Genomic DNA, 144,179 nt, shown 5'->3' on the forward strand with positions numbered 1-144,179 from the left:
AGTTCTCATAGGCTCCTGACTAAGGTATGTAGCCTTGGAAAGATAGGCTGTAGTCTTTAAAGCAGGCTTTCTACCTCAGGGGGGTTTCACCTAAAGCAGGGGTAGGGAACCTGCGGCTCTCCAGATGTTCAGGAACTACAATTCCCATCAGCCTCTGTTAGCATGGCCAATTGGCCATGCTGGTAGGGGTTGATGGGAATTGTAGTTCCTGAACATCTGGAGAGCCGCAGGTTCCCTACCCCTGACCTAAAGGCTGCATAAACCTGGCGTATTACCTGGCAACTGACCTATTATAAAATAGCTACATAGTTTTTAAAATTAAATTTGGCTAATTAATTAAAGAAACTTTAGTAACTGACTAACTGTAAACTATACTTACTCAATTTTCGTTAGCAGTCTTGCAATGTTTTCTTCTTGCCAGGTTCAACAACTTAAATGGGTTAATATAAAATAATTCATAATCCTAAAGTTTAGATACCATGAATGCATGTACTAGAGGAAGAGACCGACAGGGAAAAATAGAGGGTTTTGATTTGTGGCATGGTTGCTTCCGAGAGAGAGAGTTTTTTGAATTGGGAAATCTTTAGTCAAAAACAGTCAGTGGTGGATGATGTCCCTCCTCTGATAAGGACTATATTGTCTTGTTATATTGTCTGTTATATCATGGTTGATGGGGGGATTTTTGGAGTTGTAAGTATTTCCAGTGTCTTGCAATTAACAAAAGGTTGAGCTAACTCTCAAGGGAGGATGACCTTGCACATTCGTGCATTCCATTGATAAGGCCTCAGTAGGAAAACCTGCTTGGTCTCTTGCTTCCTGTTTTGGCATGGCATTCAGTAGTGTTGGAGGTAGGGGTGACCATTTGGCCTACGTAACATCCTGACTCTTGCCTGTGCTGGATAAGGGGGTACTTTCCAAAGTATGAAATCAGTAGTTCTACATAGATTGGGCAAGTGCTGCAATCGCTTCAGGATTGTTTCCCCCGTGGGATTTCTTGATAAAAATAGAAGTTTCACCTGATGATGTATGGTCTGTAAGGCCTTGGACTAAGCTCCAGAGTTACTGGACAGCCATCTGGATTGGGCCCAGGCCAAGAGCTGTGTGTAGCCAGCCAAAAGTTTGGCGTAGCAGACAAGGGTAACTATTGAGTAAGCCTGCCTTTCTTTGTATTGTGTTTGGACAAGGTCCTCACTTGAGACTAGTAAGGTTATTTGTTTTCTTGTTGTCTAAGCCTGTTCTGTCTAGTCACTTCCATTCCACTTAAATACATTTATCATCATAAGCCTTGTACTCTTTTGTGGCTTCCAAATGTATTCAAGAGGATCATGCTACCCAGTAACCGAACAAGCTTTTCTGTTATAAAGCTGGCGAGAGGTTCAGGTTCCCAATATTGGGGCAGTGCTGGAGTTCTGGCAACCAAGAAGTTCCCCTTGGCTTAGACAGAGGAACTTTTTGGCAGTCCCCTCAGATTAGAAAACTCAAGTTGTAGTGTTCAGAATTCAACCCACCCGACCTATGCTGCTTTTCTGGCACAAGACAGCTTTGTCAGCATTATGCTTCACTAAACCTAGGATGAAATTCCCTTTTAGCTACTGTGAATGTGGTCATGGGTGGGTGCTTAGAGGAAGTCAAAGATACCTTAAGGAAGACATTAGCTATTAAGGGAACTACTTCATTCAAGGTAGCTCAAAGCTTCTGAACTTAAATAACAAATCTGAATAAAGAAAGTGAAGAAAATATTCTAATATGTATTAAAAGTTAACCATTCTTACATATTGAAATTTTCTTCTCAGCTGGATGCTGGAAGCCTGTTACTATGAAATCCCAGATTTTTCAATTCATTTTATTGCAGAGCTGTAACTCAGCCTACTCCCTATGGGCTTAAAGTGTTGTAATTTCAGATCATGTGCCTTGGTATATAATTATATTCTCATGTTCATGAACTATGTTGTGATTGGTTGCACTTCACTGGTAACCCATTCTCTCTGGCTGTGGGAATGAAGTGGGAAGAGTTAAAAACCTGTTCTATTGCCATTTACTTCAATTGAACAATTTTGTTTGCACCAGATCTGTGAAGTTACACGCTTAAAAGGGGGGAGAATAAACTGTACATAGTCATTAACCTGGATCACATAGCATTTGTCCCTGCCATACCCCCATCCCTTCTAGTTCTCACACTGATACTGCATCATTTTGCCAGCAAAAGTTCTCTACATCATTGTATCTTTGCTTGCTTAAGGATATTATTGATGATCCTATCCATGACCAGAGAGAACAGTACAGAGTTTGAGTGAGTGCACACATGCATAATCATCATAGTTTTTAGTTACTTGATTGCTCAGTTAATGACCTGGGGCTAGTATCAGTTGATGGCTTGTTCACAGAAGTAAGTTATCAGTAATCAAGAAATGCTCTATTAAACAGTTAGCCAACCCTTGCTTCTGCCTTAAGTATGTCTTACCTGAGACTGAATGACAGATTAGAAAGCTGGGCCAAAACTAACAAAAAGGAAAAAATGTGAGGTACTACACAGGCAGGAAAAGTGAAATGTGCAGATATAAGATGGGCAACACCTGGCTGAACCATAAGCTGAACATGAGTTAACAGTATGATGTGGCAGCTAAAAAAACCCCAATGCAATTCTGGGCTGCATCAATAGGAGCATAGAGTCTAGATGAAAGGAAGTAATGATACCTTTCTATTCTGCATTGGTCAGATCTCACCTGGAATACTGTGTCCAGTTCTGGACAATGCCGTTCAAGAAGGATATTGACAAGCTGGAGCATGTCCAGAGGTGGGCAACCAAAATGGTTAAGTCTGCAATCCATGCCCTATGAGGAGAGACTTAGTAGTCTTTAGTCTGGAGAAGAGAAGGTTAAGGGGTGACATGACAGCCATGTTTAAATATTTGAGGGGAGATGCCATGTTGAAGAGGAAGCAAGCCTGGTTTCTGATGCTCCAGAGACTAGGACTTCTAGTCTTCAAATTACAGGAAAAGAGATTCAGCCTGAAAATTAGGAAGAACTTCCTGATGGTAAGCGCTCTTTGACAGTGAAATATGCTGCTTCAGAGGGTGGTAGAGTCTCCTTCTTTGGAGGTTTTTAAACAGAGGCTGGATGGCCATCTATTGGGAGTGCTTGGTTCCTGTATTGCAGGGGGGTTGGACTGGATGGCCCTCCTCAACTCCACGATTCTATGATTTTACGATTCTATGACGCTGAAATCAATAGGACAGACAGACAAGAACTGGAATATGGAACTGAAAATAGCATAGAATGCATGATGTTCTTTAGACATGCTCCAAAACTGAATTCAAAATGGAAGTATAGGAAATACCTGTAAATTCAGTGCTGACTGGAGCTGTTTGGTCCTGCCCCTCCCACCCTGCTTTCTGCTGCTGCTGCCTTCTCCTAGGGAGAAAACAGGCAAAAGAGGGAGCAGGGAGGAGGAGAGGGCAACTATATTAGCAAGCAACAAAGCCTGTGGACAATACCAAATGACTTCAGTCAGCCCTTGATTTCACTCACATGCCCAACACTTCAGGTTTCCGGATGTGAATATGTGCTGAGCTGTCTTTCTCGCCTGCCTTTCTTCAGCCTTAGTTTGCATTCCAAGCTAGCAGTGGGCTGTCTTACAAGCGTCTCTGCTTTGATAACAACAGTGATGTGAGCACTGTGCATATTACAGTGTGCTTATTAGTATTTTGTTCCCCCAGCATTCATGCCCATAATACATTATTGAGTCTCTTGTTTCCATACTTTAGAAATCCATTTCAGAGGAGGAGGAGGAGGAGGAAGATTGGTTGCATTTTTTTCCTTCATAGAAGGGTAAGCTTTCTCTTTTCCCTGAGAGCTTCTGCTATTAACACTTGGTTTCTCATCTATGCAAACAGTTCCCTAATCGACAAAGGCTGACTTGGATCTTATTATTAAGTTGTCTCCGAATGCCATGTAAAATTAATAAGCACAGAGAGAGTAAGTGCCTTATTCTTGGGAGAACTGTGTATCATGAACTCAAGCTATCTGTGAGAGAGGCAGAGAGCACACGAATCCTGTAGTAATGGATTTCATAAACACAGTCAGTAGCACTTAATTTCCACATACCTTCATTGGAACGTCCGGGATAATTGCTGACCTGGTCGGAAAACATAATTCTAACATGTTTAAAACCTTCTTTCTGTGTGGAATGGGTGTTAGAGCAAACTCCATTTTCACAATTTTATACTCTTCATAAGTGTGCCAATCTTACAGCTGGCAGATCCAAATGAATGTGTTATTAAAGTGCCTAATCCCATGCTAGGCACAATAAGAGACAAATAAATCCCTTTTGCGGCTTACGGTCTAACAAGCAACATACAGAAGGACAGGGAAAGAAGAATTAAGGGTGTCTGAAAGCTGCTATTAACTGGGCTGTGTCAGGGGTATTAAGATCTTCTTGTCTTAAAAACCCTGAGAAGTGTAATTCCACTATAATAGTCAGCCTAAAGGCCATTAGCCATACAGTCAGATGCCCACCTGAAAAAAAAAAGAGCTTCCGAGGTCTTGTTTTGTGTTCCCTCCTTATACAAGGAATGAACCAGAAACAGTAGGATTATAATAAATGCTGTTAAGTGATATCAGAAATACATTCATGTCAAATGAACAATCATAATCATCCTTTCCATCTTCCAAGGAGTCTGTCAGGGACTAAGATGGCTCCCTGTACTTATTATCCTCATAATCCTTTTATAGAAATTATTTTGGGAATGGCGACTGACCCAAAGTCATTGCCAAGTATTAGAATGGTCAGTGCAGTGTATTGGTTAAGATGCTGGGCTGAGGATAGGAAGACCCATGTTTGCCTTCCCATTCAGCATGACCACGTTGGTTGACCATGGTCCAGTCATTCTCTTTCTCTCGGCCTAACCACAGGGTTGTAAGCTCCTTAGAGGAATGGTGGGATTTTTTTTAAAAGCAATTATACAGTGTGACACAGTGTGAAACAGACTTTTCTCTGTGATACACCTCTGAAGATGCCAGCCACAGATGCAGGCGAAATGTTAGGAACAAGATCTACCAGACCATGGCCACACAGCCCATAACAACCAGTTAAATCCGGTCGTGAAAGCCTTCGACAATACAATTATACAGTGTTAGTCTTGTTTACCTATTGAACCGTACTACTGTAAAGTCTTTGCATATGCGCACAGCAAACTTTAGAGGGGTGATTCTTGCATGACCATATGTCACAGACTAAATTATGGAACCACAATAATATTTGCACTGGCTTCACTAGATACCTGTTGTTCCTTTAAACTCTTTCATGATCTCCAGCCTGAGTTTAGTTTATACTCTTCTGCTGCATGGCAATCTCTATAGCTTAACCTTACCAACCTCGGGTGGGTGTGAATAGAGCACAGGGAGCTACAGCAACCAGGAAGTATTCTATGCCCGCTCACTTCCGTCTGCCATTATGGTGGACTCCCCGGGTGGCTGCCATTAGAGTGGATTCTCTAATAGGCGGTAATACATTTCAAGAAGTCCAAGTCGCAGGGATTAAACACAAGCAGTTTATTCCATGAGTTACATACTCAACAACAGAATAAGGAAAGACCTGCAGCTGCACTAATTAAGTACAGACGCTGACTGGCAATTACAGTTCAACAGCTGCAGCTGCTTAAGCCAATATGCTACACCCCTTCCCCCTAACTTTGGTAATAATCTGGCGGGACTCTCTTCTGTTGAGACCGTCTCAACTCCTGCTCTGGTTTATGGTTCTGTGTTAGTTCCTGACCCTGCATCAATATTGGGCTTTGTGATGCTTCATTGCCCTGAGTCGCATTCTGCATTGCTGCCACCCTTGGTTCTTCTAGTACCTGGGAACCCCGGTTTCCATTTTGCCTTACCCTTTGGGCCTCAACCATCTGCTGCTCATTCCCCTGGTCTACTGCTACTATTGGGTCTGACATCCTTTTCCTCACTTGGTCCACATGTCTGCAGATTACCCGCCCATCTTCCGTTTCCACCTGATACGACAGTGGTCCTGTTGGCTGCCTCACTACAGATGGAACCCAATAAGGGCCCGCTCCATAGTTCCTGGCATACACAGTGTCATCCCTTTCAAAAGTCCAGGGTGCTTTCAGCGCTTGATCCTCCTTCTCTGGTCGTTCATCTCCTAGATCGGGATGCATCTACCCACCAGGTTGTGTCCATAAGTGGGTAGGTGGGATTCTCGGGGGGAGGAGTGGATTCTCGGGTGGGGGGATTCTTGGCTGTGCAGTTCATACGGAAACACAGCATTCCCTGTGTGAACCATGCCACCGCCTGCCACTGGGATCCTAGCAATCCCGAATGGCCCCACCGTGCAAATGGTGGCACAGGCAACATGGGTTCATGGAAGCTGTTTGACCTGCCTGTGCAGAATCAACCAAACACAAAAGGAAATATGTAAATGGTCTTTTTCAATATTGGTTAGAACAAGCCCTACACGGGCTGCTTTTGAAAGTTAGGCTACCTGTCAAGTGATCCTGATTTCTTTTTGAAAAGTAGCAATGTGTGGTTGTCCATGAAGAAATATTACATTCTCAAAATCATATACTGTTTCCAGGTTATGAGGCATGATCACCAAACCAATGTGATTGGTTTCCAAGGACAGTTCTGGTTTCCAAACAGGCAACCCAGCACTGGAAGTCAATTAAAACTCCCAGAACTGAAGCATGGTAGAGGATTTATTGAACTTGGATGAAAAAGTAGCATTTGACAAAAGAAGTAACTGCAAACAGCTCATACTCTTTGATGACTAATGCTTCAAGGCCCTCTTTCATATGGAAGTGGTAAACAGTATCCAGTTTGGGTGGGGAATGGTAAGGGAGCACTGTTGAGGGGCGAAAGAATCCTTTGATATAAATAGTTAAACCTCTATTAAAATTTCAATAATAGTGCAGTATGGCACAGATGAAAACCCTTTGTTGATTTCCAAATAGATTTCTCCTTGATCTGTTTGTAATTGCTTTATGAAATTTTGATTTTGTCACTCACCTTGAGCAGACTAGTAGAAAAATGAGACATGAATAATGAAAACAAATAAAATTGCCCAAAGATTCCCAAACATGGGCCATTAATAGAGCAGGCACTTGGAGAACTTGGTCACTGTCCAGAACCAACCAAGTGGCATCCCAGCTGCAGCAAATACAAGCAATTTTGTCCACAAAAGACCTCACAAAATGGGCCTGTATATCTTCCAGGTCTACATCCTTAGTGTCTGAGACAAGAGCCCCCTCTCAACCTGGGAAGGCTCTGATGAGCTCTATTGAGCAGATGCTGTCAAAAGATAGGATTGCCAACCTCCAGGTGATGGCTGGAGATCTATTATTACAACTGATCTCCAAGCCACAGCTCAGTTCACATGGAGAAAATGGCCATTTGGAAAGTGGACTCTATGGCATTAAACCCCTCTGAAATCCCCCGTTTCCCTTCACGCTGTCCTCCTCAGGTTCCACCCCCACAATGTCCAGATATTTCCTAGCCTGCAGCTGGTAGCCCTAGTCACAGCATGAGCAAAATAACGCACTCTCATTTGTGTTCAGTTGCTATTGCTTTTCTTTCCTTTCCTTCCACTCTGGTTGTCTTACCATCTTGCTGCCTCAAGCTTCTCACTAAACCTTGGAGCATTCCAGGCTCTTTGGAGGTAAGGGCCAAACTAGATGGGATGTGATGGGAGTAGGAGTAATCTGTGAGTAAGGGGAATGGAACCTTCCTTCCCCACTTGGCCTCCCTGTGTTCTGTTGCTCTGACAAAGCTGAGCTGGAGGAACAGTGCTTCAACCACTGCAAAGCAGTCATGCAAGTCAAAAGAGAGGAAAGGGGCTAGATCTCCTCATTGTCATGCTCTTTTTTTTGCATGAGAATGAAAAAAAGACTCTCCCTAATCCTTCGTTTTGTTTGTGACTGGAGTGGCATACAAATAAACATGGCTGCCTATTGTCTGCAATGGCCCTCAGGATTTATTGTCCCTACATTGGAACAATATTGGGGCTTCCTCATCTCTAAGCTTAGTTTGCCTGAATCTTCTTGATCCTCTTGAGTTGCTGTTCATTCCTGCAGCCTGCACTGGTGCTCTAGTTGGTCTTCGCAGAATGGCAGCCAGTGGTCGCCATCCAAATCTGAACAACAAGAAGAGAAGAGTTTGGATTTATATCCTGGTTTTCTCAAGCATAAGGAGTCTCAAGGTGGCTCACGAACTCCTTCTCTTCCTCCCCACAGCAGACACCTTGTGAAGTAGGTGGGGCTGAGAGAGTTTTGAAAGAACAGTGAGTAGCCCAAGATCACCCAGAGAACTGTGGAGGAGTGGGGAAAGAAACCTGGTTCACCAGATTACAGTCTTCAGCTCATATGAAAAATGAGGGATCAAACCCAGTTCTCCAGATTAGAATCCACATCTCTTAACCACTACATTTATTTGTTTGTTTGTTTGTTTGTTTTATATACCACCCTACCCCCAAAGGGCTCTGCGCGGTGTACAACATAATATATGAGAATGGAACAGGTAGGACACATAAACAAATACAAATTATAAAATAAACAATGTAGGCTCCAATGACCAAAATATTAAAACCCATTAAAAGCATCACATTAGTGTACATCACTACTTGCTGTGCAGCTGATAAGCAGTCAATCCTCAACCATTGCCTCACAATGAGGTTTTCCATTGTGCGTAGCTTTTGTCCTCTCTGGGGTTTTGTTTTTTTTTTGTCCCCTGTGGTTTCCCTCCCTGCAAGTGTCTCTTCCTGGCCCAATCTGCCATTCTGCCCGGCAGCCTGATTCTTTCCTGTTCATGATGGGAAGTTTTTTGCCTTAAAAAAATTACTTTTTTTTTTTTTGCTCACCTGGTTTTTCAATAGTAGTTTGACCAGGCAAAAAAAAAAAAAAACAGATTCTCAGATCTGAAAGCATAGCCACTGTGGAAGAGGAGGGAAAATGCGCATAAAGGAAACTGACCTAAGTGTACATTTAAAGTGAAGGAGACCACAAGTGCGTAAATGGCCTCGGTTTACTTTTTCTTATTTCTTTCCATGGCTTCATACAAAGATCTCTATGTTTTTGCTCAGTTATAGTCCTCCTCCATGCCTTTGGGATAGAGTGGGCTAGCAATTTAAATAATCCCACTAGTCTTTCTCTTCCTACTTCCATCTTCACGTTCACTCTTAACTCAATCACCTTTAATTCACTTCCCAACTCTATTACTGCCTTTAGCAACCTCACCTATGCTCCCCTGATGCCTTTTCATAATTGCAACTTTCTCCCAGAACACTTATGTTGTTTCACTTCCCAATCATCTCTCCAATCAGTCTGTTAACTCTTTGCCACAAAAACGCCTTCTCTTTCCTCTTCCTCTCTGACGCTGTAATCTAACTGTTCTTGAGGCTGGATTTCCTCTCAGTGAATAAGCCTGTCCTCTTCTTCCTTCTCCTTTGCCCCTTTGGCTAATTTACAATTATAACTCCTTTTAGTCTTCTGGGCCATGGGAGCTCTTCTGGTTAAAGATTAAGACCAGGAGTCTCCTGTCCAAGTTCTTGCTGAACTGTTAAGCTGGCTGGGACAGTCTCTGCCTCTCTTTCTGTCTTTGTTAGAGGGTCCAATAGAATGGATAGTCACTAAAGCACTACTATGAGCAACTTGTTACCCTCCTGCTGCAGCCGTGCTTTTTAACTGTGGCTTGATCTACAGAAATCAGTGGGGAATAACACTGATCTCTATGCCTTGCCAAAGCTTGATTCCTGCTGGTCATGCTATTAAAGGCACGGCCACAGAAATTGATAAGAGTGTTGGCAGGCCTTTTCTACAGGCAAGTCTGCTTTTTTAAAGTTTGGCTTCTGTCTCATTAATTAAAATAGATGGCCCATTTTTTTATGGATCCCTAAAGCTGCACCCTTAACATAAGCCTGATGCACAAACATCAGCAGGAAACAATGCCACTCTATTAAAAGCGTCGTTTGGTGATTTCTGCACATTCAGGTGCTGTTTAGACACATGAGATAAAGGAAGACCAGTATTTTTTCCCTAGCCATTCAACCTGCCTTGTTAGTGGTTCTCTGGGCCAATAATTAATACTTTAAATTTAAAGAGGAAAAAGTTACAGTGAAATGAAATACATTTTTGAATCAGTTCCCACTTTTAAGCATAACGAAGTTAAAAGTTTTACTTAATTCACTAGTGCGGGCAGCTTTTAATGGAGAGGAGATGAAGATTTTGTTTTTAAATAATTTTTCCTTTGGCAGTATTCATGCTGTAAGACAAGGGACAGCTCCTTCAGTAGCTGTCAAAACGCACACTTACTGAGGCACAGGTATATGTGCATTTAATTGGCATTTAATTGCTTAATCAACTCAGACCCAAATGGACAGTTACAACAATATTTAATTGAGAGAGCTATTAAATGAAGACTCCTATTTTAAAGCCAATTCTCATAGTTGTATGCTATATGCTATGTGCATTTGATGTGTATGTAAGTGCAAGGTTGGGTGTGTGTAACCTTGAGTCCTGTTTGTGGAATATAAACTTTTTTTAAAAAATCAATCAATATTATGTGATCATATCCATTGTCTTCCCTATTGCTTCATGCCCTTAATGATGTAATCCTTATAGCAAAAGATGCAGACAGAGTGGGATGCTTGAAAGGAAGTCACAGAGAACATTGATCCTGACTATTCTGGAGTCTGGAATGAGTAAACTGATAATATTAGCTGTGATTTGGTTTAATGTTCAATAACCCTGGGGCAACTAATCAGTTGTATGTCTTAGCAAAAGTGAATGACTGTTTGGTTGCCTAAGCTGTCATGACTTTGGGTAAAATTCTTGATTTTTTTCCCTGTTGAATTTTTGTCAAAAGAAATCCTGTAAGACTTCAGAATTCCTGCCACTTCTGTTGTGTTGCTGCGGAAAGTTTCTTAGAAGGAAAGAGTACATGCGGATTTCTGTGCACACATGTGAAAACTGGCATCTCATGTAGCAATTTCTTGGCAAAGCTTCAAGAAGCCATTTTCCTTTTCTATTACATGAGAACACCAGCTAAACACAGAAGCTGAATAAGCAAGCTCTTCTTCCTTCTTTTCTTCTTCTATATAGCTGCCCAGAATCCTGACAGAATCCTGACATACTACTTGCATGGTCTGGTGGATCACTGTGGGTCAAGGCCAATTTGAGGTGTCTATTGACATCATATGACTTGTATCACCTTTTCTGGGAATACACCAGAATATATGAAAGGAAGACACAGCAAAATCTTACCAAAATGGTATCTGTTTCTGCAGGGGGCAAATATTTCTGCTTATTCTTATTACCGTTTGGGAATAAATCACTCGAAGAGGACAATTTAATCCGACAGTCCTGTCACTGAAAATTTCTTTTTAATTCAGAAACCACTGGGCTACCATTCTCTCCTATTCTGGTGTGAGTCATCCCTCCAAATAAAATCTGTCCCTGAATTAATTTCCCTTTTCTAATAATTTTGCATGCTTCATAAACCAACCTGTCTTACAGGCTTCCCTGTTATTTGGGATAGGGTAGAGAAAAAACAGTTTGTAGATGCAAAGCAAGACCTGGAAATCTTTATGGAGTTAGAGAACGTCATTTGCCTCACTCTCAGCCTACTGGAGCAAGAAGACCTCCTTGACTGGTGTGGCCCATTCTCTCCGCAGTTCCTCAAGTAACTTGCTCAAAACTTTCTGAGTCATCTATTCCATACATAGCCCCTGGAAGTGATTGCATTATCTCTTTTCTGAGCTCCACCTGCTTGCAAGAGGTCATCTGACTGATACCTTAGTATCAACCTCCAAAACAGACAGCTAAAATTATTTCCAGTGTCTGCCACACATGCAGTATTTTGGGGAGCAATGTGTACTGATCACATTTTCCTTGTGTCTAATGATGGACACCAAATCTCCACAAGCCAGAAGCTTCCAGAACAAACAGGAAGAACAAACAGATGTTTCCACATGGGTTATTTGCCCTTGGCTGGGAAGTCTTTTTTCCTGCTCTCCTCTCCTTAGAAATCTTCAGAAGATTTTGCAAGTCTTGCTTGTTTGCCAGACTTTTGAAGGAGACATTTTTAAGGAGGGGAAGATTTGGGTTTTTTTTAATTATTCTGGTTTAGCTGGAAATGTTTTTAACTGTTCTTGTAAGTTGCCTTGAACCATGAAGAAAGGTAGCATATAAACATTTCAGTAAATTCACACAGCATTTGTGCATCTCCTTTCTTTTTTCTGATCTTTCTCAAACCTGCTTTGCAGCAAAATGTTGGGGAGGGGGGGAAGATTGCAGTATAGCCTGGATGCCTGCAGAGGATGGGGAGTTTGGATTTCTCCACCCAAATGATAGCCATTTTCCCTGTCATTGTGGCAGTTCTTTATCCCCACTAGGGGTAGGGGAGTTTATTGTCATTATCATCAGTTGTATGTTGTGATATCAATATAACTATAGCAATATGTGTAACAGATTCTTTGAATTCCCAGTTTTTATTTCTTAAAATAAATCTATGAATCATAGAATCATAGAATTTTGGTGAAGTCCTTGAGAATGGTCCCAATGCAAAAATATCACTTCCAGGGATATTTTCATCTGTGGAACATTTTTCTCCCTAGAAGGTAGACGAGAAACAGCAAAACATACTTTGGGCCCTTACCAGTAAAATTTCACAAGACCATGACCAGATGGAGCTAACCAGGCACTCAACTGATATTTTTCTTCTTTAAAAAGGGAGAGAAAGAAAAGAGCCAGTAGTGTATGTTATTGATAGTGTGTCATTTGCAGTTGAGGAAAAGGGATGCCCTCTGACATCTGCAAAGAAGTTCATGATTTATTGGAAGCACTGAGAGAAATATAAAGCCAAATAGCAACATAATCCCCCAAGGAAGGTTTACTCTACTCTCTGCAAACAGTTAGACTTAGATAGAATACACACAAAGGCAAATGTTGAACCTGAATTTTTTTTTTGAAAAATGGTGTTCTTTGTAGTTTGATGTCAGGAGAGTGCAGTCAAGTTCAGCCTTCATCTGCCTCCCTTTTTTATTTTAAACACTGAAGTTTATAGAGGCTTAAAATTCTTAAGGTGAAGGATCTCTGCTATCATTTGAAATGCCAGATACTGGAGATAGGGTTAAAAATGAATACTTGTGTGTTACACAGGAATCACCCTGAAAAGATGCACACATTGGGGAAGGCACTTCTCTTCCTGTGGAAGATATATAACTCCTCTCCTGTTGCTCCTAAGTAGTTCCTATCCCCAAGAGCAGCATTTCAGGGGTCATTTTGGGCTGTTTTGAGAGTTGGAAGGGAAAGAAGTCACACTTCTGTGTGCAGAATTTAGACAGGATCAAACACATGGACCCACCATTGATATTTGTACTTTGAATGGAAGACCCTCAAATAATTGCCATATAATCATTTTATTTGTGGGTATTAACTAAGACCAGGTCCACAGTTCAGCACATAGTTATGCATACTGATGTTCCACTGAAATAATCTGGGGCAGCAAAGTGGTGGCAAATGCTAACACAATGCTGTGTTCTCACTGGCTATCATATCTTTTATTAAGTCTATTTTAAGTTGATATCCACCTTGGTTGTCCTTGTAAAGGCAGAAAGAGGGTATATAAATTTTGTAAATAAATAAAATAAATGTAACCAGGATAGGACATTTTAAATCATTAATACATGAGATCACACACACAGTTCACACACATATGCCCTTTGGGAATCCTGCAGTAGTAGATAGATGGATGGAGGAGGATTTGAACAAAACCTATGGTGCTAGGGCAGTGGTGAATTATAATTGGAATATAGTAGGGTGAAGTTAGACATACATTCTAGATGGGATGGGAAGGTTCAAACTTCCCAAGAAGATGAAGAAGATGATGAAGATGATGAAGATGAAGAATTGAATTTATATCCCCCTTTCTCTCCTGTAGGAGACTCAAAGGGGTTTACAATCTCCTTGCCCTTTCCCCCCTCACAACAAACACCCTGTGAGGTGGTGGGGCTGAGAGAGCTGCGAAAAGCTGTGACTAGCCCAAGGTCACCCAGCTGGCATGTGCGGGAGTGCATTGGCTAATCTGAATTCCCCAGATAAGCCTCCACAACTCAAGCGGCAGAGCTGGGAATCAAACCCGGTTCCTCCAGATCAGAATGCACCTGCTCTTAGCCACTATGCCACTGCTGCTCCTGTCAAGCTGAGAAAGTTGGGCCCTTTCTGCACGGGTGTTGTATGGCGCCCTGGGGACGGCCAAAAATCCGTCCCCAGGGAGCCATTCGCGCCGCCTGACCGGCGCCAAGCCGGCATTTCCAGAGTGCGCTTGGAAGGTCACTTTCCTGGAAACGCCGGCTGGGAGCCGCTGCCGTGCAAACGGCAGCCGCTTCCAGGCGCTTCCCCCACTCCCTCCCTTCACTTACCTTGTCCCCGGCCCTCCGGCGCGTCGCAGCAGGCGCGCAGGGCAGGGGAGGTGTGTCCCCAGGCCCCGGCGACGCGCCGGAGGGCCGGAGACCAGGTAAGTCCACTGGGCAACGGCGCCCAGCGGCGCCGTCTTCCCGGTTCTTTCTGGGACCGTCCATGCGGACGGTCCCAGTGGCGTCTGGTCGGCGTCGAATACCCCGACCCGGCCACTTCCGCCTCCGTACGGAAGTGGCCTTACTGAAGTATGGTAAGTCAACACTGGTTCAGAAGGAAGGAAAGTATATATATATACAGGAGGTAAATGGGGGTGGGGAAAAACTTTAAAATCTCAGCAGAAAGCTTATGTGGTTTTCTTGGTCTATTCTTGACGTCTTAGCATAACTTATCTTTACAGGACTAGAGCAAGATTTATATGGAATAAAACTACTATGTGTGCTTCCTTACGTTACTTGGAGGAAGGTTAAAGGAAACATATAGCTAATTAGCTATCATAGTTGTTGATATATATATCTTTGGAACTTGCCTAAACCTTTCAAATGCCATTGGACATCACTAGGTCTTGTAGTAGATGAATAGAAAGAGCTAATGGTTCATACACTGCTGCCATCAAAACTGTCCCCTTATAGCACCATTTGAATTGGAAGCTTTCTTTCAGTTATCCATATATATATAGATATAGCAGCTATGCTTCTAGAATTCAACTGAATTAAAAAATGTTCCTGGTGCCCTGTGAAATAGGATATAAACGTGGCTCTGTAAAGCAAGCATCGAAAGCTTTTTCCTGATCATACTGAAATAAACACTTACAGCATTTCTGACCTTTTCCCATGGATCATGCCGAGCCCTTCATTAGGTTGGATATGATTTGAAATTTCAAGCAACAATCCCTTTAGGCTGTTGCATTTAAGTCCTGGTTGCAAACAAACCCTCCAACTCAATTTGAAATTTTCCACCAACTTTCAGATTTATTACCTGCAGGCAATCATGACAGGCTTAACTCTGCTACCTCGTGCACTGGGGAGGGGGGAGCAGTGTGTGCGTGTGCGTGTGCGTGTGCGTGTGCGTGTGCGTGTGCGTGTGTGCTTGCGCAAAATGTGTCATTCTTCCCTCTCTCCCAACACACAGCATTTCTGCACAGAGCTAAGTGTGCTTAAGCCTGTTGAAATCAAAGGCTTTGATCTGAAGAATCATGAGTAGAGCAAAAGTAGAGCAGCCGCTTCCAGGCGCTTCCCCCCCCCACTCCCTCCCTTCACTTACCTTGTCCCCGGCCCTCCGGCGCGTCACAGCAGCCTTTTGACACGTCCCCTTCCCGCAGCAGCCCCATTGCGGCTTCTCTCGAAAGCTATTTCTGAGCACTGAATGACTCTTAGGCACACCATGAAGTGTGGTGCATAGACTATGTTGAGAGCGAAGGTGGTGGAAAAAAATATCATCGAATCCTGTATGACTTACGGCAACTCTGTAGACTTTTCATGGCAACAGATAAAAAGAGGTGGTTTGCTACTGCCTGACTCTGCATTACAACCCTGGACTTGCTTGGTGGTCTCCCATCTAAGTTCAGGCCAGGGCTGACCTTGCTTAGCTTATGAAATATGACAAGAATGGATTAGCCTGGACCATCCACCGCAAGGTGAAAACGAAAATTGTACCCCTGCTGTATGGGTTTTAATGTCTTTCTGTTGATGGGGGGGGGGGGGTAGCTGCCCCTGTGGCTCTACAGAACTGTCTGGATGCAGTCACTGGTTGGTTGAAGCAGAGCAGGTTGAAACTGTATCCATCCAAGACAGAGACCTTGTGGGTAGGTCACGGGGGGTGGGGGTGGGACTTGAGGGTTTCAAGGTGCTGGTGCTGGAGGGGCTCTCTTTAACACCGACCTCCTCAGCCCAGAACTTGGGGGTCTACGTGGATTCATCTCTTTCTATGGAGACCCAGGTGGCCCACACAGCCCAGGTGGCTTTTTTCCACCTTTGTCAGGCTGGCCTCCTACCTCTCCCAGGCCTTTGGTTTTTCTCCAACAAGGTCCATGAGAAGCCAGTTATCTGAAGATCTGTGTAAAAATTCTTCTATAATTTCCCAGGGTAAGCCAATTTGCTGTATTTTCATAAAAGATCCTTTGGTGTCTTGGCACTGAGAAGTGCCAGGGTACAACATGCACTTGTAATTACTGTTAGAATGTACACCAACAAGATATGTGATGATGGTGTTTATTTCTTTTTTAAACTATCTGTTATCAAGCAGTTTAGGCTAATCACATTTTAAGAACATTTCTAGGAGCTCTTACAGCTAAGCTGTGACCTTTTGGAAGGGGAAAGGAAGAGGAAGAAATGGAGAGAGGAGCAAAGAGTCACCAATACTTTAACAAAACATTAGGCACTGACTCAGGACCAAGTTAGACGTTGCATGGAGATGCCTGTAATGTTAACTGGCTATCCAGAAGTTGCAGGGAAGATGCCTATCCATTGTTCTGGGAAGTGATCTAGAAAATACGTTGGAGTAAAACACACCTCTATTTAGGATCCAGAATTTTTGGTTTGGTTTTTTTAGAAAATTAAAAGCAGTTGTATAATGCTGCAAGTTCTAGTAGAGCACAGGTGTCAAACTCGTGACCCTCCAGATGTTATGGACTACAGTTCCTATCATCCCCTGCCAGCATCATGCTGGCAGGGGATGATGGGAACTGTAGTCCATAACATCTGGAGGGCTGCGAGTTTGACACCCATGTAGTAGAGGAATTGTGTGTATGTCTGTGTCAAATCCTATTACACGTGGCCACTTATATTTCCATGTGACTAGAATAGAATAACCTGGGGAAGGGAACAACATGTAGTGGAGAAAGAACTTAGAAGATCACCTCTGTCTTTATCCACTTGGACCGTCAGCCTCCCACAGTGGTTTTTCATTTAGAGACATGTGTTCAGCAGGATACTACATTGGACTGGTCTACGCACTCAAAAGTTGTTGTTGTTGTTGGTTGATTTCACAGCTGCCAGTTCTTTAGCTGGTTGTGGGCCTTTCATTACAATTCGAGCCTCACCCAGAGGCCTAGGAAGTTCTAATGTATCGGTGTAGTATTGAACTAGGCCTAGAACCAAATTGGGAACCAGTGTATTATGACCAAGACTGGAATGATATGCTCTTTACAGCTCATTCCAATCAGCATTAATGCCACAGCAGCAAGATGGTTTTTTACAGTGGAAAGGCCACAGTTAACTCACCAGCCAAAGCTGGCAAGGCATCCCTGGACATTACTACCACCAGTCCTGGAACCACAGTACCACCCCGCCCCTTAGGGAAAGTGCAGCCCCACCCAGAACAGAACAATCCTCAATTCTCAGATCAATCCTTCCACTCACCAGCAGCAGCTCTATCTTGTTGGGTTTAAACCAATTTATTAGCCCTCCATAACTGACTGCCCTGGATAAGCATGGGAGTCCTTGAGGAGGACAACAATCTGCCCCCAAATCTGTACCTCAGTGCAAAGTGGCTGCTGATCCACTTTGTACAGTATATGTGAGATGAGATGTGATTTAGATGTGTGGGAAAGTGATCATGATTACTTCACTAAAGCCTACAAGATCACCAAGTGTGATGTTTTGCTATTCTGAGCAGTTGCATTATATGACCCACAAGATTTTTCCTCAACATCCTTTTTCAAGGCATTTGCATGCGCATACAAGTGTGTGTGTATATGTGCATCACTCACATCATTAGTCTCACCAGCATATTGCCACAGCAAAGAGACTGCTTGTATGACTTACACAATTGTGCCAACCTTGCAGGAAGCCACTCCAGTTGCTTTTTTCATGTGATACTCTGGGTCTACACATTGCCCATGAGTGTGTCAATATGACCCCCAGACAAAAGTGATTCCTCTCCTCTGACCTTTCCAGGCACAACATGTAAGTGTTCAGAGCTCTCTAACTAGTCTTCAGAGTCTCATTCTTCAACACCCTTCTCCATGTAATCCTCTTGTCTTCTCTTTCCTTCCCTGAGCTTATGTATGAAACTTGCATCAGAGATAGCAAACAGATGCCAAAGTGTTCTCAGCACATTGCAGAGGCTGGGGTGGTGGTGCCAAAGATGCTCTAAGTGCTGAGTTTTTCCCTGGAGGCTGAAGATTATGGTTCAAGTCTTAGCTAATTCTGAGTGCAAATGACCCAAGGAAGGCACATTTCCCTTTTGATAGAGTAGTACCAGGTTATTAGGTGGAAGCTTAGCACTTAACTGCCCAAGTTTTATTAATGTCACTGAGTTAGCTTTGCTTTTCTGTGACTGGTACTTTTCTGGGCACAGATGGAAAATGGGCCTATCCAATAGTCTTCAAACACAAAACTCTGAAGGTGCTGAACTTTGGGAACATAGAGTATATCAGTTATGTGTCACCAAATGTGCAGAGTAATTCAAAAACATCTGGGTGAAAGTTTCTTTCTACATGAGTTTTCTTACATGATGGGAAGAAAAATTGGGAATGGCATAAAACTCACCTGGATGTTCAAGCCATTCGTTGTCATTCTTCTCCCAGAGACCATAGAAATCTACCTTGGTGTTTGATGTAGAAACCATTCCACCATTGTCAAACAGAAAGAGAAAAATGGGCAACCTAAGAAGCTTCCCCAAACTGAAGAAGACATAGTCCAGATATTCCTGATTACTTTTCTTCTGGCATGCTACCAGTCACTGGAATTTGTATAATAGTAGCTTTAGCTTGTCTCTGCTCAGTAGGCAGATTTCTTAGTAGGCAGATTTTCTCAGTAGATTTTCTCAGTAGGCAGATTTCTCATTGGATTTCTTAGTTTTGTTCCAAAGGTCATAAGGATGAACATTTGAGGTGGCTCTGTAAGCAGAAAATGTTCATTGTTCAATAAATGCGTGTAACTTGCAATGAAAGCAAGAGTGACTTTTGCTAAGGTGTCCCCCCCAAACAAGTTGTTTGCAACTAATCAGCCAGCCACTGTGGAGATTAGTCTCAACAGAACTGACCTGGTTCTTCTCGTGTCTAAGAGGTTGTATGAACATCAATCCTTTGTACAGACTTCTCTGATCATGCTGGATGGGAAGATGTACCTGGTGAAAATCTTTCTTCTGTACAATTAAAATGGAACAAGAATGCAAGTGGGGTGGACTTGACAACCTTAGGTGAGTTAAGAATGGCAAGATCAAACCTTGGTATTGTTCCCCAAATACTCTGTCACAATTTTAACATAAATACACAAATGATGGAAAAATGCAGTATAATGTAAACAAACCAAAGGCAAAGAGTCTTGTGTAATAAAGGCAACTGGTAGCTGACTTGTGAAAGCAATGTAGAAATGAAGGCTTTCTTTGCTGATTTTGTATCATTAAAGTCCTTAAAAACACTTGCAGTTCAATCATAGTTCTTTATTCTATTCAAGCTGTTCAGCAATTTTATCCAAGGTAATTCAAAACAGTTCACAAACAGGCTGCCAGTTCTATCCTGTTTCAATAGCCTTCATCAGTGTACAGCGTACTACAAGACAAATAAGGTCATCAGTGCTCATAATTACACAAAATAGCTTGAACATGCCTGACTGCTACCATGGATTCACTCACCACATTGCACCATATATGCTTCTCAGCTATCTTAAGTTCTGCTACAAGAACTCCCAGTCTCTTTGAAATTCCATAGCGATTTACTGGCTAAGCTTACTGATATAGAATATGACAGTTGGGGATTTATTGGCAATTGGAATGGGGTAATTTCGACACAATTAGACAAAAAGGTGCAAGGGAAAAAAAGATGAAATTAAAGGTAAATTACCAAAGTCCTTTTTTTTGCATTTTGTGAACTTTTTGAATTAGAAGATATATGGAAGAAATTTAACGAGGGGTCAAGGGAATATATGTATTTCTGTGAGCATTTTAAGGTACATTCAAGGTTAGATATTGTAATAGGTATTAAAGATGACTGAAATCATTGCAATTGAAGCCAAAACATTATCTTATCATAATCCTTAAGTTTGGAAATGAAGGAAGATAAAGAAAGTGCCACTATGAAAGCTGAATAAGTATTTATGAAATAAAGAGATAATAAATAATAGAAAAAAGGAATTAAATGATTTTTTGCAGATAAATTTGGTATCAGGAATAAAGATTAATATACTGTGGGAAGCATGTAAAACTTACATAAGAAGCTTCTTTCTTAAGGAAGGGAGTAGATTAAAAATTGAAAGAAATGAAGTAAAGATTAAAGAAGAAATTAAGAAAAAAGAAAAAACAAATCGAAACACCATCTGACACAAAACAAAAAAAGACCATTTCTGAATTAAAAGAAGGGGGGAAGCGGGTTAGATATACTTGTCAAGAGGATATTATGAATAAATTTGTTTGATTTTATACCGAACTCTGTGGAGCTTATGAAGTAGATAAGGAAGAACAAACTAAATATCTAGCTAGAAATTTAGGAAAGGATACAGAAAAAAATACAGACAGAACAAGAGATAGCAATAGAAGAAGTTAGGGATAGTATAAAACAACTTAAAACCAGAACATCGCCAGGACCAGATGTTTTACAAGTATATTTTATTTTTTAAAATTGTAGATGAATTAAGTTCAATCCGACAACAATTAATAAATAACATAACAGTAACCGGAGAAATACCAGCATCTTGGACAGAAACAGTAATTACATTAATACCTAAGGAAGGTCAACATTTAAGCAATATAAGAAACTACTGCCCCATATCATTGCTAAATCTTTGCAATGATATTAGCAAAGAGATTAAAAGAAGCATTGAATAAAAAGATGGAATAAAAAGATTGAAAGGAAACAGAGTAGCTTTTTCCATGGGCAACATATAAAAGACAATGTAAGGATAATTCTTGATATGATAGAATATTTACAGTAAAGACAGATAAACAAGCTGCACTGATATTCTATGATATTGAAAAAGACTTCAACAATTTAGATTGGGGGTTTGTGAAAAAAGCTTTACAAAAACTAAGTGGTTGAAACAACTTCCAGAACTGAATTGAAGCAATATACATGAAATAACTGACAAAAATTCAAGTTAATCAGGAACTATCCCAAAATATAAAGATTTGTAATGGTACCCACCAAGGATGTCCTTTGTCCCCTTTACTATTTATATGAACTTTTTAATCCCTAGTAAGAGATATAAAGAATGATATATTGATTCCAGGCATCAAAATAAATAAGAAAGAATACATAATAAGAGTTTTTGTGGATGATATTGCTTTGATGCTGAAGTCTCAATTAAGCTCAATTAAAGTATTGAAAGAAATGAAAATAAATGAACAAAACCCCCTAAATTATGACATTTAATATGACAACAGGAAGAATAACTAAGTAAAAAAATAAGTTATGAGTTTGTAAAGAAAGTTAAATATTTAGGAATTAATATAGCTAAATATATTACTATTTCAAAATAATTACAAAGTATTATGGAAAAAGATCACTAATCATTTTTTAAAATGGGCAAAATTAAAACTATTCCTACTTGGAAGGATAGCAGTAATAAAATCTAATGTGTTAGCGAAGATGTTATTTTTATTTCAGACCATCCCGGTAATAATTCCAGAAAAGCATTTTGAGAAATGAAAAAAAGATATCTTATTTTTCATTTGGGAAGAAAAAAGTCTAGTATAAGATGTAAATTTTTATGTGATTCTTCAGAGAGAGGTGGTCTAGCCCTTCCTGATTAGTAAGTAAGATTTATTTACGGTCTTTGACCAAAGCATTTACAATACAATTTAAAATAAACCAGCTTAGAACCTTCTTAGCTAATATAAGATAACAATTAAAATAATACTCCTGCATATTTCAGCAGCCAAGATGACCCTTCCCGATTTAAAACTTGACTACCAAGCTAAATTTTATGTGATTCTTCAGAGAGAAGTGGTCCTTCCTGATTTAAAACTTTACTACCAAGCTGCAGGTTTAGTATGGTTTTGAGAATGGATGTTATTAACCAATGAAAAATTATTAAACTTGGATGGCTTTGACTTATGGTATGGATGGCATTTGTATATATGGTATAGGAAAGAGGCATTCTGAAAAGACTTTTTCGATCATTATATAAGAAAATCAATTTATAAAATCTAGAGAGATATGGAGGGGAAATGTTTTTAAAACACCTATGTGGATTTCACCACATGAAGCAACAGGTAGGAGAGGGAGTTTAAAAAGGGGATATTTAAAGGAGATACTGTTTAAAAGGGGATACTATTTAAAAAACAAAAAGTTTACACGTTAAAAGAAAGGGAGGAAATTAATATTAATAGGGACCACTGTCAGTGGTTTCTTTATTGTCAATTAAAGGAGAAATACAAGCAAGATAAAAATAGGTTTTGAAGATAAAGAATCTCAGTTATGGAATACTATATGAAAAGAAGTATCTCTTATTAAAAAATGTATAAGTTGCTGCTACAAATTGAAATGAAGTCTGAACAAGTAATATAAAGCATGATCACATGGTGCCAGACTTTAGACAAAACAATTACTATGGAAGAGTGGGGAAAAGTCTGGAAGAGAAATTTAAAATTTCCCACTTGTATAAATTTTAAGGAAAATTATTATAAAATGTTATACCAATGGTATTTATTTCCATCAAAATTGGCTAAGATATATAAGGAATATCAGAAACCTGTTGGAAATGTAATAAGGAAAAAGGGACTTTTTGGCATATGTGGTGAACATGTAAAAGGGTTAAAATATTCTGGATTGAAATATTTGAGGTGATAAAAAGAATTGTAAGCCAGAATTTTTTCCATTGAATTTAATAGGTACAATATTTAAAAAAGAAAGTGAAACTTTAGTATTGTATATGATCACGGCTGCAAGAATTTTACATGCTGAAAAATGGAAATGCCTGAAAATATCAACAATAAAGGACTGGATATATAAATTAACAGTTTATGGTAATGGATAAATTATCAACAGTGATGAATAATAAAAGCATAGAAAGTTGTACTGAAGATTTTAACATATACTTGGAAATGTTACCATCACTTCACAAATCTTGACTTTCAGGGGTGCAGTTGGAACTCTCATTTGATGTCATCCCACACACTATCCCAGTGGTGGGATCCAAAAATTTTAGTAACAGGTTCCCTCGCCAGCCCCCCCTCAGCAAAGGGGGCAGAGGCGTATCTAGGCAAACCTGAGCCCTGGCCAAAATCTGAGTTGGATGCCCCCACCACGACCCCCAAAATTTTTTTTGCACCAGGTCATTTCTAAACCATCATCACATTATAGAAAATGCCCCAACTCACAAATCTGAACACAGCAATGGTGAAACACACAGGTTCTTTGATACAGACTGGTGAGATAAAAGGTACGAAAGGCTGAGAATCAACGAATTGCAGTACCTGGAAGGGATTAACCCAGTTCAGGGAGTGACATTATTAGTCGCAATTGCTATATGGAACCTTCACGTTCAAAGGCAGGATGCCTCTCAGGGAGGCGAGGGCATGGAGATGGGAAAGCGGACCCAATTAGTAACCCCCTCTCGGCACACACAGATAATTAGTAACCCACTCTCGGGAACTGGTGAGAACCTGCTGGATCCCACCTCTGCACTATCCCCATAGAGCTGGGAGGGATTCCAGGGTTATGTGAGGTGGCTTTTCACCAACCAGCAACTAGAGAAACAAAGTGAGGAAATTCAAGAGGGATGGACAATTTGGAAAGCCTTCCTGAATTTTTCCCTCCAGTTTTCTCACTTAAGGCCAAACCTTCCCCTTTCCCCTTTAACTGACATTCAGCTGCAATAATGTCTCACATCTCAGTCACGTCTCTGGAAGATATTTAGTTATCTTTAGTCTGAGTTCTGTTTGCTTATTTGGTTAATAAAAAGACTACATGCCTGGAGAGCCCCCCTCTCCCCCCAAACAGATGTTCTTCCCTTATCTGTGGGTGTCTTTATTGTCTCCTTTTGTGATCTGTACAGGCCACCCTGTGTTATCATTGCAGTGACTATAAGCAGTGTGTGTGTGCCTGCATGTGTGCGGGCGTGTGTGCATGCTTGGGCAGTTTTGGGGGTTGCAGGTTCTGAATTCTACAGAACAGTGTTGTTGTAACAGTGTCTCTTTGGAAGATCCACCCTGGCAGGTGCTGTAACTGCGGCACCATGCCACACAAAGCCATTTAAAAAATTCTCTTTGACAATACACTGCAGCATTACATTCTTTAACAGCTTTTCTACAGTGGGCACTGAACATGCATGCAGGTAATATGTCCTGAGGGAGTTCTACATTGAGCAGGGAGAAAAAGAAACCCTTTTATGCTATAAGCAATGGCGCATTGTAATTCAAATAAGCATGGCACAATGGCTGAAAATATGCAGCCAGCTCCCTCCCCTCTTGGCTTTTTTCAAATTTGGAAGTTGCTGTAATTATAGAGGCAAGCGGGTGTTTGAGATAATGAAGCCTATATTGCAAAGTTGGAGAAGCCCTGTGCATTTTGCCCAAAAGAGAACCTTGGGACCCAGAGCAGAGCTGGATAAATCATTCTGCAAAGTAAGCTATGGCAGATGACCCCCGGCTGCAGAGAGGACTGGCGTGGGTGAGGGGTTCTCTTATGGTAAAATTGTCCGAGAGACTCCCAGCAACATGTGGTCTCTATAACAGAACGGTAGGTTCATTGAATCTGAACATCCATTTTGGGGTATCTCCAGGAAAAGTTGCTCACCTTTTTTTGTTTTTTTTAAAAGAATAGTTCAATGTATCCTTAAAGGGAATACTTGGGAAAGGATACTATAAACTATTCCTGATGTGGTTGAGGAAAAAGTATGTTTGAAATTATTATAATAAAACTGTAGCTTTAAAAAAAACCAAGCATGCCATCCCATCTGTTTGTGCACGATGCTGTCTTTTGGTGCTGTTAAGCTGACCCCAGTTTTCCTTGGTACAGCAATTGTTTCCAATCCTGCTGTCACAATGGCAAGAGATAATGAGCAGAATTATGTTGGAGATGGGAAACTATCTTTTTCCAGTGACAAATGTTGCAGCTCCGGGGGTGGGGGGAGTGGGTTGTATCCTATAATTGGGGAAGCAGAAAAGTGCTCACAGAAGCAGACTATTCCTGCTTTCCCCCCATGTGCTACAATCTGAGGTGTGTCCCCACAAAGAAGTTGGGATCCTGGGACCAAAATCACCCTTCCTCCTTCCAGTTCCCCCTTGCCCAGAAAGTTTTCCTCCAGGGTGGTCCTATAACTCCCACAGAGTATATTCAGGGATTGTAAAGATAGCTGTGGAAAGGGGAAGATGGGGAAAGATCTTAAGGCTTTTTTGCACAACCATAGCAATTCAGCTATAATCTTTGTGTAAGCCAGATATGGCTTTTAATAACAACAACTATGACAGCAACAACAACAACAATAATCCCCTTATGGGCACCCCCTTGTCGTGGGGAAGGGACTTGTGTGCTTTGATGATGTTGAGAGCTATGCTAGAGGTATATCATCAGAAGGGGCTTCCAAGCCAGACAGGTCTCAACTGAGAAACTAAGAGTGTCCATCAGCCCATACAATATGGTGATACTGATGAAAAATTATTCCATACTGCATCAGTCATTGCGAAGGTTAACAAGGGCCACTTCGCATGGTGGGGTCCCTGGACATGAGGCGACAAGTGGGCTACAAGCGGACCAAAGAAAGAAATATAGTGTGCATAAAAATCATGCTATCATGGCTTGTTACTGCAACTCAGAGCCAGAAAAAAGAGGATACTTGAAGCGGATGTACAAACTGTGGAAACAACACATAGCAGCAGTGGCATAGGAGGTTAAGAGCTCGTGTATCTAATCTGGAGGAACCGGGTTTGATTCCCAGCTCTGCCGCTTCAGTTGTGGAGGCTTATCTGGGAAATTCAGATTAGCCTGTACACTCCCACACACGCCAGCTGGGTGACCTTGGGCTAGTCACAGCTTCTCAGAGCTCTCAGCCCCACCCACCTCACAGGGTGTTTGTTGTGAGGGGGGAAGGGCAAGGAGATTGTCAGCCCCTTTGAGTCTCCTGCAGGAGAGAAAGGGGGGATATAAATCCAAACTCTTCTTCTTCTTCTTCTTCTTCTTCATAGCAGTACTGGTGACAGCAGGGTCATTGAAAAAGAACACGAGAAGGTTACTAAATACCACAATTTGAAAATCCAGCTTCAGTGTCTATGGCTCAAACCAGCTGAGGTTGTCCCAGTGGTAATCGGCACCCTGGACGCCATCCCCAAAACACTAGGGCAGCACTTGAAACATCTTCAAACGACAAAATTAACATCTGTCAGAATCAGAAGGCAGCCCTGATGGAATCTGCACAAATATTATGTTGATACATTACAACTTCCTAGTACTCTGGGTGAGGCTTGAATTGTAATGAAGGCCAACAATGAGCTAAAGAACTGGCAGCTGTGAAATCAACCAACAACAACAGTAATGGTGATCGGTGCACTGGGTGCTGTCCCAAAATCCCTGGTACAGTACTTGCAACAACTTAACATCAATAAAATCACTGTCTGACAAATGCAGAAAGCTGCTGTACTCAGCTCTACAAACATTTTACGCCAATACATCACGTCTTCCTAAGTTCCAGAGTGGAACTTGAAGTGGAAAGAAGACCAACACCAACCAGTGATCCAGCGATTGTAATAAAATGTGTTTATTGTTTTTGTCAACAACAACTACAACAACAACAGTACCCAGTGACAATACCCCCCACCGGATGCCGCCTTGTTGTTGGCTGGGGGCTTAACTGCTTCTGTGAAGTTGAGAGCTGTGCGGGCGGTAGTGCAAACTACCAGCAGGTTCAAGCATGCCAGAGTGGTCTCAATTGAGGAGCAGGACTAAGTGCATCCAAACCATCAAATATGGTGAAACAAACTCAAAATAAGTCTATACTGGCTCGGCCGTCGCCCAGGATAATAAGGGCCATGGCAGGTGCTGATGAACCTGAGCATCCATCAACAAGTGGGCTACAGGAACCAGGCATGGGCCTGCAGGGCAACTGAAAGCAAAACAACCACAAAAGCAGCAGACATTTTCAATGTCAAAGAATCGAACTGTCATGAACTGCTACCATAAATAGGAACCCCAAAAGCGTGGCTACCAAAACTGGATGTACCAGCTGTGGAAATTCAAATATCCAGATTAAACTGTAACTGAACTGAAACTTGCTGACCAGAGGTGATTCATAACCAAGATCAAGGTGTTCAGTGAAGTCAAACTTGAAAAAATAAGGAAAAATCATGAAACGGTAGAACAGGCAACTGTGGAGACAGTTGTAGAAGCTTTAATAACATCTGAGGCCACTGAACATTTTGAGCCAGAAGAAAATGCAGGAATTTTGCATGACAAACCTGTGGCCATTGTTCATACTTGAAAGCCTAGGGGCGTGGTCATGGTCCAGGAAGTACGTCACTTTAATGACTTGAGTATGACTTTGGGAAAGATTGAAATCCCCTACTGTGCAGTTACAGGAGTGGACACTTGCTGCAAGACATAAGCTAGAAACAAAACTTCTGCCAAGATCTGTCATGTTCATGGGAAGTACACTGCAAAAGCAAATCTACAATTGAGTAATAGCTTTGGTTGAAAATGGCTTCAGTGCTCTACTAGGATTTCCTAATGAAGAACAGCTGAGGTTAATTGTGTAATACTGACAGTTGTAGGTTTTCTGGTCTGTGTGGCCATGGTTTGCTCCTAACGTCTCATCTGCATCCATGGCTGGTATTTTTAGAGGCATGTCATGGTAAGATATCTTTATCTCTGTGGCACAATATGGAGTGATTGTGCAGTGGGGTGTAAGTTTTCTCTATCTCACACGTGGGAGAGGGTGTGTGAGGTACATAAAATTAGCCTGTGGGATTTAAAGGCCCTTTTTTGGTGAGAGGAAAGCTGGAATGGCTCTAGTGTCCCTGCAGCATATAAGAAAGGTTAAAGAACAGAGTAGGGCTCATTCCGCACATGCAGAATAATGCACTTTCAAACCACTTTCACAACTGTTTGCAAGTGGATTTTGCCATTCCGCACAGCTTCAAAGAGCACTGAAAGCAGTTTGAAAGTGCATTATTCTGCATGTGCGGAATGAGCCATGGTGTGCTTTTTTGTTCTGGAGTATTTGCAGTTTCCGGGTCTGTCAGAACGTTTCCTTCTCATTGAGGTGTTCAATGTATTATTGAAGGCTTTTACAGCCAGAATCAACTGGCATTGTGTGACTTATGAGCTAGTTGATGACCTGCTGCTAGAGTTGCCAGGTCATCAGCAATGCTTTGAAATAGCAGAAATTTTTGCAGCTGTAATGTACTCTGAGGAGCAGGAATAGAACAGATTAGTGAGGTAGTTCTCACAGAAAAGCTGAGAGGCTCCTTAGGGAAGTCGACCTGCAGGCATAGACAATTTAGGACGTATGCCAAGGTCCCAAGAAGAAGGCTTCAAATGGGATGTGGGCAGAGAACAACAAGCAGAAGGAGCAGCAGTGGCGTAGGAGGTTAAGAGCTCGTGTATCTAATCTGGAGGAACCGGGTTTGATTCCCAGCTCTGCCGCTTGAGCTGTGGAGGCTTATCTGGGGAATTCAGATTAGCCTGTACACTCCCACACACGCCAGCTGGGTGACCTTGGGCTAGTCACAGCTTCTCGGAGCTCTCTCGCCCCACCTACCTCACAGGGTGTTTGTTGTGAGGGGGGAAGGGCAAGGAGATTGTAAGCCCCTTTGAGTCTCCTGCAGGAGAGAAAGGGGGGATATAAATCCAAACTCCTCCTCCTCCTCCTCCTCCAGAAAAGACAGTGAGATTGAAAAGGAAGCTGGAAGAATAAGAGGGAATCACAATGGGAAGGGGTCCTGAAATTATGCTGAAGACCAGCTGGGCAATGGGGTTGCCCAGCTCCAGATGAAGCCTGAAGATCTCCCAGAACTGGAAAAAATGTCTGCTTTGGAGGCTGAACTCTATAGCAATATACCATGGAAAGCAGAGTAATTTCCCGATCTTACAGAATGGATGAACAAACTCACATAATATGCAACAATAACAAACTTAACATCTTTGATACGTAACAGATCATCTGCGGAATTTCGAAAGAAATTGAGTAACTTTTTGGATTATATGGACCAAGATCTGGGACAAGTAGCAACTATGGTCAAAAAGATAAGAAAGATAAATGATATATTTAGATTCTTTTAGGTTTGAAAATTGTAAACAGAATATTCGTTGGTGTAAGTTTTACATGTTGACAGATGTAAGCAAGCTCCACACGCTACTCTTTTCTGTAATAATGTTCTTTTTAATTCTTTATAAAATAAAAAAAAATAATTTAAACATCTGTAGCGTAATACCACTATGGTCAGTCCCATCCCCAAACTCCACCCTCCCCAGGCTCCAGGAATTTCCCAGCAACCCCACCGGGGAACTGAGGTAATGCACAGAAAAAGCTTCACAGAAGGAGAATGGGATTGAAAAATGGCAAGTGAACAGTGATTTTTACCATAAGTTACCAGTTAAGCATCTGACTAGAAGATGTGTAGGAAGGACAGCATCTGGTTATGACTATGTACACTGCTTGTTTTTCATTGAACAAAGGAAGGTATGGTTTTATTTCTAGAGAAGCAGCCTAGATATGGAGGTCAGAGAAAGAAAAGAGTGCAGGGAAGATGGTGGAAGTAATGGAGGGAGCCTTTGGAAGCAGGAAAGACAGGAAAGAGTAGAGGAACAGCTGGACTCTATAACAGGTATTAAAAGGATGCAGGTTACAGGTTCACCAGGCTGTGGTCCTGAGCCAAGTTGGGTCTCTAAAGATTTTAAACAAGTCACAGCAGTTGCTTTGTAGCTGCACAGAAAACAAGTGAGGTCCATGAAACATGGACCCAACTTGTCAACAAATGTATTGTGATTTATTTATTTTATTTATTTTTATTTATTTATTGGGCTTATAGACCGCCTTCCCCCAAGGGGCTCATCAGAAGGACCTGAGGCAGGGAATTATGTTCTGAACAAAGAACTCCCAGTCAGACTCGTTTAGTGGTTAGAGTGCCAAAGTAGGACCCATGTTCAAATGTTCACTTTGTCATAGAAATTTGCTTGTTGACCTCTGGCCAATAATTATCTCTCACCTTAATATATGTCACAGGGTGATTATAGCGAGGGTAAAACAAAGCAAGGGAGAATGATGTTGTAAGATGCTTTGGAGAGTCAGCAGGACTACAGGGTATGCCTGCAATAAGAGAACAGTATAGTTGGGCCATTAGTGAGTCCTTGACTAGATGGCTATTGGAAAGGCTAGTGTGGATGGATATTGAAATGTTTGGCTGTTGTGAGCTTCTTAAGGCTGAAGTAATCAACCCCTGATAAAGATCTCTCTAGCTTTTGCTAGATTGGATCCATTCATTGATGTGTATTGGACTACTGCAATCACAAGTCTCCTAGATATTCCTGTCCACGTGATATCTGGCAGTGTGGGGATCTTACCTGTGTGACTCTGTAAAAAGAAATCCCCTACTCACCTGACAGCTGAAAGAGCTGGGATGTACCCTCTTCCTCATGCCAAGCTCCTGAGACACTGAATAAAATAATACAGGTAGCAAGGAGGTATTTCAGTAAATTGTTCTACTAAAATATGTTATTGCAGATTCAAAGCCTGTGAACAAAGACAGTAAAGATTATAAATGATACATTTGTGGTAAATAATAACTAGAAAATATCGCATCAGCAGTTTTTTCCCCCTGGAATTTAATTCAGAAAAAGACAGGAGTCTGTACTTAATTGTAATGCTCCTCATATACAATGCAAATGGGATTTGAAATATACCTGTCACAATTTGTGGTTCTAGGACAGCTTGGCAGTATCATGTGGTGACTGAGTAGTTTGTTTTAAGGGCGCCACAGGAAAAGCATGTCTTGGCGTGTTAGTAGATTTTAACTGTTAGACAAGAAGGCAGGGGAGAAATTGATCTAAAAAGATGCAGTAGATGGATTTACAAGTCTTATTGACTCGCATGCTGAGCTGCTGCTTCCAAAATAGCTCTGCAGTCCAGCCCTGAACGCAAGACTTTTCCATTTGTTAGCTTGCAATGGGTTGTGAGCTGTTTCTCAGCAATTGCTTGATAATTTCTTTCCTTTAAAAGCAAGAGCGGCTGATTATCTCTTGCTCAGCAAGCACCATTATGGCAGGGTAGACAGGGCTGTTTGTTTGTTCCAGCATTTCTCAGGCACTGGATCTCAGCGTGTGAGAGGGTGCAAATAATTCTGTAATCAGACTAGAAACTTAAAGCAGCAGGACTCCTTCTCCCAATAAGGGGTCCAATGGAGGCACAAGGGCCAAAGACAGGCATAAGAGCTTGACACTGTTCCCCATAAAATTGAAGAAGAGTTTGGATTTATATCCCCGCTTTCTCTCCTGTAGGGAGACTCAAAGGGGCTTACAATCTCCTTTCTCTTCCCCCTTCATAACAAACACCCTGTGAGGTAGGTGGGGCTGAGAGAGCTCCAAAGAATTGTGACTAGCCCAAGGTCACCCAGCTGGCATGTGTTGGAGTGCACAAGCTAATCTGATGAACCAGATAAGCCTCCATAGCTCAAGTGACAGAGTGAGGAATCAAACCTGGTTCTGCAGATTAGAGTGCACCATCAAGCCTGGGTGGGAAATGTTGACTGCTATACTTTCCCCCTGACCATAGGTCTGCCTGGCTGGACAGTGGGGCTTGCTAATTCCTATTGTGTCACCTCAAGGTCTTGATGACTCATTAAGCCTCTCCTATCTTTTTGTTCAAATCTGGAAAAGCAATAAATTATTCATCTCTGTCTTTCCTGCCAGTTTACCTCACACTGCCTCAGCATCCATTTTGGGGTATAAATATTGGTTCTTTGGCCAAATACAGAAGTGTAGCTTGAAGGGGGCAGAGGACACACTGGTGCACTGGGTGCTTTTCCCCCTTGCTACACCTCTGGCCAAACACAGTGTCTTGGATCTGTGTGTGGGCTTTTCCTTTTGCTCCTGGAAATGCAGATCCTTTTCTTCTGCAGTGTTGCTTTCCCTGGCTGGCCCCTTAAGACCGGTAACTATCACCTGCCTCTGAAACCCTCTCCAATATCCTCCCTTTTCTCTTAGCCACCTCTTGTAGCCTTTGTATGTGTATGTTTGAGAGTTTTCAGCCAGGACTATCCTGGCATAGGCTGTCAACCCAGTTACCCCCTGTTACCCCCTCTAGTTCTCTGTCTCCAACTAATTCCCCTAGCCTAGGTTTCCAACCTGGGGGTCGGGACCCCTTTGGGGGTCGAACAACCCTTTCACAGGGGTCGCCTAAGACTCTCTGCATCAGTGTTCTCCATCTGTAAAATGGATAAATGTTAGGGTTGGGGGTCACCACAACATGAGGAACTGTATTAAAGGGTCGCGGCATTAGGAAGGTTGAGAACCACTGCCCTAACCAATGTAGAGACTGTCTGCTTAGGTTAACAGGTTTACAAGGTGGTTTCTTTACAGTAGTTCTTTTCTCAGTCAGGCACTTATAAAATCCATGCTAATGAAAGTGAACATACATGAACACATGAAGATGCCTCTGGGTCCACTGGGTTCAATTTTGGTTACTCAGGCTGACAGCATCTGTCCAGGGTCCCAGACAGAGCTCTTTCACACCACCTACTGCTTGATCCTTTTAACTGCAGATAGCAGGGATTGAACCTGGGCCCTTCTGCATACCAATCAGATACGCTACCATTGAGCCCCAGCCCCTCCCCTGCTCATTCACTGTGCTCACTCACATTACAAATGCATCTGTTCTCTTACCCTCTCCCACACTAACGCATTCACAGAAGTATAGCAGAGCATAGGTCAAAAGACTATTTAAACAGAACATATGAAAATGCTCTGAATGTGGGCCACAATCCCCAAAGGATCGTTGACAGAAGATCACTAGTCCTTTGCTGCTGCAGACTCACTTACCTAGGGTTGAAATGGCAAAGGGAGAGGACAGGTGTCATGGGAAAAGAGGAAGCATTACATTGAAAAAAAGTTTTCAGCTAAATGTTAGGAAGAATGTCATCGTCGTCGTCGCTGTTGTTGTTGTTGTTATTATTATTATTATTATTATTATTATTATTATTATTATTATTATTATTATTATTATTATTATTTAGGCTTGATAGACCGCCCAACCCCCGAAGGGCTCTGGGCAGTGTACAATGAGACATAAACAAATACAATATAAGATCTCATAAATACAATAGTGATAAAACATTAAAATTCATTAAAATACATTATAGCAGCAATTCCAGAAATTACAGATAAAAATACATGCACAGATCGTGCCCAACCCAAAGGCCAGGAGGGCCAGCATTGCCCAATTAGAGCCGTTCTTCAGTGGAACAGTCTTTCTTGGGAGGTGGTACAATAATGATTCTATGACTCACTGTGAATTTAATCAAAAAGTGAGAGGGAAGGCAGAAAGGGATGAGTCAGGCAGTTCTCACCTCTTGTGGCCTAGGGAAATGCTGATGGGCACTTTGGGTTCAGGAAGGAATCTTCCTCCAGACCACAATGGCCCTGAGATAGTGATGCCAACCTCCAAGTAAGACCTGGAGATCCCATGGAATTATGACTCATCTCTACACAGAGACCAGTTTCCCTGGAGAAAACGGAGGATAGATACTATGGCATTGCATTACACTATCCTTCCCATGTTCCATCTTAAAATATTTGGGAGTTTTCCAACCTGCATCTGGCAACTATACCTGGCAACTATACCAGAGGAGGGGGGGCCCATCCTCTGATGGTGGCCAGGAGGGTCCTGGCAACCCCACCCAGAGATCCTGGAGTTTTCCCCCCTTCCTCTTGGTAAAAAATAGAGGTCACTGAGGGAATGGGGGTGAGATAGCAGTGAATTTCCTGCATTGATCAGAGGTTGGGTAGCTGTCCTTTGGGATCCCTTCCAGCTGTATATTTCTATATGCTTGTTAGTCTACCAGTTTCATTTCTGTTCTTCCCTTCTTCCAAGAAGCTGTGGGTGGTGTATCCAATTTCTTCCTTCCTTCATTTTATCCTCACCAACATCCCTGTGAGGTAGATAAGGCAGAAAGAAAACATGGTCCTCCTGAACCCTGGCCTAAAATTCTAACCATTGTAGAGCATTGTCTTTGAAATTATTCTCCTCTGAATATGTGTGTGTAGTCAAGAGGGAAAATCTGTGCATGGGAACTGATCTAGAAATAATGACTTAATGTTCATGGGTGTAATGGAAGACAGAAGGGTGGATAAACAATATAGTTATATGTATAAAATAATGATTAAAGCAGCCCATGCAACAATAGCCTTGGGCTGGAAAGAAAAGAAAAAATGGACACTTCAGAAATGGTTAGAATATATCTGGGAACAAGTGACACTTGATATTTTTGATATATTAACCAAAAATAAGACATGGCAAGATAAACAGAATGAAATTTTGAAGACATGGATAATATACGTGGACTGGATGAAAGAAGTTCGAGTCAATGAAGAAATATGGGAGAAGAGGCTACAGAGAATGAACTTACTGCTGTTTGTGTGACAAAACTATGAAGAAGAAGAAATGGGGGAGGGAGAAAAGGGGAAAAAGTATTGTTTGAAAATGTATGAAGAAGGAAATTACTATAAACTGTAAAATTCTAATGATACAATAAAAATTATTTTAAAAAATAGAAACAATGCAGGGATATATGAGCCAGGTCAGGCGTATCATCTGGTTTCTAGGTTGGTATGGCACAGAAGATGTAGACTTGAGTGGAGTATCACAAAGTTGGAAAAGCTTTTTAAGTATCAGCTTCATCCCATGGTACTGTTGAAATTACGTTTAGGGCTGTCGCCTTTGAGTTGGGAAGTACCTGCAGATTTGGGGGTAGAGTCTGTGCAAGATAGGATTTGGGGACATCATATAGTCCACCCTTCAAAGCAGTCATTTTTCTCCAAGGGAATGGATCTCTGCATTCTGGAGATTAACTATAATTCTGGGAGATCTCCCGGCTCCACATGGAGACTGACAATCCTAAGGCTGGTGGCCTCTGTTTGCTAAGCATTTGCAAAGAAGACTGGCAATATATGGAAAATCCTTGGTGCTCCTATTGCTTTTGTTGATTTGAAAGATTTAGACCAGGGGTCTGCAACCTGCAGCTCTCCAGATGTTCATGAACTACAATTCCCATCAGCTCCTGCCAGCATGGCCAATTGGCAGGGGCTGATGAGAATTGTAGTTTATGAACATCTGGAGAGCCGCAGGTTGCAGACCTCTGATTTAATCAAATGATCCTTAAGGCAGCTTAGACTTGCCACCGTCTTATTCATCTACTCTTGAATCTCTGAAGTCTAGGAGTGGTCAGGGTGTTTTCCTGTCCTGTCTGCAGTCCCTGGGCTGCTAGCAGTTCAGTTGAGCAGGTACTTTCTCATGCTTCTGTGTGGGTGGGAGTGCGGAAAGCTCCCTCCATTGGCTCCTCCTGCGGCCTGGTAGCTTTGAACTGGCTAGTCTTCCTCTGATCAAGCACGCAGGATTCTCTTCTTCCCTTGAAAGAATACTTTGGGCATGAATTTTGTTCAATATGTTCTGTGAGCATTCTGCTGCACTTTTGAAAACACTGACTCTGAGACCCTTTTTAAAAGTATTAAAATTGAAAATGTGAGAAAGCTTTGAGAAGGGCTGTCTGTTTCCTTTCACAAGCGGGAAGGGGGGGGAGGAGAGTTCTCTATTATCCTAGCTATATTGGACATCTTAGATGTATTGCTGTGAGATTGCTTATGGACTTTGATTACACGGTAAAAATATAAATTCCCAACTGTGATAATAGCCATCGCTTTCATTACAAAAATCTACATTTGGGGGAAGGGAATATCTGCTGTGAATGTAGGGATGATACAAAACTAGGTTGAAAATGAATGTAAAATGCAGTCTATGTCCAGGCTCTCTTGCTGTTTTTGAGATGACTGTGATTTATTGCAAGAATTTTGGGGCTTATGAAAAATGACATTTTAAATGACAGGGGAGGGGTTTCTCACAGAGGGGCCAGTCAATATTTTCTACATAATTCGAAAGAGTTGTTACCATGAGTGTTCTTAATGGTTACCAGTACTGTCTCCTATGAGAGATATAGACAAGACAGTATGCACAAATAAATACTATTATTGTTTCCTTGAACTCTATACTATCTTGGGATGCAACAGAGAAAGGCTGTAAGTCTGAGGCTGATAATATTCATGCAAATTGAGTTACTGATTACAGTAGAATAAATCTGAATGGTGTTTATATTGAAATTCTGGAAAGGTTGGCATTAGATTTTCAGATAAATACACAATTTTACCATGGCAAATAAGTGCTCAAGAGAATTTTACTAATATGAAAAAACCCCTCTCCAGCATGCCAGAAGAAACAACAAGAAAGAGAGAGCTCATGGCTTGCATGACCACATCTTCCAAGATTATAGGGTGTTAACAAAAAAAAAAGACTTACTGAGAGTCCCCAGATTCCTACAATAGGTTCTTAAAGCATTTAACTGTGCATTGATGAAGAGTTAAATCACAGAACATTCATTATAGATGGTAGATAATCTGGTTTGAATTCTCTGCTAGCATTTCCATGGGAGCAAAAACAGTCAACCAGTACCATTCCCATCTAGATTTTACTGCCTTATGATCATTTTGTCCACTTTTTGTGGCAAGTGTGAAAACTGAAGGAACAAAACATAGAATCTCCATATTGTTTTTTTTTACTGGAAGAACTCTCAAATCATGGTGAGACATAATTGCAATTGTTCCTTGATTGCGTGTTTTTATACCATTTCCCACATAGGGAAAATACAAATTAATCATAGAACACAAGAAATAGCACATTTTGTCAAATATATTTAAAGGACATACAAAAGCTTTATGCACATAATAAATTAGAGAAAACTCACAAATAGATACAATTGGAGAACATATGTCAAATAATAAAATATGAAGAACTATATACCTTTAACTCTTGAGTTTGGCAACTAGGATCAGATCCTTGTATTATGGAAGCTCTGTGAAATATCCTGCTTTCAGACCAAATATACCTTTTAATGCAGATACTACGTAAGACTATTTGTGCATATAAGCCTGCAGAAGTGTGGGTAATTTATTTAGCCAGGAGCCAGCCCAATTTACATATTAGGATGTCCTTGTGTTTACTGGAGAACAACGCAAAGACTTTATATGAGATATGTGATGGGAGCTTTTATATCTCTAGATACACCATGGCCCTTTTTTTGCTTTTGACAACGAAGCCATTTCACCCTTCTCCCATGTTGTTTTCATTGCCTCAAGCTATCCTGTGGGACATCTAATAGCTCTTTTCATGTAACATGGTTTTACAGTGGTGGTAATAGTGGATCCACAGAACAGTTTGAGGACACAAAAACAACTGAAGCTGCTTCTCCACAGGGCAAGCCTGGCATGTATTTGGGAGGTACGGAACACCTATTGCATGTCCAATACAAAGTTCACAAGTAATTCCCCAACAAACATAAGGGCTTTGTTATGTGTAGATTGGCCTACAATGATAGCATAGAAAACTATTGTTAAAGGTCCTGCACATCCCATGTAAATAAGAATTACCAGGAGGCAATGTTGACCACACTTGACTTCCATTGGATGGAAAAGAAAGCCAGAGGCACATGAATACACACAAATTGTGTAGGCAAATCTACACCTTCAGCAGATTGCATAACTGTACAACACATTCCCCCCACAAAAAAAAACCCTGTGTGTAGTCTCCAACCAAAGCTGCACTCCAGTGTCAGCTAACACCAACTTGAAACTGCTAGTTCTCATTCTTTCTCCCTCTGAAATGGTGGACTTTCCTTTCCCACCCTCTTTGTAGCAAGAGGTCTTTCCAAATGAGATTTCTTATGTAACTCTGTATGGACTATTTTATGCAGGGAAAACCACACATTCAATTAGGACATGCATGGTGGCACATCATTCAACAACTGAGAGTTAAGGTGCATTTCCTAGATAAGGGGAACAGAGAGTTAGTAACGCTGAGGGAATGAAACATACATACTCATACAAACTCATACAGAGTTTAATTCAACAAAATTTACAGCAAAAACAGGCTTATGTGAAGCTTTAACTAATAGTAAGTCTTCCAATAACAAAGACCTTCAGGATCTCTCTTCTAGATAGACTTGGGGACACTGGGCACGCACAGACACTGGGCAAAACTCTATAGTTAAACAATAAACAATTCCAGAGAGCCCCTGTCATCCCCTGGAGAGGCATTGATGTCAGGTGTATGGGGTGTGACATCATGTTTTGCTGGTAATTGTTGGTATTACCCCCTGTTATCCAGTCCCCATGGCAACCATTTGGCTGTAGGCAGTGGTGGGATTCATCAGGTTCGCACCACTTCGGCAAAACCGGTTGTTAAAATGGTGCGTGTAAACAATCAGTTGTTAAACTATTTGAATCCCACCACCAGAACCGGTTGTTAAATTATTTGAATTCCACCACTGGCTATAGGATTGCCAGCCCTGGCTTAAAAAATTCTGGGAGATTTGGGGAGTGGCCAGTGCATAGGGAGGTGGAGTTTGTGGAAGGGAGGGATGTGATGTTACAGAGTCTATCCTCTGTAATTTTCATTTACTCCAGAAGAGTCAACCTCTGCAATCTAGACAGTTCTGCAGGAGCCAAGGAGGACTGGGGCTATTTTCCATTAAATATGTTTTGGAATTGTTATTTGGACAATGACATTTAAGATATTGATGCTTTTAACTTGAGTTATTAACATTCAAAAGTCTTATGATGTTTCCAGTCACCAATGCAAACACCTGAAGAAGTGGGTTAATAGGGAAATAGGAAGACGTCTGGATGCCTGGACAAATCTGAAAACCTTAAATATATTTTATAATTTATGCTGCTTCTTGTACACAACTTTAAAAGTTGCATTGAAAATGAGATGTACAATTTTGAACTAAGTGTGTTTGTGCAGTTGCGCCATCGCTGGTATATTTTCTACACCACTCACATTCTTTACAAGCATGCAAAGCATTGCTCCATTCCTTCCCTTTCCCCTGTGATGCAGCATGAGCCTGCAAAGCTTTGATTCTAAGCCTTGTGAAGCATTTCATTTTTAGGAAACAGTTCCTTGCATATGGGAAAATGTGACAAATCTCAACTGATTGTTTGAGCTGTATAGTGACATGTGACAGTTCTTCCACAATTCTGAGATTTGCAAACATGATACATTTTGGGATTGTTTTATGTTTCTTTCCTTTCCAGTTTTGGAGCACTGTAGACAGATAAACATTATATTTTTAGTTGCACTTCTACAAGCATGAGGTCTAGAAACATGATTTCATTTTTTAAAACTTTAGTGCTCATGGTCAGATCCTGGGTCATGCAACAGCTGCGTAAGCTTTTTCTGGGTCCAATTGTGGGCTTGTGGCAGAAACATGACAGGCCAAGCAATGACATAAAAGGAAACAGAATAGATGCAAGGGAAACTGACATTGCAAAATGGATGAAGAAAAGCAGGCACAGCAGACTCCATAGGTAGGATGAGGTCCTGGGATCAGGGGAGCAGCAGTCATCATGGATCAGAAGACAGAAAGGCAGGAACAACTTAAGGCTAGCCTTGCATTATTTATATGTTTCAGCATTTATACCCTGCTTTCTGGAGATGAAAGCTGCTTTTAAAATAAACACAATAGTGCAACTTGAACACACAGACACAACACAATGTTCCATGGGCTGGTGCTGTAGTTTAGCTCAGTCAGGATCACAGGTGACAAATGACAGACCCTTTGGCTTGGGGGGATCATTGCCCATGCCTATGGAATAGAGCACAAGGCTATTATGCAGAAAGGGCAGGTCCAGCCCCCTTGTGTGGCCCCACCAGTAACACAGGGCACAGGAGTGGCTCCATCTCTTTTCTAGGCAGGCTTTTGCAGCAAGATTCTGACCCTCCCACCTAGTTGTCTTTTTAAGGCCAAGCAGGAATTGGGGGTATGGGGATTTTTCAAATTGTCTTGGAAGGAGATACTGTTTTGCCCATTCCATAGTGTTTACAGTGTTTTGGGTTAGGATTTTCATTCTGGAGTGCAAGTACATGGATCACCAGTGGCAAAAATTGATCTTGAAAGGCGCATGTGTGCAGGGCACTGTGATACAACATAATGTGAGTTGTGAAAAAAACATGCAAAGCATGATGCAGCCAAAGTTAAGCACTTGCGAGTCTCATTGGTTCCATCAGGAGAAATATATGCATATGCTTAAACGTTCCTGTTGAAATCAAAGGCTTAATGTTGGCTGGTTTGTACACATAGAATTTACCTTCAGAGTCCGATGGATTATTTGTGCCATGATAGTCAATTAAAATTTGCCAGGTAGTTGTAATGATTTGTGATCTAATAGTGATTTAAGGTCTCTCTGTGCCAGCATTGTGGATTTAGCTTGTTAGCATAAAAGAAAGATTTTTGCTATTCCCAGTATTAGAAATAAGAACTTGGAATCTCACCGGTGGAAAGTGCTTATTAATATCTTGGCCATCGCAGAAACAATTTGTTAAACAGAAGAACACATTTTTGCACCAAGTATTGTATTTTGCCTTCATTATTTCGTTAAACTGATGATAAAGATCCCTGAGTATTGAATAAATTCTCTTCCATTTCCCCAGTTACCAAAAAAAAATGTAAAATGCCTGAGGAGGAAACCTCTGGACAAACGACCTTAAAATGTTCACATTTTTGTGTCACTCAGAGATTTTCTGGAGGGCCATGTCCCTGTTTAAGCCTTAATGTGTTTGGAGTTCAATGAAAAGCTCCCCGTTATTAGGGAGAATCCTTTTTATATACAGAGAATTGGATCAATTTGACCCTGATTGTCTCTGTTCGCTTTTTTTCTCTGCCTACTTCAAACGCCAGGCCCTTGGCATTATCTTAAGGAAGAGGTTGATTGAACCATAGGCCTGACACTTGTCAGTTGTGGATAATGCTGGTTTCAGTCAGTCATGTTCACACATAAATGAGCCGTGACAGAGATAGACTGTTGAATAGAAAAAGCAGTTTTACTGTGGATAACCTTTCCTTGTATAAATGCAACAAATAATAAGGCCTGAAAATAGGTTGTGTTGCTGAAAAAGAACACTCTGAAGCATGTAACAGGATGATGTATTATCTCTCTGGCGATCAGAAAATTGTCCAGTTAAGAATGGGCATCTTATTGAGTGCTCAGACAAACAAACAAACAAACAAACAAACAAACAAACAAACAAACAAACAAACAAACAAACAAACAAACAAACAAACAAACAAACAAACAAACAAACAAACAAACGTATAAACACCCTCCCCATAATTCCAAAAAGTATCTCCCCTGCAGTAGGTGCAGCCTGTATAATATAGTGACTCACAAAGCCCGACACTGGTTTGCTTCTTGCAGGGGAGATATTCCTGCACCTAGAAGCTGAACTGTATCATTGGCTGCTGAACTGGTCCTTTTTCTTTAAAAGTTAATTATATGCTAATTAATAGAATGTTTAACATTCTTCCTTTTTTCATTTCTATGACGTGTCCTCAGAAATCTCAGCTCTCCTTCAATTGGCACTGTTTAAAGAAAAAAACCCCTGTATTGCAAGAGCTGGAGAATGGAAATAAATGGGAAACTACCTTAGCCCGCACCAATCTGTACGATAATATCACAGCTCTTATATATGTCAGGCAGGCGCACAAAAAAGGAGAGATGTTTCTTTAAAAACATTTCACTGCGCTGCAGATTCAGAGCAATTTGCATAAATGTCTATACTGTGATGTTTTTTTATTTATGGCCCTTAAGTTTCTAATTAAATACTAATTAATACTATCACCAGAATTGTCTCCCATCCCCAGCTCTTCATAGCTTTGTCACTTTGATTAATGCATAGTCATTTATTAACTTATTTAACAAGCTGAGGTGCCTCATGACAAACCAGATTAAATTATCCTCATAACGGTCTCATTACTGCAAAAAAGAGGAGTTTTAAACTTAATAAAAATTATTCTCAATAATGTTACAGCTTTTTCACAGCATCCTTAAAAGATGGAAATAGGCCTCCTGTTTGATTTATAATGTATGGAGTTGTATAAAGCATCCATTAATAAAATTTATATGTTCATTTAAGCAGTAGCATTACAGTGGTTCTGTAGCACTGAGTGCTTATTATTTAACTTTTGCTGTAGTTATGAAAATAATTAATGTCCTGACCAGACAGGGACTAAAATACTCACTAGAATGAGATAATTAGAGGCATAAATAATGCTTAGGCTAGTGGTGTTAGTTTTAAAAAAATTAATTGTTTTTGCTTTCTAGCTAAACTTTATCCAGGAGGAATAAGAGTTTACCTAGGCTGTTAAATTTAAGTGAAACTATGTAAAGATAATTTGAAAATGCTGATCATACCATCAAACAGTAACCTATGTATGAGTTTAGCTAGAGAAATTAGGAGTGTGGAGTTGCACTGTTCTGGCAGGCAGAACAGTTTTCCATTAACTGTCAGTTCAGGGAGACCACATAACTATTTATTGTAACTACAGAAGTTGAGCAGGAGGGAACCTTGAACCAAATCACCTACTACAAAGAAGAAGAAGAAGAAGAAGAAGAAGAAGAAGAAGAAGAAGAAGAAGAAGAAGAAGAAGAAGAGGAGGAGGAGGAGGAGGAGGAGGAGGAGGATGTGGAGCCCTTCAGGGATAGTGCGGTATATTAAATCAAGAGTCCTTCGGGGATAGGGCAGTATATTAAATCAAATAATAAAAATAAATAAAAATTTATACCCCCCCTTTCTCTCCTGCAAGGAGACTCAAAGAGGCTTACAAACTCACTTTCCTTCCCCCCACACTACCCTGTGAGGTAGGTGGGGCTGAGAGAGCTCAGAAGAACTGTGACTACTAGCTCAAGGTCACCCAGCTGGTATGTGTTGGTGTGTACAGGCTAATCTGAATCCCCCAGCTCAGGCAGCAGAACGGGGAATCAAACTCGGTTCCTCCAGATTAGACTACATCTGCTCTTAACCACTATGCCACTGCTGCTCCTCCAAGAGCCAAGCTGAATGGGAAGTGGAAAGTTAAATTGCTCTTATTAAGATGCTAAATGCTGTCATTTCATGGTATGGCAAGCTGTGAGGACCAACACACTACACACCCCTCAAGCTCATACAGTCTTGAAGATACCAGGAATGGGCTCCAATACAAGGTGGCAGGCCTGGATCATGCACTGTGCTTGATCGAATGACACTTGATACTACAGTAAGCTGTTTTGGCTTTATATCAAGTTCAGCATTCATTTGGCTGGTGCCTGGAAAACAGATGGTTCATCACTCTCTGCTGATGGAACATCACTTGTGCTTGCAGAGGAAGATAGGAACCCAAGTAAATGCTGCCTCATCAGGTTCACATGTCATCAAAGCATATGGTATCTCAATCCAGTAAAATAGTGATCCTTGTATTTCAAGTCATAACAACAGATTCATGCTGAGCTAGTTCCTGATGCACTCAGGGACATTTGGGGCAAATGCATGCAGGGTTCTTTGGCGTCCACCTATGGTGATATTAACATCAGCATTCTGTGGTCAGCCCTCAGACAGGTCAGTGTGCACATGATCTAGTAGAGTTGTCAGCCACCTCTTCAGTAAAATCTCAGCAGGACCTTGGTCTATAGCAGTAAGTGGCATAATGTGTGGTCTCAAGAGGGAATGTACAAGACAAGGATCTCAGGCATCATCAACAATCTTGTGTAATGCAACCTTTATGATTCTGACCATCCATTCAGCCACTGATGTGAAGTAGGCCCCATTGGCTGAGAGGGTATCATCTGGTAGTCCATATGTTGTGAAGAGTTGATATAAGACTTTGAGCAAGACCCAGGATGTCATTGATTACAGCATTCACTTACAGCCATCTGGAACAAGAGCTGACCACTGTCAGGGAGGTCTGCCCATAGAATGAGCAATCGAAATAAATATGAAGGCACGGCTTTGGAGCTTTTTATGACTCACACTACTTTGTTGGGGTATGTGGGAGGACTAGCGCGGAAGCTTGACATTTATTAAACTTCCTAATTCTGTCTTCAAAATTCCTATCTTTCTTGTGCCATCACATTGGATGGAAGGGATTTCTTTGGGACTATGCCATGGACTGATTACGTAGAGCTTCCAACATTTGATGTCTCAAGGTTCTGAAAATGACAACTTTACTGTGCCAAAGGACATAAACCTTACACACTGATAGTTTATTAGGTTTTTAAAAAAACACACAAATTGACTGAGTTTGTCCTCCTTGATGGCTTCCCTTCCACACTCAACTGAGGACACAGGCAGAGACAGTCCAATTCCTTTGCTTGGCCTGTGCTTTGGGATATCAAAAGCATTCACAGATGCAGTATGTGAGGTTATGTAAGATAGAAATCATTTCAGAGCAGTTCAGGTCAACGGAGCAATCTAGTGAGATATGGATACTGATGACACACCCCAAATATCCCAGCTCAAATGGAGCTTTACCTAGCAGCAAATGGCATTACAGGTCCAGACAGGAAGTGTGCTATATAGGGTTGCCAACTCCAGGTTGGGAAACACCTGGAGATTTTAGGGGTAGAAAATGAAGTTTGGGAGAGGGACTTCAATGGGATATAATGCCACATAATCCAACTTCCAAAGTGGCAATTTTCACCTGGTGAACTGATCTTGTTGCCTGGAAATTAATTGTAATCTCAGGAGTTCTCCAGTGACCATCTAGAGGTTGGCCACAGAGGCGGAACTTCAATGGGGCTGTCTGGGGACAAACACCCTGGGCAACCACCATCCAGTCGTGGGGGGGGGGGAGAAAATTACCCCACACACTTCTAGCCTGGGTGCGACATGCGCAGGCAGGTTTCAACCCGCCTGGTGGGCATGCTCCGTGGCTGGGCTGGTGCCTGAAGGCCGAGGGAGGGCAGGAGAAGGCCTTCAGGGAGAAAGACAGGGCTCCACCATGGGCATCTCAGAGCAGGCCTGCCACCACGGTGCCTGAGCGAGCCATTGAGCCCTGCCCCCTCCCTGCAGGTTGGCTCCTGCCCTTCCCGGCCTCCCTGCTGGCTGTGGTAAGTGGGGTGCACGGCGGTGTAGAGAGCCAGGTGAGGAGTGCATGGGGAGCTGGAGTGGCATAGGAAACTGGGCGGGGTTCTGGGGGCTGGGGTGTATCTAGGGAAAATGGAGCCGGGGAGGACTCAGATTTTGCCCTGGGCTCCATTTCCCTTAGATGCACATCTGGTTGGTCACCTTAGTGCTATATATTAATTGGTATCTGATGGACAACCAACTTAGATTTAGTCCAAGTTCTCCTAGCACCAGCTCCATTTGCTAATGCATCTTGCTGATAATATCCTGACTTTTTAAACAAAGCATTTCCATCACAACACTTCAACATCTTAACAGAATGCCTTCTAACCAGGGCTCAAGTTGGTAATAATACTTGCTGTATATCTGGCACAAAGGAGGGAAGGTGGCATGGTGTAGCCCCAGTGGTGGGATTCAGCAGGTTTGCACCACTTCGGCAGAACCAGTTGTTAAAAATGGTGCTTGTAAACAACCAGTTGTTAAATTATTTGAATCCCACCACCAGAACTGGTTGTTAAATTATTTGAATCCCACCACTGTATAGCTCACTCTGGTCAGATCTAGAAAGATAAGCAGGATCAGTACTTGGGAGACCATCAAGGAATATTATGCAGAGGCAGGCCTCCTCTGCTTCTCACTTGCCTTGAAAACCCCTTGCTGGGGTCACCATATATTGATTGTGACTTGACAGCATTTTATATACACACACACATCGAGAAGAGCATCACAGTTTTCAGATCTTGTGACCTGTTTGATGGAAAATACATATTCTTTGTCTTTCCCCCAGCCAGCACATTAGTTGCAATTATGCATGTTATATGTAAAACCCAGATAACGTGGGCACCTAAGACATTGGTAACGATGGACACCTTTTGACCTCATGCCTCCACCATTTTTATACGTTCCAAAGTTATATGTCATTAAACAAACACATTCCCACTGTGTGTCCCAAGCATGGTAGTGTTTACTTAGAAATTTAAGCAAAAATATGCTTGCCTTTTGTGGATTATTTGCTTGCTTTTTCTTTAAAAGTAATCTGAAGTATCTATGTTCTTTCCAGCACTGTAGCCAAATGTTGCATTTGAAATGCATGCAGTATTGGGTACATGCTTTAAAAAATGAAATTAAGCTGCGCTGGTTTTTGTTGATGATGTAGTACCAGATGGTAGCTGCTTATAGTCTCACCATGCGGTGGTTCCATCCATGTGGACAGATGGTCATCTGTAACGATTGGCCACATAGACAACTCCACCATTCTGCTTTGCTAGTCAGTCCATGTGGTGCTGTGTTGTTTGAAATTGCCCATTATGTTGTTGGGAAATGGGACTGGCAGAAGATGAGAGTAAAATTCCTCACCTGTCAACCCAGAGATCATGCCTGTCTGTTGAAGCTTTGGAATAACCACAGTGACCTCCATTCATCTATTTTCTGTTGAGTATAACTGGGTAAGAAGAGCCATGCTACATCAGGCTAATCATCTATCCAGCATCCTGTATCTGAGGATGGATTTGTTTATGTTTACATTGACATCCATTTGAAGTAGTCTTTGTGGGAAACTTGCAAACAGGACATTAAGGCCATACACACTTGGGAATCGGGTGTATCACCTCCAATCATGGAGATTTCATTTAGCTATTGTGGCTGTTGGTAATTAAGGCAAAATTAAGACTGTTGGTCTGAAGCAATAAAGGTTGATGATGGCCAACAAAGAGCATTGGGTAGTGATCTCCCCACAAGATTCAGATACTTCCATTATTCTCCCACTGATAATACTTAGGTCTTAATGTGCATATAACATGTTTGAGCAGGATTACCTAATGTGGTGCCCATGGAAACCATGGTACTTGCCTGTACTTCCCTGGGTGTATGTCAAGTTTTTCAGAAAGTGGGGAAGACCATTGCTATTTGCTGCTCTCATTCAAATGAAAGGGTTTACCTTCTGAGGCAGCCATGTTGGGTTTGATCCCACCTCCCATGACAGTCATAATACTATGACTGTATTATCTACCAAATAATGACTGTACTATGACTGTATTACCTACTATGACTGTTCACCTACCAAAATAGCCATTTTCTCTAGGGCAACTTATCTCTGTTGTCTGGAGGTCAGTTGAAATTCTGAGAGATCTCTAGGTTCCACTGATCCCACTGATCCCCCACTGAGCTTCCATAGTAGAGTGGGAATTTGGGTCTCCCCAGATCCTTTTCTGAAATTCTAACCACTACACCACAAGAGATTTTGTGGAGTGGCTGCTGCTGAACAGTAGCAAGCAGTTTGGCCTGGGCAGGTCATGTATGGTTGTAAGTTGTTCAGTGCTTAATGCTGGCCCTGGCCCTGATGAATCCTCCTTAGAGGTTAAAGTAACCCTGAAAAGGGCCTGACCCTTTCTACGTGCCTTTTCTTGATAGGAACCAAGGCTTGAAGGCTGGTAATACTGCATGGTTGCTACAAGGTTGAAGTTGCTTCCAAATTCCCAGTTAATTCCTAGAGCCTTATTTGCGTTTTATAGGTCCTGAATCAACCAAAAATATTGAGGACGATTTATACTCCCTGCACACCGAAATAAGGTTGGGACCACAACACATCCTGCACTTCCACATTCAGGGGGCTCTGCTTTCCAATGGTATATAGGTTCGTTCCTGATCCAAAGCCTAGTTCTTCTGCAAATGTACAGCTGCACCTCTAAGCAATCTTTGGATCATCCTAAAACATACATCTCTACACTCTGGAGACTGTCCACTGCAAGAAGACATGCAGTGGTGCTCAGCTCAAACATTGGTTCTGGAAGTGTGAATAAGGGACTGGTAACCAACTTCAGCCTCCTGTGGTTGCCTAGCAATAGCCATTCTTAAAACTACAGGTGTTGCCTCTATTCTATTTTGTTCTTATTTTAAGAACAGATTTTTCTGCAAGCCTGCATTTCTGTTTTTATAGGTTTGTAGAAAGATCTTTCTTGTCTGTTCATAACTCTAGTCTCTAGAATTAAGTCTCCACAGTTTGGCCACATTGTGAATTAGATAAATCGATATTGTTTTTCTCTCATATTGTTATACCTGTTTTTCACACTAGCTGAGCTTGTTGATCAGCTGCTGTCTGTTCCCTTCACGCTTGTTCTTAATCTGTTGAGCAAAAAGATCTTTCTCCCTCATGGGTTGGAGGGCTACCCATCCTTTCCAGCAATAGAGGCTTCCGCGGGGGACTTTGAATGAGGGCCAACAACAGAATGTTAGCAGCTCCTTCACAGGTGTGATCTTGACAAACCTGTCTGTTTTTAAAAGAGGATTAGACAAATTTAAAATGGAAGTTAACCTGGAAACTACAACTTTTATAGAAATTAGTCTGCCTTTTAGTTGGGGCGAGGTTTCTTGCACATTTAACACGAGTCTTGCTGGTTTCCCTCTCTCCCTCCTGCCTCAGGTACAATTCCAGGTTTTAACTTTTAAAACCTGGGACTCGAAGAACTGCCTCTCACTGTAAAATCTCATCTGCCAACTCAGATCAACCTGTGTCTTCTGTTAGAGATGCTCTCATTCCAGGAGGTGCACAAGATCTATGTGCTTTGGAATGACTCACCAGATGAGGTACAGAGGGTACCCTCCCCCAGCATTTCAAATTGCCTTTAGAAATTAGCATGACTAACGCTGAGCTCTTCTTTTAACAAGTTGCCCCTGACAGAATTTGCTATTGTTAGGTTTAACAGTTATTTTAACTTGTTAAAATTTGTTGAGTTTATTTTTATTGGACTGAAGTTTTATTTTTGAGGGTTGACATTTTAGGTTGGGTAGAATTCATATTTTACTCGGGTTTGCTTGTCATCTGGAATTGTGGGTTATTATGGTGCGTTATTTTTGGAAGTCACTTCCTACATGGCATAAGTGGGATATACATTTTCAAAGTAAATGCACAGCATCATCAATCATTTCTTGAAGGCTGACAGTATATGAACAAGCATGAATGAGCAATGGACACCTGAGGGAGGTGCCAACCCTATACTGGAAATTAGGTCAAGAGAAGTCAGATGCCAATGCAAAGCCTGAAGGGTAGAGAGCAAAGAGTAGTCAGAATTCACCAGAGCTTCCTGCCTTACTCCTCTGTCACCATCTTTTATTTTGATTTACATGATTGATAAGAACAAACAATGCATTCTACAGAATGTCTGAAGATTTATTGAAGCATTGGACACTGACTTCACAGCTGCTCTTTTACTTGTTACTGTTCCCTGGTTTTGGGGTCTTCATGCCAACTCTTCGTTCATTGGAGGATAAACATTGTTATTCTACCAGTTACTGCCAGCCCTAGATCCAAACCACTTTTAGAAAACAAACGAGGCTTAGTAACAGCAGAAAAATGTTTTATATTTCATTTAGATTGGAGAGGTTGGTAATACCATGTTAATATTATTACCACTATTTTGAGTAAACTCTACTCACTGTTGATGGGATTTCATTAGGACTTGGGAAAGAACCTCTGATGCTCTTCTGAAAATGCAAATATTAAATGTAATTTAGCATGTTTTCATCCCAAATGAAAACTGGGTTGAATAGGAGGCAGCTGATAAGGGAATCTATTTCATTAAGGATTTAAATACATTTTTGTCTTTTTTTCAGAAAACTAAAGGCTGCTTTTACATGTGACACACATCCTTGTTTCTTCTGTCCTCTCGTCAAGCAAGTTTTGCTGGAATTTGAAAGATACATACATCTGTAAGTAGAGAACACACACACACACACACACACACACACACACACACACACACACACACACACACACACAGCTAACAGTGTTTTTGTTGATGACAGTATACCTCAGTAACTGCTGGACCAATTCCTCTGAAAATTCCCAGCCACTATAGTCAGCCAGGTGAGAGTGTTTTTAGATGTTCACATACCTGAAATTTCACACCTGGCCCAGGTAAAACGCCTTTTTCCTGGCGCTCCCTGGTGAAGGACGTACAGCTGTCTGTGTGTAACTGTCACCCTTAGAATGTTCGTGCTGCTTAGAATGTTCACTCAGACGGCCAGATATGAGCAGTGAAAACAGTACATAGGCAGTAACTCGAGTGGAAGTGAAACACATACACACACATACACACGAGGGAGAGGGAAGGGAGGGAGGGAGAGGGAGGGGTGGCATGCAAGGGAAAAGAGGGAGGGAGAGGAAAGGGAGAGAGGGGGAGGCAGGCAAGGGAAGAGAAGTGAGAGAGGGGAGACAGTGAGGGGTGGCATGCAAGGGAGGGGAGGCAGGGGGCCCAGCATCTTGATATGACCCACCCACCCTAGCGGAGGAAAAGGGAAGGAGGGGGAGGGGTGGAATGCAAGGGAAGCGAAGTGAGGGAGGGAAGAGATGAGGGGCAGCATGCAAGGGATGGGAGGGAGGGGCCAGGCACCCTAGATTCCCCGAATACTGCTGTTACAGTTAAGAAAACCAGGTACGCATTACTCAGGAGTAAGCTCGGTACAGCAACCATGACATACTTTGAATGGCTGCATCGCGCCCCTCAGAGGGTTTCCTCAGAAGCGACACCCATTGCCACCAACCAAACTTACTCCCAGGTAAAGGATCATGACCAGCCAGCCTAGATGTGTGGAAGGGGTGCCTTTTCATTCCCCCCCCCCAAGGAATGCGGGCACACACATCAATGACATCACACAGTATCAGGCTGCATGTTTTCATGTGCACGTACTGCTGGCCTCTGCAATTGATTTGCTGCTACTGTTCCTTTCCCATTTCACCACAATAAGCCACAGCAATGTGTGGCCGGGCCCCGCTAGTATGTATGTGTACACACACACACACACACACACACACACACACACACACACACACACACACACACACACACACACACACACACACAGACATATATACATACATATATACATACATATATATATACACACACACACACACATATATACATATATATATACACACACATCTGTAAGTAGAGAACATACACACACACACACACACACATAGTCTGCCTTTCTTGCTGAGACACATGATGGACAGGCAAAGGCAGGCTGTGCAGCCTGGAGAAGGAAGTATGGCAGCTGGCATTGGGCAGCAGCTTGCAAAGGAGTGGCCATGGCACCCCCGGTCAAGTGGCACCTGGGGCACAGACACACCTACATGCTGTGGAATTTCTGGAAGCACTGCCCTCACTTGAAATTAGCTTTGTTTGGCCTAGTGGCCTGCTACGATTAATGGGGTATTTGGACATGAAGTGGCACTGTAGTGGGAATGAATACATCAGCATATTTGTGCAAAAAGGCAGACTTTTGGATGCCTTGTAGGAAACTTTACTCTTGAACAGCCCCTCTTGTTTTGCACTGAAAATGTTTGATCGTTTTGCTCAGCCCTACCTTTAAAAAACCCAACAACTATCATGCAACTTCAGCCATAGCATGAAGTGAATTTTTTTTGAAAATTTTAAATCTACATTGTTTATCTTGACATAAGAGGAGACTAATAATTTGAAACGGTATATAAATCTTATGTCTTTTTCTTTTACTTTATGTTGGGCTTCTATTTTGTCCCACCCCAGCCAAAGGCTGGGCTCAGGGTGGCTCACATACAAACAATACTCAATACAATACAATTTAGCCCAATAATAATTAAAATCCGATTCTTTTACCATAGAATTTAAAATCATTGGTGCCAGCAAAATCCTTTGCCAGTGTTGTATTTCTTTTGAGACAGTATTCTTCCTCACCCTTAGAGACAATGGAACAGTTGTCACTTCTCACTAATTTGATGGATAAGATATAAAGATAAATTTCACTGTGGAGAAAAAACCCATGAGGTTGCCTAGTTTCCTTGAATACACAAGGTATTTTCAACACCCTCGCAAATGATCTTTTAAAATACATTTTATGTAGCATAGTTGATAAATGCATTAAATGCATAAAGTATTTATTGGTTTGGGGATAACACATATCATGGCAAGAAATGATATATTTCTGTGCAATTCCTGAACATATGAAAACTGAATTTATATTTTTTAAAAAATAAAAAAAACATTATGCAATTGACAATTGTTTGGCTTTGAAGAAACCAAAAAAGCAAGATGTTTGAGTGTAGCTTTGCAAAAAAAAAAAAACCATTTTTTTCCACTTTGTAAATAAGTCACTATGCAAGCAGAGGCAACAGCTGTATTGCTAGCTATTATCTCTTTAGTACGTATCTGCTGCTAGGTAAGATTCAACAAGATACGTCAATTTGGCTACATAGAGGTAAAGAAAGAAAGGGGTTGAAGGTGAGTATTATCGTCGGGAAAGGTTGAAAGAGCTCTGAAGAACTGTGACTAGCCTAAGGTCCCCACTACAGTGCCACGTATAAATGTTTAGTAGTAATTTTAGTTTAATCTTACTGCTACGTTTTGATAAAATTTGACCTTATTGATTTTTTGTAGTTTTATTGGACTTTATTGTTGTTAGAAATTGCCTTGGGAACCTTTTGAGATATCATATACAAATATAAATATTTAAATATGTAAAATACATGAACTCCTTCTCTAAAAAGAGGGTGGGAGTAGTCCTTCAGCAGACCAGTGAGTAAGCAATTCACTCACCCTGTCATGGTGTTTGGCTGACTGCAACTGGAAAAACAAAGATTATAGTTAGGCTGTGATAGTTATGTTAGCACGTATTTATTTTAAGCAAAACGCAATCCCTGTTACCTATGTTATATGAAAATAGGTACACTTGTGTTATGGTGCGCATACAAAAAAGTGTACTCTACAAATGATATTGATGGAGTTCGGTTGTCTACACTGTGCTCCCAATTTTAGAAAATCAATTTCTATGAAGTCTAATGGTTAGCCACTCTTATTTTGGAAATGTTTGAAACTTATTCACACACTCAGAAAACACACAAATTACTGTACCGACATCACTGTTCTTTACCTTGACATGCAAATGTAGATGCTAAATGTTCAGACTCAAAGTACTTGGTATAGTCTAGTAAAGTGCTCTGCACCAGGCTGAAGGAAAACAACCTGATATTTCAACACAGGGACATCGCAAGAGCTTTTCCATTATCAGGAAAATTCAGCAGCTGCCAGCACACCCAAAGGAAATATATCTATTGAAACAGAGAGAATATGATATAAGATGCAATATTTAGGTTTCTCCATATCATTGCAGGTGGTGCAGCAAAACAAATTGAAACAAATCTTTTGATTGCAGCAATAGTGCCTGTTGAAGTTCCAGATTGCCTTTCCGCTTGTCTTTTCAGTGGCTGATGAACATTGGCAGCATTTGTCTGCATACTGGATGATACAACAAAAGAAGAAATGGAAGAAACAGTCTCAAACAGGACAGCAGGAACAGAGACAGTTCTCTTCAGAAAAATATTTAAAGCTGGTTGGTGAGGAAAACAGAGGATTTTGAAAAAAATAAAATAAAAAGGGAACCAGAAATAGAAAGGAAATCAATTTCTGGAGCTTAAACCAGAATGCAAGTCATTGTCATATAAGTCATTTCTGCTGACTGGACTGGAACTGAACCAATGGATTGTGAGCATATGACAATTAGTAATAACTCAGGCTACCATTTGAGTAAAGATGAAAACGAAAAGCAAATCAGGAATAGGTCCAAGTACTGCTGATTATTTACAAATACATATCAGTACTGTCACAGAAGTATCATATGAGCATTTAAAATATCTGGTGATTTTTTTAGTGTTGGTTTGTCCAGGCTTCTCTGCCCTTAATAGTTTCAGTAGGGTTGTTTTTTTTTAGGTCAATGAGATAGGGCAACTGGCTGGGATGGCTGAGATAGGCAGACAGAGACAGTTTGAGGTGGTAGTCTATCCCCTCAAAATGGGGACACATGACTACAGAGCCAGGAAATCTGTCTTATAAAATACTCTGGTGAGGGATGTCTGGTTTGTTCTCTAAAGCTGACTTCTAGGATAAAGGCCACCAGGGGGGGCTCTGCGGGGGGGCATGGGTGGGGTGGAAAATATAGACTGCGCACCGGGTGCAGTTTGGCCCAGCTACGCTTCTGCGTAGTGGTTAAGAGCAGGTGTACTCTAATCTGGAGGAACCAGGTTTGATTCCCTGCACTGCTGCTTGAGCTGTGGAGACTTAGCTGGGGAATTCAGATTAGCCTGTGCACAACACACGCCAGCTGGGTTGAATCTCCTTACAGGAGAGAAGGGGTGGATATAAATCCAACTCTTCTTCAACTCTTCTTCTAGTACAGAATGGGGGAGGCATATTAAGAAGCACTAGACCAGGGGTAGGGAACCTGCGGCTCTCCAGATGTTCAGGAACTACAATTCCCATCAGCCCCTACCAGAATGGCCAATTGGCCATTCTGGTAGGGGCTGATGGGAATTGTAGTTCCTGAACATCTGGAGAGGCGCAGGTTCCCTACCCCTGCACTAGACTGACCTGTAAACACAAAATTAAACTGTAAAAGCCAGGGAACAGTCTCGAAGGTCATCAATTAAGATAATGGGTGGGACCCTGAGGTGTATCACAGAGAGAAGTGTGTTACTGGACACCCTGGACACAGTGTGTAACATACTTCTCTTTGTGATACACCTTTGAAGATGCCAGCCACAGATGCAGGCAAAATGTTAGGAACAAGATCTGCCAGACCATACCCTCACGACCCAAAAAGCCCAACCAAATGAATTTGTATTCTATCTTTAAAAATAATTTCACTTATTCCAAATGTACAACATGAAGAAGGCTGAGGCCTTTCTCAATTTTTTTCCGAGCACTTAAAAAAAAGCCCTTCCTGTAAAATATTTTGTTATTTGGAAGGAATTTAAAAAATATTATTTTTCCTACTCATTCCAAAAGACTGCTATTTGAGTCATTATTTCCTTTAATAGTTTTAATTAATTGATCAAAAGTTCTTTAATGGACTCAGGTGGGTAAGGAAAACCACTACATTTCAGTGTTGTTAGGTTCTACTGGACTTTAATTTAATTTTTTTAAAGTGAGCCCACTGTGTTGGGAATGTGCTGTCAACTCTCTTTTTATATTAACATCCTCCTCTTGCATACCAACAGCTCAAATGTTAACAACAACATTTTCAGCTAGCTCATTTGGAGACCAAAAGCTTATTTTACCCTTTAAACAATGCATTTAGTATTTTCTTCCTGCTGAGAATGTACTTTACAAATACAAAGATATTCAAATAACAGCAACAACAAAATCACAGCGTTCCCAAGGAATATCAAGACAGTAAGAGAGCTATGCATAGGGACCTATTGAACAAAGGAACAGAATGTGATCAAAATGAGATTTTAATATTGAAAGCCTAGTGTACTGTAGTCTTATGGGAACAGCAGATACAGTCTTTTATATTTACTAAGAAGCTATTTATTTACTGAAGCCACTTGAAAGATCCTGGGAAAAACTTAACTGGTTTAAAACAACTGTGTAAGATTTTTGGTAAGGGTTAACTAACAGGACAACAATGGGAACCAGAATTCTTTTCTTCCTGTTAGTAATTGCTGAATTGTTGTATTGTTTGGAAACTGCCTGCTTGTTGCCTGCATAAACAGAATTCCTGCTATAATAACCATCATAGTTGATACCTGTGGTTTGAAAATGAATACTTTATACTTAATTATATAAGTGGAACAAATAAATAAAATTAATTAATTAATTAATTGAAAAACCCTTGTCATGCCAGCTTGTCCTTGGATCTTAGCTCCTCCTGTGTCCTTTAGCCAACAAACAGCAGTTAGTTACTCCTAAAGTCATTGTTTTCTCAGAGAAATTTGGAAACGGTCATTTTATGAAAGGCAATGGAAGTCCCTTCACCAAATTTAATTTTTCCAGTGTTCCTTTATTGGAACTGAACTGGAACAGATAACTGAACAGATCTGAAATCATACATGATTGAGTTACAGGTATATCATACCTGATGGTTGAGTGTGGATTGTCTCAGGGGAAGAAAATACATACAAATATATATTTATATAAGTGCTGGCAGCATGAGAGTGAAGCAGTTGTGGGTAAAGAAACTCCCCAACCCAAATAGCTCAGGGAAATATCTCAGCTTTGCCCCGGGTTCCATTTTCCCCAGATATGCCTCTGAGTCAGAGATAGCATCAGGTGTTAGGGGTGAGGTAATACCTGTTTTTACTCCAAATAGCTCCTTTCTTTCATTTTATCCTCACAAAAATCACAGTCTGAGATAGAGTAATTGGACCTAGTTCACCCAGTGAGCTTCATAGCTGAATGGGGTTTTGAATCTGATACTCTTCATGCCTAATCTGGTGTTCCAGTTACTACACAATACTGTCTTCAAGAACATATCTCTAATGAATATGAATAATGATCCACACTAGAGACATTGTAGCTTTGGAATGCCCATTACTTTTCAAACATGTTGATCTGGCATTGGCAGCCTTGGTTGGCAAGCCACCCTGTTTCATTATTTACACGGAGCGCCTGTCTAATAGGATCACTCTGGGGATCAGACAAATGTACAATAAAATTTGCCCTCTGCCTTCTTTTCATCACCACTAACAGTTTCTCCAATACTGCTTAACCATTCTGAAATGGACTGAGATCCCACTTGTTAATCCAACATCAAATGTCAGCTTGAGAGAGAATCTGACTCTTGAACTCCCTTAAGGTCGTGAGTCAGCCACTGTCTAAATTCATACAGCATGCAAAGACTGACAGGATAGCTGGGGAAATTATCACTTAATTGAGGGAGAAGCTTCCACAGAGTCTTTCACTAGGCCTAATATACTGTGTCAATGCCTTGGTGGTTGTCTCGTTTGGTGCCCTTGATGTTTCATCTGAGCAGCAGTACTTGCGGACTTCTAATTTAACCTATAAAGGAGATACATCTCATCCAGGGTGTTGTGGTTTTGTATGGATTTTATTGTGAAGCACTTTTACTTGTCTAATGAAATTTGTATGTGGGTGGGTATACATGTAATCCATTTTTCTCTCCACAGACTAAGACCATCAACTCATCTGTAACATAAAATGTTATGTCTAACACAAATCTGTTCATTAATGAACTGTTTTTGAACACAGGTGCTATCCTGCCAAAGACAAACACTTCCCTTTTAGTAATTTCAGCATGTTTAATGTTTCCATTAAGACAAAAGTTTCCTGAGCATGTTCAATGCATCTAAGCTGAAAAAGCATGCACAGAGCAGACATTTCAAAAACACTTCCAGTGCAAAGGTCAGGGCTACATTGATGTAGCTTTTTAAAAAAGATAAAATTCAACCTATCAGCTGTTTGTCAGATAAGGAGGAATGGGGGAAGGGCTGAATCCTGTCCCTTCACCGCTCCTTCTGCAGGGTTCAGCTTTTAAAAAAGAGTTACACATACTCAGCTGGCTTTGGTATTGGGAAGGGGAAATTGGGCGTATATATGGATCCTAGCTGGATCAAGGTGCCAAATTTTGAGAGTTACTTATTTTGTATCTTATTTTGTACATGCATAACAGTGACAATAATACATAAACCTGATACTGTTTACTGGCTCTCAGGGTATGTCTGCAGCGAGTTTTTTTTATCAAAACTTGGCTGCGCCTAATCCGAGTATCCAGTTCCCATCAGTGAGGTCCTTTCACAACAATGTTGTATAAAAAGTCATGAAACCCAATCCTTTTTTAAAAATTACTGCTTCCCGCTTTTGTAGCTCCACACTGATGTATCTTACTAATGGTTGGATGCCCTTGTGCAGATAATGCAATGTTGAATTGACGAAGTCAATAGTACTTGCACTCAGAACAGTTTCAACTTAATGAAGTTCTTATATTTTAAGAATTATATTGTGGCAGACACACTATTGGGGATTCCAGGTTGATTTTCAGTGGATAGCATGGACCGCTGAGAGCAGAGCACCTCTGACAGCAAAGTAATAAGCCTTTTGTTTATTATTGGCTCATCCTAACTCTTTTAGGCTGAAGGAAATTGAGGCGGTTTTTCCTCAATTTTGGCGGCAGCTGGAGGGCAGGTTTCTCTTCCCTGCCGGTCCTGGCAGTGGTGGGCAAACTCAAAGAGGCTGTGCAGTGCTTGAGGAAGCATCTGACCCATTTGCTGCCGAGGAGTAATTTCAAATGTAAAACCGCGGCGCATCTTCTTCCTTGTAAAGGGTGAAAAAGACAGTTGGAGTTATTGTCATCATTTTGTTTTGTTTTTCTTCTTTGTGAGGCACCACATACTAACGAAGTACTAGAAGATAAGCCTTGGCTCTTTTAGGGCTTGTTAAAATCCTGCCCTTGGCTTGTTAAAATCCTGCCCGATTTGCTCAAAGTTGGAAGCTGCAGGGAATTCTGACTACGGCTCTGAGGCCCCTTCCGCACACGCAAAATAATGCATTTTCAAACCACTTTCACAACTGTTTGCAAGTGGATTTTGCTATTCCGCACAGCTTCAAAGAGCACTGAAAGCAGTTTGAAAGTGCATTATTCTGTGTGTGCGGAATGAGCCTGAGTTCCGTGTTGGTTCATTTGGAGCTGGAGTTTCTCTGGTGTTAACAACTTTTCCACCTGGCTATTGTTTGCTCCCTATTTTAAAACTCAGCAGACTGTAGTAAACCAGAGGTGATTGAATATAATGTACATGTACAGAATAATGACACCAAAGAGAAAGAACACACCAGATAAACAACTAACCAAAGAACTATGGTCTAAGATAGATATGGTATCAGCAACAATGATTGAAATTAATAAGGAAGTGGACAAAATTGATGATATTCAGAAAAAAGTGAGGAAAATCTCAGCCCTGGAACAAGGCATAAATCAAGTACTGGAGGATTTAAAGACAGTGAACAATAGAATGGACTCTTTAGAAAACAGAATTTTGAAACTGGAGAAAGAAGAAGGCTCTACTTTACATGAAACATTGCTAATGGAACTCAGACAAAAAGAAAGATTTTTGCGATTTCGATCTTTGCAGGAAACTGAGGAAGAGGACATTAAGCTAAAAATAATCCAATTGCGTGCTGAATGTATGGGGAAACCAGGGAGTGAAATTCATAGCGAAGTAGATGAAGTGTTCAGAATAAACTCTGAAATTGCAAGGGAAAGAAAACTCACTAGAGATGTTTTAGTTGGCTTTGTTAAGAAATCCTTTAGAAATGAAATACTCCATAAACGTTACCAAGATAGAATGAAGGTAAATGGGAGGGAAATAACAATCATGAAGAAAATTCCAGCTAAATTATTAAAGAACAGGAAAAAATACAAATAGCAAACTGATGTATTACAAAAGAACAATATTTATTATAAGTGGGAGATATCTAAGGAACTTTCCTTTTACTTCCAGGCAAAGAGAACAAAATTTCCAGAGCCTGGTGGAATTAAGGAATTTTCGAAGAAATATAAGAAGGATTTATATTAAAGACTGAGACTACATTATTTGTTTGTTTGATATAATTTAATGTTTGATTTAACTAAGGCCCTTTCCGCACGGGCCATGCAGATGCCCCTGCTGGTGCAGGGGTGGGGGCCGTTCACACAGAAGCGTGCGAGCAGCCCCCGCAGAGGCCGGCACAGGTTATCTAAAAAAAAAAGAGGGTGCATATTTGTTGTTTACAAGAAACACATATCATCCAAAGAGATGTTAAATATTTTAAAAATAGAAATTTAGGTTTAGAATTTATTTCAGCAAGAAATGCTGGTAAAAATGTGGCATGGTACTTTATGTTAAAGATTTTTTGAAGGCAAAATGGATAAATACAGATCTTGTAAGTCGTTACGTGGTGGTTGAAATTGAATTTAATGAAAGGAAAATGTTAATTGGAATCTATGCTCCTAATCAAGGCAGCAGTCAATTTTTTTAAAGTTTTGTTAAATAAAATCCCTTAATGGAATAATCAGAGTTTTGTGTTGCTTGGTAACTTTAATGCAGTAGTTAATTTGGATTTGGATATATCTAATCAAGATCATATATCTACAATAAGAAAACAAGGGAAGTTTTCCTGTGAAAAGAGCCTGTGGTAAATCTGAAGAAAGGCCGGGGGGCTTGGAAATCTTAAGACTGGATAAGAGGAGATTGAAGGGAAAACATGATTGTTCTCCTGAAGTATTTAAATGGAATGGCCTGCTTCCAACCTTTCATCATTCTGCAGAATGTGTAACTGTATGGCATTTCTTTAAAGAGAAGTGTTTCTCTTTTTTGCCATCAAGTCACAGTTGACATGGTGACCCTGTAGGGTTTTCAGGCAAGATATGTTGCCATTGCCTGCTTCAGTATTTTGACCCTGATGGTCTGCCATTCAAATACTAACCAGGGCCAACCTTGTTTAGCTTTTAAGGTTTGAAGAGACCAGGGCATCCTGGGCTACCTAGGTCAGGATGTAAAAGGAATAGGGCTGTAGGAATGTCTGTGGATTTTTTGGCAGTTCATGGCATTGCTCACTATTTAGTCTACACTGGGTGGAATGCAGTCCCATTTTATTATAGTATTTGTTGTTTGTATGATACTGTCCAAATTGCATTGTTCTTAATCATGTAATTCGCCTTGAGTGTTTTAGAAAGGTAGACTATAATATAATGAAGTATCCAAATATCATCATCATCCTATATGCCTACCAGTGTTCATTATTCTAAGGGACGGTTGCTTTTTTATTTATTTCAGAAATACTCAAAGAAAAGAAGAGAAACAACATAACTACAAACGATAACTTTGATACATTACAAAGATTTGAATATTTTAATGACCGTTCTGTCACAAGTAAGATGGTCTTGGCCTCACAATGTGCTCCTTACCTTAGTGCTTTTCAGATGGCAACCCGATGCATTGAAATGCAGTGGAGGGCATATTGTAATGGCAGCAAAACTTGCGGTTTACTCCTGACAAATAGTGGCTTGGTTTTTGCAAAAAGGTTCACCGTGGGATTCTTGTAATATACAGGCCTGAGATCTTCACATGTATAGGGATGGATACAAATAGGGTTTTTTTGCTGGGGAACATGAAAGGAATGGTAAATAAGAATGGGATGTGTAGTGAAGAAGTAGAATAGACTAAAAGAACTGGCTGGAGCCAACCCATATTCTACCACCTGTTGTAATTATGGGCATTTTGTTAGGAAATAATAAAGAGAAGTTGAGAATGGAAGACAATGAGGGTGCAACAATTGCGTCTATCTTCTGTACTTCCATTGCTTGCTGCTCCTCATGGCTCAGCTATTTCCCTTTCAGTTCATTGCTTGAGGCAACAACCATGTTATATGCAACACAACTGTGAGAACTTTTTGATTCCAGTCCCACAGGTTTGGGGAGTTGCCTGTATAACTGTGTGCCAAGCAATCCCTGGAGCTGGTCTGAATGGTGAGTAAGGGCAGAGTAACAAGCTGCAGTGTCTCATGAAGAGCTCTAAAAGAGGAGTGGCCATCTTGGTATACATCCCTCATTCAGATTGTTTCTGGGAAAAAAGAAACATAGTAATGGAGAGGTATGAAAATGACCAAACACCTGAAAAAATCCAGTGTTTTCTAACTTGCACAGAATAAACCATTAGTATTGAAAAATCCAGAGGAGAAATGGCTCCTTCCCCTCTTTTTTTCTCGTCCCCTTCTCCAACCAGGTATCATAGATTTGGAGGACCTAGAAATTCCAGAGGAACATCAAGAAAAGCTACCTGACCTGGGGGAAAAGATATCTTGACCCAGCCTGACCAAGTCAAAAGAGAGTGGGGTCTGGGAACTGATAAAACTCTGGGAAGAAAGGGGCAAGGTCTCTTCTCTTTCTCTTTCTGCTGGGTCACTGAAGGGAGCAGACCTCTTGCCGGGGCTGTGAAGGGAGCAGCCATTTTTGAACCATGTGCTCATCCAGGGAGTTCACTCAGCCTGCCAGGTAATGAGAACTCTTTAAGAATTGCAACCATCTAAACTTTAAGGACCTACCCTATTTTCAACAACTTCTAGGGTATGTTTAGGGAGAGGGACAGAGGATTTGCGTTTATACCTCCTTTGTTTTGGAAACCCTTGCTCAGTCTGGTGCAGTGCTAAAATATACTTGTAACCATTTTATTTTTAATAAATACTTTTAAACCTTAGATGTGAAGAACAGTTTTCTGTACACGAATGCCCCACCATCTTGGATGTGCTATCTAAATAGGAACGGGGAGGAAGGCTGGCAGGTGGTGAGCAGCCTTTCCTCCGGGACCTCCAATCTGCCCTGTGGAACCCAGGAGAGCAGAACATAGGCACTTTCCGCACGGGCCAATAACGACGCCCTGGGGACGGCAAAAACGCCATCCCCAGGGAGCCGTTCGCACAGGCGGCGCTGCCAAATCACAGCAGCGCCGACCTGGCTCCCTTCCCCCTCCCCCAGGGTGGCCTCAGGCTGCCTCCCAAAACCTCCCTCCTGGAGGGAGGTTTTTGGAACACAGCGCATTCCCGGTGGCGCGGTGCAAACAGCACTGCCAGGAATGCGCTGTTGTCCCCGTCCCTCTCCCACTCACCTGCATCGCCAGCCAGCCAGCCGCTGGCTGGCTAGCCCTGCTGGCCTCCAACCCCTGGAGGTCGGAGGGCAGCATGGGCGGGTCTACGGAGGCCAGCAGGGCGACGACGGCGACGAGGTGAGTGGGAGAGGGACGGGGAAGAGGCGGGTCGGCCAGGCGACGGCGCTCCGCGGCGCTGTCGTCCCAGCCGGTTCTGGGACCGTCCATGCAGACGGTCCCAGCGTCGTCGGGTCAGCGTTCATTACGCCGACCCAAGCCCTTCCGCCTGCATGCGGAAAGGGCCCAAGAGAAACTGAGGTTAGGCCTCACGGTTGGAAAGGAAGTTGGGGAACCCAGACCTTTCCCAGTGGCAGTTCCTCAAACAGTCAGGTGGTGGCAGCGGTTTACCCAGAGAGAAAGCTAGCCCTCCCCAGGAAAAGTTGGCAACCCCTGGGAGAGGCTTGGGAGTGCAATAGGGCCTGCCAAGCAAAGCAATCCCGTTCTACCACAAATGCCCTCAGGTTTTTTCCCATTTTCAAAATGTCTATGGTGAGGTGACCAATATTCTGTAATGCAACAGATTTTTTTAATTTTTCAGTGTGTGACAGATCCACATTCTTGGGAGTTAAACCACCCATTACATTTTCCAGTCTAGTGATCATTTTAGCTAATATTTCCTTCTTGCTATAATCATGGCTATATATAACCTGTGCTAAAAGGAAGTCTGAAGCCTATCTTGAGAATTTGTGGTCCTGAATATATTATTCACATTAAACAAACAAACAAACATGTATTTGCTTGTCTCATGAGAGAAGAGGCTAGAGTACGGGAAACTATACTTAACAATTAGCTCAGACTATTTTTTCCCCACTCGGTCTTGCCCCATTGATTATGAGTAATGAGTTCCAATCTACATGGACCCAGGCAGTGGTATCAAAAATTTCATCTTTGGGTTTTTCTCCACAATGTTTACTCAGCATGGGTTATGAACAGGCCAAAGAAGCCATTAAACAGCATGTAGCAGACACAGAGAGCCAATCGGATCTACCCGAGTCTCCTATTTTTGGTGGTTGTAAATCCAATAGGTACTCTATCTCTCCTATAGCATACTTAACTAAACTTAAAGTACCTAAACAGGATGCCATGCCCTTCCTTCAGCTGTCCTTGAAGGCCGATATAGGAAGATTTCTTGGGAGAGACTATGTCCCTGTGAATCTGGACACAAAGAAACAATAGAATGTGTGTTTATCCAATATCAATAGTATAAAACTATATGTACTAGTTTTATTTTGCCAGTCTAGTGTGCTGCACACATTTCCAGGATGATTTTATACTTTCTTGCTGCTTATGATACCAATCCTGATATAGCACACAATATTTCCAGGTTGTGTGCAACAGCACTGGAAATGCGCTGTGTTATGAATTAGATTTAATTAATATTAAGGTTGTCTTATTAGAGTATACTATGATTTGATAGTTACAGTCTTCTACCTGCCAATTTCATTGTTTCTTTATGCCTACCTCCCTTTTTTAATTTTTAAGCTTTTTGTTTCCTTGTAACATTTACATTCTTATCCCATTTCCTTTATGTTCCTATACCCTTCTTGTGTTCTCTTTTTTATCCAGCAGATTCTTTTAGATATATATTTATTTTAATGTATTTTATCTTTTAATTGGTTGTATTTTATCTACTTATGTTTGTCTAGGACCATAACAAAGATTGACTGACTGACATCAATGTTCTTATTTTGTACAGTTTATTCTTCTTTGACTGGTGATGAATAAGAGCAAATACTATATACATCCATGAAGCCACAGCCCTTGATCAGGTAGTGTCATAGAGCTCACTTGAGTAGCCTGCTTGTGTAACCATATTTTTTTAATTGCAGGAGTAAGTAGCCCTTGACAATGGGCCAAACAGTAGCATGCTAGACCAATAGGATGCTAGATCATGCTTTGGTACAAAGGATATGTTATCGTCCCAGGCAAGCACCTAAGGTGCTGGTTGTACTGCCAGAACTCAGCGCACTTCCAGTATGTCTGGCCAAATACAACCCAGATATCGCAACTCTTCTTTGTTTGCACACTGGTCTCTTCCCTGACACATGCTGCTGGATTTTTGGCACTTGAACCAAGGTTGCCTACCCCTGTTTTAACACAAGTAAGGTCAGTGGCATGTTGTCAAAACTGAATGAGGCTTTGCTAGGTGTTGGATCAGTGGTGGGATTCAGCAGGTTCGCACCACTTTGGCAGAACCGGTTGTTAAAATGGTGCTTGTAAACAATCTGTTGTTAAATTATTTGAATCCCACCACCAGAACCGGTTGTTAAATTATTTGAATTCCACCATTGTGTTGGATGCACAGTGTCAACCTTGTTTTCACAGACTCTAGAATGCATAGTCATTAAGAAGGGAGAATGTTGAGAAATCTCTGGTTGCTGTGTTCCTTTGAGACTGAATTCTGCACTTGTGAGGTCTGATCACACAACTGTGAAATGCAGGGCCTAGATTATTGTTATCTAGAAAATGTTGAATGCTTTGTAGTCTTGATCTTGCCGGCTCTCATTTTAGCCCGGCTTCTATTGCTTCGCAGTTTAAACCTGATCTTAGCAGCTTTTGCAAAAGTGAGCAGGATTGGTACTTGATCAGGAGACCAACAAGGAAAGGCCTTTAGATGGGAGACCAGCAAGGAAAGCGATGGCAAACTACCTTTGCTTTTTGCTTGCTTTGGAAGGCCTCTTGCTGGCATTGCCATAAGTCAGCTGTGGCTTGATAGCCCTTACATATATACACACATTGGTTCCCATTTTAAGGATGGACAACTGAGATCAAAAGATAGGAAGACAGATCCAACAACTCTCATCTTACATGAAAAGTCTTTCTGTGACAAAGAGAGCCTGAATCTGGAAGAAAGAACATTCCATCATCAGAGAATAATTCTTCAGTTAGCAGCAGGGAGACATTACGTCCAATCCACTGTCTTGCCTGTGCACATTTAGGGAATCCAAATTTTGCTATCACTTGCACCCCGAAGTGTCTGAAAAAGAATAATTTAACATGCAATAAATTCCTTTCCACCAAACACTCTGGAGAAAAAGGGGAAACCCCAGAAGATCTATTCCATAGTGCAAACCTATGAGCTACTGGAGAAATATTGAAAAGGTAATATTCTAATTAAAGAAACTCTCCAGAGAACCTCTTGTTATGAATAGATTCATTGACTGCCGGAAACATCAATCATTGCTCCATTTATTCCAAAATGGTTTTCACTATTTTTCTGTACAGCAAAGTACCACATCATATCTAATATATATTGTTTGTGACGTGTAAAACAAGGAGCTAAAACAAAAAGATGACACACAAATCCAATTTATTTATATATTTATTTACAATGTTTATAATCCACCTTTCTCACTGAGACTTGAGGCACATTATACTGTACAAATTGATGCAACCAATAGGATGAGACATCTAACAAACAACAAACTATTGGGATAGGATTATAGAAATCTGAAACAAGCATCGACTATTAGACATGATTCAAAATGCAGAAAAATGTAGTCACATCAGTAAGAATAAATATAATGATAGCAGGATAATATCTACAGCAAACAGATAATGTATCCTATATGCAGTGGTATAGTCCACAGTTCCTTTATAAAGCGCCTGCATTCACTTCCTCTTCCAATCTCATAATATATGATGAAATGTTACCTGGCTACAATTTTTCCCTGCTCCCTTAAAAAGCAACCAACACAGCAGAAGGGATAATGTCATGTCTCTTATTTTCTTTTTCTTACAGAACAATCCCGAGGGCTGCTTAACGGTGCAGTAGCTGGCTGAGGTGTAGATGTGGCTCTCTCCCTAAACTAATTCTCTCTGTAAAGGGATCAGGTGGTGGCTGGCAGGAAAGGAGAGTTAACTGCTGGGCTTCAATGGCTGCAACCATATCAGCATCCCTAACAACTGCGCCAAAGTGTCCCATACAAGTATTGTGGTGAGCCAGTGGGGCTGTGCTCAACAAGGCAGGCAGAGTCTATCAGGGCCAGCAGACTGGGATCAACTGAACTCCCTTGTACTTATACTGCTTTTTTGGAAACTTCACCAATCTGCAGTCCCATTCTCATTGCTTGCGAGCATGCCCAACCTCATGCAGTGCCCAAGATGAATGGGCACAGTACCCAGCTACAGGGATTACTAATCTTGGCACCCACACAGCCTGGCTGCAGGCTGATTTATGCCCTGTTTTTGCTCTCCTGTAAAAAAAACTCAAGGCCGCTTACAAACTCCTTTCTCTTCCTCTCCCCACAACAGACACCTTGAAAGGTAGGTGGGGCTGAGAGAGTTCTGAATGAATGTAGAAGTGAGAAAACAGATCTGGTTCACAAGATAAAAGTCCACTGCTCAAGTGGAGGAGTGGAGAATCAAACCCGGTTCTCCAGATTAGATTCCAATGTTCTTAATCACTACACCAGCAGCTCCTCAGCTGAGTGAAACCTGTACCTTTGAAAAAAAAAACAACCACCTTGCTAACTTGAAACACAGGCCACACAAAAGTTGATTATTCACTAGTGCTCTGCCTCGCAGTGAGGGCTCATTTTCTTTGTGGCAGAGATTTCATTGTAGACAGTGCCAAAGATCCTGGAAGCCCCATGGTTCCTGAGACCAAGGAAACCCCAATGTTTTCCCCCACTTTTAGTCTCCCCGCCACTCCTTGCAGGTATTTCTGTGGGACTGATGGCTGAGTTTCCCCCACAAAAACAAAAATTAATTATTATGAACCTTAGATCCAGTATTTCTCAACCTAACTGTTTCCATAGGACTCTAACTTGTTTGAGGACATAACTCAGGAGATCAAGGCTAAAGTTTTTACTCGCCCAGCTACAGGAGGAAAATAGAACAGGAAAAACCAGGGCATGGAACTCAACGGTGAATGCTACCACCTAAAACGGTTATTGAGAGAAATATACAGTACTCTAATTATAAGAACTCTGCCCAGGATAACCTTCCGCAGGAATACTTTACCTTTGGCCTTAGTTTGGGCGCCTGTTTTAAACAACTTTGTTTTAAAATATTTCTGTTGTTTTAAATTATTGCTGCATAGGTTTTAAGGGGTTTAAGTTTTTATGTTGTTGATTGCTGTTCGTCAGAACAGCCATATTGTGAGCCGCCTCGAGCCCTTTGGGGATGAGGCGGCCTATAAGTTTAATAAATGAATGAATGAATGAATGAATGAATGAATGAATGTATGAATGAATGAATGAATGAATGAATGAATGAAGGCGCACCTGTGAAACCAAATTAAAGAAAATAGACTATATGCTATTAATGCTCATTGGTAAGCCCTCATTCTTGCAATAACTCAAAACGATTCAAAAAAATTCTGGACATTAATATCTGGAAACTTTCGCCCACATAATCTCCATTTTGCCTGAATCCCCTGTTATACCTGGTAGCAATACTTTGCTGACTTATTTAATGATGCTTCTTTTCCTCCAAAACTGCAGGATTATGTACAACTGGAGAACTGCTCAGAGTGGCCTCCTGTTTCCTTATCTGAAATAATGAGGCTCATAGACCAACTCAACTCCCCCGATCTAGATTTTTTTCCATCTGAACTTTTCAAGACATTTGCTGACTGGTGGGTACCAGTGCTGGCATCCCTATTTACTTATATTGATAACACAGAATTAGTTCCCCCAGCATGGACAGAAACAATCATTGTCTCTATTTTTAAAAAGGGTGACCATACGTTCCTATCTACTAGCATCCAATTAGCTTATTGTCAATTTTGGGAAAACTCTATGCTAAGCATCTCCTAGAGAAAGTGTCTACATGGATCTCTTAAAATAACATCATAGGACCAGAACAAATAGGTTTTAAACAGGGCAATTCGGGCCTAGACCATTGCCTGACACTGAGCTCTTTAATGTCAAAGTACAGGAGGGCAAAAGGAAAAAAATTCAATCTTGCATGTTGCCTTCCTTGATTTAAGGGGGGTTTTGACTCTGTTTCCAGTGATCTCCTCAGGAGGACTGGGCATAGACAATAGACTCCTCTTTTTAGTAATGGCTCTCCACTGTAATACCACCTGTCAAGTGAAGTGCAGCAGTGAATGCTTACTCACTCAAAAAAGACCAACAAATAAAGGAGTTAAACGGGTGTGTTCTCGCCCCAACTTTATTCAATCTTTTTATAAATAATTTAGCCTCTACCTTAAAGGAATTGGACGTCTCCTGCCCTACCCTCAACCAAACCAGCATTCCTATTCTCCTGTATTCAGATGATGCCATTCTGCTATTATGCTCAAAAAGCAGGTCTGAAGCACCTTCCATCTTTATATTTATATCTAATACCTGAGCCTAAACTACACTGTGCTCTTTCACTTGCAAGATGCAACATCCTTCCTTCTTCTTTGAGGCAGGAGAGGGAACTGAAAGTCAAAAAACAGTTGATCATGTGCTACATCATTGCCCCCTGTACAGTATTGCTAGGTCTAGGTTGCTAGAACCTCTGTTACTGGGTAGCAGGGGACTTACTGAGCAAGAAAAGACTGTATTTCTTTTTAAATAATGAAGTTACAGATGTTCTTGAACAGACAGCAAAATTTCTGTGCTTGGTAATTCTTAAACATTCTTAACTTTATATTACCAGGACAATGATTATATTACCAGCGTTATGGTTATGTTAATGTTGATTGTCTTATATCTGCTGTGCCTAAGTTTTAAGAATAACCTTGTTTAAATTTATGTGCCAATAAAGGTTCCATATTGTTGTTGATATAAAGTTTAAAGGGCTTTAAAAAAAAAGGCCTGAAATTTTTTGATCAACAGGGAGCAATCCAAAAGTGTGGGCATGCAAGCTGTGCAAACTGTGCCGCAAGCAGTGGGGCACCTCCTGGCATGTAGACAAGAAGACCCCACTGTGAAAGCACTGCGGAGCGAGGCGCGTCACGGAATGTGCTCCATGCATAATGGGCCACTGACAGAGACACAGTGGTAGCAACTATTAATTTTATTTATTCGTTAAAAGTATTTATACCCAACCTTTCTATAGTCCATATTCAAGGCTCCTTACAAAATCCAACCCAATCCAAAAACGACACTGTATTAGTCAGGTAATGGGATAAGGGGCTATGGGAACTGGAGACCACCTCCATAGCACCACAGGTAAAATGTGTGCTCCTTCCCTGGGGTGAGTTGTAAGGAATTCTCATGAGAACGGAATTCTACTATGCAAAAGCGAGATAAGCATTCTCACAAGGTTGGTGCAGGTCCTGGCCGGACGCCCGGCCAAAAGAATCTCCGTCAAGGCCAGGTTAGGCTGTAAGGGAAACAAGAACGACTGAGATCCTTACATGAGTGGTATAGAGTCACATTTGGAGCAGTTAGCTGAAGAAACTGCCCATTTTTGAAGGCTGACTTGGTCTGCTGCCAGAACACAGTGAGGCGGAGGAAAGAGTGTCATTTTGCCCTGTTGGATCTTCACCTGCAGACCAACGAAACAGAGGCACATGCAGTGACAACAAGGCATTCTCCCAAGTTCCCTGCCTGAGGGGGACCCCAGCAAATGGATGAGCTCTCAGCCCAGTGCAGAACTGAAAACTAGGAGCCCTTCCCCCAGCAAATTGCCTGGCCCACCCCCCAATTTCCCTAGTGTACTGGGGGCCATGATGCCAAGAGTCTGCAGGTCCTCCTACCCCTACTCAACTGCTACACTGCAGTGGTTGAATGAGGGAGCTCCCAGTCACAAGGGAACAGGGAAGAGGGTTCAGAAAATAGGCCCCTGCTTACCAGTGTCAGTGTGTGGCCATCCCTTTAGGTCTGCTTGCTGAGATGTGGTACCTGTTTGGGCTTTGAAATGAGAGAAGTCAGCCACAGAGTGTGGACTTTGCTTTTCCCTGCAGGCATTGGTGCACAGTGCTTGCCTAGTTGTGCTAAATGCCCTTTCTGCAATTTTCCCTCCACCGAAGTTGTCTTGACATTCACTGTCAGACTACATTCTGTGCTGCACATCCTAGCTTGTGAATTGTGAGGTGTCCTAGTTAGGGGCTTTTGTAAGGCTGGGGGGCCCAGGATTGGGGAGAGTGCTCAGTCACCACAAGGGAGGGAGATGGTTGGTCATGCCAGCAGTTGGCATCCTGAGCTGCTTGGGCCTAATGGGCTTGGCTTTGGCTATGGGTGGCACTTGATTTTTGTGTACAATTGGAGCCTGTGTATGAACCAAGGAGCGATGATTTTTGAAAATACAACTTTGCACCTCTGCTAGGGGATGTTCCTCAGCTAAAGAGTGTAAGCCCTCTGACCAATCCTATAATATATATATATATTATTTCATAATATTTTCCTGTTAAACTACATAGGCAGAAGCCACCTCTCATATTTTTGTGTGGGTAGCAGCATGTCCAAAGGTCACAGGTCTGATTTACAAAATCTAATCAAGAGGATGAGTTACTCCTGCATAAACCTGGAGGTCTCATTTGAGTCACTAGAATGCTTGATTACCACACCTTGCAAAGATACTGTTAAAGACAAAGAATATGGAAAGCCAACTTGCTATCAAGTACTGCATTTCCCTATCTCTTCTGGAAACCAAGTTAGCAACAAATAGTTGTTCCTTTGCATTTCCTTCCCCTTTTGTTATGACTCCTAAACCACTTACCTCATCCTGAATCAATCAAGCCTCATTCAAATCTGAATACTGAAGGCAGAGACTGTAAGAGTTACTTTGCATAAAGCCAGTCTGTGCTTCCTGATATAATCTAGGACCAATTGACCCCCATTGTCCCGGGTTTAGCAGTAGACCAGCTGACTAATGACCTCAGCACCCCCCAAGCCCAGCATGGGAAATTCCAGAGAATTTAGAAAAAAAGGAAAACTCACTAGCTCCCGCCTCTTCCTGGGCAAAAGGGTATAAAGGTTCAGTTTACCTGCAACATTTTGCTCAGTGCCACATGCTCTCTTGCTGTGGTGTTGAGACATGGATTCGTCCTTCATTGGGTTCCTGTGCTGGCATGGAATCCCTGCCTTCTACTTCTACCCTCCTAAGAATCGTTAGGTAAAGTATCACCCCAGAACAACCCCCATTCCCTTCTCTATCATCCAATCTATTTTTCAAACCTGCTTATATCTTAGGAACATGAATGTATGTGCCTTTGTGTCTCACTGTGTGTATGCATTGTTGAACCAAATTTATATAAATATTTTAAACTCAATTTGGACTCTTGCTTCTCTGTGGAATATTCATTGCCAGAATTCCTTCCCCGTAGACACAGTCTAAAAGATCTCCTCTCGGCCCCTCTCGCTGCCAATGTGAGTTCATTCCCCTTTGCTACTTTTAAAATCATATGTGTGCTGTTACACTTTTTAGCAGCTGGTGGAGAATCCCTTTAATAAAATCCTTACCCCTGTTAAGGCCGTAACAAGAGGGTTACCAAGCTAACTCTGGCCATTTCCCATGAACCACCAACAATGATGCCACTGAAAAGTCCTGCTCCTCAACTGAGCTGATCGTCAGTTGCTACGGAACTGTGCCCGTGCCCAAGAGTGGAGAGGAAGCACATACCTTTTAAAAATAAGAAATACTAATAGATGGCAGTTAGCATGTTAAAAGACACCACTCTCTGGTGTTATAGAGGAAAGGAAGATTGTTTCCAGAGTCTGCACCTCCGTGGTCCCCTACTCACACTGTGCTTCTTGCATGGGAACTACTGGCATCACAGCTTCTTCCTGCGGTGCTTGCCCAGTGTGCTTGTTGAGGCAGCTCCCAGAAACAGTTCTGGGCATGGTAACATCACAGGCTCCTCCCACACATCACAGGGTATTTAATTTTCCCTGAGCAGCCTGGAAATAAATAGCTCATTCCCAGAGCTCTCTGTGTGCTCTGGAAAGCTCGTCGTGTGCGTGCAGGGAGAAGGTGATCTGAACGTTGAAGAGACAGGAAATAAAAGGAATGGAAGCACAGAGATTCTGTGAACAGCCTTAATGTAAGACAGGATCAAAGGGTGAAAGCACTTCCGTGTTAAAAGTGGAGCTTTCTCTCCCTATCTATTTTCTCCAGCTCTGTCTTCCTAGAAGCTGACAATTTCTCTGTGGTTAAGGTGGAATTTACTACTTTAAAGCAGTTGTGACTCACAGAGGCCAGGTGACAGTTGCTCTTTTCAGTGTTTAGAACTATAATTCTTCTCAATTATCAAAGACATAAATTACTATTATTTCCTTACCAGATCGAACATCTCCCTTAAATATGTGAAGGAAAAATTGCAGGTTGTCGAGTGAATTTTCCTCTTGGAAAAACTGCTTATTCTTAATATACAAGTTCAATGAAAGTTCAAAAGTTTATCAGTACAAAGACGGCATTCTGTAATGTGTTTGCTGGTTCCTCTGTTCCATATTCTGAAATGAAGAGACTTTTTTTTTGTATTGTCTCCTTTATAAAAGCAATCGCACAGCATATTTCCAGAGTGTGTTGCAATGCCTATTGATCATAATCAAACCACAGATGGTGTTAGCATAAGAGGAAGCTGGCCGTGGTACAGGATGTGTCAATCACAGGAACAAATTGATTTTGACTGTCGCAGGAAAATATTCCTTGAGACCAGATTAATTCCACAAAGCTCCACTGCTTGAAGAATTTTGATCAGGCAGTTTTTTCTGGGTAAAAGTGTCACAACGTCAAATTACTGCTGAGTTCAGTGTGATTACTGGAAGGAATTGTTGGTTTCAGCCCACTTCATACCTAATGCACCTGCACTGCAATACAGTCAATACTTCCTTATTGGAAAGCATTGTATGGGTGAATGAAAATCCAGGTTTCCTTAAGACTTGCAGAGATGCCTTACGTTGTATGCAAATATGAATGGAGTATTAATATTTTGCTGTGATATAGCAACATATGTATCAGGCTCTCCAAGCACTTTACATGAATTAATGAAACTGACTCCACGGGGAAGCAAACGTTAGATGGATTTTGCAGGTGGATAAGTGGATGCAGGGAGAAGCAAAGCATCTATAATGTTTTTGGCCAAGAGGGAATTAATTTTGTTTGTTCTGTTATTATTAGCAAGGCCAACTCTTGATGCAAACTTGAAGGCTTCAATAAGAATTTACTCAGGGAAACCTTTTGTGCATGTTATTAAAATGGCATAAAAGGTAGGTTGTTAATGCAATTCAATGCATGTTATTAAAATGGCATAAAAGGTAGGTTGTTAATGCAATTCAATGACAGTAGGCTTGCATAGACAAAGTTCTGTACATAGGGAAGTTCCGGTGAAATTGATAGGACTGCAAATGCGTGATGAGGATGGCTGAGAAATGTACTATCCAATCTTCCCCCAAGGAGCCTTCAACAGAAGAGTCAGTTAAGCTGGAGGAAACCTCTTTAGGCTGCAGGAAGGCTTCAAAGTCCACTTAGTAGAATGGTAGCTTAGGGCTAGGATCCATATTCTCTCTATAATACTGGTATGCACTCTGCAGCTCATGGAAAGAGCCACAGTTGCAATTGCTAAAAATAAAAAAGAGCCAAATTTCTTCTCTATACTCTATGAACCAACCCACCAAAACACACATGGACATATAAGACATTATTATTATTTAAATACAATTATAATCTTTCCAGTTACCAGGGTATCTCTATATATGGAGTGCTGTCTCTCCCTGACCCTCCACAGTTGAGGTAGCCATTATGTATCTTGAGTGAAGGGAAGGGCTTCCCTCTCTGTTTCCTCATTCTCTCCTCCACGTGAGGCATAAATGTGCAGACTATGGAAAGAGATAGTCAAGGTACACAGAGAAGGGTAAACTGGCTGTGAAGAATAAGCTGGCCACTGTGTCCATCTTGCTCTTTCTTGGTTAGCTGCAACTATGGTGGTGGTGGTTTTACACTCTGCGGCCATTTTACTCTGCCTAGGTGCTGGGACACCAGTGGAGAATCTGCAGATAATGGTGCAAAGAATGGAGTCAACAGGCTCAAACCCTTTTCCTATCCCACACAATGCCTACAGCTTGGAGAAGTCCTCAGTTCACCCATCCTAAAATAGGAACCACCTGCTAACCACAAGCCCTATTGGGCAATGGCCTTCCCCACTTTCTTGAAACATAGGGTGGGTACCACTCCTAATTCCATTTGAGCAGAGACGTATGGCCTATTACCTCCATACCTTAACGAACCCACGCGCAAGGAGAGCCCTTACCATTGCGCATTTTAACGTTATGCCCTCTGCCCTATTAAAGGGTAGGTTCAGCAATTTAGGTAAATCCACAAGGTTATGCAGTTGCAAACTTAACGTGGTTGAAACCCTGACTCACCAACTCTTGCACTGCACCAGATTTGATAACATCAGATCTAAATATACCAACTTACATTTTTTCTTCTAATCTGGGCTGCCTGATCTGGCTAGGTTATCTCTATTGTTAAACAACTCGGACCCCGGTCTTTGTGAAGAGATCGCCAATTTCATTGCGGAAATAGTTGAGAGTTCCCAGTAAAAAATATTTGTTGTGCTCCCTGTGGGGCCTTTTATCTATCATGTATTCATGTAATTGTTCCTGATTTATGTAACCCTTTCTGACTAAGCCAATAAAGGCTTATGTATGTATGGGTGGGTACCACACTGGGGAATGGTGTTCAGAAGAGCCACAAGTGTCAAAGAGCCCCATGTGGCTGCTAAAAAGCCCTATGTGGCTGCCAAACCACTAAATTTTACCTCTCTATATGCTATTGGTTAGGATACAGAAAAAGTGGAACCCAGAGGTCACACACATAAAAGCAGAATTGTCCCATTGTCAACTGTACTGTGGTGAATGCAACATGTGCACACTAGTTGCTGCATGCGTGGTTCTGCATCATTGGCTCATACTTCAATGTTAGGTCCTATTTGTTTATGGTTTTGCAATATTTATGTTCCACCTTTCCAATGAACTTAGGGAGGTGAACTAAAAAGAATACAGCAGTACAACTGAACAGATAAATCATTAAAATAATTCCAGAAACTGTCTCCACTAATTAAACTGCTCACCATCACAATTTCACAGCAACAGAAATCTATAGATCCGAAAACCCTAGCAACATCAGGAGATTAGCCATGTAACGATTCCAAGTCTGAAACATTTGCATTTGTTCACTTTCAGAGGAAAGACTTTCCAAAACAATTTCTGTCTGTAAACAGATTTACACCTTTCTAAGTTTGCTGAAGTCAATGATTTTTGAATGGTGTAAAACTCTGATTGAGATAGCTGTGATAGTACTTTAGGGAAGCTATTCTGTAGAAGGTGGACAGCCACAGAAAGAGTCTGGTTCCTGACTGAAGCTAGCTGAGCTAACCCAGGTAGGGCAGACCTGATCTCTACCTAAATAGGCAGGGGTACTTGGCACAGAAAGTGAAAACCAATACTTTGAATTAAGCTGAGAAGCAAGTCGACAACTACAGCAATATTTTTAATATTCTTCTTATAAGCTCAGATAATTTTATACCAATTAACAGATGGGCAGCCACATTTTACTCGAGTTGAAGTTTCCAAATTGCCCTCAAAACAGACCAGTGTACAGAGGTTGGGTCAACATGGCTTAGAAGGGAGGGCAAATTCTTGACTAGATGTAGCTTGGAAACATATGTCTCACTGAGATTTGGGTCTGCTTTTCTGAAAGCCACAATTCAGTTCCATTAGTGGCAGAGCCTTCCTCCAGCAGAAAGAAACATTGGCCCTTTCCGCAAGGGCGGTTTATGGCGCCCTGGGGATGGCAAAAACGCCGTCCCCAGGGAGCCATTTGCACAGGGGGCACAGCTGCTGCGCAGCCACGCCGCCTGACCGGCGCGAAGCCGCCATTTCCAAACCTCGCTCGGCAAGCGAGGTTTACAGGAAACGGCGGCTTGGAGCCGCTGCCGTGCGAACAGCAGCGGCTTCCAGGCGCCTTCCCCCCCCCACCGGGTGACTTACCAGTCCTGCAGCCCTCCGGCGCGTCGCCAAGGCCTGGGGACACGCCCCCTTTGCCCTGCGACCCTGGAGTGGTCGCTCAGGGCAGGGGGCTGTCCCCTGGCCTTGGCGATGTGCCGGAGGGCCACAGGACCGGTAAGTCGCTCTGACGATGGCACAGCTCTGCGCCGTCGTCTCGGCCGATTCTGGGACCATCCATGCGAATGGTCCCAGAGGGGTCGGGTCGGTGTGGATTACACCGACCGGACCCCTTCTGCCTCCGTGCGGAAACGGCCATTGTTGGCAAAAGAATCCTCTTCCACCAGCTCAAGGCACCTTGCAATCTCAATAGTGGAAGAGAATCATAGGATTAAACTCCAAATCCTGAAAAAAATTAATTTAGTTGGCCTGATATTCATTATGTGGTTAAAAGATTATTGTCTACCCAAACAGTTAAACTTTGGGGAAAATCCCTGAAGAACTTGGTGGTGGAAAGTGCCATCAAATCACATTCAGCTTAAGGCAACATTGTGGGGTTTTGAGGTAATAGAGAAACAGAGCTCTTTTGCCATTGCCCTCTTCTGTGTAGCAATCCTGTGCTTTGCTGGTAGTCCCCCAACAACCATGGTCAGCTTCTGAGATCTGACAAGATCAAACTAGACTGAGCCATCCAGGTAATGGGAAAAGAACATAGTAGGATCTTAAAGGGTATCAGCTCTTTTTTTGCCTTTAATGTGCTACAAAACCGAATTAAATTCTTCAAAGCCCGTTAACATCAGTGGGATTAGAAGGGTGTAACTCTGTTTATGATTTCACTGTTTGTTTCATGGAAGACTAGCATAGTTTAATTCCACTAGAATTGAAAGAAGGAAATATGCTAGCTACCTTTTTGGTTAAAAAAACTTGCTCTTGACTGGGACATACCTATTCATAAACATTAATCATTTTAATTATTATTCCTTACCTGTTGAGAGAATAGTTGTGGCTGTGGTCATACATAATGCTCAGAAGTTGTCAGCTCAGCCTGTCATATCCAGTTAAAACAACCAAAAGTCAGAGGACTAAGCATGCCCCAAACTTGGTGAATATTGACATTCACAGATGAATGCTAAGTATCCCACATGAACGTTATGAATTTCTGAAAATAGATGCACATTTCCCCATTTTTGAAACAGACAACCGCCAACAGTGACAACCACACTTAGGGCACTGCCAGCGCTCAATTGTTTATTTTTGAGTTTTAGACATTCAGAAAACAGCAGCTGTCAGCATTGATGCATGATATTACCCAAATTTCGGACATTCACTTTAACACAGACATTCCCAAACACTACTGGCTGTCAAGTACAGACAATAAAAGAATAATGGTAAATATAAAATAGCAGCCAAGTATCAAATGTCAAATATCAAACGCTGAAGTTTTGAATATTCAGTGGGTCTCTCACTTCAGGCAGTGGAGATTGGGTTGGTTTTTATGAATGTAAATCATCTCACATTTTCTGGATGGCATCAATAAATATTCAGCAGGGCCTAACCCATATTTCCAGTGTCTCAAATTTCATATTCCTTCCTAGAATTTAGAAAATGCCTCATCAAAGGAAATCATTTAGGCAAGCCAAATCTTTCTAGAATGCGCTGGATCATCTCCAAACATTCTCAAGAACTTTGCATACACTCTTTAACATTATGTGGATGACTTCATACTTTTAAACATTTCAGCTTCAACATTTCAAGCTGAAGCTGCTTTAGATATCTCACATTGGCCCCTTCTGCACATGCAAAATAATGCGTTTTCAAACCACTTTCACAACTGTTTGCAAGTGGATTTTGCTATTCTGCACAGCTTCAAAGAGCACTGAAAGCAGTTTGAAAGTGCATTATTCTGCATGTGCGAAATGAGCCAAGGTTATTTATGCATGCTTTGGTGTTGGCACCTTTCTTTTGGACTAATCAGTATCATTTTTGTTGGTATGAGCCTTTGATTGGCTACAGTTATTCAGACAACCTGATTCTATCTGCTACTTTAGCAAATATGCCCTTTCCAAAGGAAATTGATCATTTATACACATATGTTTGTCACAGAAAAGGTCTGAATTTCCCTGTCATTTTAATACTTTTTGCCTTAGCAATATTGGATGGACCTCTTTGCTCCTTCAAAGCTGTTTGTCTGGTGCGAGAATGCAAGTTGCAATTCTAAACAAAGCCACTCCCTTCCAAATGCAATGACATTAAGGGGTTTTAAAACATCTCTCTGTTTAGGATGGAGCTGTAAGTTACACATACGTAAACTCAACTCCCTGTCCTGTCTTCTGCTACTGTTATTTATTTACTGTTATGCACTGATTTGCAAGGTTTCCAAACCATGATGATCAGATCGGACAGCAAAACCACTTTGGATGACTTTCGTGAGATGCCTTCTTATATGACATTACACTGGCATAGCAAATTCATGTAAATAGGTTCTTAGATATAAATAAACATGTACAGGATCTTTTAACATATGAACTGCATCCAGATTTGGGTTCAGAATTATTAGCTTGTATATCAAGAGCATCCTTAGCTATATCGACAGCATGACTTTTTTGTGGAATAGGCAGGGAAGCCTCTGGGTTGCTGAAAAATACTGTGCTGGCTGGAAGAACTAATATTCCTATTTCCGAAATCCAAATATCTCAGTTGTGAAGCTCACTGGGGAGGCTACTCCTTAGCTATTAGGAGGGATGACTTTAAACAGACTCCTTAGTGTAATTTAGGCTGTAGGAAGCAGGCTCTGTTTCTAACTTCAGAAAGGCTAAAACCGTTCCCTTTCAAACTGTTACAAGACTGGGGTCTGTTGCACCAGGATACTTGAGTATATGCCCCCTCAGCAGCAGATTATCTACTCTCGTAGTAGAATGGCCACTGCGCTTTTGGATGGCATCCCACCCACTCTGCCCTTCTCCTTTGAAACTTGCTCTATTCAAGAAAAATCGAATTATCATTCAACCCAGGGAGTTCCCAGGCAGAGTAGGTTTACTCTGGTATTATCGCTCCTGAGGATATTTTGCAAATCATGTCCATCAAGAAAATTTGGAGGAGGGCACTGTCACTGCCCTTAGCAGCTCACTTGGCTTGGGGGCTTGACCTGATTAAGCAAGTTCAGGGCAACAACGGCCAAGTTCTGCCCATCATTTCCATGGGGGTAACTTGCTGATGGCTGTGATGATGAAGCATATAAGATTGGAGAAGGGAAGGGCAAAGGAAAGAATGGAAGATCTCCTTCTTTGGCCCACCTTCCCTCTTTCCATCACCCTCCAGGAAACTCCAACTGGTTCAAAATGTGTGGGTCCTTACAGGGATCCCACGGCAAACACATATCCATCTAGTGTTCCACTAGCTCCATTGGCTTCCAGCAGAGTATTGAATCAGGTTCAAGGTTTTAGGTCTAACCTTTAAGCCGTAAGAGGTCTGAGTCTTTTATACCTGTGGGACTGCCTCTCCAAACATACCCCCCAAAGAGCAATTTGCTCTATGGATAACCACATGTTGGTTGACAGCAACTATATCCATCATACCTGGCCCCCCTCCCCCTCCCCCTTCCTTTTCCTTTCTTCTCTTTCCTTTTTACCCTTTTAGTTCATTCCCTTTTGTTAGAATTGGTGCTGAGGGGCCGTAGTACAGTATATTGTGATTTTGTTTGAAAATCTATTATAATCTGTCCTGAGCCTTTTACAGGGAAGGATGTCTTATAAATCAGAGTATAAATAAATACATCCTACATGTACCTGCATATTGTAAGAATAGCCCTGACTAGCCTGATCTTAATAGAGCTTGGAAGCATGGTTGGTTCTGGTTAGTACTTGGATGGGAGACTACCATAGAAGACTGAAGTCGCTATGCAGAAGAAGGCAATGGCCAATCATCACAGTTCATCTCTTGCTTTGAAAGTCCCATGGTCCTGGGTTGCCATGAGTTGGTTGGCTTGATGGCACACAATTATTACCAACTGCAAGAAACTGAAGAGGACAATTGAACCCAGTTCTCCAGATTAGACTTCACACTTTTAACTACTACACCATGGTGGCTCTCTTAACCTATTTTACACTTTACTTAATCTTCTGGTTTTTGAACAATGTCCTTTACTGACTTTAGTGTGGTAACCTCAGAATAAGTGGTTTAAAGAAAAGAGTTAGGACATATTCTATCACTTCTTAAATTGACAAATGTTCTGGTGAATTCCCAGAAATATTAATTGGTTTCTCTATGGCAGCACACCACTCACCAAAACAAGTACTTGAGCATGTGTGTGAAGAGCACTTGGTGAAGTTGGCAGAATGGAATCTCCACATCCAGAGCTATGAGGTCACTGCGGGCAATAGAGGAGGGTTAATGTCTTTAATCCCTGCTACTGGATTGCCATAGGGATATCCAGTTGGCTCTGGGAACCAGGGTGTTGGACTAGAGTCTGGATCAAGAGATTTTATGATCTCTGTTATGGTCAACATGTTATGAACACTCTCTCAGTCACCCACTCTTACCAGGTTTCCATGGGACTCTATAGCCCGCTCTATCAGGCTCAGGAGAAGCCAACTCGAATCCAGTGGTTAGAATTTGATTCAGCTTTATTAATAAAGGAAGCAGAGCAGGATGGTGTTTCCTGTCTGCTCAAAGCAGCATAGAAAATACAGCAGTTATATCCCCCTATCTCCCATGATGCAAAAGGCCCTCTCCTTTTCCCCATTGGTTAAAAAGGGATAGTTGGAGTCACAGGCTTTCTGGTCCACCTCTTACATATAACATACCAGAGCCCCTTCCCCACATATAGCAAGACCACCCCCTTAGCATGTTTGTTAAAAGCACCTTTATGCCTCCACTGGGAGGAGAATATGCTATGCATAAGCTAATTGCGTCTGCGCAGTTCAATTAAACTTTTGACCTTTGGGCCAATGGTTAGACTCAGTTCTGCTTTCTCTACTTGCTGTTGCTTTTGGTTAGTTTAAGCAAGGTCTAAAACATTGCAATATGCTAGACAACATCTGTGCATCCTGTTCTCTGATTAAGTAAAAGCTAAGCTTTTGCTAAATGACTTTTTGCAAGATTTTTCTGGAAAGGGCCTCTTTGCCCGAGTAAAATTTGTAATCCTTGTTAGTCTGTTGACCCCTTCATAATAAACAGCACTGGATTTGGGAGGATTCCTTGGAGAGGAACTGTGGCTCCGTAGTACAGCATCAGCTTAGAATGCAGACCATCCCATGGGCACAGCTGTATAAAACAGCACCCAAGTCAAGCCCAATGGCTCACCCTGAGCACCATCCTCTCCCTTGCAACTGCACCTCACTCTCTGAACTGCCAATGGAGTTTGGGGCAGGGGTACAATTTGCTGGCCAGTGGGGATCACCCCACCACCAAACTCCATGTGAAGTTTGGGAGCAGGATTGATCCATTTGATGCTGGGCTCAGCTCACCCAGGTCCAGCTTTAAACTGCAGGCTTCAGCTCCAGATTTATAGTGTTGGCTCCACCCCCACCACCCCAAGCTCCACCTGACCAGGAAGTTTGGGGGCAGGGCACAGCTGTGAGGGAGAGGGGCAGCCTGGCAATGCGCCACCCACATGACACATGGTGCCCAGGGCTCTAGCCCCACCACACCCCATCACTACACAACTAATCTCCAGAGCCACTGCCTGTCTGTGTAAACCAGGGGTCTGCAACCTGTGGCTCTCCAGATGTTCATGGACTACAATTCCCATCAGCCCCTGCCAGCATGGCATGCTGGCAGGGCTGATGGGAATTGTAGTCCATGAACATCTGGAGAGCCACAGGTTGCAGACCCCTGGCGTAGACAATGCTGAGCTAAGTGAACTAATGGTCTGCTTCAGTGTAAGGTAGCCTGATGTTTGTTCATGTGATATCACCGTAACAAAGAAAGTTTGATTGGTTGTAAAAAATATTATTGTTAACAAATCTATAAAAATTAACATGAGATATATTTTTGACTTAGGGCAAATAAATTGAAATTCATACATTTGGGCATAAACAGTATAGACTTTTTCTGATACAGTAAACCATTCATTGATGGCAGTATTTTATTACACTGATCTTTTGAACATGCCATTAAAGTTTATGGTTTGCATGTAATTAGATATAGCTTATTAATGTAGTGACAGCCTATAGGAATAAATTCCATTGATCTCAGTAGGACTTACTGAGTCCAGGCCAGCCTAAATGTGTGTGTGTGGGGGGGATTTCCCCCCCATGATGAACTCTGCGCATGCCCACAGAAAGGGCTCTGAATGCCACCTCTGGCACCTGTGCCATAGGTTCGCCACCACTGCCCTATAGCTTGTGGGCCTGCCGTGGGAGTCTCTCCTTGCCTCTCAAATAGCTGTTTCTTTCTGTAGTTTTATACTTTTCTTCCAAACTCCTCAGGACTGATTTGGCATGCTGCAGTTGCTAAGAGTGGGAGCCTTGAGTCATACAGTTCCTAGTTACTTCAACAACAAACGCAATAAGGTCTAACTAGGTGAGGTGGTGGGAAATCCATGAGCTTACCTTCCCAGTGTTTTTAAAAAGGCTGATAACAGCTGTGCAGGATTTTGTTAAAGATCGAGGCCACAAGGCAGAACAGGGGAGAAGAGAAGAGGTCTAACAACTGCTTGAACCTGTCTTTTCCCACCCATGGAGCTAACTGCTGCTTTGATGAGGCTATTTAAGTTTGTAGTATTAGAGGAAAGTGTTAAACACCCTCTCCCCAAGCTACTATTCCTTGTTTTTTTTCAAAGCTGCTTGGGACTGCAAATTAGGTTGTTAAGAAACCACAAAATATCCTTATCTGAAATCTTTCTTATCTCATCTGTTTTGGCTCCTAGCTACTTGCCTCTAGATGAGCCCTATTAACTTCTCCCTGACTTCAGAAGCAGTCAAGAAACATGCATGCTAAATAGGATGGAGGCAATACACTGGAGTCCTCAAATCTGGGTTGCCAAATCTGGCTGCTCCTGGAGTTTTCCTGGAATCAGAACTTTATTTATGTTATCTATAGCCTAACTTTCTCACTGAGAATCAAGGTAGATTACACAGTGTATGTCAATGCAATCAACAGGATGGGCAAACAATATATTAAGGACACATTGTAGAAAATTGAAACCAAGCAGAAACCTGTAACGGAGCTGAAACAAAGTATAAGTACTAACACAACTGACCTACAGACTACAGAGATCACTTCTTATAGGGAAAATGACACCTTTGGCAGGTGGACTCTAGGGCATCACTTCTGTGGAGATCTAATGTGACTTCCTGGTTTTCATCTCTGTTGCCTGCTGGCCCACTGAGGGCTAGCAGGAAGAAAACTTTTTTTAAAAAATGGTATTGCACATAGTAGTGCAATGTTGCTTTCAACAAATCACTGGAAGTGATGTCATATCACTAGGATGACATTGATGCTCTAGATTCAGGGAAAACACTATGGTTTTACTATGAGTTTTGGCCAAATACTAGAGCATCATATCAGTGCCATGCTGGTGATGTGACATCGCATCCTGATATCCTCTGGAAGTGATGTTGCACCATTGGCGTGGTATCATTTGTCTGCCCTTGGCTGGCAGACTTTCTGGCAGACTTTCTGGCATTACTTCCTTTCTAAACTCTCTCCTCTTCTCAAACTCTGCCTTCCTCAGGCACTACTCCCAAATCTCCAGGAACTTCACAAGTCAGCATTGGAATATCTAGCCCCATTCGAGTGGCCCCACCATAAATCCAACATTAGCCTCAATCCTTCCTCAGAAGTGTGTCTTTAGGCTCTCTTCGTGACTCAGTGTAAGCCAATAAGGAGCTCTAAAGTCAAAATATGAACTGTGAAGTCAGCAGATGTTATAGAGGAATAAAAGCAACAAATGGATAGAATTACATTTTCATTTTGAATTTTGTTCTTTATGCTGTTAAGAGGGGGCAAAGGTCTTCAGGGGGAACTAGAGGACCGGTGCCTATATAGCAGTGGTGGCGAACCTATGGCACGGGTGCCAGAGGTGGCACTCAGAGCCCTCTCTGTGGGCACACGTGCACAGAGTTCGTCGGGGGGGGGGGCGGAAAATCACCCCCCCACACACACACATCTAGGCTGGCCTGGGCATGATCCTTTACTTGGGAGTAAGCTCAGTTGCTGGCAATTGGGCTTGCTTCTGAGTCAAACCTCCGATGATCGTGATTCACCCATTTGAAGCATGGTTGCTTCACTAATCTTACTCCTGAGCAACACATGCCTCGGAGCCAACCGTTTTTTTCTAAACTAAAACCTCAATATTCAGGTTAAATTGCCATGTTGGCACTTTGTGATAAATAAGTGGGTTTGGGGTTGCAATTTGGGCACTCGGTCTCAAAAAGGTTCACCATCACTGCTATATAGTATATTTTAAAAGGCACTGAAATAGAAGGGTGGAGAATGTTGTGTCTCCCTTTGTGTTTGAACCTTCCTTAGAAAAGCTTGCTTTGCAGTTGGAGGGCATTGACTACACATGACTTTTCAGCCATGTAGATGTCTCCTCAAGGCTTCCACACATTTTCAATCTGAGAAATATTTTCTGCATTCTGCTCATACAGTCGTGAGTCGTGACTAAGATAAATAGATCTTGAAGTGGGTGTATGTGGGAAGAATTTTAGATAACTTTCTCCATTTTAGCAGTTAGAAATTTGCCGCGTACCTGAAGATTATCACTGATTCTTTTAAAGGAATATGGCAGAAGTTACAATAGACTGTATATATTTATAGAGTTACACTATTGAATTTACTGCAGAGGGAAACAGAACGTGAATGCATGTTACATAATTGCCAGAACAAGACTATGAATCATGAGGCCTGTGCAAGACTAGTTCTCCAGCCAAACCACCTAAGTGTCTCTTTTTTGTGGAGCACAATGACCAGGGCATAGCTGTACCTCAGGGTGATGAGTATACTCTCCTGATTTGTGCAGCTACTGGCCAGATCAGACTTGAATGGTTGCATTGCCACAGAATGAAATGGGTGCACTTTGCTGGGGTGACAATATACCTTAAACCAGCCCTGGTTTTGTAGGCTTCTTGAAGCTTGCAGCTTCTGGAAACCAACATATTTATTCAGTGGTGCACCACCCATGGGGACATGCAGGATAACATGTCCCTGGGTGCAGGTCGTTTAGCCACACCCCTCTGCATGGCGGGAGCAGTGGTGGTGTCTGTGAGCCGCTCGGGTTATGAGGGGAAAAGGCTGATGGAGGCTTCCCTGTGGTGGAGCCCCCTTCTGGTTGGTCAACTAGGGAGCCCCCAGGAAGCCCCTGACCCAAGCCCCCACCCCCTTGTCACCTCAACCAAAGTGGGAGGTATGAGGGAGACGGGGGGTTGTGCTTGGGCCCCCCTGTACCGCCATTCCACATTCAGGCTCGGCTCAGGTGATGAGAGGGGGGTGGGGGCGTTGTGGGGCAGGGGCTTCCTGGGGGCTCCCCAGTTGACTGGCCAGAAGGGGGCTCCATCACAGGGAAGCCCCGTCAGCCTTTCCCCCTCACAGCCCAGAGGTAAAATGGAGCCGGTGTGTGGGTGCGTGCGGAAAACTCAGATTTTGCTCTGGGCTTCATTTTTCCTAGATACACCCCTGTATCTATTAAACCCCTTTAGATGCCACCATTCCATCAAAACATGGACCCTTCAAGCGGGTGACATCAAGTTAGAAACACAGTTTTAAATACACAAATATTTACAAATAAGGCAGCCACAGTTGTCTTTCTATACCTGTCAGTGAACCAACACTGTTAAAAAACAGTGCCAACTTGAACAGCATAATCAGGCAAGGCCTTCCTGAGAAGATTTTCTTATAGTGGGGTGGGGGGGAGAGATGAGGTCAGTTGGACTTTCCTTGGGAGGAGGTTCCTGAGCTATGGTGCTGCTACAGAGGATGCATTCTGTCTCATAGATGCAATCTGGGGTTTGGACAGTGGAGGAAGATGCACAGGGAGAAGGACTTCTGATGACAATCTTGGTGTTTTAAAGAAAGAAGGTAATCCTTGATAGACAATGGTTCCAGATTATTTAGGGTTTTAAAGGTTACAACCACCACTTTGAATTTGGTCTTGAAACCAAATGCCTGTCAAAATAGATGGAGCAAAACAGGAGTAATACATTGCCATCAGCTTAGCCTGACCAACAGTCTGACAGCTGTATTTTGGACTACTTTTATTTATTTTTTTAGCACTTCAGGTAATAGTAGTTCAGTCTGGAAAGGTCCAACGTTAGAAATTCCCCATCACCCCGATGCTATTAACAGTGAAAGAGGGAAATAATAGGAACTCATACTGTTTTTCCCCCTACTATGGCCAATAACACTTTGGAGAAAAGGAAATGTATATTCCAAGAAACCCATGTGTGGTAAAACCCATGGCTACTTTTTAATGTTACAGAAAATGTTGAGAGATCTGTTCATAGTTCTTTCTCATAAGGTCTATCTTGTTTGTTTACTTTGTTTACAGTTCCCCTTTCTTGATGAGCCTGAAGATGAATTGTATAATTCAAATTAATACAATAAGATCAGTAAATTACAACCAACAATGCAATGAAAATAAATCTCAAAATCAGGCAACAATGCTCTAAAAGCAATATAATATATACAGTGAACGAAGCAATGAGAACTGACTCAGATAATGGGTTAAAAAGAGAAATGGAGATAAAATGGCACCAAAAATGTTTTTCTGCCTGCTGTTGAAGTAGCAACAAGTGCCTCTTGAGTCAATGAAACTATAGAAATGGCCCTCAGAGTGGTTTGAGTTGTGCGCCAGGTACTAGAAGAAGCTACAGAGAATACACTTGAAAGACTACACCTTAGTGCTTGTCAGTGATTACAAACCAACTCAATCCACAATCTCTTTTGATTGAAGTATTTAAATTCAATTCAACCTTTCCCTTGCCCCACCCTAAATGAATAGAATTTAAACTGTTTTAAATACAAACACTTTCTCTTGACAGAATTTTTTGTGCAAATAACTCATCTTAAACTCTAGTATTACTGGATTGTGGATCAGATTATAAAATACAACTAGTCCAGTAATACATCAACAAAAAAAAGGGGGGAAGAGGGGAGGAATATTCATAGGGACATGATTTAATTTATCTGTGTGTGCATGTGTTACTGAGCTTTAAATAAAATGAGGCGGGGATGAAAATTGCCTACTTTTTCAATACTGTAGGCAGGAAATTTAGATGTAGGTACAGCTAGGACAGAAGCCACAGCAAGGTAGGAGAAAAACAGTTGGTAGGTAGTTAAGATAGCATTGTTATAGGGAGAGAAAGTATTTTCTTTTCTTTTTTGAAATTTACTTTTTAATATACAGATTGATTCCTCTTATTCTTTTTTTTACTTTTAACACATGAGTTTCTCCATTTCTCTTATATTTCTCTTTGAAGGGAAATCAATGCATTCTTTTGTAACTTTAGCCCTCGCAGATGTTTTACGTGACACATTGTAGGGTGGTGCTCTAGCAGGAGGATAGGATGGTTTGGGAAGACTGCCGACCTCTGAGCATCTATAGATCAAAGTTCTAATTTTTTTCAGAACCTTTCTTCCTGTCCTTCCCCTCTTTGAGTTTCTCTTTGATCAAAACAGAATTGATTAGAAACTGATGCCAAATTCCTAAAAAGAGGGAAGAGGATGAATTTTAGGAGATCTCCAGGTCCTGGTCGTATAGGGGAACTGATGAAGAAACATAACCTCGAAACAATCTACAGACACACTAAGAAAATTCAACAAATGCTATGCTCAGCAAAGGATAAGAGGGATCCTCTAATTTCTGCAGGAGTCTACCATGTACCATGCAGCTGTGGACAAGTCTACGTAGGGACCACCAAATGCAGCAGACACGAATCAAAGAACATGAAAGGCACTGCAGATTAATTCATTTGGAAAAAGCAGGAGTAGCAGAGCACAGAATATTATTTGAAAATATAAAAATTCTGGATCACTCTGTCAGACTACACAGAGAAGCCATTGAACTCCAGGAACACATGGACAATTTCAACAGAAAGGAAGAAACCATGAAAATGAACAAAATTTGGCTACCAGTACTGAAAAACACTAGAATCAAGACAGTGACTAATGAACACCACCCAGACAAAGGATGTCTCCAGGCAGCAAGCAGTCAAAGGGCTAGTGAACACCACCCAGAACACCACCCACCACTCCAGGCAGTAAGTGATCAAAGGGATCAAAAGGCCAGGCTACTACAATGCAGATGCCTTCACTGCATTATGCTATCTTCATGGTTACTCACATGCTAAATAGGTGGATCCCACCCAATACATGCAAATCAAGCTTGCTAATTGCACCCTTTACACTTGTTAACGAGCAAATGGTTCTTTCTCCCACCCTGGACATTCCACAGGTATATATACTCCACTTGCTTTACTACCATCAGATCCTCTGGAGATGCCAGCCACAGATGCAGGCGAAACACAGGAGACAATGCTACTAGAACACAGCCATACAGCCTGGAAACCACACAACACCCCAGAGGGTGAACTGTTTGATAATGGGAAGATATTGGCTAAAGAGGAATTAAGGGCTTTTCTCTTAACAACAGTAGGATGAGATCATTAGTGACCTCAACAAATTCCTCCTTATTAGCTGGATAAGAAAGCTATGCCACAGTAGTCTACCTAATTATATTTAACTGTGATTGACATTAAATTGCAAGAAATGAAGGCTGAAAAAAAGTGGGAAGTCAAAGCTTCAGAAGAATATAATCTGGATTGTGAATTTTTAACTGTAGCAACTGTTGTACCAGAAAGAAATAATTCTTTAACTGACTGGGTCATCAGAGTTAACTAAACTAGGAACCAATATTTTATGTGCCTATATTTAACATGATGGACAGTAAATGTCTGAAGAAGTGGTGAGAGGTTGACTCGTTTACATAGCAACTATCCCTTTTCAAGGGGAAGGAAAGGTCTGAACAAATTTAAGATTGGCCAGTATGAACAAGATGCTCATAGTAAGGTGTGTTATAATAGTACTTCTTCTGAAAGTAGACATCACTTCACAGGTGTCTTGTGGCACTTTAAAGACTGATTTATTGAAGAATAAACTTTTGTGAACTAGAGCCCACTTTGCTCACAGGTACTCATGCTTCTATAAATCTGTTTAAGGAGTGACAAAACTTCTTTTTGTTTTAGCTGCAGCAGTCTAACATAGCTGTCCCACTGGAATAATTAAATCCAAATTTCCCAGAAATGTGTATGAAACTCTCCGAGCTTGGCTTTATATATAGGCAGGTGTGTGTGTGTGTGTGTAGGCCAGCATCTGCTCACAGGTAACATGCAACAACAACAATAGAAAGACTGAAATGCAATTTTATGTCCCCCATCCTGCATGGCTATCAGTCAGTTTTAAAAAACATATATAAGCCTGTTTAAAACTGTATTTCCATCATTTATACATGTACATCAACAGCAGCAGAGAAACTGAAAATACCGTAAGTGGCACATTTATTATCTTCATATTCTGCTTCCACAATGCAGGAGAGGAGGTCCAGCCCTTGCCCAAGGCAGAGGAGATTAAATGTAGCAATGCTAAGAATGTTAAGGTGAATATATTCAGCAGCTGAACATGTTGTTTTCAACAGCCATGATAGGCCTGGCCAAGCCTTGGATCTCTTCATCCCACAGTCATACGATTTGAAGAGCAGCTGCACAGTAGCTGAGGTGGTGGAGATTCAATTCCTTCTACCTTGTTGATTATCCTGCACCTGTGCAGTAGGTGAAGCTGATCTGGATAGCTGTGTCAGCGAGTTAAATGACACTTGTGTGTATGTAAAGCTATGATGCCTACAAGACTGTGTGAAAATGTGCATGTGTGAATTTCTGCATATCCAAGTGCACAGGCAGCCATTTATCATACTGTAGACAGATACTCAGATGAAACCAACGACCAGGCTTTTTAAAACAAAATCATACAGTATTTATGTATAAAGGACTGACAACCGAAAAAGTAACCCACAAACAGTAACAAAAACATTAAAAATCTCTACTGACATAGTTCCATCACTACAATACAGACTGAAAACAAGTTAAAAACATTTCCTGCAGATAAAAACAAAACAAAAACATATGATAAGACATAATCATTAACTTCCATCTCTGCTCTCGGATGTGCAAGTCTGAACATGGTCTATTTCCCTGTGTTATAAACCATTCTATTATATATATTCATTATGACCATTTTCAAGATATTACATATTATTCATTTATATCATCCTAACATACTGAACTGAAAATCTATAAACTCATTTCTTTGTTAAACACAGACTATAAAATATTCACAGCTTATTAGCAAATTGTTTAAAAGAGGTCCTACAAGAATATATTCACGTAGATCAGGCTAGGATTTTGCCCAAAAAAACCCCCTAAAGATAATATCAGAATAGTATTAGACATCATAGAATTTTTATAACAACACCCAGAAAAACAAATGGCAGAAAAAGCATTAACAATGTGAATTGGGCATTCTTGATTAAAGTACTACATTATATGGGAACTGAGGGCCATTACCAACAAGCTGTGATGGCCATCTGCTCCACTCAAAAAGTGAAAATTCTGATTAACAGCAACTTAACAGAATCGTCTGCACTACAACAGGAACCAGGCAAGGATGTCCTATATCTCCTTTATTATTTATAATAATTTTAGAAGTTTTAAACAGAGATATTAGAAAAGGATAGAAGGGATAAAAATTAAAGGAGAAAATTATAAACTAAATGTGTATGTAGATGACCTTGTACTGTTCTTAGATAAACCAATAGATAGAGGCAGTAAACAGATTTGGAAAGTTAGCTTGTCTATGAATAAATTAAGAACAAAAATAATACTTAAAAATATGACAAAAAAGTGAAGAACTAGGGCTGCAACAGAAATCAGGATTTCACTTAATTAAAGAGTAAAATATTTAGGAATCATAGTATAAAATAATAATTATAATACACTCTTTCAAAACAACTACGAAAAATATGGTGAGAAATTAGGCAAGAGATGCAAAAATGGCAAAAATTTACAGTCTCTTTGATGATTAGAAATGCAATAATAAAAATTCTGGACTATAGTTGAATATCAAACTCTCATGTCGGAAAAAAAAGTAAATTCCTTTGCCTGTCCTTCTCTTTCCCTCCATACATCCTGTAAATCAAGTTTTTCGTTTAAATCTGTAAATGATTTTGGGAACCTATTTTGATTAAGTTTCCCTTTTGATTTATTAACTTTCTTACCTACTTCAGGTGCTGCTATTCCATTGAAATCTTCCCAAATGACCCAGTTTTCATATGTGCAATCTAATAATTTGTCCAGCAAATCTTCATAATATTTTGATTTATTATTAGGGGCATAAATACCCACCACTAGTAGTTTAATTTCATGAATTGTTATGTCTACCCTAGGTATTTTGCTCCTGTGTCAATAAATATTAATTTTGGGCTTAAATGTTTTTTTAGATATAATGCTATAATGTATCAAGGTTTTCAATTTATCCCATTTTAATTATTTTCCTCATCCTTTTAAAGATGCTTTTCTTGTATACATGTTATGTCATTATTTAATAGTTTCAAATAATGGAATACCTTTTTCCTTATTTGTGCTGAATTTAACCCTTTTACATTGCAGGTCAATATGTTATAACTCATTGTCTATTATTATTAAGTAGTTATAATGAACTTCACTATTTCAAGAAAGAAAAAAAGAAAAAAGAGACAACAGACATAAACAAAAAAGGAGAAGAAATAGCTATATTTAAATAATCTCCAGAAGAAAGCTTAACCACTTACTCTTTAATGATCAGTTACTGTTGTTTTTCTTATTTCTTGCCAGAAAGTCTTGTTCTTTTTGCACCATGTTTATTTTCTGGAGTTATATATAAAAGATAGTCCTTATAGTTGGCCCTATTTAAAATTTATCTCTTGCTTTCATAAAGGTTAAACCAAAAAAAAAAGCATAGCCCAGTCAAAATATTTCCATCTATAGTTAATTTTTGGGCTGAGTGGAATCTTGCTACCTTTTCTCCCTTGCAAATATTGAGTTTATATGGAACATTCTATCTCTCTTTCTGCCTCTTGAACTGATAGTCCTAGGATTGTCCATTGCTGACACTATTCTTGTTTTTAAGTCTTCATTTTCTTGTTCCTTTAAACCTCTAGAGCTCAGTACATTCTCTTTCTGTTTCAATTCTAATAAAGCAATATTATTTGCATGGCTGTCTACATGTCTTTGGAATATCTTCCAAAACTTCTACTTTTTCATTTGTGTCTAAGTCCATCATTTATTTGTCTTTTTGAGCTTTCAGACTTCATCATTTGTCCCAGTCCTTTTTTCATCTAGGAGTTCAATATCTAGATTATTAAAACATTCTTTTGTTTCTTGTTGGAAATTTAATGTAAGTTCTATCAGTAGTTCTAGCCTTTGATTTGGCTCTGCTGTCATTTTTTCTGGAGTCTTGGCTTCTGCAACACTATTTGCCCTTGTATTATTTTTCCTTGTTTGCCATTTCTTTTTCCTTAAATATTCTCTTACTCATTATTATTGTATCTTTCCATAAGCTGACTTGATTCTATATGTATATTTATGGAGAAGACAAGATGGCACCCAGAGCGGGTCGACAGCTTACGAGCTCCATTTTTTAGTTAATGAACCTAGTATTTTTTGATGGCACTTTTTGCAGGTTAATTTTTGCAAAGTAGGGTAGGCAGGCTGCTTCCTTTCCACCATATATTTTGGGCTTTTGAGGTACTGGGCTACTCCCTCGCTGAGAAATGCCTTGCTGAGCAACGCTTCTCCATGGCTTGGCAATTAGGCTCTCCAGTGGCTGCTCGGCCATGAGCTGACCTGATTTGTAAATTGTCAGCTGGATTGAATATTGGGCAACAGGAGTCGGTGGCAGGGGCTCCTGTGCGAGTTGGTGGATCAGCAAACAGTTGTGGCAGGCCGCTTGGCAAATCAAATCGCCATATGTGTTTTTTAGGGATTTGTGGTTATGCTGTTTTATAGTTTTAATGTTCTAGCTATTGTGGAATGTTATTTTATAAATTGTTTGAATATTGTGTTGTGCGCCGCCCTGAGCCTTTCGGGGATGGGCAGCATAGAAATCTATAAATAAATAAATAAATAAAATAAAAAATATTTATCCTCATTATTTTCTGCCTTTTCTTTTCATAAACAGTCCCCAACATCCAGCCACTCTCTGCCTCTGGGTATGTCTGTTTCTCTCCGTTATCTTCTTCTTTCACTTCTTTCCTGCTTCTACTTCTCACCTTCCAGTCATGCAGGCAGTCTCAGTCAGCGAGTCTCCCCATTCTCCTCTTCTTTCACTCCTTTCTGACTTTTACTTCTCACCTTCCAGTTTTGCAGGCAGTCACAGTCAGGCAGTTGGTTTAGCTGTTGTATTCTCTCACTTTCAAATGTTCTTTTCCCTCAATACCAACATATACTTTCAAGTTTTACAAGTGCTTCTTGCTCATTTCTTCTACTTACTTTTATTTCTTTCACTGAACTCCAAAAATGTTTTACGTCTCTAGATTCAGGCACTTCCGCTTTTCTTGGAGTCTTTCTCTTTATGCTGATGCACATTCTTCTCTTTCATGTCTGGCTCCTTTTAGATCATTCCTGTTTTGATGATGTTGTTCTTGTTTACCTTGCTGACTCTATCCCCCTGTTCTCTACTGCTACTCTACCTCTTCTTTCTTTAAGTCACCACTGGCTTTTTCTGCTCTGTTATTCTTTTTCTTTCTTTCTCCATTTCTCTATGACTGTCCCCTTGAACCCCCCTCAACTCTACATGTGAGTCCATTTCATCAGACTATTCCCCTTCAGAGGCCTTTTTCTCCTGCCTCTGGTTCACAGGACGATGTCCTGGTAAGTCATAGTATAGAGTTCTTGCTATTCAGATCAAAGGATTATTTTTGTGGTCTTGTATTTCTGCATGTGATTGACAAGATTCCTTTTCTTTCAACGTCCAGTTTCTTTTCTTTCTTCTCTGGAAATTTGGGACTGCAAGGTTTTCCAAGTTGCTACAAGATGGTGTTTTGTTCTCTCATTGACTCCCTCTCCACATCTTAAAGGTGTCTTCTGCCTCCAGTCATGAATCTGAAGTCTTTTGAGAGACAAGTTTCAGAACACCAGACTCTCCTCTTTAATCTGGGGAGGATTTCACTAGTGTAGGCAAAACTGAAACCCTTTGGAGTTAGTGTGGTTTCTCTCCACAGGGGAGAGAAATGCAGTCCTCTTGTCTTCACTCTGAAATCTCATGACTGTGCATTTCTGGGATATAGCACTACCGAATTCCCAGCTTTTCATTATATGTGGGTAAGAATATGATATTAGTTGCTTTGTTTTTTGGTAACACATGTATATTTGGTAACACCCCACACTTTCAGGTGGGGGCTGGAGATCTCCTGGGATTTCAACTTTTTTCCCAGTTGAAATTGGTTAACCTATTTAGTTAATCGCTGCTTTGGAGGGTGGATCTTATGGCATTATATCCCATTGAAATCCCTCCCCTCAGTAAATCACACCTTCCTCAGTCTCCACTCCTAAAATCTCCAAGAATTTCCCAACCTGGAACTGGCAACCCTACAAATATAGCATGGATCCACCTGTTATTGTTGTGGTTAGAGGACAAAAAGCCTTCAGTATATGGGAAAGCTTAAAAAATTATTCCTCTTTTCTGCATACATAGGAAAACAAAAAATATTTGTTGTGTTGCAAAATCTACTATATGTTTTCAGAAAACGAAGACTTTAAGAGTCCAGAATGAAGCTGGTTATTCCAACTGTCTCTTTCTTTATTGTATCTTGTAGCGTGCAGACTCACATTTGGGTGCTCATTCCCCATGTTTTAAAGCCTTGTGTTTAGGCTTTCAATCACATCTTCATTTCAGATGCAGGCGCAGTGTTTGAAGGGCACTTTGTAATGGTTTTACCCAGATTCAGATTATTTGTAATCCGGAGGGAAAGCACACATTCTTTGCAAGGCAAGGAGAAAACATATCTGAGCACAAATCAAAAGAATTATTATGGTATGCGTGCTCTGTACCCATTACGGAATCCCCAAGGCTCGCTCTGTTTGTTTAGGCACTTTTTCTTTGGCTGCCTCTGGTTGGACTGGGTGTAAACTCAGCAATGAATAAGAATGGTTAAAATGGAGAACATAAAAGGATGTGACATTCTTGAAAGATCCCATGTTTCAAACTTAGATTCAAGTGAAAGCTACTAAAGGAACACCTCCCAATGGTCTCCTGTAGAATTTTTTCATAAGCACATCACAGGTTTCTATACACCTCCTCTGATCTTGCTTTACCTCCAAATTGCTTCCCATTCTCAGTTCCATAAAAAATTGTACTTGCACAAAGTATGTATGTGTGTATGAATGTTTAAGGTTTGCATAGGCCTGGTAATGTTTTGTTTTGAACTAATCATGTGGTACCATGCACTTGGAAACTGATGTTAATTTGATGAGGGGATGTTAACACCTCATTGTAGTTTAAAAGATGGAATTACTTGGAGCGGATGAAATAATTTTTTCTAGCTTTGGATAACTGGCTTGGCAGGGTTTTCTGTGGTGTTCTAAAAACTTGCAGTACCTGTTTGACCACAACAGACAGTAGGAAAATCCACATATAATCCACATATGAAAAGTGAAAATCCATATATGGAAAGTGAATGTGACAGCATCAGAGGCGTAGCTTCAAGGGGGCGGGGGATGTGTGATGCACAGGGCATGCGCCCCTGTGGGGTGTGTGGTGAGGGTGTTCTGGGGGCATGGTGGGGGCATTCCGGGGTGGGATGGGGGTGTTCTGGGGTGGGGGCAGAGGACACACCAGTGCACCAGGTGCTTTTCCCCCTTGCTGCGACTCTGGACTGCATGTTACTCATGTTAAAGAGATTTTATCAGGAAAAAGTATACTGCTATGCAGACCCACAAGATATGTTTGGAGAGACCAACCCTAGCAATCATATTTTACCACATCAGGTGACTGCTGACAAGAGTGAGCATCTTTTTAATCAAAGTGGGGTTGTGTAGTGATGGGTAGCGCTCTCTCAATTTGGACCTTTACTCATTATATGTCAGCAGAAAAATAAATGTGTTTTCCTTTAGTTACGCCAGTGCAGTATAAAGGTTAGAGTCATTAGAGACCCAGGTTCAAATCTCCACTTTGTCTTGGATGTTCTCTGGGTGGCCTTCTGTTAGCTACTCTCTCAATTTAAACTACCCCCAGTGGCGTAGTTTAACCACAACCCCTGCTTCGATTTTGCATGATGCACTGTACGCGCGCCTGTGTGGGGGCATTCCGGGATCGTTCTGGGGTGAGGTGGGGCATTCTGGGGCAGGCAGGGCCATGGCAGGGGCATAGGGCACACACGTGCCATGGGCGCAGTTCTCCCTCACTCCATTCCTGACTGCCTTACAGGGTTGTTGGTGTGAAAATACAATGCACATGGGATTATAGGCCGCTTTGGGTTCCCACCGGGAGAAAAGTTGGGTATAAATACTTAAATAAATATATAAATGCCGACTGGTTGCTGTTTACCACCAATTTTGAATAGAACGACATGATTGCAATTAAAAAGCAATTCCATATGCTTTTGTTTGCTAATGTCCTTGTTTCCCATCATTGTACAGGGTTGTCAAGTGACTCTAAAGAGCCAGTGATTGCCGTTGTGCTTTAATTGTGGCTTCAGCAAGTGAAGCTTTTTCCAGCATGGAAATAAACTCTCTAAAAGGACAGCTACAGTGATCATTGTAAAAGCTGGCAACCCTGCCATCAGGTGGTCTTTCTTAGAAAGGTCATTGAATACCCTCTGTCCAAAGTGACCTGAGTTTGATCAGCCAACCCAGTTGCCCCCCTAATAATGGCCAAGTCTAAACATTTGACATAGCTGATTTCAAGCTCCTCTTTGTTTGGGCATGAATTGTTCCTTTTCATGCCTTTTTTTGCACTGCCTGAAGGAAAGACAAATGATCCGAGGGATGTTTTACATTATCTGTTGTGGCAGAGGTTATGCCAGTGTTTATCTGATCCTCTTTTATTGTATTATAAATGGTGAGATGCTTGGCATGTCATACAATAGCCATTAATTCTGGCACACATTTGCGCATAGCATTATTTTTTTAATTTAAAATTTATTAGATGAAAGATAAGTCGTTTTGTCTAAGGTTTCTTCAGATGCAAAAAAAAAATACTGTGGCAATCTCATTTAATAGAACGTGTCTCTCCCCCCCAACTAATTTAGAAATATGAGCCTCCCTTCTGTTTGCATTAGAAAAGCAACTCTTTCCACAGATCACATGCTATCCCATCCGGGAGCTCCTGGTACTGAAACTTAGGCCAAAACCTTTTACTGCCAACAGCTACTCACATAACCCGGGCTTAACAGCTGCTTCCCATATTTCTGTTAAAGATACAGGATGACTCCCATGAGAGACTCCTGTCTCCTAAGAGATGTGCAAATGTCATGTTGGAATTTAATTATTAATTGCGCTACATCAGCTGCCCCAGTCCATGAGATGGGCATCAATATGAAAAAGCATATATTAAAACATTTTTGGAATTTTTGACACCATGGTGAAGAAAAAAAAAAACCTAACAGAAATATTGGAGAAAATTGACAAGTGTGCAATACTTTCACCTCTATCCTAAACATTTTACCGCTTTACAACATAAAATACTCCATTTGTACCATGAAATGCACTATTTATAATTTAGTTAGAATACAAAATTGTATTGTTTGGCATATTTATGGAATTTAAACATGTAAATGTCTTAGATTTCAGCAAGCAGAAGTGCAAATATACCCAGTATTAGAGAAAAAGTGCTGCAAACTGCTGCATCCATTGCTATCAAAGCACCTAGGTCTTAGTTTTTGTCATGTGAGAGTCAGGAAATTGAAATTAGAAAACAAATTTTACAGTGAACAAAACGAAGTGTAGAGAGAGAAACCAAACATTCTCAATAGAACTAACAGCATCTTTGCATATCAGATAGGGTTTCCAGCCCTCGCTGACAAACTCTGGAATGCTGGAGGGGGGGACTGTAGAAAGTCACTGCCACACAACACCGTGACATCACTTTCAGTTTAGTACTTCTAGCTGCATAAATAAATAGAGATTTGGGCAATACCAAGTGTCACATGACATCATTATGTCACTTCTGGGTATGCAACTGGAATCAATGTCTTTGCATCATGTGATGCCAGTCCCCCTACTCTAAAACCTGCTACTCCAGAAGCCCTCATATCAAAGTAAATTTTATGCAGTATCATCAAAAACATTATAGCGTATTAATTGTTGTCATAATTAATTACATCATATGCTATACTATAGAATTACAATTTTGCTTACTTTAGCATAGACTCCTAGAGGTCTGGGCTACAAGAGTTTTAACAAGATGTAAACCCCACCTGCACAGCTTAACAAGTTTCCCATCCTTCATACCATATTCTTCAGTCTCTAATTACTAGGGACAGCTCATATTTTCTAAGATACACATTGACTTGCTGTGTCCACAAACAGTAATTCTCAGTCTTCAGCCACCCAACCCTCCATTTTGATAATTTTAATGGACCTTTCCCTTCTCTCTCATTCAGCAGGCATGAGATACCTTGAGCCCCTTTCAAAATTACCATTCTAAACCAAATGTTATCCATTGTTAGCCCTTTTCTGAGTAAAGTGATACAGGAACAGGCGCTTCATGTAGCTTGTTTCAATCTGTCTATAAGCTGTCTCTGAAGCTCTCTGGGTATTTCCAACAGTGCCACACTCTCCCCTGCTTTTTTAGTTGCAAGGTCTTTTTTTGGATTTTTTAAAAAAATGTTCTAAGATTAGCATTATAGTACCATTGCAACCAATGAACCCAAATGCAGGCAATGTAGCACAGAATTGATGTGAGATAAAGTATAGGAAGGGGTGATGTAAGCTGCTTTGGGTATAAATAAAATACTAATAGCTGAAGATATATGGGTAGATAGAGGTGTCTGGGGCCTGGGACACTGGACTTTCCCAAATGCCACAGCCACACCCATCCCTGAGCCACTTACTCACAAGGTCTAGTGGGTCGCGGCAATGCGAGGAGGCAGGAGAGTGGTGATGGACCTTGGGCCAAGCCACAGAGCAAGCAGAAGAGCATGCAATAGACCCGATCATGTCTAGGGACCATCCAGGCCGCCAGGAAGCAGAGAGAAAAGGGATGCTGGGCAAAGAACAGGCCAATGGAGCTCCACCAGACCTGCCTGTGGGTGACCTGCTGGCTGGAGGGAGCAAGGCAAGCAAGGAGGCCCTTTGCAGGCTGACAAAAAGGCCAGGCACCAGTTCATCAAGGCCAACTGAGGCAGGACACACCACAGAGTCCCAGCTGGCAGGAAGCTGGCCCAGCAGCAAGGATGGCCACTTCCTCATGGGGGCCAAAGAGCAAAGGAGGGACAAGCAGGGCTTTAAGGGCGGAAGCCCAAGAAAGGGCCTGGCCAAAGGGGTGGGTCCGTGAATGGGGCTACAAAGGAGAAGGGAAGCCATAAAAGTCCAGGGTTCCAGAGGGTCAGGGAGGAGAAGGCTAGTTTGTGGCTGCCTGTTATAAGGCAAGTCAACCACTAGCAACTGCTCACTGGGAAACTACCCAGAACAAGCCTTTCTGAGACCTGAAGAAGAACCCTGGGGCTACTGGAGCAATGTGGCTGGGAAGGCAGGAGACCCCATCATGACACGAGGTAGGTGGGTGGGTGAGTGAGTAGGTGGGAAGGAGAGAAGGAAGCAGGGCAAGATGAGAATATGGGGGTTGCCAAGAGGAGGGAAAGAGGAAATAGTGAGGAGGGGATTTATTGGAAAGAGGGGGTCACTCTTGGAAGTCATTAAGGTTTCCTCACCTGATAGGTAACACTGAGCAGGCCTGTGCAGCAAGGACTTGCAGGCCTGTCCTGATGGTCAGCACTGCACAATTTAGCCAGAGTTTTCCTAGGAAGAAGCTGCTGTGTGGGGGAAGGAAGAAGAAGAGTTTTTATTTAACCCCCCCCCTTTTCACTAAGGAGGCTCAAACTCTCCTGTAAGCAGACTCAAACTTACAAACTCCTTTCCCTTCCTCTCCCCACAAGAGGCACCTTGTGAGGTAAGTGGAGCTGAGGGAGTTCTAAAGAACTGTGATTAGGCCAAAGTCACCTAACTGGAACGTAGAAGTGGGGAAACAAATCTGGTTTACCAGATAAGCATCTGCCGCTCATGTGGAGAATTAAACCCAGGGAAGAGAAACAAGAACTAGTTGAGGAAAGGAAAATGGGTTGTTCCCTGTTGTTCCCTGTGAAATTCTATTTATTGGACTATTATACTATTTTTATTTCATTGTTCTTTAACTGTGTGATATAGTTTTATTGCATTATTTATTGTATGTATTACATTGCATAATTTTTGTAATTCTATGAGCCGCCTTGAGTTTCAACAGGAAAGATGGATGATAAATGAAGCAAGTCAGCCAGCAAGGAAATAAATTGTGGACCCGAAATGTTACTAGACTGCAATATGAGAAATACTGTCATCAAACGTGCCCCAGAATCTTCTGCAATACGGGGAGATTTATCAACAGACAGTAAATTTGAAAAAGACTGAACAGAAAGGATCAGAAAAATACTGCGTAGGCCTGTGTTGTTGAGAAATATAGAGATCTTTAAAACAGTGGGTACCCTGAAAATATCTCACAATATGTCTGAAATTCTCATATTGATTCTCTTGTTCTTTGTCTTCTGGCCTTGTTTATGAGCAAGCCAAAGCTTGATTGCCTTTCCCTATTTAGTCTTTACTTTTCATGCTGATAAGTTCAAACATTTGCACTTGATATTCTTTTTTATTGCCTTGTATTTTCTACTGTAGGTTGAATGGTTGAAATACGTGTTTCTGATGATGGGGAATACAGACATAGGACATAAATTAAGGCGATGTCAAAATGTACTGATCAAATATTTTGAAAGGCAACATTTCCCCCCTCCCCTTGCAAATGGGTTTATGCGGCAAGTGAAATGGAGCATCGGGTGATGTTAAATGTATGTGAATGTAGAAAACAATGGCCATGATTGTGGGTGACTGTTGAGTGAAGTCTGCAGGGATTGCTCATTGTTAGTGGAGCAAAAACAAGACACTCCTCTAATAACATTCTGCATAAGTGAAAAGATACATAATTTAACACAGTCCGGCACTTGGCTTAATGTGTGCAGCTTCCCCCTACTGTATTTTATGTTTTATGAAAGGAAGATGAAAACAAAACATGTCCCCAGCTATGACATCTCCTCTCAAATATCCCGGAGACCCTGCTTTTGAAAATCCAGTCCACCGATTCACCAGTAGAAAGCAACACAGCCTAATCTGTGGATACTTAAATCTGTGGATGGGACTACTTTGACAGAAGGATAATTTCTCCCCAGACTTGAAGGGCCCATCCCAACTTTGAACAAAAGTTTAAAACTTTACAAATCAAGAGGTCCTTCTCCCCAACAAAAACACTTAAAAACAGAAAACAGTTGTCTGTGCTTGTGTATACCATAGCTTCCTTATTCCTACCAGCGGCTGAGATAATTAAACTGAAATTGCAAGGGCTAGCTGGGCAAAGCATCAATGTTGCTCACACTGCTGAAATAGCTACTAAGATAGCAGCACTGGAGGTGGGCAGGTGGGTGAGCAGCAGGGGGAGCCTGTGCTGCCCCCATGCCTTGGCAGTGGAGCTGCTGCTGAGTCAATAAGAAGCCTCTGCTGCCCCCTCTTTCTGCTGTCAACACTGTCACTAAGTTGGACAGCCAGAACACTGGAGAGAGTAGATTAGCCAAATCCCCTTTGGCTGCTGCGACAAAGAATGGGTGAGGAACAGGACCTTCATCCTCCCATGTCCTCCTTTTGCCACCACCAGCAGATAGGTGGGCCACTGGGGATGTGAGTAGAAAAATGGCTGGGAGGTCAGAGATGGCTGGGCAGGCACAGCAGCAAGGAGTGGGTAAGCAAGTCTTGTGGTGGGGGACTGAAAGAGAGAAAGAGGAAAAGTGACAAAGAAGGGCCAGGGGTGGGAGGTCAGACAGAAAGAGAAGTGACATGAGTGACAGAGAAAGTGGGAGGGGAGGCAGAGGGGTAATGAGTGACAGAGAAGAAGGGAGACAGAAAGAGAGGGCATTTGTTACAGAGAAGGGGGAAACAGAAAGAGAGGAGGGCATGAGTGGCAGAGAAGGGGTGGAGGAGAGGGGAACAAGCAAAGGCAGGGAATGGGGGGGCCTCTACCAGGTAGTTTCTTATGGGTCCTAGATTTTTTTTCTAATCCGTGCATGCCTGAATGTGGGTTCATTATTTGAATCTGTGGATCCAAGTTCAATAACTATAAACTAGTGTTGGTGATGTAGCCTGCTTGGGTGATTTTCAGCTGTGAATGTATTTTTCTGGAGGCTTTCAACTCTGGCTTGAGAAATTCCTGGATCCTTGACAGTGGTGGTCAAGAAGGGTGAAGTCTGGGGAGGAGAGGTAGCTCATCAAACATGTAATGTCATTCTAGGAGTTCTGTTTCTCCTACACTCTATGGTAGATAATTTTCCTCCAGGTGAACTGATTGCCACAGTGTGGGAATCAGCTCCACACTAATTCCAGGAAAACTCCCATCTTGAGATTGGGTGCCCCCCCCACGTCATGCTGGGCACCCCCATGTGACGAAACAGTGTGTGCCCCAGCTGCATGTTATCGAGCCCTGCCTCCCCACAGGGGTGGATGGCCATGGTGCCCACCTAGGCTACCCGCCGTCTCTGAGACCCACCCATGGCCATGCAGGCTGGCTTTTGCCCCCTCCAGGCTATGGGGGCAGCAGGAACCAGCCTGCAAAGAGGCGGAAGGTTGGGCTCAGTCTGAGCACCGGCATTGCCCCAAGCCCCATCCCTGAGCACAGGGGTAGTGCGCCCGGAGGAGGTGTTGCCCCTGGGCACAATTTCCCCTCGATAAACTTCTGCCCCTTGGTCTCTGGTCATCTGAACTTCCCACCAAAATTCTTCCGCACTAGATCTCACTTCTGCTTGCTTAATAGCCTATCTGCCCCTTACTTCCCTACCCATTAGCTCCACATTTGCACTCCCTGGTGAGTTCCTGTCCCTATGCCCCATCTCAGTTTACTTATTCTGCACAACTGTCATGATAGATGGCAGGACAACTGTAGTGGTTTAAAACAGGTTTATTTACAGCTAACAATGGCCATTTCCCCACTGAGAAATTAAAGCCGGATACAACCAGGTTTCAAAAGAAACAGCACCTTTTCATCATGGTTTCCCTCTCCACTGCAACATGTTTCTAGTGAAGACCTCGATGTCTATCACAGATTCAACCAATGTAACACTGCCCACAAACGCGCAATCTGCTCGGCGGGTCTGTTCTTCCTCGTCCTGATTGGCTGTTGTGTCGTGTTGGGGCAGGAACTTTTTTAAAAAAATGTCGTGCAGCTACGTCACTACATAAAAGCATAGGCAGAATTTCCCTGCCTTCTGATTGGCTTTTGTGCTGGAGTGGGAACACTATTCTGCCCTGATTGAAAATTCATGTTATTCTTCTTCTCGTTTTTACGTTCGAACGGAGCCACACATAAACAATTTATCAAAATCATTGTACCATAGCTTCCTATTTATGTTCCTTCATAGCCACACCCAGCGTGGCACAAAAAAAAAGGCTGTGCACGCTCTGCACACAGCCCACTGTGCTCTGATTGGCTGGAAGTTTCAAAGGGTGGGAAGGTCCCCTGTTTCTCCCCACCAATCTGGCTTCAAGAGTGATTAGGAAAAAAGGTGCACTTCAATGCAGGTTTTGAAAAAACACGGGATAAGGGGGGGAGCGCGTTCCAGAACCGGGATGAATCCATGTTCGTCACTTAAACAGTGGGGAGTTCTTGCTGAAATTGTGTTTTTTCGCGTGAGTATCATGCAATAAATTGACTGTGGGGAATCGACCAATATGAGCAATTAGAACAGCTAACAGAAGCTTTGTCTGAATTCTCTCAGGTCTCAGTTCCAACTGCTTTTTCTGCTTTTCTTAACTCTGCCCTTCAACACAATTCTTAAAGGCGTATCATCACAATATCCTATCTTACATTCTTCAGAGGCTATTCTATTTGGGACTCCAACTCAAGATATTTTCTTATGAGAGCAAGAGGAATGTTTTAAACAATAAATTGTCTTCTTGTTTTGTCTATAGCCAACACCACACTTTCAAACCTGGCTGAAAAGGTCATGGGGAAAATATTACCCTTGGGTACCAAGGAGTCTCCTTGCCTTGTTCAACAATATTACATTTCAAATCACCTTTGATCTCCTGGAGTTTCTGAAAGTCTATCTTTAAAAAAAAGACTCTCTTATGCTTTGAAATCTTCTCTCCAGCAAGAAGCTGTTTATGTGTTTGTTTAAGTAAAACAAGCCAGTCTGCAAATGACCATCTATGTCTTGTGTGTAAATCTAGCTAGTGCTTCGAGGCCTAGTGACGTCCCAAACCACTGCTCACCAATTCCAATTTTTCATTATGAATTAGAAATAAACTCCAGTCTTGCTGCTATGCATAAAAAATTACATAATTTCCTTCCGCACTGCTGCGTTAGGAGATTTTTTTTAAGCATACAGTACATTCCCCCAAAGATTTAAATAATGCTGCCTATTTTTAACACAATATGAAACATTATATGAATATAAATATAGTATGTGTGGCTCTGTGCAATTGTCTTTCAGTTGAGAATACTGTAATTAATAGAGAATTGTAATGGAAAACATATTCATTGGAAATGTGATAAGGCATAGGGCAGCATAATTGGTCACATCTGCAGAATAGCACTGGGTTGGTATTTTATTTATATACCACTCTGCATTTCAGGCATATTCAAAGAGCAACAACAGTAAAATATGAAATATCTTAGTTCTGGAAATATTCATAGCAAATTAGAGCCAGCCTCGGACTCTGGAGCCAGTATTCTATTCACATTTGGATCAGTGACCAGCCCTGTCCAAAAGAGGCCATTACCAATTCCATGCCTCTTTCTATTCAGACATCAGAAGAACATGAGGCTTGCACTTCCCCTTCTCCGTTCGTTCTTTTGTTCCATGTGTAGCCAAGACAGAATATGTCCTGAAATCTTTGACCTGAATTTGTTGTGATGTCTGAGTTTGGGGGCTGCAATAAAGTTGGGTTTGTTGCTTGTCCACTAACCATGGGCCTTTCCTCACTTTCTTCCATCCCCCCTATGAAGCGCACTGAGGGGACGCGACAGCAGCAGCATCGGGGCGGCTGCGCTGTCACCGCCCTTGTCGTGGGGAGTGCCAGGGGACCCCGCGCTACTCTCCTCAAGTAGCGCGGGGCTTAAGGTAAGTGGGGAAAGGCCCCATGATTCTGCTCTGAGAGATGCTAGTTTAAACCCTCTGAAATCAGTGGGTTTTGAATGGAGGAACTCTGGCCCCTTCCACACACGCAAAATAATGCGTTTTCAAACCACTTTCACAACTGTTTGCAAGTGGATTTTGCTATTCCGCACAGTTTCAAAGAGCACTGAAAGCAGTTTGAATGTGCATTATTCTGCATGTGCAGAATGAGCCTCTGTGTGGAATTCCATGTTATACAGTGGTTTGATCACGGTTTAGAATCCCAATTTGTGGTTTGTTGACATCTCCAGATTCAGATGTTCCTATAAACTGTGCTATACTTGGAATACAGATGGCAAATATGGCTTTTTTTGGTTTTGTTCTTAAATTTAAACTGTAAAGTTGAGCCTTTCGTTTCCCCCCCTTTTTTACCCCTAGTGTTCCCACACAACATTTTTTTACCGTGTTAATATCACACACTGTTCATCTGCAAATGTTGGAAAAAATAGCATGAATTTCAACAGTTAACAATTCTATCAAATGTTGATTCTATCAAATTTGGCATGACAGTTTCAAGTGGGAGAACCCATGCAAAATGCTGAGATGTTCAAATCATAACATTTCATGCGTTCATGAAACTAGGGGCCCTTCCGCACACGCAAAATAATGTGTTTTCAAACCACTTTCACAACTGTTTGCAAGTGGATTTTGCTAATCCGCACAGCTTCAAAGAGCACTGAAAGCAGTTTGAAAGTGCATTATTCTGCATGTGCGGAATGAGCCTAGGTGACATTTCTAATTAAGACATTTCTAATTAAGACATTATCAGTCTTAGTTCTGCCCTGACCTGGGTGGTTCCAGGTTAGCCTTATCTCCTCAGAGCTAAGAAGCCCTAGTTAGTATTTGGGTGGGAGATCAACAAAGAAATCCAAGGTCACTGAGTTGAGGCAGACAATGGCAAATGACCTCTGAACATCTCCTGTTTTGAAAACCCTACAGGTTGGCATCTGTTAGCTGTGACTTGACAGCTCTTTCCACCTCCACCATCTCAATTTTGTATGTAAATATAGGAGTAGGAAGGAGAATAGATGTTTAACCATGTCCTGGGTGTTGTGCAGAAAATCTATCTGAATGGAAGGAAATTATCTCAAATTCTCTGGAACAGTGAGAAGACTTTCAGTAGAATTTTTGTCATAATGTTTTCTTTTATATCACTTTATGCTACTTGACTGGGACATGATTATTTTTCATAACCAAGCTAGAGGGAAAATATTTGACCAACATTTGAAGTTCTTCCTGCAGTACTAATGCCCTTGAAATCAATTTCCTTTGTGTTTAACCTTGCCTTGGTTCCCATTCTTTTCACTTTTCAAGATGAGCTGCCGTCTTGAACTTCTTTAGACCTTCACCTATTCTGCCTAGGTAGATAGATACCCTCTGCAGGAGACATTTGTACAAGAAATTGGAAGCTAGAGAGGGCTCTCTTGACAAAGCAGGGGGGGAAACCCTGTGTCAAAACTAAACAACCTGAAAATATGAAAGATTCATATGGTTCATTTGCAGACAACACTCTTCATCTAATCCTGTTTAGTCACACAGTTCTCCCTTCCTTATGTTGGAATAAGGGGGGGGGGGTTAGATAAAAATGTTCATCTTTAGATGTACAAGGTTTATTCTCATAATACATTAGAAAGAAGGGGGTAGTTTTGAGATGGAACCCTGTTTAATCCCTTTCCACTAACTTCAGCAAACACAACAGAAAATTTTTTTTTTTACTTAGTTTGGAGAGGAGACGTCTGAGGGGGGATATGATTGAAGTCTATAAAATTATGCATGGGGTAGAAAATGTTAACAGAGAGACATTTTTCTCTTTCTCACAATACTAAAACCAGGGGGCATACACTGAAAATGCTGGAGGGAAGAATTAGAACTAATAAAAGGAAACACTTTCCCCCAAGTCCTTTAGCACATTGGAATGTGCAAGGAATTGAAGTTAGTTCTCTCAACAACGAAGCCAAATCTGTAGATGCATGGAATCACATCCCTTTAAACTGCCTTAGAAATACAAATTTGCCAAGGAAGAATTTTGTGTGTGTGTATGTTTTGCAAAATTGCTTGCTTGCTAATAGGGTTGATAGCTTAATATTTTCTCAGTAGGAACAAATGGTGCAATCTGTCTGCAAGATGTGAACTGAGACCAGGATTCTACTTCTGTGGGTGGGTGGCAGAAAAGAAACAGTTTGCAGTACTTTGAGTTTGGCAGACAGAGAGAGAGAGAGATGGGAATTTTAGCTGGATTGGGGGTGGCGGAACTGCAAGGATTGCCGTCTGGACTCCTGATTCACAATTAGTTATTCTGCCCACTGTAGGAGTTTGCTTACTGCTCATATGCACTGTTTGCATGTTTGTAAATCATACATAAAAAGTAACCACATGCATCTCATGTCATGTTACTAATGAGCAGTGCACATGATGCACAACACTATAACACCCTACCACCAGCTGTCCGGGCCCTGCAGGACCTTGGAGAGTTCCGCAGGGCCTGTAAGACCGAATTGTTCCACCGGGCCTTCGGAGTGTCCAGCCGCTGAGGGTGCCCTGCCCCCCCCCCTCTGCTCTATAGGGGTCCTTACCATCATCGGGACCCATTATTTTCCGTTGGGAGGGTTGCATATGGGTTTCGTGGGATATTGTTTTAGACTGTAACTGCTTTTAATCTATATGTATGTTTTATATATATTATATTGTTCACCGCCCTGAGCCCTTCGGGGATAGGGCGGTATATTAAATCAAATAATAAATAAATAAAATAAATAAATAACTGTGTTTAAACTCCACATGCCAAACAAGACTCAGCCAATAGGGGTTCCATTGGGTGTTAAGTTATGGAAAAATGTGCTAGGTGAAAAAGTTTTGTCTGCTGTGGCTCCAACTTTCTGGAATTCGTTTTTAGATTAGTGTGTAATAGATTTGCTTTTATACATTTTGTTGAGAACTTTTCTTTTTTTCTCTCAGTTTTACTCATAGTGGGTTTATATATTAACAGCGTTTTTAATGTTGAAAACCTGGAACAGCAGTGTTCAAGACTGCTAAGCCACATTTATTAGGATTACTTAAGGAATACATTACTAAAAGCAGCCCAAAATTTATATTGTAATTTCCCATGCATAAAAGCATCATATGAATACACAGGATTGTGTCAGTGGACTACTTTACCTGGGAGTGACCTTCCAAATTATTTGGCAGCAGATCTTCCACAGTATTTTGATCCTTAAGATTTTTTTCTCTTTGCTTTTATTCTTTTCGCTTAAACTGTGCTTTACACGTTTGCATAGATTGCATTTCTTTTTGAGCACTAGATTAATTTGAAAAGACCTAATTGTCAATGATCTGGTATGCTTGAACTGGTTAAGAATGTCCTACTTTAATAACTGATCAAGGGGAATTATTTATGCATGTGTTTTGGTTCTAAAGCAGGGGTCTGCAACCTGTGGCTCTCCAGATGTTCATGGACTACAAATCCCATCAGCCCCTGCCAGCATGGCCAATTGGCCATGGAGAGCCGCAGGTTGCAGATCCATATTCTAAAAGGATGACTCATATTAATGCTTCCCTGTCTTCTGGCACCTGCTTCCAATCTATAACTTGCATATAGCACTGTTTAACTTTTATGAAGATTGGCTGCATGTCCATTGCTGAGAGAGAAGGAAGGAGTGATAATATATTGTACAGAATTGCATTATAAAATAAAGCTTTGGCAGGTGGACTCCCTGGCACGGTACCCCACTGAGGTATCTGCCCTCCCCAGACTCCAACCCCAAATGTCTAGGGCTTTCCCAATATGGAGGGGGCAACTTTACCCTACCATCCCCTATTGGTAACCAGGAGGACCTGGAAACCCTGCCTTGCATTCCTCAAAGAGTTTCTTCCCTAAAGATAAGGAACTAAAGGAGCAATATTGCAGTAGGGAAGAGACACTGCTGAGAAAATCTGCTACTTTCCTTCCTGGACACCCCTGCACACATCACTGTTTTCAGTCTCCTGAAGAAATTCTGAATGCCCATTGTTTTTAGCCTTTTCACACTTTTTTCTGTAAACATCTATCAAACCCCACCGAAAGCAGGGAGAGTAAGGGAGAACTCCTGCATTTCTTCTCCCTAGATTCAGATGTGTATAATAAACTTGGTGCCATCCTCTTGCAACCCATCCGTTATGTTCAGTATCTCATCTGTGTCTGAATCTCTTTCAGTGTGTGAATTGCGGTCAAAGTGTGTAAGTTACCAATGACCATGGATATTGTAGGATAGGTAAGCAGACCACAAAGAAAAAAAGAAAAGAAGGAAGACTAAGAAAAATTGATGAATAGTTATAGAGGGAACCACAGGGTAAGGAAAGAGAAAACAGGAGATGGAAGTCAGATAGAAAAGTGAGTCAGAATATGGAAAATAACTGGGAGTGAAGTGCAGCAAGGTTTGGAAAAGAGAAAAATAAAGGAAGACTGGGCTGTATAAAGACTTGCGTGTGAGGAAGCAGAAAAAAGGCAGAGATAAGGGATGTAATTGCAAAAGGAATGATGCAGAAAGAGTGATGCAGAAAGGGAAGAATGTGTCATAAGATGTCTAGAAGAAAAGGGGAGGATAACAAAGATAATAGGGCTGCAGACTGACCTGAGGGTTGAGAAAAAGAAAGAAGGTGGAGAGGTGGCAGAAGAGATACCAGAACGGGATGGAGAGAGAAAAAGGAGGAGGGATTCGGAAAGACTTGAGAGAGAGAGAGAGAAATAAGAGGTAGATTCCCCACTGAAAAAATGAAACTAGATACAAACCGGTTTGGAAAGAATCGGGACCTTTTGAGCACGGTTTCATGGTCCCCACTGCAGCTTGTGGCCCCCATACGACACAGCAGCCACACAAAACTCCCCACTGTCCGTGGATCTGTCGCGCGATCCGCTCAGGGGCTTTCCTGATTGGCTGCTGCGTTGTGCTGGGGTGGGAATTTTTTTAAACTTTTCAACCTTGTGGATCCACGTCTGCACGAGCATGCGCAGAACAACCATACGCGGAAATGGGCGATTATAGCCAAGCCCCGTTTCCGCACTGCTTTGTCCCCTCATATCCACATGGATATGAGGTTTAGTGCTTCTTTGTAAAGGGACGTGCACGTATGCGCAGAACAACCATACACGGAAACGGGCGTTTATAGCCAAGCCCCGTTCCCGTGCTGCTTTGTCCCCTCATATCCACGTCAATATGAGGTTTAGTGTAACTTTGTATTGCCTTTTACTCAGTGAAGCATTCAAAACCGGCCCCACGTTGCTTCATATAAATGTGGATCTTAGCTTCACAAATTTTTTTAAAAAGGGATACACGCATCGTGCACAGCCCACTGCGCCCTGACTGGATGGGAGGCTCCACGTCACTCACAAGGGTGGGAGATTCGACCCCCCGATCCTCCCCACTGCTTCCTTCCATCCCGGATTGATCACAGCATTTTTGAAAAGGTCTCATTTCATCCAGGTCTGGGGAAAGCACGTGATAAGGGGGAGAAAGAGCGCCAGAACCGTGATCGCCCAGAACGCAGTGGGGAGTTCTGCGCCAAACCTCGTTTTTTTCCGTGAGTATCAGGTGCTATTTAGTCAGTGGGGAATCGACCAGAGACAACAATTTCTGGAGCAAAGAAAGAAAAACAACAGAATTGGTTCAAGAAGAAAATATTAAGCTGAAATTGTAACAAATTTGCCTTTTCTAGTGAAGGGGCCCTCAAGACTGATTGGAGAGGTGCATTTCTGCTATACCATGCTTGAAGTTGGAAACCCAGGAGAGACCAAGTGACAGAAATGTGTAACTGTCAGGCTGTCAGTAAATCAAAACTAAAGTTAAAAAAACAAACACCAAAAACACTTAAAACATTTTAAAAGAAATTTCTGTTTTACGGTCTTCTATTTAAAGACAAAATTGAAGAAAACAATTTCATCTCTTTCCTTGACATGTGTCCTTCTGCAGGAAGATAGTTTATTTATCATTTTTATTCAATGCATAGAGACTGTTTTTCTCTTGCGCACAAGAATTCTCAGAATGTGATATTGTCATTCTTTCTCCCTTTTAAGAATTTCCAGTTGCTGAGGAGAATTTCTGATTGTGTGTGAGTGAGAGAGAGTGTGTGTATGCACATGCATATGTGTGTTCAGGAATTCCAGAGTCCTGGCTGGTTATTTGGGAACACTGGAATATACTCTACTATGGTGGATCTCAGCCATATTGAATTCAATAACCTTGGAAGGCTAAAATGTGCACTGCATTCTTGCATACAGCTTGCTTTGCACTTTCTGTGGCAGTTGATTACTGTAAAGCATGGGATTTCCCCCACCCCCACTTTTCTTCCCACCGAAAGACGTGAATTAATAACTAGAAGACAAAAATGGGATCTAGAAGGGGGCCTCAGCTTTTGAATGTCACTGTAAGCAAACAGCATTGGAGAGTAAAGGTTCCTTTCCATCTTTATGTTTACTGCTGTCTGTGCATTGACTTGTTTCCTGACACATGAGCCATGACTTGAAAGGAATTCAGGCTCCAGCAAATTTTGCATTGCGCTTCAATGTGGCCTCTGGGATTGAATAAGGGCAAATCTATTATACTGTTGCCATGGAGACCCTGGCACAACTGCTGATAAAGACTGTCTGATGTTTGGTAGGCCCCTGTACATGCCATTTAAGGGGGGGACGGAATGAGAGATTCACATATACAATATGTGGGCATGTGTGTAGGGAACGGGGAGGGGGCTTAATTTGGAATACTATGAAGGAATGTGAAACCTTCTTACTGTGAATTCTAAATAACATCCTGCCTCTACAGAATACAAAAGGTAGTAAAAAATGTTCACATCTGACAGGCGGAAACAGCGCATGATATGACGTCTCTGAGTCTAGGAAAATTAGCTTTTAATTTATTTTGAGGAGAATTAAGCAAAGTGAAAATACTTCATTTGTTAAGAGCTTCCTCTGTCCCATCATCTGATTGTTTAGAGATCAATAGTAAACCTATGAGGATAGTGCGCTTTTACTAAGAAGGGCTATCACAGAGAAGTCTTTTAGTCAGTAAGATGATTTTATAACAAAGGAGCAAAAGGTTTCTATGTTTATTTTCTTTCTCATGAATAAGTCCCCTTTTAAAGATACTGATTTTTACCTAGTTTGACAGTTTATTTTTTTCTGCAGCTTTTAATGTTATTTTTTTGAAATTTTACATGGGCTTCTTATTGTGTAAATTAGGCTTCCTGAAACGTTGCATTTTGCCATAGCTGTGAGATGATAATGCCCCAGTCCTTTTGACTGAAGCATGCCATTACTAAGTTTAGCTGTATGTGAAGTTTCAAAAGCCTCCTCAGACAGTTGATAGTATTAATATTATTTCAAGTACAAGAAAAAAAGCCCTGTTTGTGTTCTTTCTGTCTCCTCTTTTCCTGCTTTTCAGACCTCAGAAGGCCTCACACTTTGAGATTTCTGCATAGTTAATTTGTCAGTTTATAAATTACCACATTATGTTAACGCCGAATGCTTCAAAACACAAATATATGCACAGAGGGCTTGAATATTTGAAGTGTTTTAGTACTATAGGGAAATAATTTTGTTGTCAAGCTGTGGCAGATATAGAAGTGTTAGGGGATACATGACCATTTCATCAGTACTGTGTCGATGATGGCCTATGAACATCCAAGGGGGAAAAATCATCTTTTATCACTATTGTGTACCGTGCAGGTCCAGATGGAGGATAAAACATGCATGAGTTGCCCGCAGCTCTGAAAATAATTATACTCATTTGCCAGAAATGTAGAAAGTGCATCCAACCAAGTTACCACCCATCATACTGACACTCCGTTTGCATACTGATGAAGCTTAAAGCCCGAGACAATGGTTTTGGTATCAGTAGCAGAGGGGGGCTGGGTATATTACCAGTGCTATAGGATTAATAGTACCATCATTTTATATTATGCAGCAATTCGCTTCTGCTGTGTATCAAAGGGATACTGCCTCCTCCTCCGACTCACCTAGCTGTTTATGAGACTGGAGTATGGGCTTAAGACACAAAGGTTCTTTCCTCTTATGTTTTTTTTTTAAAAAAAGAAGCATGCAGGAAGATGGTTATGCCTACCTTATATAAAAATGCTTCCAATGTTTTTGTGTGCAGTGTAGTATGCATTTATAAACAGATAGGTTTGTGTGCATCTGTACACAAAACCCGCACTTGTGTTCCGCCAACCCCCTCCCCCATCCCCTACCTCGCCTTTCCATCTCCCTTCAGAAGGCTGCATTGGAATATGAGAAGATAATATGCACATGCTAAGCTCCAGTGCCACTGCAGAGTAATTGATGAATGGGTTTTTAAAGTGTAGAATGAGAATGAATACAAGTAGGACCCTAGAGAATAATTCTTTATATTGCAATCAGCGCTGCTTATGTGTCGCTGGTTTAATATCAGAAAATCAGCAATAAAGAATTTAGACTTGGATATTTAATCCTTACCAATGGCAAAGAAAAAGCAATCTTCAAAGTGTTTTCTCATCTAATTAGATATATTGTTTTAAACAGCCTCTTATTTAAAACTATTGTTCAGTTTTAAAGGGCCATAATTTAAAATAAACAATCAATACAGTCGTAAACTTAAGACCCAATAGATCCTTATAAATATTTAATTCTGGTTATGTGCATGTACATACATTACATTACAAATATCCTTCTATTTAACTGAGAACATGTGACAGGCACACAATGACTGCAAACCAGTGCATAGCTATGCCACTCTGTCCCATTGGTTTGTGACCGATACATTCAGTTTCTTTTTCTTTTTTTCAAACTTCACTCTGGTTACTCTTTGGGATGCTTCTTATATTTGTGATACAGCTCATATCTAATTATACTATTGTGTCTGTGCTCATTATTCCCTTCTTAATTAAAGTATGTCTTCAGAAATGTTAACAAAATTAAAAAGCGGCATAATAATTTTATTCACTGACTTACACAGAGAATCTATTGCACTGGTTTCTAAGCAGTTACTGCAATATAATTTGCAGGAAAATAATCATAAAAACAGGCAACATTAGAGGCTAATGCATCACCATATAGTACGCAGAAGAAATGAGATGTATATTATGGCGATTTGTCTTCGAAGGGGTTTGCTATTGTTATTTCCCTGTTTTGTGTAAAGCTGTAAATTGTGTACCAAAGCATCTCTGTTGAATGAAGACAGATGATTATGCTCTTACAATATGGGGCTGTGGCATTTCTAGGCTTTAGAACTGTTTAGCCAGAACAAAATTAATTTAAGTTTAAATGCAGCTAACATGTAGTAATGCCATTTTGCATAGTCTGACTGACCTTTTATTAGCCTTTGATAAAATCCCAGCAGGTTGAAAGCTTTCTGTCTTCCCTCCCTCCCTCCCAGGGAATGGACAAAGCTGGCTTGCAGGTTACTGCAGGCTATTAATATAATGATAGTAAGGTCACACTCCCTAATGCTCTTATGGGCCTTCTCTCTCTGTCTTTTTTTCTCTCTGTCTCCCTCTCTCTCACACACTTCTTATATCCTTGTAAGTGATTCTCTGTCACCTGGACGTTGCGTGAAAATTTCAATCACATGGGTAGGACCAATTACCCTTTGTAGCTTGATGCAAGGCAAGGAGATAACACAAGGCAGGACTCTTAATGCAAGGTTTTATTCTGTGGTGCATAGAGGTAAGCTGCAGTTCTGCAGTAAAAACAACACTTGAATTTGATCCCGATGGATGTCAGCTTCAGGTAACCAGCTCAAGGTTGACTCTGCTGTCCATCCTTCCAAGGCCTCTCTTTAGACACACCTCTGGTAGGTGAGGTTAGGTGAGGGAACTCATTTGGATAAAATACTATACAGTCCACCCCCCAAAACAGCCATTTTCTCCAGGAGAACTGACCTCTATAGTCTGGCAATCCATTGTAACACCCCCACTTGGATGTTGGTAATCCTAGGTTTAACCCATACAACTAATGTGGACTAACCTGTCCACTGGGTCCACCTAGTCAGGAGCATTTAGGAGATGGGGACTGGTGCAATGGCATCATGTGGGAAGCCTTCTGTTTCCATTCCTCTCTTTCTGTGTTGGGGGTGGGCCTAAGGTCAATCCAGGCCAGCCCTTTTCCTCTTTCTTTCCACGATGCCTTGCTTTGCCACTCTGCTTGGTATGGCTGCCATCCTCCACGTGGGGCCTGGTGATCTCCTGGAATTACAACTAATCTCCACACAACAGAGATTAGATACCATGGAGAAAGTGGTTGGTAAACTCTGTGGCATTATACTAGGCTGAAACCTCTCCTCTCCTCTCCCCTGCCCAAGCCCCACCCTCCCCATCGCTATCCCCAAATCTCAAGAAATGTCCCAACCTGGAGTTGGCAAATGAGGAATGTGAGTTCTGCCTCACTGCATTCCTTTGCCAGTGGATGAGTGTGAGGGGTGCTGCCTCACCTCACTGCCACACCAACCCACTTCACCAAAGTGCAGAAGGGGTGTGGACACCTGGCATCTGCTTCCCCATAATGCCACATGCAACCCGCTGTGCCTCACAGTGGTGTGTGGGGGCAGGCAGCAGCGTATTGTCCTGGCGTGCATGGGGTTTGAGGTGTTAGGCATCTGTTTCTCACAGTACCTTGCAGCTGCGGTAAGGATAACAATTTGTGACTTCCTGCCTCAAGCTCCACACTCTTCATTCTAGTGTTTTAATGGTTTGTTTTTAAACAAGGCTGTTTTCTGCTTACACAAAAAAGATGGACATTTCAACACAAATAGTAGCTTTACTGACATTTAATGCTACTTGCATCAGTCTGTTAATTATAGGTGAGTTTGATCTACATTTTACTTACTCATTTGGATGGTAATTAACACAATAATCTTAAGCGTAATTGTTAGGGAGAAAGCCCCACTGAACTCCATTTAGTACTGAGTATGCATCCTTATGATTGCTCTGTACCAAACATAGGTATATTAGACTAGTCAAATTTTGGATGTGAGACTGTGTAGTGCACAAAAATAAAGGGTTGTATACAGCTATGCCCTTGCATGAGTGGAAGGCATTTGTGGTCATGGGGATGCATGGAATCTGTAATTTCTGTCAGTTTCATATTCAAGCTACGGCTTTCTCATACTGATTTCTTTAACACTCAGCAGCTTTTTTTGGGAAGGGCAGCAGGAGGTGAGGATGCAAAACAAGGATGTAGGTAAGGGGGGGTTCTCGGGTTCAACCCCCCAATACATATCAGAAGCTCCACCCCGTTTGTGGGTTTTTGGGGTATTTTTAGTGTTTTTCGGTATTTGGCCTGCAGAGGGCGCAGTTTGTAGCCCAGCAGCACCACAATTTCAGGGATTGTCCTGATGATACCAATCAGGTTTGGTGAGGTTTGGTTCAGTGGGTCTAAAGTTATGGACTCCCAAAGGGGGTGCCCAATCCCCCATTGTTTTCAGTGGGAGCTAATATAAGATGGGGGCTACACTTTTGAGGATCCATAACTTTAGACCCCCTGAACCAAACTTCACCAAACCTGGGTGGTATCATCAGGAGAGTCTCCTAAAGATACCCTGAAAGTTTGGTGTTGCTAGCTTAAACATTGCACCCTGTCAGCAGGCACCCCCCCCCCAATCTTCCCAGATTCTCCTTTTAAATCCACCCACTTCAGCATGGATTTAAAGGGAGAATCTGAGGTCCCCAGTTTAAACATTGAAAGTGATGGTGTTTCAGGGTGGAGGATAATCAATGCTCCCAGCAATTCTACTTGCAGAAGAAAAAGGGTCCCACCCCTTCTCCCTACAAAGAGAAGGAAAAGGAGCTAGCCAAACTCACAGCTTTGCCTGCAGCAGCTGGGAATCACCTCCCTGAGCTGCTACCTAAGAGATTCAGAGAACTGAAGAAAAACAAGCTGTCTATTGCTGATGATGATAAGCCCCCAGACATAAAGAATTAGGCTCAGAAATTTCTGAATGCACACCCCCGCAAAGGACAGTAATCAGCAGTATTTCTAACTAACTGCTCACTGTGCCTCTTTGCAAAGTTTACTGCAGTGGGACTGAGACAAACACTTGCCTAATACAAGATGCTGCTAAACAAAGCTATCACTGGAGCAAGGCAGACCATCAGGCACAGCTGATGGCTGCTACAGTAACTACCAGACTGCATCCTCCTAACAAAGTTGCTGCTTCCGGCAGTCTGTTTCCCTTCTTCTTTCCTTCTACCCAACTCCATATCTTTGTCTGCTCAGCAAGATCTTGCTAAGTGGTTGCCCTGATAGTGTGTTGAAGCAACAATAACAATCAAGGCCAGAATCGAAAAATCCTCAGATGAAACCAAGTGCAGATGGTGCAAGGAAGCTGACAAAACTGTAGATCAGTACTCAACTGCCGCAAAAAGATTGCCCAAACTGAGTACAAACAGAGGCACTACACAGTGGCCAAGATGATCCACTGGAATTTATGCAACAATTCCAACATCAGAATGCTAAAAACTGGATGGAAGATTGTCCAGAGAAAGTCACAGAAAATGAGAAAGTCAAGACCTTGTGTGTTGAAACAGACAAAGTGTAATACTATGTGATATCCATTTCTCACAGGCCGTTTCCGCACGGAGGCGGAAGCGGCTGGGTCGGCGTACTCGACGCCGACCCGACGACGCTGGGACTGTTCACATGAATGGTCCCAAAAAGAGCCGGGACGACGGCGCCGCAGAGCGCCGTTGCCCGGCCGATCCGGCATGTCCCCGGGCCTCCGGCACGTCGCCGAGGCCTGAGGACATGCTCCCTGGCCCTGCGCGCCTGCTCCTGCATCACAGGGCAGGGGGGCGTGTCCCCAGACCACGGCGACGCGCCGGAGGCCAGGGACAAGGTAAGTGCAGGGAGGGAGTGGGGGGGGAGGTGCCTTGAAGCCGCTGCTGTTCGCACGGCAGCGGCTTCAAGCCGGCGTTTCCACAAAAGTGCGCTTCCCAGCGCACTCGGGAAACGCCGGCTTCGCGCCGGTTGGGCGGCGTGAGGGCGGCGTGAGGGCGGCGCGGCTGCGATGCAGCTGCGCCCCCTGTGCGAACGGCGGCCTGGGGATAGCGTTTTTGCTGTCCCCAGGCCGCCATATTCTGCCCGTGCGGAAACGGCCACAGTTCCAAAAGACTGGGGCAGCAGCAGAATAACAACTACATCTCTGAAAGCTAAAGAAGGGACTTAGTTCCCTGTGAAACAGGATTGATTATACTGGTTGTCTCGTTCTGACTATTTGTAATTGTATATAAAGTGACTGAAGGAGCTTGTTGGACTATCTGCACCTTTTGGCAATCTAGCTCACTTCATTGTATTTTCTTTTTTGTTTGGTAAGGGAGCCGCCCACAAAACGGCATGCCAGCCAATCGGGAGATACAAAAAACAGAGTTTGCTTAGCGGTGTGGATTGCTGCATTTCAGGAAAGTGATGCAGTCATACATGTTTTTGCTGCTATGGGGAGGGCAAAAACCCTGATTAAAAGGCATGGTTCATTTTTAAACTTGGTTTAAACTCTTTTAATTTTTCCATGTGGATTCGACCCTTGTTAACACTAAACTCACTTTTTGTGTTTTGTTCTTTCATGATCTGCCTGCAATTCTCTTCCCACTTCCACGTTCTGATTTTTCTGTGTCCTTCCCTACCCTTTATTATCCAGTCTTGATCTCAACTTCTCCTTGATCCTGTCCTGCATGGTGACTTTGAATGTATTTAACAACAGTATAGCAGCAAACCTTTGTTAATATTTGAACAGAAGGGGTGGGGCGTTTATTGAATATTTCCCCATGATCTATCAAAGTAGTAAAATCCATTACATGGGTGGTAGAGGAATATGAATCTGTTCTAGTGGTTATAATGGGCGAATTCCCACTTGAAAATTGCAAGCGGATCCAAACCTGTTCCTTGTGAATCCGTGTCCTCCTCATCGCAGTTTCTCCCTCCCCACCACAGCGAGCACACAGCAGACACTCCCAGGTGCAGGCATCGTTGCAATCCCCACAGCCATGTGATCGCGCTTCATTGCCCTAATCTGATTGGTCGGTGTTCAGTTGGGCGGGACCTGTTAGCCACTTCAGAAACACTACCCATTTTTACCCATTAAAAAACCTGTGCGAACGCTGAAGTGCAACCACTATGAATACTTGTCATTTACTGTAAAGCAACTATTTTCTGAAAGTTTTACTGTTAAATCGGTGAACAGGCGATCCTTCACTTGTATTGCACATGCTCAGAAATGTGATCGTTCCATCAACCCGGAAGTAGACTGCGCAAGGGTCAAATCAATTGGCTGCGCGAAATGCACGTCACGCTCTGGGGCGGGGAACAACTCCAGGTTCCAAACCTTGTTCCTCCCCTCGGAACAGCCGTAAACTGTGGTAACGGGGCCCAACCCACTTGCATCCAGGTTCTGCCGAGACACACATTAATGGGTAAAACGAGCGTCAGAAACGGTTGCTGCCACAGAAGTCATGGGGAGGACGTTGATGAAACGGTGTTAGTAAGTGGCCCGAAACCGTGCTAAGGAGGCAGTGGGAATTCGCCCAATATGAAACAGAAGTTAAAACTCCTTTTCCTTCTTTTCCCTTCTTTAATTACACTTAAACACTATTCAAGTGGTGAATTATTATGATTATTATTGTATCCTGAAGATATCTAATATTCCTTCATAAATACTAGGCATACCGCTTCATGTTGTATGTCAAACAATACAATCTGAAAACAAAGTCAACAAAATCAATCCCAGTGGTACCACCACTTTTCATCCAGCACCCAGACCTAACCTGGATCCCCCTTGCTTTTGTTCTCAGTAAAGGTACAAGTATAAACTGAAATAGATTTATTCCTGGTTTTAATTACTAAAGATCTATTGTAATATTAAGTATTTGTGAAGTATAGCCCACTTCATCATTCTTCATTTAACAGTAGCTTGAATACTGAACAAGCAGTTCTTCATCCTGCCAAAAGACTTGAAGCAATATTTGATGAAGCAAGAGCAAGAGCCATCATATTTTTGGTGAACTGTAAATGAAATTAGATTTATAACAAATTTTTCTCCCCAGTGGGGTCCCAAAGCAGCTTCCATTGTTGTCCTTTCATCCATTTTATCATCACAACAAAAGTGTGTGAGATATATCCATCTGAAAGTGTGTCATCCAACAACCACCCATGGCAGATTGGGGATCTGAACATTATAGATACATGACAGATTGCTTAAAAGCTCTCTCATTATTTGTTGTCCATCATGGACTTGGTCCCTATCCCTTCATTTTTGGCACTGCTCTGCAAATCATCTCCCTGAGGAGGGTGGCCTTTTTTCAGACACCCAGCTTTATTTTTAATAGGTTATGCCTCTCACAAACAGAGAACCTTAGTTCCATTTCAGTTAGTGTGGGGGTGTCTGGAGATGACCTGGGCCTCCCCAAAACAGTTTAATCAAATGAAGAAGAAACAGGAAACAAGGGCCCAGCCCATCACAACATCTCAACAAAACAGAGAAGCAGTTACCAGAAAATGAAGAGAAGGGGGGAAAGAATCAACACAAAAAACTGAAAGATTCCCCTCTACCTCAGACTCGGAAACCCTGAGAAAGAAACCCAAAGAAAAAAATCCTGGAATAGGTGTAAGAAAACACATTCACTTATGAAATACCTGCTGTTGTTTTTCCAATCCAATCCAATCCAATTCAAAAACCTTTATTAGGCATAAAAGTTTTTTTTAAAAAAAAGCCTCCTACACAAAAATACAAACAAACTTCTGCAACCAACTAAGCTGCACTCCCCCCACCCCACACACACAACCAAACAGGAGAAGGCAATCAGTTCCTTAGACCTCACAAGGATTTTTGTTCTGTCTTCCCCACGTCCCACACAAGAAGAAGACAAGGGTTTCTAAACAAAAGATAGAAGGGGTAAAGAAAGTCCCTCCCCCAAAAAACACCCAAGGAAAAAAGCTGAAAAAATAACTACAGTGCAGCCACATCCACACACAATATCCGAAAAATTTAAAAAAACCATAAATAATTTTTAAGAACGCAAGTGGGAAACCAAACAACCAAATTCAAGGCAATTGAAGACTCTTACGACTTCCCAAGACTCTGAGGCCCCCTCATACCCACCATCAGGCCAAAGGGAAAAAATGTGCAACAGGCTCAGCTCACAAAAATAAAATAAACCAAATTATTTAAAAATAAACCAATTATTTCAAACTGTTAGACTTCAGAGTTTGACCAAGTCTTCAGCAAGTGATGCGCAGAAACATAGGCCCCTTCCGCACTCACAAAATAATGCATTTTCAAACCACTTTCACAACTGTTTGTAAGTGGATTTTGCCATTCCGCACAGCTTAAAAGAGCACTGAAAGCAGTTTGAAAGTGCAGTATTTTGCATGTGCGGAATGAGCCTCAGAGAGAGAAGCAGCAGCTAAAGCCAAGCTTTGCACTGAACTCACTCAACCTCTGCCTGGAGTGGGGTCGACTGGAACCAGATCTTTTTATGCTGTTTGGCCATGTACAGAAACATTTGAAAGAAATCCAGGCCAAGAACATCTTCTGTGATTGGCCAAAAAGCACTGTTGTCCTTAACCTGAAATTCTATTGGCCACTAGTAACGTTCTGCCCCCATTTCCACCTTCACCTTTTCATAAGTTGTTGCAGTCCAACCTATAAGCTGCAACAAAATGCACTGCAGTCATTAGTCAAATGCATTCCAAAATGCATTGCAGCCACTGGTCAAAATGCATTGCAGCAATTAGTCAAATATGTTGCAAAATGCACTGCAGCCAATGGGCAAATAGGTAAGCTTCGATGAGCTCTCCTACTTGTCCCTTCAAGATGTCTCTTCCCCTTTCTCCTTCTGCCCTGGAAACCAGCCACAAAAATGCAACAGTCAGTCCTGCAGAACCCAACTGGAAGCCCAGCAGACCATCAGCCAAGGTAAGTTTTTTGGGGGGGAGGGGAGCCCAATCACCAGCATTGCAAATGGGCTTTATTTATTTATGGATAGAGTTTTTGAAAAAATTCTTCCCTGTGCCCTTACATGGGCCATAGGAAAGCCGACAAGCTGAAAGAAGCTGATTTTTTTTTTGGCTTTTCATCTATATCCAGATAGTTATTTTTTTCTGTTCAGCTTCTCTGAATGCACCCCCCAATGACATGGTGGGGAGACAATGCCAACACATTCATGCCTGCTCTCCCTCACCACAGAATCAGTCAGCATGTAGTTGAGTTCTCTGTACAGAACTCTGAGAAATACTAGGTATAAATTGAAAACAGCACCACTTGAATCAGCTCTGCATCTAATTCACATTGCAAGTTTGAACAGGACTTAACATCATGTCTTGATGCATTTTAGAAGAAGAAGAAGAAGAAGAAGAAGAAGAAGAAGAAGAAGAAGAAGAAGAAGAAGAAGAAGAAGAGTTTGGATTTATACCCCACCTTTCTCTCCTATAAGGAGACTCAAGGTGGCTTACAAACTCAATTCCTTTCCTCTCTCCATAACAGACACCTTGTGAGGTAAGTGGGGCTGAGAGAATTCCAAAGAACTGCGACCAGCCCAAAGTCACCCAGCAGGAATGTAGGAGTGCGGAAACAAAGCTGGTCCACCAGATAAGCCTCTCCAGATTAGAAACCACCTGCTCATAACCACTTCACCATGCTGGCCCTTTTAAAATAATCTTTTTAATAATATCAATCCTGGAGAATATATTGTCAAAAACCTTCACAGCCAGAATCAACTGGCTGTTATGGGTTTTCCAGGTCATGGTATGGCCGTGCTCCAAACATTTCTTTTAAATTTTTTTTGTATTTTATCATTTGAATTTTACAGTTTATAGTAATTTCCTTCTTCATACGTTTTCAAACAATACTTTCCCCCCCTTTTCTCCCTCCCCCATTACTTCTTCTTCATAGTTTTGTCACACAAACAGCAGTAAGTTCATTCTCTGAAGCCTCTTCTCCCATATTTCTTCATTGACTCGAGCTTCTTTCATCCAGTCCACTTATATTATTCATATCTTCAAAATTTCATTCTGTTTATCTTGCCACGTCTTATTTTTGGTTAGTATATCGAAAATATCAAGTGTCACTTGTTCCCAGATATATTCTAACCATTTCTGAAATGTCCATTTTTTCTTTTCTTTCCAGCCCAAGGCTATTATTGCATGGGCTGCTTTAATCATGATTTTATACATATAACTATATTGTTTATCCACCCTTCTGTCTTCCATTACACCCATGAACATTAAGTCATTATTTTGCTCCAAACATTTCACCTTCAGAGGGATGTCACAGCAAGATACGCCAAAGAGAGAACTACATCTCACAATGGCATTCCTCTGAAGGTGCCAGCCATAGATGTGGACAAAATGTTGGGAGGAAAAACTATCAGACCGTGGCCACATGGCCCAGAAAACCCACAACAGCCAATTTCTAGAGAACTTAAGTGCTTGCAAATTGTCATATGTCATTTACCGTAGAGAAGGCCCACAAGTGGAAATGTTTTTTTCTTAGGGACTTGTCTCACTGCATTCAGTAAGACTCCCCGTCAGGATGGCAAATGCACATTCAAAACTTTATCTTATATTTACATATTAAAATAGTTATAAATGCCCCTGAGACTTGTATATTCATGATTTTGCCATCTATTTAGAATACTTCTAAATAGACGTTATAAAAAACTGACGGGCATTTCAACTTATTGTAGAGGACTCCACATATGAACAGAATCAGCTCCTTTACTGAATTCTGATGTCAAGAAATTGATGCATATTAGAATTTTAGCTTTCCTATTTGTGAAATATTTATTCCAACCCCTTGCTATGTTCTGAAAAACAAAACTGCATGAAACTTAGTCCATTAGAAAAAAAAAATCAGTAGGGATTTTTATTAGGATCAAATAAATCATCGCAAAGTAGTGAGCCGGCTTACAAGTTCTCCAGCACATTTCTGGATGCTGGATGTTAAATAAAACAATCAAGTGAGCCAGGCTGGGAGAAGAGATGTTACTGGATATGATGGAAAAGCCCCAATGTACAGTTTACAATAGACCTAAGATGCATTTCAGAAGGTGTTACACAAACTTAATTAAGTTAGGTTATGGGATAAAGAAACAATTACTTCAAAATATACAAGCCAGCAGTTAATCAAATGAATATAAACAATATGAAATCCTCATATTTCATACGATCATGGGTGCTTTACAATCTCATAGTTGCTAAGCTTATTTAATGTATTTGATGGCCTCTTGATTGTTTTAACATTGGAGTCGGCAACAAAAATTTTATTCATTGCAGCTGGCTTGAAGATTCAAGCTGCAACAGGAGCCATTTGCTTTCCTTCAGGGGAAAACCATGAGCATCCTATTTGAAACGGGCTTTTGGACAGCTGAAATACAACTAGTGTTGTCAGCTCTGGTTTGGGAAATGTCTTAAGATTTGGGTGTGGAGTAGGGTTGCCATCTCTGTGTTGGGAAATTCCTGGAGATTTAGGGCATGGAGTCTGGGGATGTAGAATCTGAGGAAAGGGATACACTCAGCAGGGCATAATCTCATAATGTTCACTTTTCAAAGCAGTCAATTTCTGCAGGAGAACTGATCTCTGCTACCTGGGGAATATTTGTAAATGGAGGAGATCCCTAGGCCCAAAGTAGAAATTGGCAATACTATACACAGCTTGGATCCTGCTTAGAATATCCATGGGTACAAGGAAGGGGTGATTTTCAACAGTTCCTCCCTCCCACGGAAGTTAAAAACGCCACCTGAAATGATGCTCCACAGGTCAGGGGCACCTTGAACTCAAGAAATAGTTTGGGGGATATCAGAGGTTTCTTGCTAAAAGAATTGGCCAAAAAAAAAACAAGACCCAGATCCAAACCCTTGCATTTACCAAAATTATGAGGAGGATCCAAGCCTATCTTTAAGGTGAGCTTCTCTGAAATATGCCAACCATGAAGTGCTTCACATATATATATAACGCAATATAGAACTTTGTGTTCTCAGAATTCATGTAGATCTTATGGTGTGTGTGTGTGTTCTGGATTAGAGTCCACTGCTTTTAACCACTACACCTTTCTGGCTCTCGCAAATTCAGTTAAGTTTGTATAAAGTTAATTTCACATAGCTCCATAGTCATTCCTCAGGCCCTAAGCTCTCAGCCTAGAGCAGCTTGCATATCTGATGCTCAGAAATGCATTTCCTTACATTCATTTTACAAAGATGTCTTTGAAATGTTACTAATTGCAGAGGTATCGTACTGCTCTCCCTCTAAAGCAATAACATTAATGGGCCTTCATTTTACACTACCCTGCAAATGATGACCATGCCACTGACTGACTGTGCACTGCTTTTCTCGCATGCCGAAAATAACCTTCTGGTGAAAGGCATCCGCCTTTGGTGCCATTTTCTAAGGCTTCAGCACACTAACACATTTCTAGCAAGGCAAATGGCAAAGATTTACCCTGAAAATCTGTTAGACAAGTGATAGCTAAGGGTTGAAGAGCAAGAGGTGCAGACAAAGCATCAGTGGCAGCTCATAAATGTAAAAAAAAATGGCACAAGATTTGCTAGACATCCCAAGAAACAGTTGCAATTAGTGTGTGTGTGGGGGGAGGGGGAGGGAAAAGAACAGAGGGTGGCTCATTTGGTAAGCTATGTGGTTCTGATTAGATTTTGTACAGTTCCATCTAGCAGTTACTATCAAGACTTTCGGCAGAAATAAGGTAATACTCATTTTGTTTTTCCCTCCAGAGGGCTGGTTCCCATTAAATATTTTCCTTCTGTTATGAGCGTGACCACTTCTATTGAGCTGAATCCATTTAGCTGAATGTCCCTGTGACCACAGAAATAACCGCTCATGGTCTTGCAACGAGAGGCATATCATCAGAGGTGGAGCGAGGGGAAACTCCGCCCGGAGCGTGCGTGCTGGGGGGGAAGGAACCTCCCGAGAGGGATAAAAGGGAGGCAGGGCAAGAGGGGTGCAGGGGCTGAAGCTAGCAGGAATGCTGTTAACTACCTGATGCAAGTAAAGAGCTTATGAACTAAAACTGGAGTTGTGTCCTGTTTGTTCCACAAGGGTGGTCAAGCTCCTATGAGGCCAAGGTGGCCTACCCTGCAGGGGTGATCAGTAGGAGGCACTCACACATCCTGTGAGTCTTACGCTGGGCTATTTCCTTTCTCTGGCACTGGAGAAAATGCAAAAATGTATATGTAGGTAATGCTTAAATTAGAATGGTAGCTCATCCTTTAATCAAATCTATATATATAAAAATCTATCAGTGCGTTTTTCTGCTGACAGGTAATCTCCCAAACTACTGGACCGATTGCTTTGAAATTTTCACATAACGTCGCATTTGCGCGCGGCCAGGTTTCCATACTGTTTCCACACCTCCCGTTGTGTACATGTCACAATTGTGCCCATTATTGTGTACATGCCACACCTGTGACAGTTGGAACCACAGTTCTGTTCCACAACAGCGCCATCTGCTGGCTGTTAAAGCAACACCCTCTGATACAAGGGAACCAACCATGCCTTCCTTGAAAACCACTGCCTTATGGAGTGAAAGGGATGGGGTGGGCCATCTTCACATGGCCCACCCACCCTAGTGGAGAAGGGGATGGTGAGGGAGGGTCCAGGGGTTTGCTGGACCAAACGCTCTGAAATTTGAACACAACATAGCTCATGCCTCCCAGCGGGTTTTACGCTAGATAATTTGCCTGCAAGGGAAGGGAGTGAAAGGGACAGGACTAGCCACCTGCACATGATCCACCTACCCTAGCAGAGGAAGGGAAATGTTAGGGAGGGACCGGCCGGGTTGCCATGCAAGGGAACGGGAGAGAGGGAGGGGAGCGAGGGGCCCCTTGCCCCTCCCCTCCCTTGCAATCATTGTGCAATGACACATGTTCGAACCATTTGCTTCCCCTTTTCTTTCTTTTCCACTTCACCAGACTCAGCCACAGCAACGTGTTTCCGGGCCCACTAGTATAATATAAAAAGCAGCACCTGGTATTCTTTGATTTGCTTTCTTAATTTTTATTATAATCCTATATCAGCCAGCAATATCAAAATCCACAAAATCAGGAGCACAAATGTTCTTTAATACAAAACCCTGCTGGTCTAATTTCTTAGAAACTGAATCCTTCCTGCAACCTCTGCAGTCTGGCAAAGAATCCACCTATTTCCCTCTTATAAATGCCATGATTTGGGGGAAGAGGGAATCACAGGCATGTCGAAGTCTGTTTAACTGAACTTAGTATAATTGGACAATGAGATAGATTTTCTAAAGGGAATTACACTCAATTTGATGCCCTGAAATTAAAAAGTCATGTGATTTGACTGTCATTATACATACTAATGCATTAGAGTTCTTTCGCCTTTAGGGATTTCCTTCGTATAATTGTTATGATACACTGAGAAGTTTATAATATTGGGAGAAGGCTGACTCGGACATCACTTTAGAACATACTTTGAGCCCTACAGGGGAGGGTGGGTTATAAATCGAATAATGAAATGAAATGAAGTATCAGTTCACTATCTTGTCTTCCACGTGTGTTTAGGATGAAAACTTTCCACTGGACGTTGAGGCTCCAAAATGTAAACAAATTTTTAAAATGCAGTGAACCATTTATCAGAGAAGGAGCATGAACTCTAGTATGTAATGCAGCTGAACCCTTGAGTTCCACTGAGTTCAAGGAAGCAAGAGTATGACTACAGTCTTAGAATCTTTAACTGTCTCCAGACATTCTTTAAAGTAATTGAAATACATATTCACCATACCCAACAGCTAGAAGCCAATATCTGCACTGGTCCAAGTAGCAGTCTATGAGTCAAATGGATCAGTGTTTGTGACACAATCCAAAACTCAGATGGCATTTTAATCTCTAAAGATTCAAATGTAAAATGGCCCAAGTTGAGGGTAATGTCATTTGATCAATGTTCAAGAGATCATGGTGGGAATTAGCAATAAAGCATCAAAAAGCAATAACATTTTCCCAGCAAATCATCCCAAAGTTTTTTTATTTACCCTGATGGGGTTCTTTTTGCCTCTAACACTAAACTTTGTCTTCCCTACCAGGAAAGGAGTCTGGTTTATTTATTGAATGATTTTGATTTGATTTTTGATGCACCCTTTCCCAACCAAGTCAGACTCAGGGCAACTTGCAATGAATATCATAATAATTAAAATTATAAATGTCACAATTTGAAGTTCTCAATATTATTAAAACTCTAGAAACTATAGACTTAACATAACATAAACAGCGATGGGAAGTCAGGGGGAAAGAATAAAAGGAAGAGGAACAACTAGAAGACTCTCTGAATAAATGAACAGAAGGAATAAAAACCAGGTAGATTCAATAATAAATATGGTACGGGGAGGGAGGGAGGGAGGGAGGGAGGGATGCCAGCTAGATGGAAACTTGCTGCCCTCGTCCAGGTTATTTGTGGCAAACTTCCACCGAAGTTCAACTCATGGAATGCTTCTGAAATGCTGCTAATATGCTGTTAAATGCTGTGAAAATCTTATGCAGACAGGTGTTTGTATTCAAAGGTCCCACTGCTGTGCCATCTTGGATGTTAAATCATCTGGTTCAGCAGTAAAACATCTGCTTGGCCTGCTGAAGATTTTGGGTTCCATCCTCAGTATCTCCAATTAAAAGGACCATGCAGTATGGAAGACTGGAGACCACAGAGAATCATTGCCGATCTGATCAGACAATACTGAACTTAGAATCATAGTATTGGAAGAGACCACAAGGGCCATCAAGTCCAACCCCCTGCAATGCAGGAACACACAATCAAAGCACTCCCGACATATGCTCATTCAGCCTCTGTTTAAAAACTTCCAAAGGAGGACATTCCACCACTCCCCGAGGCAGTGAATTCCACTGTCGAACAGCCCTGACAGTCAGGAAGTTCTTCCTAATGTTTAGGTGGAATCTCTTTTCCTTCACCTTGAATCCATTACTCTGTGTCCTAGTCTCTGAGGCAGCAGAAAACAAGCTCGCTCCCTCTTCGATATGACATCCCTTCAAATGTTTAAACATGGTTATCATGTCACTCCTTAATCTATCCTTCTCCAGACTAAACAGACTAAACGTGAAGGATCTGAGCCAGTAGCCCCATCCTTTACAACCCCTCTGCACATTAACTGAACACATGGAGAAAGAGAGACTTGTGAACATGACACCCACCTTATGTGGGAAGAGTCTGCAGATGTGTTCCCACACTGTAATGAGCAATGTTTGGAAAGTAGTGTCCTGATTGTAGTGAGGGAGTGTATATGTAGATGCTTTCTCCACATGTTCACACTGTGCAGACAACCCAGTGATTGTGAGTGTGTGTGTGTGTGTGGGGGGGGAGATTAGCCTGGGTGGCCGGGGCTAACCTAATGTTGTCAGATCTCAGAAGTTAAGTGAGGTTGACCCTGGTTAGTATTTGGATGGGTGGCTGGAAAATTCCTGGAGATTTAGGCATGGAGTCTGGGAGGAACAGGGACCCCTCCAAAACATCCATTTTCTCCAAAGGAACTAATCTCTAGGGATGAGGTGTAATTCTGGGGATTTCCAGGCCCAACTTGAAGGCTGGCATCCCCAGGGGGCACAGAGAATAGGGCCTAGGAAGAAGATCACTGGCATGCTGTACAGCACCTTGGCAAATTACTACAGTTCAGATGATCTTACACCAAGTTGGACCGTCTGATCATCTAACCCAGCATGGTCCTCTCTGACATTGGCACTAACTTGCCAGGATCTCAGGCATAGAAAGGTCTTCTTTTCAACCCACTACCTGGGTTGTTTTGATTGGAGATGCCTAGGATTGAGCCTGGGAATTTCTGCAAGCGGAAGAAGTGAGCATCACTGAGCCCCAGCCATACTTGCCTTTTGCTTTCTTTTCTGCATTATCAGCTATCAGATCCTACTATAAATCAACCATGAAAATGATCTGCATTTTACAGTTACATGGCTCTCATGCTGCAATTGCCATTTTTTTTATTTCTGCCAACATTTCCATTTTGATGACTTTATCCCATTCTATCTCCAAGTAAAAGAGAAAATTTCCCTGGGCAAATGGCTATGGTTTTTCTCTATGTGTTTTTTCTAATTTCTATCCATAACTTGTCTTTCAGATTAGGCTGTTTATTTTTTTACCCATGCTCATGTGCACACAGAACTGAAAAATCTTGAATTCTCTGTGGCTCTTTCAGCTTCCTTGCCGTCTGCATCTTGCTTGATCACTGCTACATTTTCTAGTAGATACAAACAAGGATCCCCATAGGGTTAAAACGTTTCAGAGGTAACTACAGCAAGGTGACATGTAAGGCAAATTGCCATTCTCTATGCTTGCTTTTTATGCATTTTTTATCTTTCGGGGAAAGAGAGTAGAATTAACAATAACATTTTATGAGTCCTGCCGCTCTCTTTTTATGTGCAGAGGCTCTAAAATAAAACTCATCAAAAGGCATTATTATTGCTGCTTACTATTGCTGTATTGGTTAGAAAGTTGAGATCTGCATTGTGCAAATGATCTTGTTTCGGAACAATTTTTTCATGCATCTGTTTCTGGTATTGTCTTTGGAATAATTCTGACAGAAGATCCCAGGGACTGTAAAAACATGTGAAGATGTTCGTGCCAAATCAGAGTTTATTGAAACCATCTTTCCCCAGATGTAGCTAGGGAACATCTAGCCACATAAGAACATACAAGAACATTAGAATATAAAAAGAGCCCTGTTGGACCAGACTAGTAATCCATCCAGTACAGGATTCTGTTTCACCCAATGGTGAAACAAGAAACAGGGGATAGAGCCAAAGGCCTGTGCCAAGGCTATATCCTAACTATGCTTGCCAACCTCCAGGTAGGGCCTGGAGATCTCTTGGAATTACAACTGATCTCCAGGCTACAGAGATGTGTTCCCCTGGGAAAAATGGCTGCTTTGGAGGGTGGAGATTTGGCATTGAACCCTTTTCATTCAGGGGTCTCCTTCCCCCAAACACCACCTTCCCAGGATCCACTCCAAAAGTCCAAGATTTTCCCAACCCCAAGTTGGCACCCCTAGGTTTTATTTGTGGTTGACTTGCACACAAAAAAGCAATCACAACTGGCAGTGCAGGCCATGGTATAATTAAGTTGGTCACTGAGTAACAAAGTTTTTCCAATTGTCTATCCTGAAGCTATTACCCATCAAGTTCACTGGATGCCTATAAGTTCCAGTACTATGAGAGAAGGAGACAAAACTCTATTCACTTTTTTCCACTCCGTGCATACTTTCCTATCCCCCTATTGGTTGCCTCTTTTTCCAGAATGACATTTATTTATTAAAACTTTTATATCCCCCCTTTCCTCTTGGTTCAAGGCTGTTTGCAATATTAAACAATATTCCAATAAACCAAATAGTTGAGCTTGGGTGGCCTTTTTTTTCTAGAGAGAAAAGTCCCAGACTCTTCAACCTTTCCTCATAGGAAACATGCTCCAACTCCAACCTTAGTGGCTAGGCTCATTGATTCATTAAAGTCGAATCAGCAAAAAACCAAAAAGGCCCCATTCAGTTTTGTTGTGTTTAGTTCGGCCCCAAATACCAAAAACAGTTTTTAAAAAAGCGGAGCCAAATAGTAAAAAAAAAAAAAAACCACTGAAAACCTGAATACCTTTAAACTGGCTTAATTTTTTTTTCAGACCAGAGAATTCCTCCCTTTTAGCTGAGCGTTTCTGATGGGCTTTCTAGTGGGTCTAGGGGGGCTGCTTAAAGCCCACACCCTGTGCATTGCTAAAGGGCATAGCTGGAGTCTTCCCTGCCCTGCTTGTGCCCTGTGTGTGGTTTCCAGTGCAATAAATGGGAGAGCTTCCTGGAGATTCTCTCCCAGCCAATGGCTGCCATGAATTTCTGCAGGAAGCTGATCTGCAGCTGCCACAAATTTTTTGCAGTCCATCCTTTTGGTGCTTTTTCGCTGCTGTTTGTGGGCTGATTTTTGGTTCATTTTCTTGCAGTTTGCAGATTTTTAATTAAGGTTTAAGAGATCCTACAGCTTAATAATTGAAACCCCCCCCCCCTCCTTTGGTGTTTTTTCCATGCTGTTTCTGTGGACGTTTGTTGAATTTTGGTTAGTTTTCAGGATAGTGGTATTGTGGGCTGGATGGGTCTGTGGGTCTCCCCACATTAATTTATAAGGGTTTGGGGGGGGGGAGGTTAATTCTTTGCTGAGAAAGATAGAGTACCATTGTTGAACTAATATTTCTGGGTTCTCTAGTTGAATCAGTTTTTTTCAATCGTTAGATTTAACTAGTGGCTAGTTCTAAGGTCTTGATAGGGTTTGTTAGAATTTCATTAAATTCAGCACTGTAGAGTTTTAGTTTCCTGCATAATAGGATATTAGCAAGTTCAGATAAGAGTGAAGATTCTGGGTTGGCAAACAGTTAAATAGCGGGAAGCAAGCATGCATGACATGGCTCCCACAGGATTCGAAGACGATCACAAAATGTTGGGAAGCTGCAAACCGAGAAAACTGACTTTTTAATGTGTAGAGTAATATCTTTCACAAGGCTAACATCTGACCTGATCTCTTTTGAGATTTTTTTTTAAAAATCCTAGGCTAGGAGCTATTACTCCATGTTGTGGTCATTTCGTATGTCAATTATGCATAACCAGAGTTTGGAAAGAGCAAATGGTTGACAATGCAGCTGCCAAGGCATAGACAGAGGTGAGCAGTTTACAGACATAATTCCCATTTTGTACCATCTGCCCCATCTCTGAGTTCATTTCTAGGCTCAATTAAAAGTGGTGTCCTTGACCTGTAAAGTCCCTAACACTCTGGGACTAGAATACTTTATGAATTACTTTCTTCCCGATAAACCTCCATGAATATGGAAATAATCTTTTGAGGACCTTCTACTATTTCCCCCAAACATCAAAAGTATTCTCTAAAGCAGCAGCAAGATGGTGGAACACCTTGATAAGTGTGGTCTATCTTGTATTCCTCTTGCCAGGTTTTCATTATTAATTGAAGGGAGCTCTTTTTCCAGGGCCTTTTGGTGGATGAAATGCTGCAGATATTAATTCTATTTTGCTGGGAGCAATTTTTTTTCTCCCCCACCTTACTGTTTTTTAAAACTTTGTGTAGTTATATGTATGTGTGAACTTTAAATTCTGCCACATATTATCAAGTCCATCCATTCTAATGGGAAATAGAAATGCTTTTAAGTAAATTAAAAAGAATATAGAAAAACGATATGATCTGAGCTATATAGAGGAAACGGAACCAAGAGTGACCTATGCTGTGGTTCAGGATACCATTGCCAGCTGCTACTTCAAACTTTGCGCTTCTTAAATACTTGCATAGGCAGAAATTGGTATGAAAAAGTGCAAGGCAGCAGATAGTTTGCCCTAACTTGGATGGCCCAGCTCTCAGAGGTTAAGCAGTGTTGACTCTGGTTAGTGTTTGGATGGGACACCCTGATTTGCCATTGCCTATCTCTGCATAGTGCTTTGGTGCTTTGGTGGTCTCCAATACGTCATAGTGCTTTGGTGGTCTCCCATAAGTCAGTTACACCTTAGCAGCACTTTCTACCACCACCACCACCAAATAGCTTAGGCAGATGGACTTATTGTAAGGAGTTTTAGTTCTGATCACTGTGGTTTAGCCCATCCTACATGATAAAAGAAATGATACTTTAATGATTGTTGGTATTCCTTCAATGGTCCTTGATGGTCAAGTAGCCTCAGGGAATTGGGGAAGTCACCCCATCCTTGGCAGGAGGGAACAGGCAGATGCAGGGATATATCTACTGAAAATGGCATCCAGGGCAAGCACTATGGCATGCCCCACCTCTGTACTCTACATGGAGTTTGCGGTGGGGCAAGCACAGTTTAATGCTGGCTGGGTTCAGTGTTCAACTGTGTGCTTGCTACCAAACTCCACATGTAATTTGAGGCAGGGTGCACTCACTCCCAGAGGCTGCAGAGCATGGGCAAGTGCTGAGGGACAGTGCCCAGGGCATGTGCCTCAGCCTTGCCCCACCATAGATACACCTCTGGGCAGATGTGTATTAAAAGAAATTGCATTTATAATGCTGAAAAGTACAGAAAGAGAGCAATGGGGACTCTGCTTAGAGTGAATGGAGTACTGTGGGGGTGTTCAACCTCTCTGAGGATTTGATGTAAGGGGAGGGGGTTGCAATGCCTCCACCTGAGCTTTATATGTACATTGGTAAATAAGGACAGCATATACAGCAAAAAAAACAGCATAGGTTTCCAGTGGTGTCTGTTCTTCAAAGAGAACCAACCCAGGTGAGTGCTAGTGTTTGGAACTTCTTTCCAGTTGGTGAAATGTGGTACAAACAAACTGATATCAAAAGTAACAACATGAAGAAGCCTTTACCAAACCAGGCCACTAATCCATCTTTATCATTGTTGTCTTCCCTGGTCCACCTTTATAACTGTTGTCTCCTCTGATCGGTAGCAGTCCTCCAAAGTTTCAGGATCTTTCTCACTAATCGAGTACTTGAAAGTAATAGGATATGCAAAGGATAGTACCTAGGACTTGGGCACACAATGCATATGATTTCCCCAAAAGAAAAAGGGCCTTCCCTTCAGGAAGAATGTCCATGACCACTAGATTCTCAATGTTAGTGTCAAGGAGTTTGGATTGGATTCTTTCTTACATTGCGTCACTACTTATTAGAACCCCATGCCATCTGCAGTACTGTGTCCAAGGGTACTGTGTATGTTTACAGGTCAATGCTAGTGACTTTAATAGTAATACTGAAAAAATAAATAGTTAGCTAAAAACAAACCAAGTGGAATTTTCCCTTTCACCACTAAAAAAGCCAAACAAACAATATGTTGTGCTTTGATAAACCCTCAATAAGGACTCTGTCCTGTTCTTATTGATCTCAGTGGGAGAGAGTCAAATGTTGCAATGACAACCAATCCCATTCCTTCATCTAGTTGCTTACTGGGTTGCATTCTGGTTGCTGTGCTGACATGATCATCCATGTTATGGTGACAGTGGGTGATTATAAAGAAGAAGACTGAACAGTGAACAGTTTTTGAAAGGGCTAAGGAGACAGAAAATTACAAAGAGAGGGGGGAAAGTCCAGCAGATGCTTTTACATTCGGCTTTCTCTAGGGCAGCTCTTTTCTCTAACTTGTCATATGGATGTCCATTGGGGCATCTCAGTGTCTCTGATGGTGAATTCAATTCTGAAATATTGCTTTCTTTATACAGTCCTGCACTCTTAGTTCCTCATTGTCATGTGCCCCCATTTGTACTGTGAGTGCATCACCTAAACACACCCTACAATTTTCCACCGCTGCCATCATGCGGGAAAGTTAGTAGCAGTACACAAATGGTCCTTCAAGGAAGTTTGTCTGCCATTACTGATCTTCATCTTTAGAAGCCCCTAATAAGTTTCTGAGAAATCTCAGTGCTCCTAGGAATGCCACCGGAAACGCAATGCTATAAAACAACCATTTGCAATGGACGAAAAGGACCCACTAAATAAGACAATAATGTATGTGGGAGAGCCATGACTGCCATTCTGAGCTGTGGTAGGGAAGGGTAGGATTGGCTATGTAGCTAGGTATAAAATAGGATTCAAGAATCAAATTTGGATTTTTTTTTCAAGGGGAAGGTACTGCTGGGCATTTTGCTTACTAGGATTTTTCCTGGTTGGCAGATAGTTGCCTCCCAAAAAGGATGGCACCAGCAAAGCTTTGGCAAAGATGGTACCAGGCCAAGTCAAGGAGGAATGGGTTGGGCAAGGAGGATGACATGACACCACCTGTCTTAAAGCTGACTTTTTCTCGTAAACTGGTGTTTATGCATAACCTGAGACTATTTCTCACTCTCCCCTAGGGCTATTTTCCCAGCCTTGCCTGCTGTCTCCAATCTCGTTCCCTGTTCCTAATTCCACCTCCCCTGCATATTCTGGGTCCTTTGCTACCTCATGGGGCATCAATAGACTTTGTTGTAATTGCTTGCTATCTGTCCAAACTATTGCGATTAAATATGAATATAAAGAGAGTATCTGTATGCAGTACTTTTTTGAACTTTGAAGTAAACAGGAGGGAGGTAAATCAAGGTGGAGAAACAGTGGTGGGTAGTGGGTACTGTTTTTCTGCTAAAAATGATACCTTATGCCTTCCCCTATGTAGTGAATAGCTGCTTTGTGTCTCTGTACATGAGTTGTTTATAATGCAATTATGTGCAGAGTTACTCATATTCAATCCCATTGAAATTAATTGAAAAGCTAGATTTGACTCCAGTAGCACCTTAGTGATCAACAAAATTTGGGAGCAGGAGCTTTTGAGAGTCAAATCTCTCTCTATCAACCAAGCCAACCTTCTAACAACCTTCAAAAATCTTTTCCAAAGAATTCAGCTTGGTCTCTATAATGCAGTAAGATATGTGCAGCAGGTAACAGAACTCTTCAAACACTTGAGTCAAGCAGGTAAGCTTTAGAGCGTGAGCAGCTTCAGCACTTCCAAGATGACTACTGAGCCAGGGCTTATTTTGCTAGTAAGGTATCACTCTCATTAGTAAGGCCATCAGGCGTGAGGCTTCCCTAAAGTGCTGAAAGCCCTTCAAATTTTCTCTCATCTCTATGTTGGTGAGTAGTTGCCTTCACATGCCACCAGAGACTGTCGTTACATGTTCATGCAAGGAAGATTCAAAAAAGTCTGGCAGTGGTCCATTGTTTTGGGTAACAGCAAGAAATACAAAATTCCTAGCCAACAGCAACAGTCAACATTCCTTTGTCCTCAGGACATACAAAATCTTAGGTTTCCAGCCAAGAAACTACCAAAGCATGTTGTTTAGATAAATTTGAAGAGATTTGTTAAATCGCTCAGCTTCCTAGTGGTAGCTAGGAAGTTCTATTGAGAACTCAATGCTGGGCAAGTTCAGAATACCTCCAAGCCTGAATTCTAGCCTGGTGCTCCTTCACACAACTGAAGAAGAAGAAGAAGAAGAAGAAGAAGAAGAAGGAGGAGGAGGAGGAGGAGGAGGAGGAGGAGGAGGAGGAGGAGTTTGGATTTATATCTCCCTTTCTCTCCTGCAGGAGACTCAAAGAGGCGTTCATACTTGTGTGAGCTGGCAGGTCCGGCTGCATTAGCAGCGCCCGACCTGAAGGCGCTAAGGACCCCTCCGCATGGGCGGTCGCAGGCTTTAACTGGGCGAGGCGCTGACGCCGGCGCCCAACCGTACCTGTCCCCTGGCCTCCGGCGGCGTCGCCGAGGCCTGGAACCACTGGCCTACCCAGCGCCTGAAACAGGCCAGCGCGCAGGGCCAATCCCAAACCTGGCGTGGCATATGTAACCGGAAAAGGTGAGTGCCGAGGGTAAGGGGAGGCGACATGAAGCAGCTGCCGTTGCGGCGGCAAGCGACTTCATGCCCGGCGTTCAAAGCTGGGAAGCGCTCACAGAGCTTGCCCGCCTTCAGGCGGCAGGCTGATGCGAGAGCGGCAGCGGCTGCGTTACGGCTTCGCCCGATGCGAATGGCTGACCTGGAGGCCGACTATTTTGATCTCCAGGCCGCCATGAATTGCCACGTGCAAACGTTGAACACAATCGCCTGCAACAAGCACCCTGTGAAAGTGGGTAGGGAACTGAAGGAGCTCCGAGAAGCTGTGACTAGCCCAAGGTCACCCAGCTGGCATGTGTGGGAGTGTACAGGGTAATCTGAATTCCCCAGATAAGCCTCCACAGCTCAGGCGGCAGAGCTGGGAATCAAACCTGGTTCCTCCAGATTAGATACACGAGCTCTTAACCTCCTACACCACTGCTGCTCCTGACAGGTCAGAACCTACAAAAATGCACCACTTTGGATATTAAAGGTTTCCAAAATTTGGAAGACGCCAATGTGGCATAATGGCTTGTCGGGAACCCAGGTTCAGATTTCTGCTCAATACAGAAAATTATGTAGGTTTTGATGAAGGATGGTGTATTAGCCTCACTTAATCCCTAGGGAGGATAAAATGAGTCTAACCTTTCTGGAGGGGAGGTAAGACAATATGTGGCGACTAAAAAGATGTGTAGGTTAACCCTTCTTTTGGCAAAAGCTTTGACGGGACTATGATGAAGGGCTTTGGGGTAGTAGCTCCCTGGGTCTTTGCTTCATAGGCATGGGCCATTTGACCTTTAATATCACCTGTAGGGAGTACTTAGGAGGGCATTTCACTCTGTGGGAAAGAGCAACTGCTGTTTCCTGTGACAGCAATTAGACTTGATAATCTATTGGTACATGAAAAATTAACAAGAGCCTAGTATCACTGTAAAGACAAACAGTGTTTTATTCTAGCATATGCAATTAGGAACTTGAACTCTTCAGATGTTATGCAAAAGTTCCTCTCTAGGTAGATTGACATGGGGCTTTCCCTGAATATTGCAATTCTGTTTATCATGGATTAGATAACAACCCCCACCCCACACACACACTGGAATGAATTCATAGAAAGGACTTGACCTTTCTTGTCCACTTGTACCTGAGGGGGGGGATTATGCAAGTGATGTGGCACGAGAGGCTGCAGCTGGAAGGAGGAATCTGCAGAAATCTCTTCCCCAAGCTAGAAGCCCTTGCATGATTCATGGAAAAGGCAGGAAGGGATTTCTGCTGATTCTTCCTTCATTTTGTAATTTCTTGTCCACATCCCATGCATTTTCCTTGGTTGAGTCTCCACAGCAGCCAGCCCACCTTCATGTCACTGGGTTTTTTTTTAAAAAAAGTAATTGGTATACTGATGTGGTGATTAAAAAACTTAAAACACCCTCCTTCAGTGGTGCAGGGAGGGGGCAACATGGCTACCACAGGGCTGGGGACACGAAAAAGGGCAGCAGTGTAGGTGGCAACAGGAAATCTTGGCTTCATGTGGTAGCCATCTTGGCTTTACTGCAGTTTTCCCCAGGACATTGCAGCCAAGCAGATTTGGGAAAGTTCACAATAAAAACATATAATATCCAGAAAGCATATGAAAGCACCAGAATATTTGGGGGAAGCGGGATGAGATGAGACACCTGCTTTCTTATAGCATGTTATAGTGTCTAAATTACCTGTGTCAATTTGATATATGCCTTCTTTCACATATTCACATTGCTCTCCTACAATCCTCTTGACAGGTTAAAGAAAGGACCATGGTTTATCATGGTTTATCATCTATTAGTTTTAATAAAATATAATGGCTATTACCCTATGCTTCTACTTTCCATTTCTGTTATACTTGAAGAACCTTCTGCTGGCTATAATTGGTATTCCTAATAAACCTTTGTCCTTGCTATAGTCACTTACCACAACAATTACCCCAGTCTTCTCTAAGCACAATACAGCTGAAGCATTTAACGAGGTCTTAGCTATCAAGCAGAATTTCAGGGTCAACCACAAATCAGGCCAAATTTGCTCCATATATATTGTATTTTCATGCAGCTTCCAAACAAATCTAAAGAGCAGCTTGTTTGGGTGAATGCAGTCCTAAGAACTGTGCTGGGACTTCTCAACTTCTTCTTCCCACAATCGCCTCTCCCTCATCATATATTTTCAGGCACGCTGCTTGTTATCCCTGTCTACCAGTAAATACACATGTAATGTTCCCTGCAGATTTAGCACCTTGGACAAACCAAACCATTTTATTATTATGTTGTTATATTTTTTATTATATTTATTATTATTTAATTTTGTTTAATATCACAGCTGCCAGTTCTTTATCCGGTTGTTGTCCTTTCAGAGCCCCACCCAGAGCTCTAGGACATCGTAATGTATCAATGTAGTATTCGTGCAGATCCCAACAGGGCTGTCTTTTGAATCTGACATAGGAGAGCCAGCATGGTGTAGTGGTTAAGAGCAGGTGGATTCTAATCTGGAGAACTGGGTTTGATTCCTCACTCCTCCACCTGCGTGGGGGAGCCTTATCTGGTGAACCAGATGTGTTTCTGCACTCCTACATTCCTGCTGGGTGACCTTGGGCTAGTCATAGTTCTTTGGAACTCTCTCAGCCCCACCTACCTTATAGGGTGTCTGTTGCGGGGAGAGGAAGGGAAAGGAGCTTGTAAGCCACCTTGAGTCACTTTTCAGGAGAGAAAGGTGGGATATAAATCCAAACTACTCCTCCTCCTCCTTCTTTGTCGATTTGAAGATGTTTTTGGAATGGCACCCAGGGTGCCGATTACCACTGGAATGACCTCAGCTGGTTTGTGCCATAATTGCTGAATTATGCAAAGTTGGGTGGGAGAGGCAGATCCAGAAGCTGGGAATGAGGTTTGATAGGCAAATCCAGAAGTTGGGGCTGTGAGAGGCAGACCAGTCAGAAGTTGGAGTGTGAGAGGCAGATCCAGAAACATTAAATAGTGATTAAAAAAATCTCAGACAAGTGCATGAGATATATGTCAGCTCAACTTCCCCCTCCTCCACTGTCCATGTCCCCATTTAATGAGGCTTACTTAAGTCTAGAGGTAAGCACAGAATCACATGAGGAATTGGCTGTCCTGTGATGTCTGAAATGGTCTTCATGAATATGCCTTTGTTTCTCTTTTAAGACAGTTTTTCAAGCAAAAAATGTTGAAGGCAAACGCAGTAAAGAAACTTATTTAAATGCTTCTCGTGGGTCCTCAGTGAGCTTTCCTGGCTAAGTGTGTGTATGTGTGTGTGTGTGCGCGCGCGCGCGCGTGCGTGCATGCGTGCGGGAGGGGGGGTCAGTCTTGGCTCTCCAAAATCCTAGTCCTCCTCTCTACCATGCTGGCTCTCCAAAATTTTGTACCATGCAGTCCAAAAACACTGTGAATGGAAAAATGCCAGTTGCATACAGATGAATCTATGAAGAAAATACTTTGCACTCTTTCTTCCTTGACATGGGTTTGTTATTGTTGTTGAAGAGGAAAGAAGTTTGGCCTAGTATCAAGAAGACACAGTTTTGAATTCTGCCTCTGCCATGAAGGCTTGATATGAGGGTAAAAAATGTGACAGAGAGAACTGGGTATGCTACCCTGAGCACGTTGTATTTTTGAGCTGATATTATGGTACAGTTATCTAAAAAGGGGGCATCAGATGTTTTTGAGGGGTGCAATTTGAGAATTTGCCCCAGGCACCAGTTTCTGTAGATATGCCCCTGCTTTCCCTCCATCCCCAGGACCCAAACATAGGACCTCTGCCTTCACTAGATTGAACTTCAGTCAGCTCTCCTTTAACCATTTCACCATAGCTTCCCGACAACTGGCCAATATATCTGGGGTGGAGCCTGGATGACCATCTATCAGTAGAAACAGCAGTATTATCAGTATATTGATGACACCCCAGCCCAAACCACCAGATCAACCCAGCAAGAGAGCACAGGTAGATAGTAAATAATATTGCTCAGAAAAACACTCCTTTTGTGGAACTCTGCATCCCAGTGACTGATGAGCAGAGGTTCTCTCACCAATTGCTATCCGCAGTCCCTGACCTTGGACAAATGTGCGCAGCCATTGCAAGGCTGACCCACAGATCCCCACATCAGTCCTCCAGGCAATGTCACGATCAGCCAAATTGTACACTGCTGTGCAACACAATACATGAAAACAATACTAATGGCCATAGTCATTTGAAACGTTTTGCTGTTTCCTTGTGAGTGTCATTCTAGTAGGAGCTTCTGTTTGTAAAAAAAAAAAAGAAGTCGAGGTTATTTTTCTTTCTCTAGCCTCCCCAAGCCACTGTGATTTTGTAGAGTACCAATTAGGGCTGATATACAGTGGTAATGAATCTCTCAATGCTAATGCCCAGGCCATGATCCTATAAACAGATCAGCCGAAAACCGTTTAAAGGGAACTGGATGATTCTCACATTATCTTTTATCTAGAAAAATAACCAAGTGAAAGTATTGACTTGCCTCAGAAACATTTTCTGCTTTATGGAGAAATAATAGTATCTGGTATGCATTTGATTTCGCGATGGGTCTTCCTTTAGTTAGAATGGTTAACAAGGAAATTCTTTACTTATTTAAGTCTGTATTCTCCCCTATACATGGTTTAGCTATACAATCAATGTAGTTTACTAGTTAAAACATCAACAAATCCTCACGATTCAAACCAACAACATTTCACAAACAATCCAAAAACAAAAACAGAGAAGGGGCAAGAGAAAGAAAAAAATATATAATGTTCAGACAGCATCTGGAAACGCGTTAATGGATCAGCAAGATCTTTCAAGTAGCTGTGAATTTCTTGCATTGTGCAAGAGAATGGACTAGATGACCCTTGGGGTGCCTTCCAGCTCTAAGTTTTGCTAAGCTAGTGATCCATGTGAGATTCATGGCACCCACTCTTAAGGTCCATTTGCTTCTTTGACAAAACATCGCTTCCCTCAAGGAAAAAGCAAAGGAAAGAACTTTTCTCTATCTCATTACACCATATTTGTATCAGGAGAATCTAGGAGGAATCAACTCTGTGTCTGCAAGGAACACCCATTCAGAAACAACTGACTCCATTGTCAGATGATGTGATCTCCTAGCATTTTATGACTGGTCCCATGGAGTATGGAGTCAGTCATTTTGTGAATGCATATTGTAGCAGCCATTTTGTGACAGTATCTATTCCCCATCCTGAAAATTCCAAAAGTGTCCACAGACTCAATAAAATTGAGAAAACGCAAGGATAGATTCTGTAGCAATTTCTATGAGTAAAGCTAATGTGATATCTATTCCAGGCTAGTGGGCCAAAGGCCTTTGCTCTGCCTGTTATTCTAACATAGTAAATAGAATAGCTAGACAGACATAAAGTCTAATTTCTGGGTTAGAGTGTTGAACTAGGTCTGGGGAGACCTGGATTCAAGCTCACTGGAAACCCTGCCATGTATGTCACAGGATATTTGTGAGGAGAAAACAGAATATAATCATGCACTCTTCCATGAGTTCTTTGGAGAAAGGATGCAAATACAGTTGATAGAAAGCCACAACCATGCTGCTTTAGGACGCTTCTTCTGGCTGCTCTTCTCTATTGCAATGAAAGAAGCTGCTTGAACTAGAGCCCCTTAAAGTCACAGAGACTGGGTCCAGCCCTCGGTCAAACCGTTGTC

The sequence above is a fragment of the Sphaerodactylus townsendi genome, linkage group LG07 (genome assembly GCF_021028975.2).
Source record: "Sphaerodactylus townsendi isolate TG3544 linkage group LG07, MPM_Stown_v2.3, whole genome shotgun sequence".
NCBI lineage: Eukaryota > Metazoa > Chordata > Lepidosauria > Squamata > Sphaerodactylidae > Sphaerodactylus > Sphaerodactylus townsendi.